Raw genomic sequence first — 144179 nt, 5'->3', positions numbered from 1 at the left:
AAAGTTAACAAAAAAAATGTTAACATTTATATTGAGATGTAAAAAGGCAAATTTTTATCAACAAATATCACTACTAATGTCCAGCAAAATGTTAACTTTTTTCTGTCTCAAAAAGATAACTTTTTGGTAACAAATTGTTAACTATTTATTGACATTTTCATAACTTAATGTTGACATTTTTCAACTTTTTGTTAACAAATCACAATGTGTTTTTGGTTACCAAAAACATAACAAATTGTTAACTTTTTATTGGTAACAAGTTGATGGAAAAAAGTTGACTTTAATTTAACAAATCAGTCTTATTTTAGTTGATTTAATGTTAACAATTTTAAGGATCATTAGAGGTTAGGGGTAGTATAAACCGCGGGAAATTTGAAAATTTACAAATAAACAAACATAAATTCTAAAAATATTCTATCATGAAATGAAATATTTATTTTTTCTTGTTTATATACATATATTAAACAAGAAAAAATAAATATTTCATTTCATGATAGAATATTTTTAGAATTGTGTTTATATTTATTTGTAAATTGTAATCACTCGCAGTTTATTGTGACAAATATACAATTTTTTATAATTGGAATGCTTAAATTTATTAACAATTTCTTTACAACATTCATAGGTTTTATATTAATAACAATAATAGTAATAATAATTGTGAGCTTAATATCAAGACTAGTTGTTGTGACTAGCGCACTGGTGACACTAACTTATAGTTTTATTTTTATCTGATAAGCTTACTTTTATGTTTTGAGATCATTAATTTAGGCTTAGAGAACAGAAAACTCTTTATACTATTAAAAAAAAGTTTTTTGAAAACAACTTGTAAATATAAAGATCGTAACTACAAATTATTTGGCAACTTTTTGCTTTTTGACAGAACCATTTGTAGGATCGGTATTCTTATTGGCTCGGTCACTACCGCGTTGAAACCAGGCTTTCATTTGATGTTCAACATCAGGTTTTGTAACGTTCAAAGTGCTTAATAAAATTTCTAAAAAAGAAAAAAAACGAAGAAAAATTAATGAACATAATAATTTAAATACAGCATTTATTTATAGCTTGTTTGGTTGTAAATTATTTTACTTTGACAGTAGAAAGATCAATCAAAGGCTTCAAAAAGCAAGTTATTGCTAGAACTTGAAGAGTAGATACCTTGCTTAAAAAATCTCATAGAATCCAATAGATTCTCATGAATTCCTAGAGAGATTTTATAAGAATAAATTTGTTCTATGAGAAGTGCTATAGTTAAGTATAGGGCCTTATACTTACAGCTATGAGAATCTATCGGATTTTTTAAGCAGGATAGTTAATCTTACAATATTATTTATCGCTCTATTACCACTAATAATTTCTACGAAGAAACATGCTGAGATTTTAATCTCACTGTGTAATCCGGACCATGTCACTTGTTTTGCCAACTCATCAGAAATGAATGATTCCAATGCAAAACGAGTGGCTTTTTGTACATTGCGACCACCAGCTTTCCGTATCATGTCTTTCTGTAATATTTTTATGATAGTTATTCAAAAATTATGAAATATCAACAGCTAATTAGTACTTACAAATTCATTTTGCATAGAAACATTGTTCTTGAGACTATGATTGAAGTTTGCGTAAAAGTTCGTCAGTCGCTTCACGTGTGATTTTATGTTTAACATGCCACTCTTTTATGAACTCAGTAAGAATCGAATCATTATCACCACTAGCAACTTGATTGTTCACATGGAAATTAAGTAACTAATACTCTGATCGGGTTACTGGTTGATCAAAAAAGTTAAGCCCATCAATCAATGGCAAAGGCTCATCATTAGCTTGATCGACAGCTCCTGAAAAACGGCTAGGATCATCTGAAACGTCTGAATCGCGGCTACTGTTATCGTCGTCATGGTCGTTGTCGTTATTGTTATTGTTGTAAATATTAATGTTAGTGTTATTATTATTATTATTATTTAAGTTAGATAACAAATATTCCAGTGCAAGTATTTGTTGCGTACGTCGTTTTAGTTGTCGTGGTCCAAGCAAATCAAGCGGTTTTCGTATCCGCTGTCGAAAATTTTCCATACTTATATATAAAATTTTACCTTTTATGAACCGTTGAGTATTGTTAATCAATAGCTATAAATTATATTATAAATTATTTCACAGTAATTAAAAGACAAAATAATATTAGGTTATGTTGTTCACATCACACTCGAGCGTTTATATATATATATATATCCGAAATGGCGGCTTGTACAGCGTTTACCGCCTTTTTTGTGGTTGAAAACATCTAAATGTCAACAAATTGATAACAAAATGAAATACTATAATATTAGCAAAATGTTAACCCAAAATTGTTAGTAAAATGTTAACAATAAAATGCTATCTTTTGAATAATACTAAAAAGTCAACATATATGTAACATTTTAGCGATGATAAATTATCAACATTAAATTGGTAACTTTTATTTATCTCTAAAAAGTCACCATTTATAACTACATTTTATGGTAACATTTTGCTAACATTTTCATATTATATTCCCGGGAAAAAATGATTTTGCCTAATTATATATAATTATATATAAGACCTTATATATAATTAGATCTAAAAATTGGCCAGGTCTAATTATATATAATTTATATATAATTATATATAGGTTATATATGATTATATATAATACGTTATATATAATTAGATCTGAAAATTGGCCAGGTCTAATTATATATAATCATATATAAGTTATATATACTCATATATAATTAGATATGATTATGTATAATACATATATATCATATTTTATATATAATTAGATCCGAAAATTAGGCGGGTTTCATCATATATATGATTATGTGTAATTTATATACAATTACGTATGTTCATGTACGATTAATATTGAAGTATTCAGAGGGAAGTTTTTTTTTTAATTATACGTTTAATTATACATAAGTTTATTACTTTTTTAACAGACTGAAAAATATAATGTAACGCTTCGTAAATATTTTAAAATTATAATTTATAGTAAAATTGTAATCATTATTTCTGTAAATATACACCTAAAACTATAATGCATTTAACGAGTACTGATTATGAAATATCAATAAAGACCATAGAGCATCTAATATATTAAATAAGAAAAACTAAATATTAAATATATTCTATAAATAAAATATTAACTTATATATATATATATATATATATATATATATATATATATATATATATATATATATATATATAAATAATTAATTTATATTTGATTATATATAGATTTAAAGATCTAAAATATAATAAAAATTACTATATATGGGTCTATATAGGTCAGGTCTAATCAGATCTAATCATATATAGACCCATGTACAACTATATATGGGTATATACTATTATATATATTCCATATACAATCATATATAATTAGGCAAAATCATTTTGTCCCGGGATATAATTAGATCTAATTATATATAAGGCTATATATACTTATATATAGGTCTATATATAACCATATATATTCTATATATAATCATATATAATTAGGCAAAATCATTTTTTTTCCGGTATAATTAGGTCTAATTATATATAAGGCTATATATACTTATATATAGGTCTATATATAACCATATATATTCTATATATAATCATATATAATTAGGCAAAATCATTTTTTTCCCGGTATAATTAGGTCTAATTATATATAAGACTATATATACTTATATATAGGTCTATATATAACCATATATATTCTATATATAATTAGGCAAAATCATTTTTTTCCCGGTATAATTAGGTCTAATTATATATAAGGCTATATATACTTATATATAGGCCTATATATAACCATATATAAGTATATATAATACCATATATAATTATATATATTCCATATATAATCATATATAATTATATATAATTAGGCAAAATCATTTTTTCCCGGGTTTTGTTAACATTTTTATGTTAACTTTAAGACAACTTTTAAAAGTTATCTTTTTCAAAAGTACTTTTTGTTACCATTTTGATAACATTTAGAAATAGCAAAAAGTTGACTTGGAATAGATAACTAAAAGCCAACAAAAAGCTGAGCTGGCCACTTGGGGGGTCATGCGGGAAATTTAAAGTTTCAATGAAATAGGTTAGCGGAAAAGTCAAATACGTAAAGGAAAGTATTATCAAATTTTTTTTATTTACTATAAAACATGACATAAATATTCACGTAGTTAAAAATAACGTTATTTTCCATTACTCATTTTCTTTTTATTATTCAAAAATTTAACAATGAACTAACACACCGCGGTAAAATTTGCGGCGTTGCCAAACTTTTTGAAAAATATTTAAAATTAAATAACTTATTATTTTATTTAAATTTAAAATAAATTATCAATTATTTCATATTAATTTTGTTATTTAATGCATGAAAGATTATTTCGGTAAGCTAAATGTCATTAAATCACTAGTAAAAGCTTATTACATTTTTGGAAGGTACAGTCTCGAGCTAAATAAATCTTTCTCAAGTCACGTTCTATGGTGTATCTATATATATGTGTTGTGAGATGAAACGTAGTGAACAGACTGCACATCCCAAACCTCCTTAAAAGCTACAAAAAGAAAAAAACGGCTTAAGGGGGCCATCGTGCCCCAGGCTCCCCTATATTAATAAGTATAAATCTAAAAATAGTCAAATAGATAAGATATTTTTAATGCATTAGAATATTTATTCATTGCTGACAATTTCTCTAAAAGAATGTTGATCAATAAAAATAGATTGTAACGGGGTAAATTTGATTTACTGCATTCAATTTAAACTAAAATTAAATCTATTATGCACACTGCCGATAATGTTGCATAACCACCCAGAGTTATCCGGGGTAGGATGCGACTAGTCGACCGGGGAGTGAAAATTGGAGGCTCGTTCGTCAGTCCCAATTAGAATTAAGTAGGAGTGGCCGAAGTCCGAAGATATCCGGTTGGACCAGACGGACCTAAGGGAAGCTAACATCAAGTCAGACGCCAACACTCAGACGCCGCAAAAATATTATCAGGTAATTATGTAATTGTGACTTGGTTTTTATATTGTGGGACCAAGCGATAAATTTTCCAAAATTATTACAAGATACCAGGCAGGTAGCCGGTACTTTTGAAAACGTTACTGATTGCGTCTGAACAGCAGGTTGAAGGAGAGTACAAGGGTTGGTAAAGTACGAGAGAAAACGAGACGGATACACGGACCGGAAAAGATACACATACCAGGACAAAACACGAGACCAAATATCCAGGACGAGACACGGATCAAGACAGAACAACGGACGATTACAACTACAGGAAAGGAACTGGAGAATTTTATTGTAAAGGTATTCATTCAATTTATTCCGGGCAGGAAGCCGGAAAAATAATTCAAGTACGTAGTTGTACGTCGGATTTCGTCGCGTTAAATTTAATTGTCAGTAGTTAAATAAATTAGTTCGTAAATTAAAATTAATAATCAACTAGAATTAAATGTGTTTGGCATTTGTTATGGCGGGAAGATAGTGGCGGAAGGAAGCCATCTTAAATTCAATGTGTGTGTAAAATAGTCCAGGGGACCGAGTGAGAGTGTGTGTATAAAATAGATCAGGATGATCAATGATTTTAAAAGATAGAGAAATAAGGTCTCGCGAAGGTTAAGTGATTTTAAATTAGTATTGTAAGATGCCAAAAGTACTTGGCTTATTAAGGTCTAAAAAGTGTGTGTGTGTGTAAAGTCACCAAAGATAGTTGGCTTAGTCAAGGTAAATTGTTAAATAAGTTAGTCAAAGGTAATTGACAATGTTTTAAATTGTGGGTTAATAAACAAATTTAGGTTTAAGGGAAATACTGCGGGTTACAAAATAAAATAAGGTATAAAGATTTTTAAAAAGTTATAAAGGTTTATAAAAAGTTAGAAGGTTTATAAAGAATTATGAGGTTTATAATAAAAAAGTCCATAAGGTTTATAAAATAATAAGGTATATAAGGTTACTAGGTGTATAAGGTTTATAAAAGGTTATGAAGGTCTATAAAAAGTTATAAGGTAAATAAAAAGGTCATAAGGTTTATAAGTAAAAGGTTTATAAGGTTTATAAGTGAGATAAAGATTATAAGGTTTAAAAAAATAAAAGATATAAAACTGTAAAGTAAAATTTATAATAATTTATTTATAAGTTATCCTTCGTCATCCTTCTCTTACAATTAACAAAAATTACACCGACCCTGATGATCTAAGATCCGGCTCTGGGAGGCCATTATTACTTCCAGTGGCGCCCTTTGTAAGGACGACCAGAGTAACAGCTTAGCACTGTTATAAGATAAGAAAAATTGTACGACAAGTAATGAATGTCAAAAGAATAAATAGGTGAAATTAGTTTTTTCACGAAAAAGTGAAAACATCGAATAACATCGTCCGACTGCTGACGCAACAGCATCCGCGTCGAACGATGATAACAAACTCCCACTTTTGGGAATCAGGCCCTCATACCTTATCCCACTTTTCTCTAAGGTGTTGGCTCGCGTAAAGATATAAAAAGCCGAAGCCTGATGCATCATTCTCTTACGCTCTTACTTACTCTCACATAATTCAGAAATTATAACAGTACGGTTTAGAACACGCAAGTTAACTCCCGGTTTAATTTAATTATATTATTATTCTGACTCGAAGATATTTGTCAAATAGTAATTGTAAAACTCAAGTGTAATTTCAACTCAATTCTCTGACTATTCTATTTTATATGAATAAATCAAATATGTTTATTCTTTAATTAACGACCAAGTTATTTCGAGTTTTCGAGAACTACCCATGTATCCGAAGATCTTTAGTCTCGTTCAATTCAAATAATTCGCGCTGGCAGATCACAAGCCGACACGACTCTAGGACGTAACACAATTAAAAGAATACTGGCTCCCTGCCTGGTATTCGGCAAAGAAATGAATAGAGTTGTCGCTTAGTTCCACAATAAAAGTCGAGTGCGACTTGAATGGTTACCTGATGTTCCGGTAGTCGACAGTCCTACGTCAAGCTAGTCACCCGGCTCTGTCACGTCTCCGCAGTTGTCTCCGTTTATATAAATTGCACTCGATTGTTTTCAGCCACGAGTGGAAAATTTCATTCCTAGTTGATTATAATTGGGACTGGCGTGCGAGTTTATTCAATTAGCGCGCCCGGCGATAAATCGGCAAACTCGTTTGAATGCTCCTTGCTGATTACGAATTGGATAAGTGACACTCCGTCAAAAATTACGATATCTATCGATAATGTAACTCATTTTACCACGTAACAGCTCAATTTACAGTAAATTATTCAATTATTTGGATTTGCAATAGAATAACGTGGAATTAAATGACAATGAAGAAGTTTACATGTAAGTGAATGTGGACCTGATGGGAGTTTTACTGTTAATTTTGATTTATTTGAATTGTTTTTATAATTTCTTTACAGCAAGTGGAATGCCTAGAAGAACGGGTTTTGTTCTACTTGTCCTAATGTTCTTTTGCTTTTTTGTATTTTTTTTTCATTATTATAATAGAATTACTGAGTACCAGCCACAGCCAATTATATCAGTGAGTAAAAAATTTATCGTCATTTTATATAGATATATAAAATAGTAAAAAAAAAGAAATTATAACCTGTCATACAAGAAACTCGTGAAATATCAAGTAAACATCGAAATCCATTTATCATGAACAATTATTGCATCTACTCTCAAATTCCCTTACGATCATTGAAAATTGATATCGCCCCTAAAAACAGATTACACGGAAAAAAATAAACTTTAAAAATTAGTGTTTGAAATTATAACCCGGAACCCGGGTATCAATATGGGAAATTTTAACATTCAAAATAATGAATTTTATAATACATGTTGTCAATATTTCAAGTACTCTCTAAACATGGATTAGTGAAAATAAGTGAATATTCACTAATTCGAAGTGCAAACCGAACCACTTATTTCAAAAAGTGGTTCGGTTGGTACTCAGAATTAGTGAATATTCACTTATTTATGTTTATTGAGTATCAGTTACGATTTTTAAAGTTCTAATAGTAATTTTTCTTGCATAGATAATAAATTTTTATACTTATCCTGTAATTATTAACGTTTTAATCATGAATGAAAAAATGACTATTTAGAATGATAGTATTTACTGATCACTTTATCATTATATTACTTGTCGTTCTCAATTTATATAATTCATTTTTTTCCATGAAACAACAAAATGTGGATAACCTCGGTAGAAATAAGTTAATTATTGATAAATAAATAGATAAAATATTAAAACATGCCATAGTTATTAATATTTATCAGTTTAAAATATGAGTGAGGTTCAACAAGCCTCTGACTCAGGGATAGAGACAAGGCCGTTTTGCGTCGCTTATGTACACGCACACACATTTGTGTTTGACGTGTACTTGGCGCGAACACTGCCGTGTCTCCGGATTAAATTCAAAATAATGTAATTAATTGTATTGCATTACATTATAAAATTGAACTTTTTTTTTTAAAGGAAGATACTCTTTCATTAAAGATTCAGAATATTGTTGATCAGCTGCGACGTGACATCAAACATGAAATGGAGAATTATGAGTTTCCCAATGGGAAATTCAGTCGCAATATAAGGTATTAACTGAAAATTATAAGTTAAGGGCGTCATGATTTTCTTTTTTATTCATTTAGCAATCTTGATGACTTATTAATGGAAAAAGGCGGTCAACCAATGAGAAGTGTTCTTATTGCCGACTGGAGAACCGGAAGTTCTTTTACTGGTGATATAGTTAACTCGCATCCTGCAAATTTTTATTTATACGAACCACTGCGGGACTTTGGTAATGTGCACATTCGGGATCTCCCATTAGTTGATGCTGCAATTAAAAATATTTATAAATTTTTTAATTGTGAATTTGATAAAATACGTAAGTTGAAATTTATCTTTTCATGTGATGTTATTTCGGCTGACGTATGATTATAATTTATAGTTTTTATTTTAATAAATGACAATTATTTAACGTTAATTTAGTGAAAATTTTGATAGCAGATTTACTGTGCTAGACGAATTAAAAAAAAAATAACATAATTATTCGATTGTGCGTGGAACATTTTATAGATTTCGTCGAACCCAAGCAATGGATTTACAAACACAATCAAGATTTAGGGACGCATTGTGTTAATCAAAGAGACTTATGCTCAGATCCAATGTTTTTAACTGCAGTTTGTCGACTGTATCCATTTCAATCAATAAAATTTGTTCGACTGTCATTAGAGTCTGCTCAATTGTTACTGGAGGACGAGCAGTAATCTTTTTAATTATTATGCAGTTCTATGTCAATATGAGTATTAATTAATTTCTGAATACTTTTGGCGCTAGCTTGGGAGTCCGCATGATTTTAATAGTGAGAGATCCACGAGGAGTCATGCAATCGCGTAGGCGACTTGATTGGTGTCACAATTCTACTGATTGCTCAGATCCACAAGTTCTGTGTAACGATATGGTATCAGATTATAAAGTTGCCGCCGAGCTTAAAAAAAAATATCCACATACTTTCAAGTACGACATTTAAAACATTATAATTTTTGCATCGTTTATTAATTCATCTGTTCGATAAATTTATTTTCTAGAGTCGTACGGTATGAAGATCTATCTCTTGATCCTCGGCATAAAGCGAAAGAAATATTTGAATTTTATGGTCTGAACTTTCATTCAAATGTGGAAAAATTTTTGGAAACACATACTAAAAATGATTTAGGTAGTAGTTACAGTTCGTTCCGTGATTCAAAAAAGGCGCCTTTTCACTGGCGGAATGATTTGAATTTTTCGGAAGTTGAAGAAATTCAACGTGTCTGTTCAACTGCAATGAAACTATGGGGGTACGTTCCAGCTGTCAACGAAACTCACCAAAAAAATTTGTATCCAATTGTTAAAGATTATCAACTGTTTTAATTCGTAGTATGACGTTAGTTGTAAATACCACATGAACAGATGTCAAAAGGGCATTTAATATGATACCATAATTGTTCTTATTTTAGCATAACACTTTACATTTTAATACATTTGTAATTTTTATTGTAAAATTGCCGAGGGCGTTAAATAAATAAATATTCATAACTTTAATTTCGAGTAAAATCGATTTTCATTCAAAGTTGAGGGCTCTGAAGTAAAACAAATTATTCAATATCGCAATAAACAAAACTGACAATAAAATTCTTGATATATGGCGGTGATGAGAAAAAATCCTCATATGTAAATATATAATTGATGTGTATATGTTTCAATCATTATAATAAGTAAAATTAAATTAAATTATTTAATAATAAACGAAAAATTAATATGGATAATTATTGTCAACAGTCTGTAGAATAAAATCACCAGAAAATTTATATAGAGAATAAAAAAATAAAAATAATGATTGTTAATACGATTGTTGGGTATATTAATTTAAAACATTTTATTATAATAATATTTAAATATTACTAAAATTTAATACATTTGTGGAATTTTTGTCTTTATTTCATTAAAAACAACGTTCATATAAATAAATAATGTTAATTTGTGTATTAATTGTAGTGTATTATTATCATCACCGTTTGTTTTTTATAAAGCATTCATTCTCTTTTCCTAGACGGTAAGAAATGCATGGCGTTCAACACCATGCTAGTATGGTCTCAAGACAGATACTAAAATAGTATGTGAAATATTCCAAAACAGTATTGCAACAAGTCCCAGAAGTATGGCGTTGTTTACTACAATGTATACTACTGGATCTATTGTATTGGCAGGGAGCGCGACGAAAACGACATCTGATGGCTACAAAAAATCATGCTCGAGAATTATAAAAGATATATAAAATCAGTGTAAAAAATAAAAATTCGTTATAAAATCAAAATATAAAAATTTATAATGATATGAATAAAAAAGTGTAATTGTATTTTTGATAGAGAAAATTAAATTGAATATATTTCGATAAAAAAATTAAGTATAAAAAATTTTAATAAATAATAAACACTATTATTTTAGAATAGAATAAGGTTAACCGATAAAATCAAAACAAATAATATATGACAACTACAATGATAATGGTTTAAAAAATAGTAGAATAGTCAATTGAGTTTTTTAACAAAATTGAAGAAAATAATTTTATTTTAATTCATGATAATTTGCTTGTAAATCGTAACTAAAAAAACATAATGTTTTTTTAACCTTCCGTTACAAGCGCTTTCTCTAGTGTCTCACTCATATTCACGCCAACTCTATTAGCTTAAGTAGTGTTGTACAGGGAATCACCGTATAGCGCGAGTAACGAAGGGTTAAAAAATAATTTTTAGGCAATGATAAAAATCATTATCCAAACCGGATTTGAATCAATAAATTATAAAATATTGTTTTAACCTCAAACGATGAGCGGAGGCAAACATTAACGACACAATAACTTTTATGAACTATTTTTAAACTTAATTTTCATGTGTTTATATTCAAAGAGAGCATGATTTAACGAAATTGTATCCACAGCGAGCGCTGCGATCGTTTCAGTTGTCCCCACCATATACTAGGCTCCCTGCCAATTGCTCACACGTATGCATAGCAGGCACGGCGAAACAACATGGCCCTGAGACCCATACTACAATGCCGAGGGCACAATGCTACTAGTTTTTCCCGCCATAATTTTTGGCGTGTCAATCAATGTGTACTGTCGTATTACCACCAAAACTATATAGATGTCGTTAGACTAGGTTTATCGGCCAGAAGCAATGTGGATACGGCAACGCAATGTGGGCCTGATGGCCATACTGACATTGCGGCGTCCGCGACATCTATTGCCAATGTTACTATTCCCGCAATGGTTGAATCATCTATGCATATAATTTTATAACCTATAAAAATCTTCGATACCATACACTATGGCATTCACGCCCATACTGGCATAGTGATATCCGCGATGTTTTTCTTACCGTGTAGATACGTTCTGCCGTTGGTAAAGCGGAAATATTTAAGATCACAATATTTAAGAGCGTTTAATATTTAAGATCACAAATTTATCGGTATATCAGCACTACGTCGGCTTACAAGTTTTATTTAAAATTTCAATTATGACTTAATGGTCCAAGGTGTTCATAGCAGTAACTAGTGCAATTCATTGTCTTTAGAATTTCGGAACAAATAAAGTAATTAAAAAGTTGTAATTTAGATAAACGTTACTCAACTTTTGGGAGCCTAATGGTTTGTTGATAAGTTAGTGCTTACTTTGAACAGAACGAACACCATTTATAGCTTTAATATTTAATTTTCAATCAATTATTTTATTATTTGGTTTAGGTTTGATTAGGTTCCTCTACAGCTCCAGTCACCCTACATGGGCACTGATCTGAGTTTACTTAATAAATAATTACCCGGTGAGCAACTTTTGGTGACAACTATGATCGCCATTCCGACTTTGACCGAGCAATCGACCCGACGCATTGATTGAAACGGGAGATCCGGGATAGACGCCGAACGGAACGGTCACGTTTTTTTGTATTTGAACAATCCGAATCGACCAAAGGACCAATTTCGATTCCGACGTATGAACAATTTGAATTACGACTGAAGATCAATCCGAGTTTGATCAACAAACAATAAATCGCGACAATTAATTTCGACCGACAATAACCGAGTTCGTGAACCAGTGAACAAGCCGAAGCCTCGACCCGAAACGGAACAAAGTGTACAACCGATTTGTTAATTAACAAGTCAAGTGCGATAATAATTAATTAATGAAATAATTAATTACGTGTAATCGGTATGATAGTGCAATTTAACGCATTACCGAAATAAAATATTATTTTATATTTTAATAATTTCAAATAAGTTTATTTTATTTCGACAACCGAATGTGTTTTCTCCGAGCAATGAACTAATTGTGTTTTCCGGTCAACTACGATTTTTTTTTGATAATTTTGTTTATATCGAGTCAAGCCGACAACGGCGAATTATTATTTTGTTGTAACCGATAATTTTATTTGTGATACCGATCAATTTATGATTCTGTGTTCAATGTACGATTAATTATTTTTGTTTAGTTCTGATCAATTATTTATCGTAATCTTAAGTGCCTGACCTTTCCCCGATCCGCCACCCTGAGCCGACATTTTCGATAATTGTTTATTTGGTGATTATAAAATCACCTGGCGCCCAATTTAAGAGTTTGTGAACAAGGTAGCCAAAAACAGTAAGTGTATTCGGACTTCACTCCGGTAGATCCCCGGTGGTGAAAAACCCGTTAAAATGTATATATATTGTAACGAATGTGAAACTGATCTTTTAAATATTTGAATAGCTAGAAAACAAATGCCTTCTTCTTTTGTTTTATAGATGCGCGATTAAAGTCAGTCAGTCTTATATTGACAGTTAAACAGCAAACATTGTATCTCAATAAACTATATATTGCCCTTGCTTTCTTTTACTGCTGTTAATTGTGGTGTTATTATTTCTAATATAAGTGGGTTATCATTGTAGTGTATAAGTGATATTAATTTAAGATACCAATCACTACAATATATATATAAATCTTTATTGTCCAGATACAGATAATAATAACAACTTAATCATTATTCGAATAATTTATTCCACAGTTATTCGACACTTTTAAATAATAAGGATATTATTGTTAATCCACAAGTGAATTCAAATAATAAAATGAATAATCGCAATTAACATTGTTTATATTATTTTTTATTTTAATGACAAAATATAATTTTATTTCTTATTTATGACAACATTTTATAATCAAAATTATCGTTTTAAGTTATATATTCAACACAAACGCTATAATAAAAAATATCGAATAACATTTATTTTTAATTGCACCAATAAAATAATAGTTGCTTTTAAATTTTGTCAGTAATTACTTGACGTTGCTGCAATTTTTGCAGAACCAGGACCCACATGGCTTACAGCGAATATTATTGCACGACCAATCAAACCAAAATAAACAGCTCTCACATTGAATACTTCTACCGCCAAGAGATTTTTTACAATCATGACAGGTCCACGGACCGTTGCTTTGTTTTTCAGTAATTATTTTTTCCAATAATTCAAATGACTTGGGTGTGAAGTATTTTTTAATTAATAAAAGATGACTTTGTGTTATTGGATCTTCTAAAGCACCAGCAGAAATTTTTTTTTAAATGAAGTAAAGTAATTTTTTGAATTGTTTTATTGTAAACTTCAAGTACGAATTTGTTGTCAGTGAAGATCCAAGACAAAATCATTGGCAACTTAACATCCAATGACAATAACTCAAACTTAGTTGGTAAAGAACTGGTCCGTTTATATTCTTTTTTAGAATTCCGATAGCTAACTTTAATGGACTTTGTAGTGGGCGTAGGATGCAAAGCTGACTCAGAGCTAAATGTAACATCAGGCATTGATGTTGAAACAACTGGACTGACTTCAGACTGTCTTGATACGGAAGAGAGTACAAATAACTTGACTTGATTATTCTCAGGCGCCAACATTAATTTAATTGGAGTGACTGCAGTAGGCTGTGCTACGAATTCAGCTTGGTCAGATGAATTTGTTTCAGACGTCAACATTAATTTGACTGGCGTAACTTCAGCAGACTGTACTACAAATTCAATTTGATCAGATGGATTTATAGCATATTTTTCAGGCATCAACATCAATTCCACTGGAGTAACTGCAGTAGGCTGTGCTACGAATTCAGTTTGTTTAGATGAATTTACATAATTTTTGTCTGGCATCTTTGTGTTTTTGTTGAATTTTTATTTAGTAGTTTTTCTGTTTTTAATAATTGGAGGCATCGTTACTGAGCTGAACCGAGAGTGTCCTGTTATTTTTATCGGTGTGGAAAGTGAAACATCTTTACAATTTTTATTTTCAGAAATAATGTTATTTCTCAATGCAGTAGTAGACGTGGTGTTTATTTCAATTTTTTTATTTTGACCCCAGAAGTCTCTCAGGTCCTTTAAGATATCTAATTTTTCAAACAAATCTTTCGCACTATATAAACTGCACGTTTTCGTCACATTTTCAGCTATTTTTAGTGTAATTTTTCTCTTTTCTGGCACGCTCATTTTTTTGAATATACCTAATTCATTGCCTAAATCAGTAGTATTAATCAAATTTTTACCTACATTTGCAGGTACCTCAAGAGTCACGACGTCGATATTATTAGACCAATACTTTTGTTGGTTTTGTAAAATTTTCAGTTTTTCATAAAAAGCAAAACCACAGTAATTACTTATCACAGTTATCAGAGGAGTAATATATGATTCAAGGACACTGCTCCGTTGTTCTACAGGATTAATAGGCAGCATCGTTAAATTACAAACTGAAACGATTGGTTTATTGTTAAGTGTACCTGGATTAAATATTCTCTGTGTTTTCCTATAATATAATTTTGTCCATCTTTGATCACAAAGTTCTTCATCAAATAACGTTATATTTAATTGTTTTCGTAATGCAAAGATATGCCGACATGGTAATAACAATGATTTCCAGGTATTACATGAGCAAGATTTTTCTGTAATACTATATTTTTGTTGGTCCTTCACGTAAAAGAAATCGTTATTGTCTTTATGTATCGTTATCGCTTCTGAATATTGAAGTTGAGTTAAAATCAATTGGAATGCTTTTATAGTTAATAAATCATTATACTTTTGTTTATAGTTGGAAAATATAATTTTTAGCAGCTTTGAAATTTATCTTTGAATTGAGTGACTCTAAAACTATAAACAATGATTGAAGAAAACTCAAGAGTGTGCTTCGTTTATGAACAACTTGTTTAATTTTTTGATTGATTGATTCTACTCTATTATTGGTAAAATTCAACAAATTACCATCATTCATATTGTACACTGTCCACTCATTTTTTATTTTGTGCCAATTGTCATTGTAATAATCTAACACTAACTGTGGGACTTCTCTAGAAAACTGTATATATTTTTCTGCGTAATCTTCTTCTGAAGAACTGTAAGCCAAATTTTGTATTAACTTGAAAATACGGTCTTGTTCATTTCTAGATAAGCCTCTTGCTTTCGTTGATAACCCTCGTTTGATCGCTTGCATGCTATGGAATAAACAAATATATACAGGTATCCCAGGGAATAGAGTTTTCAGAACATGGCGTTCAACTGCACTTTTATCAGCCATAAAGGATTTTATTTTTGCACAAGCATCCTTATTATCATTTTTGAAAGTTTCTAAGAACTAACTCATTGATGGTATGTCCTCATGTTCCAAAATAACCCAACTCCTACAATATTTGTCAGCCCATTTGAATCTTCTACAACGATTAGCATTAAAACTAAATTATTGTTTAAAAGTCCATAAGTTCCATCGATGCACACGAATTCAAGCCACGATTTCATTGAATTTTTCATATCAGGGGTCGAAAGATAAATTCCCTTGACTTCGTTGTCAACCTTAGTGTAATGTACATCAGCACCTAGATGTTTTTTTAAATCAATTAATAAATGAGATAACAGTATATTAGAAAGGTATTAATTCTTCACTATCATATTCTAATTTTATAACTTCATCGACTTTTGGTCATAAAAAAGGCATTTTTTAAAAATTCATTTATCGTTATAAAGAAAAAAAAATTTATTTATAACCAAAAATAAATGAAGATATGTACTTAAGTATTCAGAGAGTTGGAACTAGACAATATAGAAAAATAGAGTAAAAGATTGAGAATGAGCAATCAAGGGCTAAGATGAAAGCTGAATACCATACCAAATAGACAACTATTCCCGAGTCGAAATTTAAGTCGTAGATTCAACGTTTTGAACGTTGAAATCGTAGATTCAACGTTTTGAACGTTCAAATCGTAAATTCAACGTATTGGACGTTGAAATCGTAATTTGAACGTATTGAACGTAAAAAATATAGATTCAACTGTTTAAAAAAAATATAGAATTTCGTAAGATCCTATTCGAGATGATTTCTACATTATAAATAAAAGCTTCCATCAAAACTTCGAGTCCATAGAAACTATTATGTTAAAATGAGAGATTTTCATTGTTAACACCCACCCCCGCAGATTATATTGGAAGTAGGTTGTCATAAAATTCGCTCTTAGATCATTTCTACCTTACATATAACAGATTCTTACCAAATTTAGAGCATATAAGAGCTACACCTTAGAAATTAAAAATTTTCATTGTTAACACCCACCCCCGCAACTCCTGTGGCGTAAGCTATCGTAAAATTTGTTCATAAATTATTTTTACATCACTTAAAGAAGATTCCTACCGAATTTGAAGTCGATAGGAGCTATAGCTTGGAAATTTAAAATTTTCATTGTTAATACCCACCCCCGCAACCCGCTGAGGGGTGGAATATCGTGAAATTCGTTCATAAATTATTTTTCCATCACTTATAGAAAATCCCAACAGAAAATTCCACAAATAAAAAATTCGGACTAAGTATTTTCATTGAACAGATGGTAGAATTTCAACCAAAAAACTGAAATTCTCCTAACAGAATTATAAAAATAATTTTTATCGTACTTCCATTTGAAAGCATGTGGTTATCTGAATAGTTTTGATATTACTTATTTACACTCCTTATCGGTTTGATTTACGCTCACAATACGTTGAATACGTTCAACTAACGTTTTTAACGTTCAATACGTTCAAACTACGATTTCAACGTTCAATACGTTCAAATTACGATTTCAACGTCCAATACGTTGAATTTACGATTTGAACGTTCAAAACGTTGAATCTACGATTTCAACGTTCAAAACGTTGAATCTACGACTTAAATTTCGACTCGGGTTAGTATTAATATTAGTCAATTATCTTGCTTACGATTTACGATTTTTCAGTAATTATTTCACTAAGTATTAATACACACCTTTTTCTTTCAGAAATGTCAGCGCTTCTTGAAAGTCATTTTCATTTACTGATTTTTTCTTTTTATATAAAATATTTGTATTTTGAGTTTTGATATTTACCAGTTGAGGACAAATCTTTGAGCGTTAAAAATACGTCATATTCTTTTATAATATGATCTCGCAAAAGTTTGGTGTTACAACCCAACGGAAAAGATTTCAATATTTCTTCAAGTTGCTCATCAGCAAGTTTTTTTCTTCGATTTTCTGGGTAAAATTTATTTAAATTCTGGCGAAAAAAAAAAATCATTTAATTTACGTCAAGTTTATATTTATAAATATAATTATTGTATCTATTAATTAAAAATATATACTTCAGAAGGGTCATGGCTCACATGCTTCAAATCAAATTCCATTAATCGTAACCATTCTTTTTCTGCAGTTAATTGGAATTTTATAAGAGCAGTACAATCTACTTTAAATGTGCTGCAAATGAATTAAAAATCATTACTTGACATGAAAAAGAATAAACTGAACTAAAAAAATGTATCATTACAATATACATTGGCTACTTTATTTTTATTAATAATTTAAAATAAATAATTTAATATACATTAAAAAAAAAAATATCATGTAATCATATGGCGGCTAAAGCTTAGTTTGTGCAGCTTTTGGTTAATGTATTGTACCAATTATTAAATTCAAAACAATCAATTATTAATAATCTATTATACACTTATCCAAAAAATTAAAGGAACAAAAAAATTTGAAGAAAGTTTGAAGATCTTTCAGCAAAATATTTTTTCGAGCCACGGTTTTTGCGGAATCATAAGAAAAAGGTCAGGACAAAATTTTTCTAAATTTTTTGGTTTTGTTTTTAAGGTCTACGGGGCCGGGAAAAATTTTTTCAATAAAACGAATTCATGGCTCATTTAGGAAATTTATTTAGCTACAATTTGCTTTTTTTTGTTTCTCTGTACGACAATTTGCTGCTGAGATATCAGCCTTCAAATGAAAAAGGATCCTTTTGTCTTTGATTATTGATATCTCAGCAAGTAATGGTCACACAGTAATTTAAAGGGCAGTTTAATAAACTTGAATAAATTCCCTACAAGCTCCATTTTCGATTATTTCAAAAAAAAATTTTTTTTCATCCTTGATATCCATTTGAAAAACCCACAAAAATGGCCATTTTCTGGTTTTTTAGTCAACTCATCGCTACTCTGCAAATATTTATAAAAAAAATAATGTTGCCAGGTAATTTTACAGCTTAATGTACCCCCAAAAACCCTTGAAATTTTTCAGATTGATCCATTGAACCGTTTGTCCAGACTGATTGCTCAAAGTTTTACAAAACAATTAACGGAACAAGTTATGTTCCTTAATTTGTGTAATCATTACCAAAATGAAAAAATTAATTTTTTTTTTATTTTCTTCCATTTTTGCGTTAGTTATTCAGTACATGTAAGGTAAAGAGGAAAAAAAAAAAATTTTTTTCCGAAAAACGAAAAAAAAAATAACCCCCCGAATAAAACGTAAAAAAAAAAAAATGTAAAAAAATTCTTGTTTGGTCTCGTTTTTTGGAAAAGTTTTTTTTTCCTCTTTACCTTACATGTACTGAATAACTAACGCAAAAATGAAAGAAAATTAAAAAGAAATTAATTTTTTCATTTTGGTAATGATTACACAAATTAAGGAACAAAACTTGTTCCTTTAATTGTTTTGTAAAACTTTGAGCAATCAGTCTGGACAAACGGTTCAATGGATCAATCTGAAAATTTCCAGGGTTTTTGAGGCTACATTAAGCTGTAAAATTACCTGGCAACATTATTTTTTTCATCAATATTTGCAGAGTAGCGATAAGTTGACTAAAAAACCAGAAAATGGCCATTTTTTGTGGGTTTTCCAAATGGATATCAAGGATGAAAAAAAATTTTTTTTTGAAAAAATCGAAAATGGAGCTTGTAGGGAATTTATTCAAGTTTATTAAACTGCCCTTTAAATTACTGTGTGACCATTACTTGCTGAGATATCAATAATCAAAGACAAAAGGATCCTTTTTCATTTGAAGGCTGATATCTCAGCAGCAAATTGTCGTACAGAGAAACAAAAAAAAGAAAATTGTAGCTGAATAAATTTCCTAAACGAGGCATGAATTCGTTTTATTGAAAAAATTTTTCCCGGCCCCGTAGACCTAAAAAACAAAACCAAAAAATTTAGAAAAATTTTGTCTCGACCTTTTTCTTATGATTCCGCAAAAACCGTGGCTCAAAAAACTATTTTGCTGGAAGATCTTTGAACTAGAGATTTTAAGCTTCAATTTGCTTTTTTAATTGTTTCGAGACGATCATTTTTCACGAAAATACAGCCTTCCAAAAATCACTAAAAAATTTATAAAATTTTCTTGTTCCTTTAATTTTTTGGATAAGTGTATATATATGTATATTTGTTCGAGGTTAATAAATATATATTTAATCCTAATGATTATTGATTTAAAAAGTTATGATGCTAGGCAGCAGCAGTAAGAGTAGTTCAGTGCTCACCACTAGATCGCGCCCACCTTTTGTAGTGTCCCTGGTAAGATACTTATTTCAGAAGTTATAAATTCAGATCTTGAAGCATTCATAGTACGCGTTACCCGCTGAATGTTAGCAGCGAGGTGATAATCCATTTTTGATAGTAATATAGGGGTATCCTGTATTACACTATGACATGGAAGGTATATAAAAGGTCTAGTGAAAGACTCCAGACCACATTGGATAGCAGATCATCTGATGTAACGCTCGGCGAAAATTGTTCTGAGCCATTTTCAAAACTGTGTTTTGGTAACTGGAGTACAATTGTTGATAAAAAAATGGAAAAGAAAGTTTTCAATTTATGGTCTCAATGGATTGTAAAGTTTGTTGAAGATGAGGATATAGAAATATTCCTCATAATTAAACTCATAAATTATTTAACAAATGTAGGTGCTGACCCAAGCAGTATCATGGAAATACTAGCTCCAAAGTTTATGCATCATCTGAAACATAATGAAAATGAAAAATGAAGTAAAACTTATACCATCCTGAGCCAAGCGCCTCGTGGTGTTTATATTATATTGGATCGATTTGAAAATCAGGTTTACAATGTTGGGTTAGCTGCTATAAAACAGTGCCAAAAAATTGACACTCCTGGAGCATACATCAATTCATTCGTAGAATTTCACGAAAAATATTGTGATATCATTTCAAGTAATTTTCGGAATGACGTTGAGATTTGTAGGGTGTTTAACAGAGTATGCACAAGATTAATGGTAAACGTTCCAATTCCATGCTCCAAGGATAAGAAAAAACAAAGAGATGAGGTTAATAATGAATTAGAAGAGTTTGCAGCTCGATATTGCAATCGTTTTATGAAGAAGTACCGCAAAATTAGCAAAACGAAGAATCCTGGTACGAAGAAGGCACAACAAGTTGCAAATTTATCTAAATATTTTCAACATCAAATCGTTTTTATCGAGTATTACCAGGCATTTTTTGCCAAGCGGTATATTAATGAGATGTTGGCAAGTGATAGTGACGAGGCTTTGATTATCTCTAAAATAGAGAAAGCTTGTGGTCATGGATACACCAGAAAGTTACAGATAATGTTAAAGGATGTTGCAGAATCTAGAAATTTAAATGAATCATTTAAGAGCAATCTTGCTAAGTCTTGTAACATAGATATTGATTTTAGCTTTAAGATTATACAGATTCAAGCTTGGCCGTTAGAACAATTATCTAGCCTTGTAATATTACCTTGTGAGCTCGAGCGATTGGTTAACAAATTCACAAGTTTCTATCTTTCTGAATGGCCTACAAAAGCAGGACCTAGATGCCTAAGGTGGCTTTACAATCTGTCTATAGGAGAAATACAAGCAAATTGTTTTTCTAAAAGTTTTAATTTTAGAGCTTCTACATTTCAAATACTTGTATTAATGAAATTCAATACCGCAACCTCCTTTACTATTCGACAATTACACGATGCAACTCAAATAGACATAGATTTGTTAAATCAAACCATTAAAACATTATTAGAAACTGGATTATTGATTATTTCTGGTGAAAAAGAGGAGGCTAAACTTAAATTATCAACGAGAGTTGAACTTAATATTGGCTACAATAATCCACAACAGCAAGTTAATATTTACACAACCATGATAACTGAAAATAAAGAAAGAACGTTAAGCATAAGGTATTACAGCACTGGCCACTTATCGATAAAGTATTGACTGAGTTCAAATCGCGATTCGAGGTTCGAGTACCAATAATTAAAGACTGTATTGAAACTCTAATCGAAAGAGAATTTTTGGAACGCGCTGCCGGAAAAAAGAACATATACAATTATCGAGCGTAGTTTGTTTGTATTGTTCGTTTAACAAAACAGTAACTTTCATACATAGGAAAAAGGATTCTTTAGCGTAAGAAATATTTTACATTATAAATTATAGATGAAAATTTTCTTAGGATTGGAAAAAATCTATGAGCGCGAGAGTTTTTTTTTCTTACCCCAAAAAATTTTTTCTTACTCCAAGGAAATTTTTGTCTGGCGAGTAAACATTTTTTGCAACAATAAGTCCTTTTATTATGTGTAAGACATTATCATCATTATTACTAAAAAAAAAAAAAAAAAGAAACGACATAAAAAATATTTTGCTACTTGTAGATAGTTCTTTAATATTAATAACTGATAAAGTATTTATCAAAAGAGTGAAACTAATTGATAATGATAATAATTGTTAAGTAATTCGTAACTTGTTCTGTAATTTAACTTTTTTTTTTATTTACATAATTCAAACTAAAATTTCTCTTTTGGTAAAAAAAAATTTAATTTTAGTTACAATATCCATAAGTATTTTTTTTCTAGAACAAGAGTAAGATAATAATAATTATCAAAGCAGTGATACTAATTAATAATGATAATAATTGTTAAGTAGTTCGTAACTTGTTCTGTAATTTAACTTTTTTTTTTTATTTACACAATTCAAACTAAAATTTCTCTTTTGGTAAAAAAAAATTAAATTTTAGTTACAATATCCATAAGTTTTTTTTTCCTAGAACAAGAATAAGATAATAATAATTATCAAAACAGTGATACTAATTAATAATGATAATAATTGTTAAGTAATTCGTAACTTGTTCTGTAATTTAACTTTTTTTTTTATTTACATAATTCAAACTAAAATTTCTCTTTTGGTAAAAAAAAAAATTAAATTTTAGTTACAATTTCCATAAGTATTTTTTTCCTAGAACAAGAGTAAGATAATAATAATTATCAAAACAGTGATACTAATTACTCAAGTCATCAGCGCTCCGAATATCTGCGTCTTTAAACTATTGGATCTTCATAACGACTTCGAATTTAAAAAAATCACTTTACCAGCATATTCTACACATATTCAGGAATTTACACGAGGAACCCCCTTAATTGTTATTATTAATCTTCCAAGCAACTTTTTTTTAATACTAAGTAAGTAGTATTATGGTAATTTTTAAAATTAAGGCAATTTTATTTGATTTATGTGAATATTTAATTTTTTGGATTGTGAATAAAAAAAATATTTGTAAGTTAAATATAAACCCGAATAATTTTCAACCCTTTAATTTAATATTACTAAGAATTATTCATACTTTAAGCATAGTCAATTCTTATTATTTTCCTAAGCAATTTTGATTTTTCTTCTAGCGTATTTAATTATTGCAGCTAGATCTTTAGTCGTCAAAATTACGATACGTATTTTTTTACGTTATCATGGAAAAAAATGAGGCTCAAAATTTTAATAGTGCGTAGTTTATTTTTGACTTAAAATTAGAATATTTGCATACTAATATCAATCCAGGATCATTATATATTACAAAATGGCTATCATTTATATTAAAATTTGATTCACATAGAAGAGCAAAGTTTGTAATTTCGTATATTAAAATTAATATGAAAAAGACTCGATAAATTTGTATCTACAGTTATTACTATTCAAATAAACATAGAAAAATTAAAAAAATGAGGAACCGAAAAATTAGTAAGTGTACATATTAATATATAAAGATGTATACTGAAAGTTTAAATCTATTCATAAGAAAAAGTGGTATCCACGTATATTAAGAATTAAAAAACGTTTACAAGAAAAAGTGGTATCCAAGGGTTGGCACGTCTAAATACCCGAAGACAAATCACCCGCGACAAAATACCCTATGCCAAAACTCCCCCGATAAAATATCAACTACACGGTGTGATGCTTTTTGGGACCAAGACAATTCATCCCCAACAATTTATCCCGAAATTCAATTGAAAAAAAAAAGAGTATCTCAATAAGGGGGTCCATGGGCAAAGCCCCGGTAGGGTTCAGGGACCTTGTGCAATTTTTGACATTTTTTTATGTGTGGGTATATTCTTTTAATTGCACACACACAAAATTCATGAAAAAAGGGCGCTATTTTCCATACTTTTTTGTGTGTGGGTTTATTTTTGTAATATTGCACACACAAAATTCGTGAGAAAAGGGCGCTATTTTTTCCATCCTTTTATATGTGGGTACATTGATTTAATTGCACACACACAAAATTCGTGAAAAAAAGGCGCTATTTTTCACACCTTTTTATGTGTCGGTACATTTTTTTAATTACACATACACAAAATTCGTATTTAATAATAATAATTCTTATAATAAGTATTTTATTTTTTAGTAAAAAAAAATTAATTATTTGCGTTTCTCTTCATTTTGCTATTGTGAGGATACAATTATATTATTCTAAGTAATTGTCGAGGGGACCAGTTGTCACGGGGATTTATATTCTAATTTTTTAATTTATTTAATATTAATACTATACCTATCCTGCGACCATGGCTACGTTTGGTGAATAGATGTTTACCACAGCGAGCCTAAGCCTCCCGCAATAAACATAATCTGCTTGTTGTAAACAACTAGAACTTAAATTTTATTATTTAATTCTACTATAAAAATTAGTCTCGACTGTTGGGAATTTCCCGTTCCATTGGGAAACCCCATTTTATTCTTTCATCTCCGACATATATATATATATATATATTAGGGTAAGCCAAATCGAATTTTTTTCTTAAAAAGGACCTATATATCGAGAAAAAAACTCTTCCATTGGGCAAAATTTTTAGCTCAATTTTAAAAGGTGTCGGTAGCCATTTGAAATTTCCCATTTAAATTACATGCAAAAATATTTTTTTTTGTTAAAAATATTATAACTTTTGAACCGTGTGAGATAAAAATTCTGAAAGAGCGTTTACAGAACAATTTTTTGGTGTATCAATTATTAAAAAATATCAAAATTCCGCGCTAACTTAATCAAGTTAGTAACTATATAATTAGTGGTGTTTTGGGCGGAGGGTATATTGTCTACTACCTTCAGCAACATCATAAAATTTCAATGTTCACCGCTGTCGATAATAGAAATTCCATTATTAAAGAAAAGCAGAATGAAATAAAGTATATACATAAAATGGCTCATCTCAGTGTATAGTTTATAGTATATCATAAAGATCGTAAATAAAACCAATGGCAAATAATAATAACAAAAATATTATTCTATTATTTTACCATAAAAATAATATATATAAATAATAAAATAGTAAATAAAAATGGATAATTTAATAAATAATTTACCGTCAAATTCAACATCAATTAATATTAAATTAAGTGATACGTCATCAGTGTCATACAATGACATTGCTACTAAATTATTAAGTGAAAAATTATTATTAACAGCATTAGAATTACATGCTGAATTATGTGAATCTGGTAAAGAATTACCAATATTGCGTGATTATTTTTCAAATTCAAATAATTTTGATAATTCAACAAAAAATGAATCCTTTGTATCAATTGCTAGATCATCAAGTCAAGCAACATTAGATTCACTTGATATGACACGTTATTCTGAAGACGATGGTGGTGTTGATGAAAGAGTTGCTGTCCTTGAATTTGAATTGAGAAAAGCCCGTGAAAATATATCAGCACTTCGTGCTAATCTTACTGTTGTTACTGAATCAGCAACTACGTCACCAGATAAAAAAAATAATAAACAATTTAATGATAAATGTTTATCAATAAAACCACATGAGCAACGTGCACTTAATTATTTAGTTTATGAATATTTATTGTCACAATCTTATAAATTAACATCAATTACATTCAGTGATGAAAATGAAAATCAAGATTTTGAAGATTGGGATGACGTTGGTCTGAATATTCCAAAACCACCAAATTTATTGCAAATTTATCGTGAATTTCTTAGTAAAACTGGTTACGATAAACCACCATCTATTGATGCTTCAACACAAACAGATTTTGTTGATGAACAAATTGAAGTAAATGATGATAACCCAACTGATGAAATAAATGAACAAAAAGAACAATTAAATGCATCATCTGATGAATTTGAATTTATCAAACAGCAATCTTTGGATGATAAAAAAAATGATACCGTTGAATTTACAAAAGATTGTAATGATCAAAGTAACGAGTGCAATGAACAAAATAATGATAATAATAAAATAATAATAAATAGTGTTGCTTCTACATCAACAACACCCGAAAAACTAGACCCTCTTGATTCAGTACATCAAGAAACTCTTAGCTGTAGTCAAGAACCTGATGAAGATGACAGTATCAGTATATCAGCTGTAATGAGTCTCGAAGATACTGATCCAGGTGACAAAGATTGGACGAAAGTTCAACTTTCACGTCTGGATATACCTGTTGAATCTTCATCATCATCAGTATTCATAAATTTACCATCGAGATTTTTACCAGAGCGATTTAAAGAACATATTCTATCATACTCATCAGTAAATACGTCCAGTACTGGAGTGCAAATGGTTGATGATTTAATTAAAAATAATTCATCAGAATCATTAATTAATTTACTTGCTAAAAGTCTATTAATAGTTTCGCCAAATATTATATCAACAAAACGCGAAGAAGTTATTCCATTATTAATAAAAACAATTCGTGTATTACCAAAAAATAATGATCGTGATAAATTATTACAATTGTTGTTTAATTTAAAAAAAAAACCACATCAAGAGGAACGACGAGTTTTATTAAAAGCTTTAATTACTGCTATTAAAATGGATGGAGTACCACCAGAACCAGAGGAATTAATAACACTTTGTTGGGAACAAAGTCAGCATAAATATCCAGAAAGACGTCTGTTGGCTGTCGAATGCTGCTCAGTACTTGCGCCATACACTTCAAATGCTGTACGTAATTCATTGATAATATCAATGCTGCAACAAATTTTACTTGATGATAAAGAGACAGTTGTACGTGTGGCTGTTATTCGCAGCTTAGCTTTACTTGTAGCGCTGACAGATGATCCTGATAAATATTTTCAATTTGAAGAATTAACACTCACGGCATTAGATGATGAATCAACTCAAGTATTTCAAGTTGCTTCTAATTTATTACTACCAACTTTAGCTCAATGGGCGTTGTCTTTAAAACGTTTATTGTCACATTTAATGTCACGTATATTATCAAGGTTGAAAAATAATTTTGTCAAAGCTGATAAATTAAATAGTAAATATTCTCAGAGCAAAGACAGTAGGAATGATGACAAAATAATACGATTAATTGATACATTAAAAATATTATTACCTCATATAATTGTTTTTATGGCTGATAATGAGACGGTAAAAAATTTAATAACTGAGGACACACCATCAGAAGTACCGAAAAAAATTTTAAATTTATGTCCGTCAAGTATTATGGAGCCGGTTGCTTTTTCAGAAAATCCCGACAGTATTGGTAAGATATTAAATATTTTTATAACAAATGATTGGGAAGAAATGTGGCCAGAATTTGAATGGTTGACAAAAAAATTGATACCTGATATTGTTGAAATGTTAAAATTAATTGATTTAACTCAAGAAAATGTTTTGAATAATTTATTAATGTACATACAGTCAATGTGTAATGGCTTTGGTATTAATATCGTACAGCATAAAATTAAAAAATTATTTGAAGATGAAGTTATGGAGTGCGAACAAAAATTAATGGCTTTATCTGATAATTCATCAATAAGCATGGCTTTTATACCAGCATATTTATTAATTTTATCGACGTTGGATCCACAAGAATTGTCTAAAATACTTAAACATTTTATAATCATGTTCTCAATAAACGGATTGGATATTAATAGTTTGATAATAACTATTAAAATATTGTGTAAGCAACCGGATATCGTTGAAGAAGTTGTTAGTGCACTTTGGGAAGGTGTCGTTCATCAGCGTGCTGTTGTAAGATGCACGACAGGTAAATTAATCGGTAATATTATTGGTAATATTGATGATAAATTGGTTATATCAAGAGTTGCACCGGCAATAGTAACTCTGGCAAGTGATGGAGATATAACTGTTAAAGCAGCAGCAGTTACGGCACTTGGTAAACTTATTACTGATTGTACGGCAAGTCAAGTGAGAGACAAAGGCAGATTAACTTTGGAGTCTATTGTTAAAGATCCCCAAGGAGTTTCACAAGCTTTAACAATACCTTTGATAACAACATTTACTTGTATTGCACCAAATTGTTCTCAGCATTATATTGAAGATGTTATTGCACCTCATTTGGCTGGAATAACAGTATCAGCGTCTCAACAAACTCAAAAAGCTGAATTGACAACGGTATTACTTGATGCATACTCTGTTCTAGTATATAGTTCTCTTAGTGATCGTTGTATCACTGGTGTTTTATTACCAGGTTTAAAGTACTTAGAAACTTTAACTAATCAATTGTTACCACATCAAAGAGATAGCGTTAAATCACTCATTAGAGAAGCTGAATCTCGACATAATACATCGAAAAATAATGAAAAGTATGTATCATTTATTTATTTAAATACTATTATGAGCAAAAAAATGACAAAATAGGGTAGAAGTAGCATTTATAGCCACTGCTCCATTTTCGGACATTTAATACTTTATTTTAAGGGGGGAAAGGGGTTTGAGATACAAAAATGAAAGCATGTTTTTGTGATTTTTTTTTTTCACAGAACCTTTTTTATTAAAATTCTTAAAATTTGTGACATTATTAAGCATCATTTCAAGAATATTCTGCTAAATTTTCATTAAAAAATATTGAAAAATAAGCCAGTGGTAGTGGGGAGAACCGAGTCACCTAAAAAAAAATGTCTCCTTGCCGTAGGCAGGATAACTCATGACTGTTTCATCTGAAGTAAAAAAACTGAAGATATTTCTTTAGTACGTAAGTTTATCTCGGATTTTTTCGTCAATAACTACTTACTTCTTAGTTAAACAAAAAGAGCAATTTTTGTTAAAAATCAGAATTTTTTGATCGCACCTTTACCAAAAATTCAAAAATGAATAGTTTATTTATTCCTTCATTCGAATCCAAAAGAAACTTATATACTAAAGAAATCTCTTCAGTTTTTTTACTTCAAATGAAGCAGTCGTGAGTTATCCTGCCTACGGCATGGAGACTTTTTTTTAAGGTGACTCGGTTCTCCCCATTACCACTGGCTTATTTTACAATATTTTTTTATGAAAATTCAGCAGAATATTTTTGAAATGATGCTTAATAATGTCACAAATTTTTAAAATTTTAATAAAGTCGGTACTCTGAAAAAAAAAAATCACAAAAATATGCTCTTTCTTTTTGTATCTCAGACTCTTTTTCCTCCCTCAACATAATTAATTAATGTTTATTTGTTGTTATTATTATGATTATTATTTTTATTTTCAGAACGACATTTACAAGTTCACCATTATCATTACCACTTACATCCACAAACGTAGGACAAGGCGTTGAAGATATGCGACAGAGGATGACTAAAATGTTTAGCCCGAAACCTACATCACCGGGTATCACAAACATATTTCGTAAGAAATAAAATTGATAATCATGTATATAAAATTATATGACGGTGCCTTTTCGAAATGTTATTAGAAATGAACAGAAGGATTACAAATTTTAGAAAGCAGTTATTAAATTTATTTTGAATTGACTAAAAATCGCACAATTATTTTTCGACTATTTTTTAAAATTCGGCTTGGAAAAGTAATAATTTTATTTCATTTATATTTATATATACGATTTCATAAATATATGTATATATCAGATTATTTATTTATGTATATATAAATTTTTATACTTATTACAACAGATTAGAAGACGGCTATTATTGATTTTTTTAAAATATGTTTTAAATAAAATACTATTTGTTTAACGATCTCTCTCTTAAAAAAAAAAAAAAAATAGATTTAATTGACTAATTAATTTATTTTTATTAAAGTAATGTGAGGTTTTAATCAATGGTAAATAATCCGTTATATTTAGAATTTAAAAAATTCCCAGTAGAAAAAAATATAAACTATTTCATTTATCGATATTACAATTATTTAAATCTCATGATACGACATTATATTGAGTTATATATTTTAAATTCTCAAAACAATGTGATGTAATTTTTTTTTATACATATTTTATTTTTTATTATTGATAATAAAATTTTATTTAGCTTGTAATCGATAATCAAAATATCCGAATAATTTTTTTTAGTATTTGGTATTTTAAAATTATAAATAATTTCATAGGTGCCAAAATAAATTACATTTTTGACGTCTTCAATTAAATTTTACTGATTTTTTAAATTCTTTTTTTTTTATATTTTTTACTTTACTTTTATTTTTGTTCATAACGAACAGAACTTATTGCTAATGAATTAAATGTGTAATGAATTATTCATTACATATCGTCATTGTGAATACAAAAATTTTACTCGTTTTAATATACATAGAAAAAAAAAGTATTTTTTGATGCAAGAAAACTTTTGCATTATGAAATGAAAACGAAAACTTTATTAGGACTAAAAAAAGTTTCTTGACGCAAGAAATTTTTTCTCAACCCAAAAAATTCTCGCTCCAAAAAAATTTTCTATTTTTAATTCATAATGCAAAAAATTTCTTAGGGCTAGTAGAAATTTTTTTTGGGTGAGTAAAAATTTTTTGCACCAAGAAATATTTTTTTCTATGTGCAAAATTATAAATATCCATAAGCTATAATTTTTTTAACCACAACTGAATTGATGAATTTAAAAATTCTATTTCTTAAAAAAATTCAAAAATTAATTTTTGAAATTTACCAAACTTCAATACGATGTAAAAAAAAAAAAAAATTTATTAAATTCCCAGCTTACGTATTTAAATTTTGCCCAAATAATTTTTAGAAAACTCTATCTCCTAATTTCAATCCGAGAGCTGTTAGTAAAAATTATAAAATTATTCATTGTTATCATAATTTATAAATCAATTTAAAAAAATAAATGACTAATAAATAAATACTTTAAAAAATGTAAGAATAATATTTTTATTTAAATTCTATATATACAGTTACATAACTAGGTGTATATATTATTAATATATTCAAGTATACAAATAAATTTTTATACTTATATACGCGCAGGGAACATTACAGATGATACGACATGTCGCGATATAATAATTAAATTGTCTATTCAATTAATTAATTAGATTAACGATCTAATAATAACGATCTCTGAATAAAAAGTTTTATAATAAATAAATAACAACAACATTAAATGAATTATTGAGCAATAGATGAATTTTGAATAACATTTTACTTCAAATGCATCTATATAAATATTTATCTATATATCTTACTAAAATTTCAATAAAAAAAAAGAACAATAAATAATTTAACGTATTGCTATTAAATTTATCGATGTTATCAAGCGTATAGTATGTGATCACTAACCCTGAGTAATCTACTTAAATAAATCTAATATTTGCATGATAAAATAATCTATTCTAATATTTAATAAGTTAATAATGCTGAAAATTATCTGATTCGTTCTACGGATATTCAGTTGGTATTCGCTATTTACATGACTTAATAATTACGAGCGACGTAGATTTATTAATTAGGAAGAACTTATTTATTTAGAACCCTAAAATTTATTTTAATAAATTGTTTAATTCTTTTTTTTTTGTTTAATTTAATTGTTTCATTATTTATACGGAATTAGAGCATACGCCCATGAGAAGCGGCTTGTCTGAGTCCCGACTTTTTCTAATTCTTTGAGGACTTGGCGACGAGCCGAAGAGACATTCTCAAATGGTTTTCTTCCTTCTAACTTCATTGTCATCTGCAAAGATATGTGTGAATTCTGTCCTCGTGCCCAATACTGTTATTACATCCTCTGAAAAAAATAAATATTTTAATCATTTAATTATATTGAATAGATAATTTAACTTTTATCCATTATTTTATTTAATAAATTTAATTGAAATTTGAAAAAAAAATTATTCTGGATTTTATATATAATGTAGACACGATATGATTATGTTTTAAATCAATTCATAAGGTATTTAGACCTAAAAAAGAAAAAAAAAATCCAAAAGTCCACACCTCGAACATTCACTTTCAAATAAAAATGTAGTTTGATTATTATTTTATTTTAGTGTTACTTTTATACAGTCACATGATATAATATTCTTCAATTATTATCTCACTAAAAAAAAAATTTATTTTTTAAAATCGGTCGTTAAGATTTGAAATCTTCCCTGCCGAAAAAATCTAAAGAAAGTCTATAGACAATCACTCACTTTACAATAAAATCTATCAAAAATTAGGACTCGTCACCCTACAAGAAAATCTATAAAAAATCAGACAGTTGATTTTCTTTTTTATGTTTTTGTCTCCCATTTTCACCGTGTCACTGTAAAGAGTAATATTGACAAAAAAATAAGAGGATATACCAAAAATGTGTAAGAGCGAGTGAAATGTATCCGAATTTCCGTACAAAAAACAAAGACAGAAAGATACATGAGACATAAATTTATAGAAAAACCTCAGAAAATTCATTGGTTTTTGTTAATATCTTTTAAGTGATAAGGTTTTTGTAGATGAAATTCAAAACGGTCATCTTAAGAATGAATGGAAACTTATTAAAATACATTTGAGTTTATTAATTACGTCTGACAAATTCTATCATGGTAACACACAGACGCACATACCAGTGGACGTGACTGTAAGCCAAGTTTCAGTCGCATTTTTTTCCATGCGTATTATAGTTAATCAATTCACAATATATATTAATCATATTTATCAGAATTTCTAATTTTTATAAATTCTCAATTTCGATGAATTCATTACACTAAATCAATAGAATCAATTTAACATGAGTGCTTTCCCGCTCGAGGTGTGTAATTAAAATAAAATTCATAAATACTGATGAAGTAGTTAATAATTATAAAAATAAATGTAAACATAAGTAGTGTATTATGTGACAAGAAGTGAAACAAGACAATTTCAAACGAGAGTGAAGTTGACTGCATGACTTCCTGAGCCGAAGGCTAGGGCTGACATTACAGGACATGGAGTCATTCGAAACTAATTACATCGAGCAGAAAATAATAAGTTTGTTCCCGTGGAAAGAAACTAATCAGTTTCTGCCCGCTAAGTCGCATTACTCTGAAATTGTTTTGTTTCGACTGGCACAGTAGCCATCAAAACTCGCAGTTTCAATGCAGGTGATATAAAATAGTATATTACACAACTAGGGAATTAAAGTAAGAAATGTCTCAGATCACATGTGTATACTATTTTTCACTAAACTTGTACCGGAAAATTTTTAATTTTTGAATGGCGCATGCGCTAATTTTTATCATTAGTTTTCTGATAATAGAAAAGTACGACTTTCTTTCCTCTAAACAGCGCAAAAATGTAAGCTTGCGGTGCAGATATGGTTAAAAAATATTACATTATAAAAAAAATTAATTTTTTACCAAAAGATACGGCATCAGATCCGCTGACTTCTCGAGTTGCTTGTGAAAAAATTCTGTCACTTTCTTCGGGCTCCAATTGTAGAGAAAGTTTCAAGGCCTTTCGTAATTTTTTAGCGTCGAGGCACTTGGTACCATTGGCGTCACAGACATTAAATGCAATATCTACAAGATCAAGGACGGAATTTGCGTTTGCGATAGCGAGTACTGTAAATATATACTCTTCAATGTCTATTGTCCCTTTATTAGCACGATCATGAATCCTGAACAGTTGTTGAACTGAAGGATCTTTGGCATCTAATCTAAGTATTCTGGCAAATTCATTAAAGTTTATTGTTTCTTCAATATTAACCAGTCTTTTTTGTACTAATTCTTCTTCTACTTTAACTTTTTGTAGGCCGAGTTTACAGCGTAGCTTATGGGCTTCTACAATCACAGCTGCATGGGGTAAATGTAGCATATGTGCTTTGTTTATTATACGACAGTCATCGTATGTATAATCGGAGACGGGAATTTCAAGAGCTCTAAAATATTAATATAAATATTTAATATTAAATATAAATATATTTAACAGGTCCTCAAAAAAAAAGAGTGGTGTATGCTGGGTGTCAGACTATGATTAACTGGCGTATTTTTTCCCGCTGAACACGAATCTGAAGTCAGAATTGTGGGTCAAACTACAAATATTCGAGAAAAACCCAAAAAATCGATCAAAATCACGATATAGTAGTTTTTTCTGTATGACGATAATGTTCTTATAGATTTCGTCGTTTTTTGGCCTTTTTGTCTTCAAATTACCTATGCAGTGGATTTCTGCTGCACTTTTTTTCCTCTCTTTTGAGTTTCCCGTTATAGCATCCAACAGTAATCTGCGAACATATGTACTCCCCACTGTCCCTAAAATCGCCGTTCAAATTCCTTCAGATCTTGGTAAAATCTTTCTCCTTGCTCATCACTAAAGTCTCCGTTATTCTCCGGAAATCGGCCGAGATGAGAATTAAGAAAATGCATCTTCAAATTCATTAGGCAATATGAACTCTGTAAGTATTTTATCATAATTGCCACAATGTTTTTGTTCTGCATTATGTCTAATTCACTAGTGGATACCACGAAATGTTCTGACTTCAGATTCGTGTTCAGCGGAAAAAAAAAACGCCAGCAACTCATAGTCTGCCATCCAGCACACACCACTTTTTTTGTGGACCTATGTAATTAAAATACAAGTTTTATTTTATTTTTTACACTTACTCAGCCATTAAACGGCGTACATTATTTGCATATAATTTAGGATCAGTTTTTTCGGCCTCACTTGGTCTGTATACTGGTAAAAATTCAATTTCACAGCTGCTATTTAATTGCGTCAGTGTAAGCCACAGTAATTTGAGTCTAAAAAAAAAAATATATATATATATTGTTATTTTAATTATAGCAAGTGGTTGATAACAATAATCTTACAAGTTGATTTCATAAGTGTTTTTAAAATTTTTTATAGCTTATATCTATAAAACATTAAAAAGGTATAGTCTATATTGATAAGAGCGTATTTTTTAAGCAATTAAATTTTAATAGATTTAAAGAATTAAAAATTCCGTAAAATATTTAACGATTATTTCAAAGATAACAATTGTATTTATATTAAAAATTTATAAATAAAAGTATAGTTTAACGGTCGTAACTTTGAAACTATTGATTATATGGTACTTTTGTTTAATAGAAAGTTTTAACGCTATAGCTAAAATATTTTCTAATATTTATAGTTTGTATATAAAATATTTAAGTGTAAAGTATTAAAAATAAAACAATTTTATGTAAATAATTAAATGAAACTTACGCTCCTGGACCTTCCCATGTCCACGTAACAGTATCTAATTTATTTGGATAACGAATACAAACAGGCTGTACTGGTACACCAGGATAAAATGCTCCGCATTTGAAAGTTATTAGACATGAACGATTGGTACAAGTACCTTCCGGAAAAATCATTATCTAAAATATTTGTACATATTGTTAAAAATTTTTCTTTAAATTTAGAGCAAATTACATGTAGTTATCAACAAATTAGCCAGTCAAAAATATTAAATATACGGCGTAGTTAAAAAAACAATCTATCTAGAGATTGATAAACATTTATCCAAGTGGTTAGTAAGTAAGTGGAAAGTTACCTGGTTTAATTAAAACCAGAGGAACGAAAGAATACCTGGGGCATGTTCCCAAATTAACTCGGGAAGAGAAAGATGCAAGTTTTGCGGTCACAAATATTATCTGATTGAACCAGAGAAATAATTCGACATTACCGTAATGCGTTCGTAAACTTTGCGGAGAAGGTAAATGTGGTATCAGGTACTTTTTCGTTTCCTCGGTTTTAATTAAACCACGCGATTTTACACTTACTAACCACCTGGATAAATATATTCATCAATCTCCAGAGTGTTTTTCTGAACATGCCCGTGTAAAAAAAATTTGTTCCAAAAATGTTCCTGACAGTCAACTTCCAAAATTGAGACAATTCTAAACTTTGAGTTGAACATTTTTGGAATTTTAAAATAATTACAGTGTGAAAAATTTTTAACTAGTGTGGGGTTTTCTGGCGGGGTTTTTTTTTTTTTTAATTTTTTAAGCAAAAATGATTTGAATTGATAATTTTGTGAGTTCATAATAAGTTCATAATTAGTTTCAATCACATTTTTTTTAACTATTTTTGAACAAGTCAAAAAGTTAAGAAAAACTGATCTTCCCAAAAAGTTCTAATAAAAGTCGAAAAATGTCCATAAATATTTTTAAATCATTTTTATTTTTTTTTACCTCTTACTTGAATAATTCTGGTAAGAGTCGTAAATGTTTATAATTCCTAGTTAATTCCTTTTTTTTTTTTTTAATGTTCTTCAAACCCAAAAAATTGTCAAATCAAATTATTTTTGCTCAAATTATAGGAAAAGCCTACACCAGTTGAAAATTGTTCACTTTCTAATTTTTTCAAAATTCCAAAAACGTTCAATTTACAGTTCAGAATTGTCTCAATTTTGGAAGTTCAGTATCATGAACGTTCTGGGAACGAATTTTTTTTTACACGGGTGCCCCTGATACTGCATTTACTTTCTCCGCAGAGTTTATAAACGCATTATGGTAGTGTCGAATTGTTCAACGAGATAATATTTATGAACGCAGAAGTTGCATCTTTCTCTTCCGTAATGAGTTTCTGAACATGCCCATAAATTAACTTATTTATATATTTTATTTTTATATTACTCGAAATTTTCAAGCCATAAATAACATAAAAATTATAATCACAATGTATTTTATTTTATTTCACTTCAATAATTTTTTTTTTTTTTTTTTCCATAAGTCATTTGATTTTAAAGTTGAAAGTTATTTCAAGAACCATAATTTTAACAGAAAATATATTTTTGAATAGTCTCACTGTATGAAAATACGATTTCATTAAAGATCATGGTTTAATTTTTTTTTTAATTGCGTAAAAAATCGATATTCATGTAAATATTAACAAATTTCATTAAATTCCCATGGCAATTATTTTTAAAAACCGAAAAAAGTTTTTAAAAGTATAAGCCTCGTGTCCTATAGTAAATTTAAATGAAATAAAAAATTTTCTTGTCTTACTTGAGGCCAGTCTTCCTTTGAAGTCGCACGTTCAATTATTTCTTTTATCGTATTCTGCCTCGAGTTCGGATCATCTCTCCACACGTAAACTGGCTGCGTATAGTTTATCAATTCTATAAATTAATGTAGAAAAACAAAATTATAAAACAAAAAAAAAAAAAATAAATAAGAACAAATAAAATAACAAACAATAAAAATTACAGATGATAAATGGTATTGTTAATAATTGTTAGTAGGAAAAAAATGAAACATTACAATTATTACAAATAATGGGAGTTAAATTTGTTAAGTATTATACGGTGGATGGAATCGGTAAGCCAAGAAGATTAATATATAATTAAGTATATTTTTAAAAATATATATTATTTTATTATGTAGCTTTCAGTAAAATATTATCGTAGAAAGAAAACATACTTCCGGTAAATGGGTTAAGACCCGATTCTCTCCTGACGATAGTAGATGGAAATCCCAAGATGTAGACAATACCACCGTCAATGAAAGTCGAATGAGGTGCAACCACTAATATTGGAGCTTCTGATCTTGATGCTTGTCTTCCACGTACTACTATTTTCATTCCTGCTGCTGTATATGTTAAACGCCCAAGAAAACATAGCCATGGCACTATTTTTCTGTAGTAGTATTATTATTACATTTTTTATAATTTCATATATCAGTATACATTTTATACATATACATTTCATAATATTTTTATATTTTTTTTTTATGTCACCTATTTATTTATTAATTTTAATTTTCCATCGCTCATTTACGCAAGAGTAAGATTCATTAGATTTCAATTATATAAATAATATTTTTACCATATTACCATCCACCATATATTTACATTATTAACAAAATATAAATCTATATGATTTTTTACCAATATATTGTATTGAATAACTATATTATTTTAGTTGTTTTATATTTATATACACACGGAAAAAAAGAATTTCTTGACGCTAGAAATATTTTGCACTATGAATTGAAGACAAAAATTTTCTTAGAACTAGAAAAGATTTCCCGGCGCAAGAAATTTTTTTTTTTTCAATTTATAATGCAAAAAATTTATTGGGGCAAGTAAAGATTTTCTAAGTGTGATAGAAAAATTTCTTGCGTCGGAAAATATTTTTTTTGCTGTGTAAATATTTTTTTTTTCTTTTAAATATTTCGATTTGTTTAAATAAGAAAGTAAAAAGAGAATTAAAAAAATATATATTAAAACATAACTCTAATATTTATTGGACGTGAAAAAAATAGAAAGTCAAACGTTGAAACAATTAAGAAAATATTATGTACATATTTAAATAATTAGCTTTTATAATTATAAGGATTTGCAAAGTTTAAAGAACGGTACTGCTGTTATTATTGAATCGTAAAAATTTTTTTTCATATTATTAACTCATTCCGAAACATTCAACAAAGTATACTATAGTATTAAAAGATAATGATAATAAATTAAACCGTCATTCAAAATAATAAGCGACGATGATCGATAAAAAAAAGTGACGAACATTAACGTTACGAAACTGCAAAAAATAACCGTAATAAATATAACAGTTTCATATTTTTTTATCAAAATACAATAAAATGCGATAAGTCGAACGAAAATAATTTGATAATTTATAAAAATCTAAAGAATTAAAAAAAAAGTCTTAACAAGAAACAAAAAAGATGAAATAAATTTAAAAAGATAATAAACATTAATTTTTGATTGTTCTGAATGGTGATGTGATGCAGATAAAATTGCCTAACAATTGACGTCAATGGACCAGCGATAAATTGACCAACAGTCATTTTTTGAATTTAAAGGCAGTTTTCGCGCCGGCTTTATTTGGCCCAAAAAATTATTTTATAAAAAATTAACCGAAAAATTTTTTACCACCATTTCGTATCTAAATAGAAGTGAACAAAAATCATTACGAATATTTTTGTATAACAAATTCGAGAATATGTTGAGCAATTCGACTTGAAGTTTTTTTGCAATTTCAAGCAAATTAAATTGTACATTAATATCGTCCAGGAAATTATTTGATAAAAAATTGACCGAAGAATTTTTTATGTCAATTGTCAGTCAATTTCTCGTGATCTGACTGATCATAAAAATGACGGTCATTTAGCAACACTAATTCTTATGCAAAAATAAATTTTTATCAATAATAATAAAATGAAATCCGATAGATAATACTTTCAAAAATTGATAATTAAATTTGAGAGATTAATTATTACCGTCCAATAATAAAATAATTTTATTTGTATTATTAATCATTATAATTAAATATTAAAATATTATTTTAATAAATGTGTTATTTATATAATCTCAAGTTGTTAGAACGTTGAAAAGTTATGTACATTAGAAAATAAAACCAGCATGTACTACAAGATAAATTAGCTAAATGCCTTAGAAAGCGTCAAGAAAGAAATTATAAGTTAAATTAGTTTTTATTTTTAGATTCTTGTAAATATTGTTTTTCTTATGAATATACGGCAAATAACACATTAATATCTTTCATTAAAAGTCATATTGAATTATTAATAAAATTTTTAATAATAATTAATCAGTACTAGTAACATTTATAAAAAATAAATTAATTCCTATCTGATGCAACTTATTTACTTTTATTATTAAAATATATTCTTTGATATCAGCGTATAATTTTGTCGATAATTTAAGTATGAGAAATAAAAACATAAGTTCATACCTTGACATTATAAAAATGTTTTAAAGTCATTTTATGACTAAGTATGATCGGGAAAACTACATTATTAAACTAAACCATTAATCAATAATACATTTGTAATTTAAATAATGATAATATTAGGAATATTAATAACAATATTAAAAAAAAAAAGTCAAAAAATGAATGTTATATATTTTATGTTATTAATTAACACCCTATCAAAAAAATCCACGAAGAAATTCAGCTCAGATATATTTTTTGGACTCAAATTACTGTGGCTTACATTGACGCAATTAAATAGCAGCTGTGAAATTGAATTTTTACCAGTATACAGACCAAGCGAGGCCGAAAAAACTGATCCTAAATTATATGCAAATATTGTACGCCGTTTAATGGCTGAGTAAATGTAAAAAATAAATAAAGATCTTACATCTATAGATTCTCATGTGGATTTCTACATGGCGTTTTCGAATGGAATCCCATATGGTTTCCTATAAGAATCCAGCATAGATTCCTATATAAATTGTTACGTAGTTTCCCATGGGAATCAAAACCATGAAAAAATCTAAATGAAAAACTTCTTTAGATTACTATGTGAATTGTTCCAACGATTTCCCATGGAAATCTAAACCATGAAAAAATCCATATGGGATCCTCGTTCTAGTTTTTATATAGATTTCCCATATGGGAATCCAGGTATTCATAGTTCCCCACATGAATTTCCTATATAGGTATTCAGGTACCCATATTTTCTTGCATGAGTTCCTATATAAATCTGATGTATTTTCCGATGTTGACCCCCATGGATCCTTATGTAAATCCATAGTTTCCGATATGGATTTCTATGGTTTCCCTTATCTCTTATAGGAATCCAGCGTTGATTCTTATAGAGATTCTTACGTGGTTTCCCTTGGGATTCCAAATCATGAAAAAATTCAAATGGGAAACTTCTTTAGATTCCTATGTGAACTGTTATAATGATTTTCCATGGGAACCTACACCATACAATAATTCATATGGGAACCTAGTTCAGATTCTTATGTAAACTTAGCAAGCATATGTGATTTTTACGTAGAAATCCAGGTACCCACGTTCCTATATATATTTCCTACATGGGAATCCAGATATCCTTAGTTTTCCACATGGATTTCCTATACAGGCTAAGTACCAATACTTTCCTATATGGAAATCGAAGTATCCATTGTTTCCTGTATGGGAATTGAGGTACTCATGTACGAATTCTTATATAAATTTGTACTTTCCTATATTGACCCCCATGGATCCTTATGTAAATCCATAGTTTCGATATGGATTTCTATATAATTTAACATGGATTTTTTTGATAGGGTAAGGATGATTTTAAAATAGTAAAATAACGATAATGATGTTGATTGATGATTTATAATAAAAAAAAATGTAATTTTGGTCTACGTAAGTAGATATAAGAAAGAAGACCTACTTCCGAAAAAAGGAATTCTTCCAGTTTCAGCTTTAGCGACGATACTTGGTCCACCGAGGTAAACTACCGGCAACGCATCAAAGAAACTTGAATGCGGAGCCAGCGCCAGTACAGGTGCATCTTTTGTCGTTGCTTTTTGGCCCTTCACCTTCAAATGATGGAATCCCCCACAGACGAACATCGCTCTCATCACCCAGCACACCAACACCCTCATGTCACTATTTTGTCATTTCATGTAACGCTTTTATTATTATTCAACTGTCATATTTACATATTTTTAATATTATATGTATACGATAAAATAATAATTAAAAATAAATTTTAAATACCCAAAAAAAAGAGAAAGAAGAGAGAAGGAAAATTTATAAAAGAGTTAGATAAACATAAGTTTAAAATTAATTAGTTAAAATTGTGTACTGTATATGGTCAAGGACTTAAAATTACTTCTAGGTAATAACATACTAAACTTAATTACAAATACGTGTATGTAAAAAATAAGCAACATATAAATTAAAAAAGATAAAGAAATGACAGGTAACAATATTTAGCGTATAGATAATTAAAATTATGTGTGCGAATGATAACAGTTTTAAATGCAATAACTTTTTTTTTAACTACACTAGCGATGGAAAATAAAATTTAATGCGCATTAGTTACAAATTCATAATTTAAAATTAAATTATTTTCTACATTAAAATTAAAAAATAAATTTAATAGGATAATAAATAATGAATGATAACACAAATATTAAAAAAAACTGTGAATCATTAGAGGTTTTCTTACCGTCTCCAACCAGTGAGAGGGGCACGACGTAGATCATCTTCTGACAATCCATGAAGTCCTAAACAAGCCAGCAGCCATCCGATAATCACTAATGCAGTGATTGCTGCCAGTCGTAAAGGTAGTAGAGCTACCGTTAGAAAAGCTGTCTGAAAACATACATTGATATTTAAATATATTTTTATGTTATTAATTTATATAAAATGAAATAATAGACATTTTTTATGTTCACGCTAACCGCGAAAATTACTTATTATGTTCACATTAAATTCATACCATAAAATCCTTTATGTTTTTGTAATAACTAGTAAATATTTTATTTTCAATAACATGTTTCTTTTAGTTTACAAAATTATTTAAATTCAAACTTTGTTTTCGCGCCTTTAACATAAATGTTATCGCGATTTATTTATATTAAACCTTGATATGCTTGTCGACTAATAATGCATGACATCAACCGCAAACGTCTTTTATATTAAAAGAAACCATGTTATAAATGTTCCATTAATTTGCCTTAAGGGGGACCACTAGTGTAAAATTTTGAAAAATCAATTCATTTTTTTTTTGCATATTTCGATAGTCTATACCGTCAACAATAACATACTACAATTTCTAGTGCATATCTCGAAAAGTTATTTTCAGTTACAGCCATCTGAAGAACAGCCGCTTATCGGTTCTCGAAAATAAATTTTTCAAAATTGCTGCATCTACAACTCGAAGACAAATGATTCGATCGATTTGATTTGAATTGGAGTTTCTTTATATATGTTTCTACGTACAATCGACGACAAAAATTCGTCCCGGGTTGTATTGCCCCCGGCTTGAAGAACTTTTCTATTTCAGCATATCTCTTTGGAAACAACACTAATAAAAATATTTGAATAGAAGATACCTCTAATATAAAAGTAATTTTTTTTCTGATAAATCCATTCTAAATTTAATATCTAGAGGATAATTTATTTAGTAAAACAAGACACAATTCAAATTTCTGTTGAATAAACGATCTGTGAAATTGAACAAATGTATGACGATAATGTGGAAAAATAAAATCTCAATTTCTATTTTGCATTAATGAATAAAATCGAAATATAAAAAAATTGAGATTTTATTTTTCCATATATTCACATATATATCCACAAATATATTCTTAAAACATTAAAATATTCCATGCAGTAGTTTTCTTTAAAAAAATTCCCAAAAATCATCGTTTTTTCAGACGATCTCACTAGTGGTCCCCCTTAATAAATGCACTGTTGAAATTTTTTTTTCGATTTTCGAGGAGAATTGTCATAGAAATTGAATAAAAAATAATTAAATGAATATCGCTTTGTTCAGATAATTTAAAAAATTAAAGTATGACCTTTAATGAAAATACAATGTGACTATTTAAAAATATGATTTTTACTATTATATATTTACTATTTTATGTGATTAATCAAGATATTCAGTTAGCTTTTAATTAGAGAATTTTCTTTTGAGATATAGTAATGACTTTTTTTTTAAATCTTAGTTAGTTTTTGATAATTGCGAGCTTACTGAAGTCTTGCTATAAAATTTTTGCGGATTTAAAAACTAGTTATACATGCAAAAAAATCGACTTATGGGCAATAAAAAAACAAATATTGAAGTGAAATAAAATAAAATAAATTGTGATTTAAATTTTTATGACATTTACGATTTGGAAATCAAAAGTAATGTAAAAATAAAGTATGCAAATAAGCTGATTCATATAATTAAATTTTTAACTAATTATAACTTAGTAGTAACTTCAAGTAATTTGTTTTAAATTTCAAGTCGAATTTTCCACAATGTGAGGAGCCATTTTTACGAGTTTTTTTTTTTTTTTTTTTACAAATTTAGGAGAGTCGGAGGTCGAATTTTTCAGAAAACTAGTTTTCAGACACAAACTTTCGATTTTAGGTATTCCCTGGCAAACTAAGGGCCTAAGAAAAACATATTTCACCAGTTCCTTTTTATAATCATTTTCCCACGAAATTGAAAGCTAACTGTATGAAAAAAAAATATTAAATCATTTATTGAGAAGTGAGTAAATTTTTTTAGGATTCGTTTGATTTATTTAAAATAAATTTCAGATATAAATCATTCACTTCATCATAATTGTAGCAACCTCACAGCAATTAAGTTACTGTATGTTTCAGTTATCAGACCTAAACTTGAATGCGCTGCTGCGATTTGGTCTCCCAGTTATTGCAAATATGTAAATAAAATTGAAAGGGTACAAGAAAGATTCACAAGGTTTTTTAATTGAAATAAGACGGGTAGATATCCAAATAAAAACTTAAATTACACTGAACTCTGTGATTAGGCGAATCTATTGTCTCTGGAGGATAGGAGAATATGTACTGATGCCTTATTTATTGCTAGTATAATCAAAGGCATGCCTACTGCCCAGATATTCTAACACAAATCTCTATATTAGTGCCATCACAAAAAAATAGATTGAAAAATGTTTTTTATCTGTCTTTTCCTGGATCAAACTTTGCGCAATCTTCTCCACTGTATATTAGGTTGTTAACTATTTGCAATAATATTAATAAGCATGTTACGCATTCTATTGACTTCTTATGTACTCTAGTTCTCCGATAACAGCCAATATTATAGCTCGTATTATATATTTAATGCCACTGAGGCAACTTAGTTAAAGTATATCATAGATATTATTTTTTTGTATATCTTATGGTCCTATCATTGGCTTAAGCTGTTGGTCCTTGTTAAATAAATAAATAAAGAAATATTTAGCAGTGAAAAATTTCATTGTCGTCTAACGGAACCAGCGTGGGTTTTATTGCTATATGTATTTACAAATAATATAAAATACTGAAATATATACCGGCAACATCGATTTTGTGATAAGCGCAAGCGCTTTCTGGAATTACTTAAATTCCTCACGTGTCTGACACGTCAATAAAACACGTGGTTTGTCATGAATTCTTGTACAGACTTTCTTTTTTCGTTTATGTAGTATAATAATAACTTATAATTTAATAAATGGTGTCATTTTTTATTTAACCTTCGCTACAAGTTGTAATTTACTGTTGAGTTGTTAATTTTTTTTGCAACAATGCAGTTATTTATATATTATTTTAAAAGTTGGAAGCTAATTTTACTAAACATTTTATTTACTTCACGGTCCCGACTGTCCCACTCTTGATTTATCGAATACATTCTATTCGAATGTTGACCTACATCTTCTACAGGTGAACACGACCGCTACTTTCATCTCAATTATGATCAACGGGTTAACATACAATTTTTAAGTTTTTTTTTTTCTTTAAATTATTTAATAATATTGTTTGTAGAAATAGTCATACTTTTAATTATATATTTTTTTTTAATTACATAAGAAATAAAAAGTTTTTAAATACAAAAGATTAAATAATCGGAATAAATTTAAACTTCTCACGATTTTTATTGCGCATAAATAAATAATAATTATAATGATTTTATTTTTTAACTATAATAATAAAAAATTTAAGTGTAACATTGCACGATAAATAATTTATATTTTATTGAAGAGTAAAATTTTTTCACGAAACTTTCTTAAAAAAATTTTTACCGTTTTTTAACTGTAAGTAAGAAAGATTAAGAATGTAATTTTATTAACTGATCGTTACTTCTGCTTGAGGGAACTTGCAAAAAAAAAAAAAATTGTTAAATTGGTTTGTTTTAAATATTATTTTGATAAAAGTACTATTCGAAAAAAAATTACACGGAGAGAAAAGAATAGTAATGATTACCTTTCTACACGGAGAGAAATGTCAAGTAAATATGCCCGTGCAGCATAGTAGTAATTATATTACTTTATAGTTTGTGTCACGCCGCTCTTATACGACTGCTTATACAAACTATAGAGTAATGTAATTATTTCTATGCTGCATAGGAATATGTACTTGACATTTATGTCTGTGTACGTAGTAACCAGACTTATTTTTTGTAAAATGGTAAATAATGCCATGTAGAATAGGATTCATTAGCGATTTTCTGGTAATGATTACTATGTTACATTGAAACAAGTAAAATGGTGAAAATCGCTATCTAACATGGGAATCAGGGCTATGTAGAATGCTACTCAGTCCCATGCTTGAATAGCTGTCATTACAGTTTAATAAATATATATAAGACAACGAAGTAAACAAAAGAAGTGAATCAATTGTTTATTACTAAATATTCTAGTTTTTAAAATTATTTTTTGTCTTTTATCAAAACATAATATTATATAATGTTATGAGCAATAATTGAATTATTTTAATAGATTAATCCAATTTCTACATATATTTAACGTAACTTGAATTATTTATTTTGTCATAACTTTATTTACTAAACATAAAATAAATAAAACATCGTAAATGTTGCTCGGTAACATTGTAGTCATGTCCATTTACATAGTTTTTTCATTAATGTAGAATGGTCATCATTCCTATGCTAGCATAGCCAACGTTACCATGTAGAATAGAGGGGATTACTCTGTCCCGTGACTCTCGACGCTAAAAAATCCTTGTTACTATGTAACATAGTAATGGTTACCATTCTACATAGGAATTAGAACTATTCTTTTCTCTCCGTGTAAGATTCTGAAGTTAGAAGACAATTAAAAATTTTTGGGATTTTTTTTTTCAACAAATCAATTGCAAAAAAAAACTAAAAATATGCATATGTAGAAAATTTAAAAAACTACAGGTGGAATTTTTTTTAATATTTTTTTTTATAATTTATCGTTTCTAAAAAAATATCCAAAAATTATTAGACGTCGGCTAACTTAAGTATAATAAAAATTTGAATTTACAATGTATAGATTCTTTGTATAAATTATTTATATACACAAGTACTAAAAACTAAAGTATATATCATTTCTCCTCATAGCCTACATTTTTGTCCCACATTTTACGCCGGTTATGTTCTTTCGGTTATTCATAATAGTATGCAAAAAATTGACGTTTCTAATTACAATTTGTTGGTACAAAGTAATACATTTTATTAGAATAATAAACTAAATTATATAAATAAAAGTATTCAGTTTTCTAATATAAATTTTTATATTATATGTAATAAATTTGAAATTTAAAAATGAGCAGTAGAAATTTCGGTGTTGTGTCAGACTAAAATAAAAAAAAAGAAACCGGCATTTCTCGGGTTAACTCGGTATAACTCGGTGCAGACTTTTAAAACCCGTTATCCGATTATCGTGTACGTCCGTCCGTGAGAATTTACCAGGCCAATGTCTTTAATAAAAAATGTTAAAAATTTATCATCAATCCACTTTCTTTTTCTATTTTAAACCAGCTAAATAAGTATTTCTAAACAAATATTTATAATAAAGATTTAAAAACATATATATTAAACATCCGCAACACGCGTGTGTCATTGACTCCAACTCTTGCATCGCGCATTGCGTAATCACAAGTTTATTTTCTTTTTTAAATCCTGTTATTTGTTTTTATATTTAATGCAATAAGTTTATTAAATCTAATTTATTTTTAAAATTTTAAAAAATACATTATGTAAAAAACTTACCTTCAATTTTTCATAAGTTGTATCGAGTTCAAGACGATGAACAAATGGATTAAGGATATCGGTGTCAATAGAAGGTGATTTTAATTCACTTGTATTATCTCTCATGACGCTGTTTATTTTTTCCATATGCCTCAATTAATAATAATCTGTATTATAAAAATAATATGTGTTATATTTTATGTAAAATACAACTGTCATATAATTCAAATTGTCACCAATAAAATAAATATAATTTTTTATTTTTTTTTTTTCACGTATACACAAACTTTGTCCAAATCAATAGTCAAGAGTAAACTGATGCCGACGACGTTTGTCACTTGGCCTCGGGAAAATCCGTGGAAAATCCGAGGACGAGGTAAGTGTTTAGCGGCGGCGCATCACGAGGGTGTATTACACCACTTATATTCAATATACTCGTTTGTATAAATAATAAATAAGTAAATAAAAAATTTATAAATGTAATATCACTCCATATTTAAAGCACTCAGTCCTAATTTCTAAAAAAAAAAATAATTTTTTAAATGTACTTGCAGTGAAAAAATAAAAAAACTGATAAAAAAAATGAAACACTTTTTGAAAATGAATACCGTTCGACAACACTGTAAAGTAATTGTGTATTGTTGTTTGTTAAGTTTATTTATTTAATAATTTATGAATATTAATTAGTAGAAATTACAAGTAAACACGCGAGTTAAATTAAAATGATCCGATGCGCAACTCTGCGCAACGCTGTCTGACGCAAAATACTTTTAGCTTTCAGTATGTACTTAAATTGCAGCACTAGTAGTAAGTACTAAGTAGATGGTATCAACTGTATGTATGTATAATGTATGTACTGGTATTATTATATCTGGGATGTACTGACAGAAAATAACTGAAGAAAAGGAAACAGAACTTACTGATATAAACTCAAACCAACGACTTGTTACCTTTCATTTCATTATTTTGTTCGTAACTCGTAACTCCTATCCCGTTGTTTCGATGCGCCACCAACATCATGAAGAATTTATATACTTCCACCTCTTCTTCACGCTAATATGAATCTTCATTACTTCCGTAATACCATTTATTTATAACTATATAATATTTTATTTTTAATTTATTATTTTAACCAAAGACATTATTTATTATTTATTATTTACAGTCATTTAATACAAAATGAAATGTATGTTCAATGATAACAAATATAACTAGTTCAAGTATATTTTATATTTATATACCACGAGTGAGAATGTAACAGACATCAGACAAATTTAAAATTATAAATAAATAGAGTAAATAATTTTAAAAATGCACTTATTAATTTTTAAAGTTTTTAAATGCGCGTTTATTTTTTAACTTAATTTTATTAATTATTTGCTATATTTATTAATAATTTTAAATTTGTGATGTCTGCTACATTCACACTCATTTACATACCTCATATTTATTTTTAAATTTGAATTTATATTTTTAAACTTTTTATTTATTGGCATTAATATATTATTGATTAATTATTGTTATATAATTTATATTTATTGATGTGTCAGTTATATATTTAAATAACACATATATTTAATATTTTATCTGTTTTATCTTATGAGCCACGTGGTCTTGCATGCGCGTGTTTTGAGACAGAGAGAGAGTGAAAGATTATTGTGATGATGTCAAAGTAAAACAGAAGCAAATTTAAATTAAATTACAACTGACACGTGACTTGTTTTATCTATGATATAATTGAATAATTATAGTTAATAAAAATGGATAAAAACCTTCACAAGGCTATTGTTAATTATTATTTAACATTCGAAAAATTATATTATTATTTTAACAATGAAATTCGTAAGGTTATAACTGAGCCATTGACTTCACTTAAAAATCAAATGGAACAACTTCACCACGTGTCCAGGTGAATAATCAATTTTTTTTTTTAATTTTGTAACTTAAAAAAATTGTTGAAATGTATAAATATATATAGAACTTTTTATTTATAGTTTCCATGTGTTAGTGATGTTGATAATAAATTTTATTTATTGTCACTATCAACTAGTGTCATCTACGTCATTTTATTTTCAGCTCTAGTGTCGATAATGCTGAGATCTGTGAGTTGGAAAGAGTCCGGGAAAAATTAATTTTCAAAATAAACTTAGGAATTGAAGATGAAATTGAACTTATTGCTGATGTTATCAATACTTTAAATAATTATTACCAGGTATTTATTTATATTTTATTGTCTTACATATTTTATATTTATCATTCGTAGTGAAGTGGACAGTAAATTAAAATTTATAATTTAACTTTGACCATAAATTTTATAATGACTTATTTTAGTTGCTGAAGGTCCAATAAATGGACGAATTGTCCAATTTGTTAAAAATTAAATTATAAATTTTAAATTACTGTCTACCTTTCTATGAATTTATAATTTTATTAAATTCTGGACATGATTTTAAATTAAATTTATTATTATAATTTTTCAGGAATTGAAAGATAAATTTATTCGCTTGGAACAAGTTTACAGTAAAATAAATATCAATGATCCAGCGATGATTAATCTTGTTAATGGTAGCAGTGAAAGACCTCCACTTAATTTATTAATGGAATGGTCATTTGAAAGTTTTGAATACTATACAAATTTATACAATGAAATAAAAAATAATTATAAATTACTGAATAGAACTGATGAAAAAAGTATTGAACAATTAATAAATTCCTTTAACAAAACGAGCAATGAAAAAATTAGAAAAATTTCAGCATTCACGCAGTATTTAAATAACAAAGTGCGTTAAAATTTTTTTAAATTTAAATGGATTGAAATATTTTATGTACAATTTGTAAAATAATTTTTGTAATAAAAGTAATATGACACTGGAAATTTGAAATAATTTTTATTAATCAACTGGTGAAATTAATTTTTAATTTATGTAGATCTTTCTTATCATATTGGAATCTAAATGAACAAATGTAGAAGCGCCGGCGCTTACTATTGATTCAGTCGTCATCATCCACAAAATCAAGGATTCCCCAACGTTAAAGGTATTATAATTTTCCTAAAGGGTGCGACACTAACGAATAAGTTTAGATTCTCACCCTTAAAGTGCCCCAAAACATCCCAAAAGGAGTCGCTCGCTCATATCTTCACCTTGCCCCTATCAGGTCAGTTGTATTCTGTTTATTTTACTAGTTTTTTAATATTTTATCATAAATATCAAATGCATTTAGTTTACAAATAATAATATTTTGTTTATTTTCAATTAAATTTACTTAATAATTATCATTATCAAAGATAATTTATCATATCCTGTTGCTCAAAAATTTGCAAGTCGACGAATTTCGATTTATCACTTTTTTTATACGATAATTATTTTTTTTTCTCATTAGTTATTTTATAAATTTTACTTTATTCATTGAAAATTTTTTTCAAAACTCATTTACATTACAGTTTTAATTGCCCTAGATGTAATGTTGGAATAAATAGTCCTACCAACTTCTTTTCATTTTAGTTTTCCTCATATTCACTACAATAGTAGACCTACTTTATCTGTACAATATATTTTGAATAATAAAAATAAATACAAAATATGTAAATAATAAATTAGTCTTTAGTATATTTTAATATACTTTTTATAGCAAAAACTGTTTCTTAATATGATGACGTCACTGGAAACACTACATGCTAAACGTACACATTGTAAAGGTTTTTGTATTTTAATTTCGCGCTTCGTAAATACTTTGTATATAGTAATTGACATTTCAAATAAATCTTTATTCTAACACTTTCATAATTTTAAAAAATAATCATTTTTACGCTTTAGAAATTTTTTCGATAAATATTTTTACAAACATTGGCGGTATTGACTTATATTAAAAAAACTCTTTGAAAATTGAAATGTCATACTATTAAAAAATGTATATATATATTTAAATATATAATTTTTTTACAATTCAAGTAATAATGGAAATATATATAATAAATCTAAAAATATAAAAATTACGTAATGATCGTTTATGTATAGATCTGTTGGTATATATATATATTGAAACTTGTCTTATATTTACACGAGTGTCAAGTAGTAGGCATTGGAATCAGTCAGGCGCTCAATAAAAAAAAATCAATTTTTAACTTTTAAATTAAATTAAAAATAGATATTATATAAGAATTAAATAATGATAATGAATAAAAATATTAATTAACTTTCAGGATGAATATAAAAAATTATTTATAAAGTATTTGTCAACAACGATATGCTTAGTAGTATTTTAATAATCAGAACTAAAAAAACTAATTCAAGATAATAAACGAAGAAATAAAAAAAAAAAATATTAATAATAATCATAATGGCAAACACCGCTCATTTAGTACGCAGACAAAGTTCACGGGATTTAAAACCACAAAAAAGTGTTGATCGACTTGAAATGAAAGAAATGCGTGGCAGACTGGTGGTCGATAGTCGTAAAAATCCAACAACTAATTATGGAACCGCAAACCCAGGATTCGATGACTCAAGTCCTAATACCAAGGTCGTATGATAATTAAAACAATTCAGATAATTTTATGGATGAATGAGTTGAAGATTGCTTATAGTAAATGGAACGATAATAATAATTGTTATTATTATTATTATTACTATTATTATTGTAATAATAAATCGTAATTATTATAATTACAGGCTAAAAAACCCAATGTAAGTGGTAACGTTAATTTGAATGTAAGTAGCAGTATAGTTGAAAGTGGAGCAGCTAAAATGCCAACTGGTAGTAGTGAAGGTAAAGGAATATTTCGTCCTGAAGCGGGCGAGGATGAGCGAGAAAATTGGGATAGTAAATTAACATTCTTATTGGCAACTGTTGGGTATGCTGTTGGATTGGGAAATGTTTGGAGATTTCCATATCTTGCACAAAAAAACGGTGGTGGGGCATTTTTAATACCTTATTTTGTTATGCTGGCAATCGAGGGTATACCGATTTTTTATTTGGAACTTGCCATTGGACAGCGATTAAGAAAAGGAGCTATCGGGGTTTGGAATCAGGTAGACAAATAATTTATTACTTAAATTAATGAGCTTTTAACTTTTTTTTTAGTTGAAAATTGAAAATTTTATTTTTTCGATAGGTATCGCCGTATCTTGGAGGTATAGGAATAAGTAGTGCTGTTGTATCTTTTAATGTCGCACTATATTATAACACAATAATTGCCTGGTGCCTTTTCTATTTTGTTCAAGTAAATATTTTTTAAATTAAATTCAAAATTTTTATCAATTAAATATTAATTTAAAAAAAAAATTCTAAATGTAAAATTATATTTTACAGAGTTTCCAGTCGGAATTACCGTGGTCAGAATGCCCGAATAAATATTTTCAAAATGGATCATACGCTCCGGAACCTGAATGTCAGGTATTTAGTTTGGGTAGAAGTACAATTTCTGGCCACTGTTCCATTTTTGGATATTCAATACTTTATTTTAATTAATGAAAAGTATAAAATACAATTTTCATTGTAATAGTGCGATGAAAATACTTTGAACAAAGTTAGAAAACTAATTATGTCATGCGTTTTTTGCAAATTATATTATTCAAATTTTTGAAATGTCCAAAACTGGACCTAAAGTGGCAAAAAACGGTACCTCTATCTTATACACTCCCAAATAGCACACTTGGTTTTGTGACATCTATCAGATAGAAGTTTCGAGGCAGTTTTTTGACCTATCGATAAGGCATCAAAATGTAGACAAAGCGATCAGAAATTTATATCACCGAAAAAATATCAGCTTATAAGACTTGACACAAGTGACGACAAAAAGTAACTGACAAATAATGGACAAATAAGTCATCTGAATGATTTATTAATTGAAATGACTTTTTTAGGACTGAAAAAAGAACACAAACTTTCTATGACTCCTAGGACCAACAACTGTATGCCTTATTTATATAAAAAAACTTGGTTTTAAGATAAAAGAAAATTTATCGTCCCTTTAAAAGGCATCTTTATGACATCTAAAGTTGTCTCTATGCTACTTGCCCTAATTAAAAAAAAATGATTCGATCCATGCTAAGTGTATATCTATACACTAGTCGATTCAAATTGTTTCGAATCATTTCAAATAATTTTTCTTAATCAGGGTGGGCTGTTAAAAGTTTTACTTTAAATTTTAAATAATTACTTGGAGTTATTAGTAAATGAAATCAGTAAAAAATATAAAACATAAATGAACTTTTACATATTTTATTTTTACATTTCCGAGTCATCAAGGTTATAAAAAATAAAATCACAATCTATTTTATTTTATTTCATTTCAATATATGTTTTTTGAATCGTCTATAAGTTTATTGACGTTAAAGCTGATAGTTATTCGAAACAGCCAAAATGTAATTGAATTTTTTTTTTTTCTTCATGTAAAATTAGTTTCTAAATACAAAAAATTTTATAGCAAGTCTTTAATAAATTCACAATTATCAAAAACTAATTAAAATTAAAAAAAAAACTTAGTACTGTATTTAAAAAATTTTTTTAATCTAATTTCAACTCAATATCTTTATTTATCACATAGAAAATATATTATTGCATAGTCTCATTGTATTGTAAATACGTAAAAAATCGATATTCATGTAAAATTAATAAATTTTATCAAATTTTCACGACAATTATCCTCGAAATTCGGACAAAACTTTTAACAGTATAAGATAAAAGCTAAGGGGACATTGTACCCGATCAATCCATGTGTTTGTATATCTATATTTAGTAAAATTTAGTAAATATAGATATACAACTACATTAGTAATCGTGTACTAGTTCCCTGATCGAGTACTGGGTCTTTTTTTATAATTCTACTGTTATAGGGCTAGCCGGAGTATTATAAAAATTGACTCTACACTGAAAAAAATAATCGCTAGCTGCTAGCGATTATTTTCTTTAACAGCTAGCGATTAAAAATCGTTAGCTGCAAGCGATTATTTTGTTAGCAGTTAGCGATTTTTTCGCTAGCCGCTAGCATTTTTTTTCGTTAGCAGGCAGCGATTAAAAATCGCTAGCCGGAAGCGATTTTTTCGTTAGTAGCTAGCACGGTGTATTTTTCAGTCGGTGTGAGTGTTATCTTCCACACCGTTCGGTGTTATTAGCTTAAAGCTCATACATCGTCCGATCATAAGATCTGATGTTTATTGTTGTATATTAGTTGAAAATTACTCCATTACTGTTTTTATTATTAAAATGAATATATATATTAAACACTCACACCAACTCAAAAGTACACCGTGCTAGCTACTAGCGAAAAAATCGCTTCCGGCTAGCTATTTTTAATCGCTGCCTGCTAGCGAAGAAATCGCTTCCAGCGAGCGATTTTTAATCGCTACCTGTTAGCGCAATAATCGCTTGCAGCTAGCGATTATTTTTTTTTCAGTGTATCCTGTGGTTTCACCACTTACAACTTTTTTTTGCATAGAAAAGTGCGAGAGAATAAGTTTATTTGTAATGTTTGTAAAATATAAAAAATGTACGGTAAATGCTAGGATATCGATATCAATAATTAAAACAAAATAAAGAGTCATCTAACATTACGAAATGCCCAGAAAAGCGGGCGGGTAACAGCTAGTACATAATTAATTCCTAAAATTAATAAGAAAATTTTATACTGTAAAATAAAATTTTAGTAATCTTTAAAAGAAAGCTTAAAAATATATCACTTGAAAAATTAAAAAATAAATAATTATAAAATAATTCCTATGATAAATAATAATACTTTTTTTGTGTTAATTAATTTCTACAATACATTATTAAATAGTTTTTTTTTTACATGGGAAAGATGCACAAAATTTATATTACTAAAGATGATGCTTTGATTTATTCACATTGTGTGAAAAAATCGATATTCATATTAAATTTTATTAAATTTACATGATAATTATCCTTGAAAATCATATAAAATATTTAACACTGCTTTCTGTAGTTAATTAAATAAATAAATGTTTTTTTTTTCTAATAATTGTATAGGAAAGCAGTCCTACGCAATATTTTTGGTATCGTACAACACTAATGATTTCAAAGGACATCAATACTCCGGAAGTGTTCAATTGGAAAATAGCTTTGGCACTTGTTATTGCTTGGATTTTAGTTTACATGTGTATGATAAAAGGAATAGCATCATCGGGAAAAGTATTATTTTTATATTTATGTATTTAATAATTATTAAAAAATTATATTATCTTTTCATCACTAATTGAAATGAAATTTCCTTAGGTTGTTTACGTAACAGCAACTTTTCCATATCTTGTATTAATAATATTTTTCTTCCGCGGTGTAACATTACCAGGAATGTCGGATGGTCTCCGTCACTTGTTTACACCAAAGTGGTATACATTAACAGATCCGGTTGTGTGGCTCGAAGCAGGAACACAAATATTTTTTTCTCTTGGTTTAGCTTTTGGTGGACTAATAGCATTCTCTTCTTACAATCCTGTTAACAATAATTGCTATCGTGATGCAATAATGGTCAGCTTGACAAATTGTTTTACTTCAATGTTTGCTGGGATCGTGGTGTTTTCAATTATCGGTAATTAGAATTATTTTAATAAAATTATGTAAATATTAATTGTTTAGTATTTTATTTATTTCAAATATAGGTTTCAAAGCAACGATGGTTTATGAAAAATGTCTAGCTGATAGAAATTTAACTTTAATAAATATATTCGGACATCCGGAAAAAATTCCCATTGAAATTCCACCAGCTGGTACATTATTAAATTTTACAAACGGTAATAATAGTGTTGATAACATTATCATGCCTGAAATTGCCGAGTGTGATTTACAAAAAGAATTAGATAACGTAAGTATCAAAATAAATCATTTTTATCTCTGTTTTAAACATTTAAAATTAATTATTAATAAATAAATTTTAATTGAAACAAACAATTAACTTTTTTTTTGTCAAGTTTACTTTTAAAATTTTATAATAATAATTAATTTTACATTACTATTTTTGAATAAAATTGTTATAATTGATTACAATTAATTAAAATTATGATTATTTAAATAGTCTGCATCAGGAACAGGTTTGGCATTTATTATTTTTACGGAGGCAATCAATCAATTTCCCGGTGCTCAATTCTGGTCAGTATTATTCTTTCTGATGCTTTTTACACTCGGTATTGATTCGCAATTCGGGACACTGGAGGGTGTTGTAACGAGTATAGTTGATATGAAACTTTTTCCGAACTTACGGAAAGAAATTTTAACTGGTGAGTAAAAAAACATTTAATGATTAAAAATTTTCATTATTATTATTTTTATTATTCATATTATTATTTTGAAATGCTATGGTGTCATAATGATGCCGGACCATGGTAGCCATCTAACCGAAATTGAAATAAACACATGCAAAAATTACTATCAACATCTCGCGTAAACAAAATTGGTTCCAAAAGGTTCCAAAAAAGTTCGAGATGTGGAACTTCTAAACTTGAGGCAGATTACAACTTCAAATGAAACTTTTTTCAAACTTTTGCAATTTTGATAGCAAAAAAACAAGTTTATCTAGGACTTTATATGAGCGAATTTTGAGTCAAAAGAGAACATTTTTAAAACATATTTTCACTAAATGTTACCCTCGTTTTGATAAGTTCTCATTAGAAACCAATAGCCCCATAAGAATCAAAAAACATTCATAAAAAGTTCCGAATTCGAGGTTTTTGAACTTTTTTCAAAATTCGCTCATATTAACCCGAGTCTAAATCTAAGACATACTTTGAACCTAAATGAGTATTTAAAACCTACAATATACTTTTTAGAACATAATCATTGTAAAATCTTGAAATGAACTAACTTAGTCTTACAAAGGCATTAATTAAACCTACAAAGACATGTATCATAAAACGAATGAACTCAGAATTTTTCAAATCGACCCTCTGTTAGTCCCAGTCTGCCTCTGGGATCCAATCCACCCTTGGGTATCATTAACCTACGGGAAAAATGACCGGATCACTTGCATCAATTCTCCAGTAGTTCGCGAATTTAACAATTTTACTTTTTAGTAGAGTTCCTTGCAAGTCCTTCCTTCTGTTAAGTCGATTTATGCTCGTTTTACGATTTATGTTTATGTAGGTCTCATTCATGCCTCCATAAGACTAAGTTGGTTCAATTCAAGTGTTTGTAGGTCCATTTCAATCTTTAACAATGATTATGACCTGAAAAGTCTAATGTAGGTTTTCAATGCTTCTTTAGATTCTATGGGTATGCCTTAGATTTCAACGCGGGAAGTCCTAAATACATTTTTTTTCAAATCTATCAAACTTAAAAAAGTTCCACTTAAAATTCTAATCTGCCTCAAGTTTAGAAATTCCCCATGTTGAACTTTTTTGAAATTTTTTTTTTATATGGAATAGTAAAATTTACAATGATTATAGTAATTTGTAATACATTCGTTGTAAATTTTACTATTGCCATCATTTTTTCATATGTTGATTTCGATTTCTCCAGGTGGCCAACATGGTCCAGCTTTACCATGACACCATAGCATTTCTAGCAAAAATAAATTCTCCGTGTATTATTATTATTATAATTAATACATATATTTTTATTGTTAAAGGTGTAATATGTTTAGTATGTTGTATGATTTCAATGGCATTTGCTCACGGAGCTGGAAGTTATGTATTTGTCTTATTTGACAATTTTAGTGGTAATTTTCCATTATTGATAATAGCCTTTTTTGAATGTATCGGAGTATCTTATGTCTATGGATTAAGACGATTTGCTGATGATATTGAATTGATGACGGGAAATAGACCAGGATTATATTGGTTAATTTGCTGGAAATATTTAAGTCCATTGGCAATGTTAACTATTTTAGTAGCTTCATTTGTTGAAATAATATGTGAAGGTAGTGGTTATCAAACGTGGGTTCCTAATAAAGGAGCAACTGAAAGACAAGAATGGCCTACTTGGGCATTAGTACTTATATTTATTTTAATATTAGCATCTGTACTTTGGATACCGGCTGTTGCAATATTCCGATATTTCGGAATTCATATTATTGATGACAATGAAAAAGCATGGTTCCCTGCTGAAGATCTTAAAGAATTTCATGGTATTGTACCCCATGAAGTTACTGCAGCAGAGACATTACTATTTTGTATCAGAGCTGATGGCTCTGAAGGCCTATGCTGCCCTACAGGAGGTCTTAATGATGATGACGATGATATAAATAATGGTAATCTTACCTAGAACGTTATTTAACGATATAAAAATCACACCAACATCCCATCAAATGACAATAAAAATACTTTTAAATCAAGGTAACATAATTATAATAAAACTCGCTACTCTCGTTATTCGAATCAAAAATTTCATATATCATGTTTATATTTTATTATTAATATACATTTTATCTTATTTATTTGTTTATCTATTATTTTTTTTTTTCGGTTTGATAAACGATCGTAAAGTTAACCGTGTCAATTATGCTAATATATCTATAGATATAGTACAGTTGCATATTCTCTTGTTAGCTAGAGTTAAGTTTATAATATTTAATGCTAATAGCTATTATTAAAATTAATATTTATTATATTGACGCAGATCATATCGGATGATGTATCAAATTTAAAAATTTTCATATCAAAGCTCTCGAGCAATATTAATCTTATGCATCTTTCTCATGGAAAAAAACTATTTAATAATGTATTACAGAAAGTAAACATTACAAAGAAAATATTATTACTTATTATAGGAATTTTTTTATATTTATTTATTTTTAAAATTTTCAAGATATATTTTTAAGCTTTCATTTAAAGATTACTAAAATTTTTTTATATAGTACAAAATTTTTTCATTAATTTTTGAAGCTTATTATGTATTGTTATGCCTTGGAAATTTTTCGGTATCTTCTTGAATAATAACGACACTCGATGTAATCGAAAAATAATTAAAGCATAATCTCTAATGAAAAAATACAATGAGACTATTCATAAATATGTTTTCTGTGATTTAACCATATATCGAGCTGGATTCAAATTCAAAAAATACAGTACTAACTTTTTTTTTAAAAACCTTGATTATAGTTTTTGATTATTGCGAATTTATTAAATCAATAATTTTTATTTATACATAAAAAAAAATCGATTTTCAATTAAAACTCAGGTTTTTCAAATAACTATCAGTTTTAAATTTGATAGACTCATGGACAAGAAAAAAACAAATCTTGAAGTGAAATAAAATAAATTGTGATTGAATTTTTTCAAAAACGTTAATGATAAAAAACTTTCAAAATTGAGACAATTCTGAACTTTAATTTGAACATTTTTTGAACTTTTCCTATGCGTTTCTTTTTATTCTTTGAGCAAAAATGATTTGATTTGACAATTTTTTGGGTTTAAAGAACATTAAAAAAAAAAGAAATTAATGAAGAATTATGAACATTTACGACTTGGACTAGAATTATTCAGGTATGAGTAAAAAAAAAATGAAAATTTATTTAAAAATATTCCTAACGTATCTTTACTTTTATCAGAACTTTTTGGGACATCAAGTTCAGAAAGTCTTAATTTTGGAAGTTCATTGTCATATCATTTATAGAACTAATTTTTTGACGCGGACATTTATGATTTGGAAATTAAAAGTATCGAAAAGTAAAGTATATAAATAAGTTGGTCTATAATGATATTTATATTTTATATTTTCGACTGGTTCGAACTTGTTCTATTCTTTAAGTAATTTCCATTAAATTTCGAGGAAAATTTTTAACAGTGTAATTTTAATTATAATAAAATATTTCTATCGTAATAGTGATATTTTAATTCAATTCTTTAAATTTTAATCAGTGGGTTTTTTTCATGAGAAAAGATTCATATCTGATATAACAGAAGTACCTAATGGAGAAAAAAAAATATGATAAAAATAACAAAAATAGAAAAAAAAATATTAAGTAACTGTACTGAAATTAGTATAGGAACCGTCCATTGGGCATGATATATAGTCTCAATTTATTCAAATGTTTTAATGATATAAAAAAAAAGTTTATGGTTTCAAATAAACGGTAATAACTTTTCAAATAAGTGTTGCTTATATTCACATAAACTACTAACGAACGACAATAAAACGTCCACATTTACCATATCATTGATGGAAAAATGGACAAGTATTTATATAATTGACAATAATTTTACTGAAATGTAATGTTACCGCCATAGTTATAATAATGAAAAAAAAAAAAAAAAAAATTAACGATTGTTCAATAATTAAAAATAATCAAAGTGATAATAATTGAAACCTGGAAATATTAACTATATTTATTTATTTATTAATAATGCAAGTTTAATGTATATTTTTTCATGATACCAGCATCGAAACTTGAAGTTTCAGTGTCTCTACAGCCAGTCGAAAGAAGCTAATTTCAGTCCAATGCCACGAATGAATATAAGAAAACGCGTAAATTGTGAATGCCTTCAGTCAACGGGCAGAAACAAACTTGTTTTGACCTTGGGGTAAAAACAAATAATGTTTCTGTCCACTGACTGAAAGCATTCGAAAATTTAAACTCTGATACTTGTCATTTAATAGTGATTTCAGACCATTACTTTTATTTACGTAAATGACAGTTCTGACTAATTAAGTTTTATAAAAATCAGTGTGAATAATAATTAGTATTTATAGTTTCTGTTAATTAATAACTGCAAATGACAATTTATGCTTACGCTAATAGTTGATGAATAATCACACTATTGGTCTTAGATTAACTTGTTTCTGACTAGCTGCTAACAATGAAACTTTAAGTTCCGATGAAGGTAATCATGAAAAATATTGTGTGTAACTCAGGATGCAACACAATTTCAAACTGCGGGTGATGTCAGCTCTTATCTACGACTCGAGCAGCCAACTTCACCCTGGTCTGAAATCATTTTGTTTTATCCCTTGTCACACAATATATTATTTTTTATGCTTCCATTAACTATATCCATTAAAACATATCGACGTTAGTCTTTTTTAGTAAAATAATTATTTCGCGACCTCATGCCTTCTACTTTAATGTATGTACATTCACTTCAATTGTTCTATCTACATATATATGTACACATATCCTAACGATTAAGTATCACCTATACCATATCGAAAGATTTAGATATGTGTAGAATTGTGTTATGCAAGGAAGATATACAAAAATAACGTTGCCATAAAATCTACTGGGCGATAATACTTTGAATGGAAAAATAAATAATTATTAATCGAAATACGTTAATCTTAATAATAAAATATTAAAATTATAATAGTCATAAGTTAATGAAGAAATGAAGATAAAAAATTTTTTTTTGTTCAAACGTTTTTGCTTAAATTTAAAACAAAAGTTTATGACTGATCACCCATATCGGAGAAATAAATAAAATCGATAAAAATATACAGAAGGTGTAAGAAAAAAAATATATATTAATCGCTATATAGTCATTTAATTTAGTTTTATGGTAAGTTTAGTAGAAAATATAAAAAAAGTATATATATATATATAAAGTTGTAAATAGTGATAAAATTCATGCGCACAGAAAAATGATTAATGGAATTAAATTTTAAATTTAATAAAAGAAAAAGAAAGAGTAAAACAGATTTAAATAGTAGATACATAAAAATGCTTGTTAGCGTAACGATTAATAAAAACTGAAAAAAAATACCAGTTGACAATAAGATCATTTGATCATTTGACAATAAATAATATGGTATTTTGATATTATAAATTTTAGTCGTATGCACGGAAAAAAAGTAAGCAAAAATTACTATGCGGAAAGTAACCCAAACTAATGGGATCCGATAGCTTTGACTTTTGACAAAAGTTAAAAATTACTATTCAATAAGTAAAATTTGCTATCATCAATTGAAAATTACTGACCGTTAGTATCTTTTATTTATGGAATAGTAGTTTTTCACTTATGCCAAAAGTAAAAGCTATCGGATTTATTAATGGCTTCGGATTACTTTCCAGATAGTAATTGTAGCTAAATTTTGAAATCCGTTTTTTTCCGTGTGTGAATAACCTTTTGACAATAAAATGTGCTTTACTTTGTTTATTGAAATAATATATATTTTATTTATTTATTTATTTTATTACTGTTATATTATGTATGATACAAAGATGGACATTATATGTTTTGCTTCCATTTTCGTAGTATGTTATTTATTTTTATTATAAACATTAGTCAACGGATAAAAGATAACAACAAACATTACAATTTCACGTAGTAATAAATGCGAGACTTCGAATAGAAAACCGAAATCTTAAAAAAAATTCTGTAAAAATTACAGTTTCAAATAATAATAGCATCAGGACGTTGTAAAAATTTAGTTAAAAGTACATCTAAAACTGGGAAATTTACTACTTAGAATTCAATTTAATAAAATTATGGTAAAAGCTGTGATTTTTACAAAATTTTTTCAAATATTTCCAGTTTTCGATTCGAAGAGTGGCATTATTATACAAAATTGTAATTTGTGTTGTTTTTTTTTGTTTCCGTGTAATTATTCTAAATTAATAATCATAATGTTATTATAAAATAAAAACTAAGATATAATTGTTCATATAATACAAATATATCTTAGATTTTTAGTAATTGTTACAGTAAAATATTTATTGATGATTTTCGATGAAAATATACGATACTTAAGTAAGTGAAGTAAGTAATATTCTATAATAAATATAACATAAATTAATTATATATAAAATATACATGTATACTTACAATGTATACTTCAAAGTTGTATATACATTGTTGTCAGTTGATGTTAAATAAACGACATAAAAAAATTCTCCCAAAAATTTATTTTTTATTTACTTATGTTTTTAGTTGTAGTGTTTTTTTTTTTTTTTTAAGATTTACCCATATAACAATCTTCTCCAATTCTTGAGCAAGTCTGCTCTCAAGATTGATAGGTGCTAGTGTCCCTGTGGAAAAGGTCTTATAAAATCTCATAAAAAAAATTGGCTATGAGAAAACGATCAGTATTTGTCCACGGAAAATCTCAAAAATTCTGATACAATTATTTTCTCATGGATGGTGCATGAAAAAAATTTTTTTCTTAAAATTCTCATATAAATTATCAGAATCTATAAGAAACAGAAGCTGTAATATTGTGATTATAAGTATTTATAAGTTTTCGAAAAATGTAAAGTTTACAATTGAGTGGATTTTGGGATTCAACAAGATTGTATGAGACGATTTCTGAAATCATACAAGATTTGAATCTGATTAATCAATGTGAGTACAGTAATTTTCCATATAGTAACGAAAAAATTTATGAGATTGATTAAGTTATAGTTTCTGTAGTATTGATTAAGGTTTATATGCTAAATTATTGAATTTTTTAGCATGAATTCAAAAAATTTTCATTATGTATACTCAAGAATATTTGTATGAGTATTTACGCGGAAAACTCTTCGCAATCTATTCACGAGAAATCTATGAAATTGAGTCAGTTTATTTATTCATCAAAAATTACTCAAGTAAACATTGATATTAAATATTCAAGTCATGATGTATTATGGGATATACTACAGCACAACCCACACAGGTACTTGTTGGTCTGTCAAATGACAAAGGAGTGCTCGAATAAAATTGTATTGAAATTTGGAATTTAACACTTCTGAAATAAATGTCTTACCAGGGACACTACAAATCGTAGGCGCGATCTCGTGGCGAGCACCGAACTACTCCTGCTACTGCTGCCTAGCACCGGTGACCATCCCCTTCTCCATATCGATCTTTTCTCCCGAGAAATTTTTTCTCTTGGCTTAAGCAACTTTTGTTATTTTGGTCGAAAGTATTTTTGGTAGAAAGTACAAGAAATAGTGATAATATTAGTATTTTTGGTGTAAATTCTAATAAAAAAAAAATGAAGTTAAGTAATTATTTTTGAATGAATCTGATAAAATTAATATTTTATGTGAATGGAAATTATTTATAAAATCTCATAAGTACTCCATAATATTTTACAAGTAATAGCCTTCTAACTAAAACTTACAAAAACTCATAAATCACATAGCTTTTAAATTAAAATTAAATCTTTTAAGTTTTTACAAGTTAATTCGATTATAGATTTTCTTACTAATTCTCATAAAATTTTTATGAGAAAAAGGTCTGCATTTGTCCATGTGATTCCTAATTCAGTCTCATAAAATTTCGAAGAAATACATGTTAAATATTTTCTCATAAAATATGACAAATATTTTATGATATTCAATAAGATATTATCTCCTAGGATAACTCTTACTAAAACTTATAAATTCTGGAAATTTCGTATAAAAAAAATAATCTTATTGAGATTTTGTAAGTATTATAACTTCGGAATTCGCCTGATCAATTCTTATTGAAAATAGATTAGAATAAACTGTAACAATCTTATAGAAGTGAAAGTACTTATTCAATCTCATAATCGTTGGCGGAATTCGAGTCACAAAATCTCATAAATTAAAAAATCTTACTCATTCTTATAAAAATCTAGTACGGTAATCATGATAGAAAAACATCAAAAGCTTTGACTCATAGATTCTCATAAAAATTCATATGAGAATTTTTTTAAATCTCATAGATATTTTCGAAGCTCATAGATTCTCATAAAAAATATTCAATATCTTATCAGAATTTATGAGAGCTTTTCCACAGGGGTCTTTTTCTACGTATGTGTCTTGCTGCAGATATTTGTCACCAGATTGAAATCGCAAGCCTAGTGTAAGTTTCACACAAGAAATTCGTGCCAGATTATAACTCATTTCTGGAGGAAGACTTTTGTGAAAATATTTGCGCATGGCTTGCTCAAGATCTGCTCAAGGCTCAAAATTGACCTTCCCTGGCGGTTTTGAATCACCCTGGAAGCAGCCTGGAAACACCCTGGGAGTGGAAACACGGTGGAATCATGGTGGATCTATTAATAGAAAGGATAGAGTCGGACCACCTACCGGTGATAGTAAGGTATGACATCACAAGAACCCTAGTAGAAATGATATCGAGTTTTTAGCCAGTAACTAGCCAGTTTAACTAGACTTAAACCAGTAACTGGCCAGTGTAATATCGAGTTTCTGTCAAGTAACTGGCCAGTTTTACTAGAGATCGAGCAAAACATGGCGGCTCCAGTGAAACTATCAATTTTGAATATTGAGGTTATCAAGGGTTATAAAAAATTGTCAAATAAAATAAAAATAATGTTAAATAAACGATATGACATAAACGATTAATTTATATTTATTTATATTATGAAATAAATAACATCATTAGATTAATAGAATAACAACAATAAATCTGACAATAAAGTAATTATTTGATTTTATCGCCCACAGTCGCAATTCATTTATTGTGTCAACTTTTTTTACCGCATCCATTTTGTAATATATTTTGTAAAATATTTCCACGTTAACATACACAAATTTTAATTAATTCACACTGTTTTTTAATATTTTTTTAAACAACGACGCGTACAGGTTAACAGAAAAAAATAAACAGACACACACACTAGTAAAGGTACAGTGTCGGTGTGACCAATGTTTACGACTTAGTTGTAGGTGGCGCGATTTCGAGTTTTTACTCGACATCACTGGCCAGTTACTGGTTTATATCGAGTGAAAACTCGATTATTTCTACTAGGGAAGTAACCCGAAAAATATGACAGCCAGAGACCTGAATGATATAGAGGAGGGTGACACCGAAGAAATGGGAGGCCTAAAACTAGTCTGGAAAAAATAAAACGGGTCAAGATACACAGAAGCAACGTACAACCTGCTAGTGGAAAAGATACAAGAAAAAGAAGAGATAGAGTGGAAAGACATAGTGGAACTAATTGACCAAGGTGCGGATGAAGCGGGGATGAAGATAAAAAACAGCAGAAACAAGAATCAGGAGACGACCAAAAGAGAAAAGAAACCTTGGTTTAACGAAGAGTGTAAAATAAAAAGACAAGAGGTATGGAAAAATCTCAGGGTATTTATTAAAAAACGATGTAAAGAGAATAAAATCAAGTTAAACGAAAGTAGAAAAGAATATAGAAGGGTAATCAAGGAATGTAAAGAAAAGTGGACCAACGACAAGTGTAATGATATAAACAAGGCAAAAGATATGGCAGCATGGTGGGAAGCGATTAACAAATTCAGGGAAAACGCCGACGAGCAGTAACTAACAAAATCACGGGAAGACAATGGGAAACACATTTCAGAAAACTATTAAATAAAGAAACAGGCAGTGAGGAAGATGACGACAGGGACGGAGATAAGGATTGCGAAACAGATGTGGAAAATGAGGAGTCAACAGACTCAGGGCTCGACGAAAAATTTAGCAGGAAAGAAATACTGAGAGCAATCAGGAAATTAGGTAACAAAAAAGCCTCGGGGGAAGATGGAGTAGCGGCTGAATTTATAAAAAACCTGACTCAAAGTGCAATACCATGGATCCAGGAAATCGTGAACAAAATGTGGAAAGAAGGACAGATCCCAGAAGGGTGGAAGATAGCAAGGATAGTTCCGATCTTCAAGGGAGGAGATGAAGAGAAAGTAGAGAATTATCGGGGAATCTCGTTACTGGACTCTGGGTACAAACTACTAACTACACTGATGACTGAGAGAATAAATAAATGGATAGATAGAGAAAAAGTGCTACGAGAGAGCCCGGCAGGATTTAGGCTAAAAAGAGGAACGAGGGATCACATTTTTATGTTGAATGCGCTGATAAACAATAAACTAAAGAACAAAGGGGGCAAACTATACATCGGTTTCATTGATTTTAGTGCAGCTTTCGACAAGGTAGGAAGGAAAAAACTAATGGAAAAGACATGGAAGAAAGGCATAAGAGGAAAGATGCATCGGATGGTAAGAACTATATATACAAAAACATACTGTCAAGTGATGATGGGAAATAAAAGAGTAACGAAGAAATTTCAAGCAAATATATGGTATGGATATAGATGAGCTGGAAGAGGAGATGGAAAGGAAAAAGATTGGAGGTACAACAATCGGCAACCAAAAGATATAATAGAAAAAAATCTAAATGACTCGGGTTATTTGTTTGTCAGTAAATTTCTACAGTATTAGTTCCGGTAAATGTAAATAGCCTTGGTACGATTACTTCCATTTACCCAAACCCCAATACAAGTTAAAACTTTGGTAATTCTTATGGGCTTATAATCGGCTTATTTTTAAATAATAGTTTACAAATTTTCACTTTCTTTAATGCCATAAATAAGAAATTTTATTTTAAAAAATTCAATATTAAATAATTGTTTTTTTCTTTTAACAGTAAAGACGATGAAATATCAACACCAAAGCAACAAAAAGTACGTACAGTATTTTCTTAGCTTTTTTTTTACTTTTTTCCACAAATCAATTACAAAAAAATAGAAAACAAAAATACGCACACGTAGAAAATTAAAAAAATTACAAGTGCGATTTTTTGAAATATTTTTTTTTTATAATTTATCGTTTTAAAAAAAATCCAAAAATTATTAATAATGATTATAATAATAAAATTAAAAAATTAATTTATATTACCGCAGCTATATATCGTAATGCAGAAATTTTCCTTGACAATTTAATTCTTTTGTCAATGAAAATTTGAAAATGAGAATAATTACATTGTCATGTATGATTATATATGATCGGATATGGGATATGATTATATTAATGCAACCGGGAAATATCATAAAAATGTCAGGGAATTTCCAAAAGTATCCGGGAATTAAATTGTCACAGTTCAAAATTAAAAAAAAATTTCAATTATACACTAATTATAAAAATTAAGGGATATTAAAAAAATTTCACATTTTAAAGTGATTTTCAACAGATTGTAACTCGAAGGAAAATGGTCATATGACAAAAACAAAAAAGGCAAATTGTAGCTTCAAGTGTCTAGCTTTCTGATCTAGTCTTCATATTTTTTTTATGTGCGGTTCTGGAGTAATCCTAAGAGAACTATCGAAAACGAAATTTACCAAATTTTTGCTCGTCTTAAAAACGGTCTTCAAGCTTCAACAAATTTTTTTCGATAATTATGATTGATTTTCGATTGCTCCGGAACCATGCATAATAAAAAAATTTAAAGACCCAGATCAGAAAACTGGACACTTCTCGAGTCAAAATCACGTTAAAATTTAAAATTTTTTTTAATATCCCTTAATTTTTGTAACCAGTGTATTTTGAATTTATTTAAATTATAAAATTTCTTATTTAATATTTTAAATTATTCCTTTTTAACATCGAATAATCAAAAGTAGACAATATTAATTTATTTTATTGCCATTTTTTCTGGTTTCTCGCATGATTTAATTATCAAATTTAATTATTAAAAATGAAAATATAATAAAAAAAACTTTAAATATCCAAATGATACGAATAAAATTTCTAAATCAGGGAAAAATGTGAAAAACTTTACTGGGAAACCGGGAAATATCATGGAATTTTGAAATCATTTATTTGTGGCCACCCTGAATAATAACTGATTATGTATTGTTATATACAATCACTTTATTTTTACTTTAAGTGTCATATCTAATTGTATATAATTACATACAATTCTATATAACTAGACATAATTATAATCGTGCAGAAATTTACATACAATTATATAGAATTATTTATGGTCATATCCAAGTATACATATATAGTTAGATATAATCGATTCTTCTCGGACAGAAATATGTTAATTTAAGACCAATGGTGTGATCAACTATTAGCGTAAGCATAAATTGTCATTTGCAATCTATAGCAAAATATAAGAAGCAGAAAAATAAACATTATAAATAAATGACTTAAAGGGCATTCGTAATTTACGCATATGGTAATATTTGTTCGGAACCGCTTTAAGCTAAAAGTATTACATAGTTAGTTTCATCATCAATATCCGTAATAATTTATAAAATAATAGTACTCACTAAGATCAAAATATTTCAGGTGACATATGATAATGAAGAGTCAGTTGAAGATCACGTTAACTATGATACATGGCTAAATTACGCAAAATTCGTTGAGTTATTAGGCAACCATGATCAAATTCGAGAAGTGTACGAACGGGCCATAGCTAACGTACCAAAAAAATATGAAAAAGCTTATTGGCGCCGCTATATATACCTGTAGATCAATTACGCCCTCTTCGAAGAACTTGAAACTCAAGACTTGGATCGTTGTCGACAAGTGTACACATTTTGTCTCAAATTGATACCGCACAAAATATTCACGTTTGGAAAGATCTGGCTTCTATACGTAAAATTTAAGACGAAAAAATCTAACTGTAATGCGTGAAACTATGCTTCGAAGTTTAGACATGTGTCCAAAAAACAAACTATTCACTGGGTATATCGATCTAGAGAACCGGTTATGTGAATATGGCCATTGTAGGGAACTCTATCAAAATTGGCTATCAGATGAACCAGAAAATTTTAATGTGTGGATGAAATACATAGGATTCGAGATTTCACGGAATGAAAGTGAGCGTGTGCGTGCATTGTATAACATGGGGTTACGTTATCTAAAGGCTGATAGTGTTAACTGCTTATTGAAAGCATATATTGATTTTGAAATCTCCCAAAAAGAGCCTGAGAATGCGCGGAAGTTATTCGATCGTCTGCTTCAGCAATCGAATGATGTCAAAATTTGGGTCGCTTATATCAAATTTGAGATTGATGAACACCATAATGAAGACAACGCCGAAGTAGCTAGAAGAATTTACGAGCGTGCAAATAAAAAAATTAATGAAGATCAAGAGAGCAGAGCCATTTTATTAGCAGCATTAAAAAATATATAAAAAAAATGACAAAATATAAAAATGAATTTTTTTAACTTCCCGCTAAGAAAATGTTAGTAAATGTGAGACCACTCAGAATATCCACTTCCCAAGCTCTTTGAATTTCAATTCAAAGAGTGAACGGTCATCGATGGCTGAGTTCTCGACGAAAGTTAAGACCTCAGCCTTCCTCACGCTCAGGGGATTACTCCTCGTCATCGTGGCTGTATCGACTCAACTATAGAGTAGAGAGGATGTGAAGATATACTACAGAAATGATCCTGTGAAGTATGATCTTAATTGTTCTGTGCATTTGAATCCCTTATAAAAACTCTATGACAAGTTACTGAAGCGAAACAAAAAAAAAAAAATTGGAAAATCCAAAAGTGCACTGTTAGAAGTATTTATTTGAGCCAAATAAGATTTATTAATAGTTAATAAATGATTTATTAAATGAGATTTATTTGAGCCAAATAAGCCATTTCTTAATAGTTAATAAATGGCTTATTTGAATAGAAAGAAATGACACATGAAGTTCAGGTTATAACTTTGAATGGAATGAGTGTGATTGTTAGTAAAAATTTATTATAATATTTCATTTTTTTTATATCTTTTGTATAATAATTTTTATCTTCAATTAACATTAATTGTTTGCATTATTTTCTTTAAAAAAATAAAATTAAACAGTCCTATAAATTATTTGTCATAACCTTACTTAATTAACATCACGTGTCATTTCTTTCTATTCAAATAAGCCATTTATTAACTATTAAGAAATGGCTTATTTGGCCCAAATAAATCTCATTTAATAAATCATTTATTAACTATTAACAAATATTTATTTGGCTCAAATAAATACTTCTAACAGTGTGCACGCCTCGAACGCTCATGTTATGTTTTTTTTTAAAAGTTAAATTTCGAATAAAATTGAATATCCCGCTCTTTTCCCATAGAAATTTCCATGGTAAATATACGGTAATAAAAGTAAAAAAAAAATAAATAAGGAAAACATTCCTAATGAAAAATGGCGGCAGTGTGTGTTTGTTTACATGTAAGATTGCCGGTTTTAACCGTAATGATTTATTTTAAAAAAAAACGAGAACGCCTACAGTAGTGATTTTCGAAAGGAACCTTCTTTGCTTATTTCTGAAAATTTTGAAAGAAAAATTAAGTAGTTTCGTCAAGTCGTTCTCGAGATATCCGTACCACGCCGTTTTTTTGAACCACAGACTAATGGACGTCCACGATAAATTTTTTTTAATGAACTTTTTTTTATATTAATACATATTAGACAAATTAAAAAAAGTATCAGGATTATTTATTAGTGTTTCAGCTTTATATTGATGTGTTTTTCATAATGTGTAAGAGTAATAGAAAAAAAATATATGCACTTTAATGAGTGGAATTCGTGTGACCTTGACAGGTCGATTATAAAGCACAACCTCTCCGCTTCGCTTCCGAGGCGTGCAAAAAATTATTTGGCCACCTAGCGACTGACACTGAACTACAATAATTTTAGGCTGGAACTTAGATTTAAATCTAACATTATGCTATGCTATACGTATACAGATAAAGCAAGTTGTATGAATACATAAATTATTGTCAACAACTACTTACTCCCTTATGGCCGTATTTCATAAGAATCCAATTACAGTCGAGTTGTTGGTCAGCTTGAAGGTGATACCTTCCATCGGTCCATAATACTGCTTTATTTGAAGTAATTAAAGCTTCTCCAGCGCTTCCGTAAAATCCAGTTAAAAATTCTCGTCTCATATCGTGTGGTGAAACACTTTCACTCTGAGAAATACAACACAATTAAAACTTTTTTAATGAACAAAAAAAAAGAAGGAGAAATTTTTGTTTCTAACAATTGTAATTATACACGGAGAAAAATGCGAATCAAAATTAAACAACAATAACAATCACAATGAAAAATTTGCTATCTCAAATAAAAAATTATAATAAAAAAAAAAATTACGATGATTAAGCATGATCATGCCTGAATATTTGCCAGCCATGAGCATGCGTGATCATGCATGAGAGAGCATAATCATGCCCGACCGAGCATAATCACGCATGCTCATGGCTGGCAAATATTCAGGCATGATCATGCATGATCAGGTCTGATGATTTTTTCCCGGGTATATATAATTATATATGATCTCATATATAATCATATATAGTCATTTATAATCAGATAAAATCATTTTTATCGGAAAATGATTTTAATTTTTTCATTTATTGTCTTATAGCATGACTATTTATTTATACTTTAAATATTTAAAAAAACTATGTATTTGTTATAAAAAATTCTTTTCCAGTCACACTTAAAAAATTATGATAATGAAGTTAGCCGACGTCCAATAATTTTTGGATTTTTTTTTAAACAATAAATTATTAAAAATAAAATATTTGAAAAAATTGCACCTACAGTTTATTAAATTTTCTACATGCGCATATTTTTATTTTAATTTTTTTTTTAAATTAAGTCGTTGAAACAAAAATCCGAAAATTTTTAACTGTCTGCTAACGTTAGGATCACAAAAAAAATTTTGTCTTTGCTTACAGCACTTAGAAATTTTTATGAAAATGGGACTTGAATGCTGTCTGGGTACTCAAAATTTTCAAGAAAAAAAATGATTTAGAAAAAATTCAGCCACTAGAGAGCAGTAGAGATAGCACAAAATTCTATAGCCAAGCACGTGCTATTTAAATCCATTGATTGACTTAACCTTTAAAAATAATTTTCATAACAACAATTACTTAACCTCATAAATAAATTTTTTTGTATGTTATCTAAAATACTTTTAAATTATTCAAAATACATTAAATTATCAAAAATGAGTATTTTTACCCAAAATTATGATCCCATTACTGGATGTTCTGTTTGGGAGGAAAAAAATCCTGATTATGATTATCATCAAGAAGTTGCACGTTCAGCTTTTGCTGATATGCTACACGATCATGAAAGGGTATATTTTTCATAATGATTATAAACTAATAACCTGTATATTCATTTATTTATAACATAAATTATTTTATTTATATTATTTCAGAATGAAAAATATTATCTTGCTTTGCAAAAAGCAATCGCCAAAAAACATAAGCAAGGTTTAAAAGCCAACGTTCTAGATATTGGTACCGGGACAGGTTTGTTATCAATGATGGCAGCTAGATGTGGTGCTGATACAATTGTTGCATGTGAGGTAATTGTGATAATTTATAAATAAAAGTAAAAAAAAAAAAATTAGTGTTATCAATAAATACAAAATATATATTTTTATTTTATTCAAAGGCTTTTAGACCAATGGCTGAATGTGCTGAAAAAATAATAAAAAACAACGGATTTGAGTCGCGAATAAAATTAATTAAAAAAAAATCAACTGAAATAATTGTCGGCGAAACAGGAGATATGAAACAACGAGCAAATATTCTAGTTACTGAAGTATTTGATACCGAGTTAATTGGTGAAGGTGCACTGCCAACATTTAAACACGCCCATGAACATCTTCTAGAGGTAAAAATTCATCATTTTAAATAGCTAATAATATTTATTAATTGATTTGATGTTACGAATAAGGTAAAGGGCCCAGTTACTGACACTTTAAGAGGGGAAAGGGGTCTGAGATGAAAAAAAAGAGCATATTTATTTCAGAGTACCTTCTTTATCAAAATATGTGACATTATTAAGCATCATTCCAAGAATATTCTGCTAAATTTTCATAAAAAAATATTAAAAAATAAGCTGGTAGTAGTGGGGAGAACCGAATCACCTCAAAAAAAAAGTCTCCATGCCATAGGCAGTATAATTCATCACTACTTCATCTGAAATCAAAAAACCAAAAAGATTTCTTTAGCACATAATAAGTTTATCTTGGATTTGAATCAAAGAATATACAAAATATTCATTTTTGAATTTTTGGTAAAGATGCAATCAAAAAACTCTGATTTTTGCCAAAAATTGTTCCTTGGGTTTAATTAAAAAATAAGTAGTTACTCGTTGAAAAAAAAAATCCTCCGTTCAAATCCAAGATAAACTTATGTACTAAAGAAATCTTTTCGGTTTTTTAATTACAGATGAGGCAGTTATGAATTATCCTGCCTAGGGCATGGAGTCTTTTTTTTTTTTAGGTGACTCGGTTCTCCCCACTACCACTGGCTTATTTTCCAATATTTTTTTATGAAAATTTAGCAGAATATTCTTGGAATGATGCTTAATAATGTCTCAAATTTTAAGAAGTTATTAAACGAAGGTACTCTGAAAAAAAAATTACAAAAATATCCTCTTTTTTTTGTATCTCAGACCCTTTTCCCCCTTAATATGATACATTAATATTTTAATAAACTAAATTACAGTTAATTATTAACCCACTCATGTATTTTTTATTATATTTTCATAGTTATATGGTGATAAGATAACATATTACATTCTGAAACCGTTTTCCGTAAACTGCTTACACTATAACTAAAGAAAGGCTTCCTTGATTACTACCCGCTTAAAAAAATTTTTTTATCAAGATATTTAATTTTTAATTTTTGCTATTGCTGTTAATTAAGTACAGAATGATTTTTTTAAAATTAAAAACAAATTTATTTATCTATCTAATTCAATTTTTTTTTAAATTTAAAATAAAGTTGAAAATGTCAAAAACTGGGCCTTTGACCTTAAAATTGTTATATTTTTTTTTTAGAAAGATTGCATTGTAGTGCCCGACAGTGGGACCGTTTGGGTTCAAGTAATCGACAGTTTAACGGTTCGTAAATGGAATCGCGTGAATGAAATAAAAGATCCAAAGACTGGAAAGTTATTAATGAAACCTCCTAAATCAGTAAATGAATGTGCTGGTTCTTCAGCAGTGCATGATATTCAGCTGAGTCAATTACCAAGAGAATCTTTCGTACCATTATTAGCACCTCAGCCAATTTTTAAATTTGATTGGTCAGGAAAAGTTCCTTTGATATTCAATGAAATAAATACTTTGCAATGTAATGCTATTGCATGCGGTACTGCACATGCTGTATTTATGTGGTGGGATTTAAATATGGACGAAGATAAAGAAATTTTATTGAGTTGTGCTCCAGTATGGGAACATCCAGACACTAAATTAGATATTAATAAAGGATTATCTCTAGAGGAAATGACTGATAAACTTCCATGGCGGGATCACTGGATGCAAGCTATTTATTATCTTCCAGAAGAAATTTCAATAAAAGTAAACGAACAAATAACTCTCGTTGGTTATCATGATGGATATTCATTTTGGTTTAATTTACCTAAATCAAATTATTCTAAATTAAAATTTACTAAAAGTCCTGTGTGTGATTGTTCACTACATATCGCTTACTCTCGAACTCGACTAGGACAATTAAATGACAGCGAAAGAAATAACAAGTATATAAATGCGTTGAAAAAACACATTACTTCGGAAACTACGTGTCTTTGTATTTCAGATGGTTCATTAATTGGAATCGCTGCTGCTAATCTTGGTGTTAAAAAAGTTATTTTATTTGAACCAAATTATTTATCACGGAGATCTATTGAATGCTTTATAGAAGCTAATGATTTAAATAATAAAATTGAAATAATTGACTCAATCGAACAATTTACTTGTAATGATGACGATGATAAATCGAATTATTTAATTATCGGCGAACCTTATTATGCTAATTCTATTTTCCCATGGGATAATTTAAGATTTTGGTATTTAGCGTCAACTTACGGTAATGGAATTAAGTCCGTACCCATATCAGCGTCTATTCGTGGAGTTATTGTACAATTTAAAGATCTACATCACATTCGTGCTCCACTAGGACTTTGTGAAGGATTTGATATGACAACATTTGATAAGCTGATAGTAGTAAGTGATTATCTTATTTTTTTTTTTTTTTTTCAGTCTTTTTTTGTTAAATTTGTAATTATTATATTTTTATTACAGTCATCTAGTGAAATAAGTGATCATCCAGTTGAGGTTCATCCACTATGGGAATATACTGGACGTGCACTATCAGCACCGTTTGATGTTGCATCTTTTAGCTTTGACCAAAACTTTGATAGTGAAAGTAGAAAAGAATTCTCTGGACAAGTGCCTATACTTAAGTAAGTAGATTAGGGTGGCCGTTAAAAATTTTTTCAGACGCCCCATAAAAAGCTTTTTTTTAGTGAAAAAATCCGCGGGGAATTAGATTTTTTCTTTTTAAATGAAAAGAACACGTGCCTCAAGACGATTAAAGTTCATTTTCGATACAATCGCGTCTTTTTTTTAAATCTTACAAAATATGCAGATTAAAAGAAAAAATCATAGGACCAATTTTGTAGGAAATTAAATTCTTGGCAAAAAAAATGTCATATTCATTTTTTTTTATAAAATGTGTATTTATGAAGATATTTTTAAAAAAACTTTTTTTAGATCTTATGAATTGATCGTTTTAAGAAATACAAATGTTGAAAATAACATTTTTCTAGGTATATAGAAACTATGACAAGCATTAATGATTGATATGTTACGAGTTACGAAGTTGTCTATATTTAAAAAAAAAAACATTATTTTGAACATTCGTAATCCTTTAAATGCTCAATTGATAAGAACTAAAAAAAGTTTTTTTAAAATATCTTCATAAATACACATTTTATAAAAAAAATGAATGTGATCTTTTTTGTCAAGAATTTAATGTCTTACAAAATTATTCCTATACTTTTTTCCTTTAATCTTCATGAGATATAAAAAAAAACCGCGATTGTATCGAAAAATGAACTTTAATCGTTCTGAGGCACGTGCTTTTTTTACTTAAAAAGAAAAAACCAAATTCCTCACGTATTTTTTCACTAAAAAGAAGCTTTTTATGGGGCGTCTGAAAAATTTTAATTTTTAACGACCACCCTAAAGTATACAAATATATTAAAGCTATTTTTAGACGCTGTTTAACAAAATTTTTCCTGTTCAATGAAATTATGCTATTAAAGTTTCGACTATAAAATTATATATTTTTAATTATAATTCCAAAATTTTAATTTTATTGAAATTTATTGACTAAGTTCTAGATAATAATTGTGATTTTTTTTATTATCGATATTCTATCAATTTTAATTTTTTTGTCCTTTTTTAAACTAGTTCTTTAATTTTTTTTTTTTTTTTAACATTTTAATATTATAATTAAATTAGTGATGCGAAATGAAAAAATTGTCTTAAAATTGACCGTCAAAAAATTAATGACCGGTCATACATAAATTTCTTAAAATTCTTTGGTATAAAATCGATGAAAATTTTTTTTAACTTTAATTGACTTTAATGTATTTTTCAAAATTTGACTTGAAAAAATAAAATCGGGATCATTTAGCATCATAAGTTAAAAATATTTTAAAGTCAAGTTGTAAATTAATTATTTGTGGTATTCATATTTTTATTGTATACTTTTTTAGAGAAGGATCATGCAATGGAATAGCTTTGTGGGTAGATTGGTACCTAGATTCTGAACTGATGGTATCAACAGGACCATCAAAGCCAATAATTGCTGGAGAAAGAATAACCTGGGACATGAATAACCGGCAAGGTGTTCATCTCTTACGAAAAATCCAAAGTGTCACAAAACAACACTCAGTTACTTGGTTTTTCAAGTATCATAATCAAGATTACCAATACTTTGACTTTAAATCCTGCATTAAATTGCAATGACTGTTGAACATTGACTAATTAAATAAAAAAATTGTTTTATTATATACACATTATAATAAAATATATTATACATATTAATAAAATTTTATAAAAATTAAATTAATTACATACTTTTGTAATTATCAATTTATAAGTTTTATATTTTAATAAATTATCTAAGTATTTAATTATGCAATTCATTTGAATTTATTTTTAATTGTCTAGCTAGTCGTTTACCCACTAATTTAGGATACGTTTTTTGTTTGATTAAAAACTCTTTACTCTGATGCGTCACTGCTCCATTCTCCAACTGAAATCTTAAAAGAAAAAAAATTATTTTTGAAAAAATTTGAAATTCGTCCATAGAATCAATGAAGATACAATTAAATAAGATGATTTAAAAATTTATGCTCTATGGGATCAATTTAGATATTGAGTTGGATTGGAATACAAAGATTTTTTTTTAAAAACCTTAATTAGTTTTTGATAATTGAGAGTTTATTTGAACTTTGCTATGAACTTTTTCGTATTTAAAAACTAATTATACAAAAAAAAAAGAATTTTGTATAAAACTAATTGTTTTTAAAAAAACTATCAGCTTTAAAATTAATTTACTTATAGACAGTAAAATAAACGATTGTTTGGATGAAATAAAATAAAATCTATTATCACTTTAATTTTTATGACATTTATATTTTATATTTATGACTGGTTTGACAGATGAGAAAAATTATTGCCCTATACTGTTAACAGTTTTTTAGATTTTCAAGAATAATTGTCATGGAAATTTAACAAAATTTATTTCTTTTATATAAATATTTATTTTTTACGTAATTAAAAAAAATATAAATTATAATCTTTAGTGAAAACACAAGATGACGATTTAAAAATATATTTACTGTTTAATTAATCAAGATGTTGAGTTGGAATTAAATTCAAAGAATTTTAAAAATACAGTACTAGCTTTTTTTTAACTTAATTAGTTTATGATAATTGTGAGTTTATTCAAGTCTTGCTATGAACTTTTTCGTATTTGAAAATTAATTTGAAAATTGAAAATTAAACACGAAAAAAAAATTCAATTTCCAATTAAAATTATGGTTTTCCAAATAACTTTTAGCTTTAAAATAAATATTATTTCAAATGAATTAACTAATCGACTAATAAAATATCAACTGTGATTTTAATTTTGATAACATTTACAACTTGAAGATTAAAGTAATGTGATAATAAAGTATATAAATAAGCTAAATTATAATCATATTTAAATTTTAAATTTCTGATTGATTGGATATTTAATAACTGCAAATAATTTGCTTTAATTTTCAATTATGAATGTTATTGCCCTTGATAATTCTATGACAGGAATATTGGGTACTTGGACCAATAATAATCAGATATTAAACTTTAAATTTGAAAATTTAATATCTACTTAGCTTTGGTCTGAGTACTCAATATTCCTGCCATTCTTTTAATTTTAAAAGGGATCTGAACTTTTTTCCTATTACACTCGTCGACAAACGGTACTCCCCTTGTTGCAATTGCGTAAATGGAAACTTTTTCCACGTTTTTTTCTTAAACAAATTAACATTTTTTAAAAATGAAAACGTAGACTGCTAGATTATAGAGTAAAACATCGAGCCTCAGTCTCAATTTTGCATTTAGAGAATTTGTTTGAGAGAAAAGCTAGGACAAAAATTATTATAGACCCTTCTTTAAAGTGAAATATCTAACAGTGTAAGTAAATTAAACATACTTGCAAAGATAATGCAGTGGACCAAGCATTGCATCTTTGTACCACGGTTGGTTTTCTAGAATAGCCAGTGAAAATGCACCGCTTTCAAGTGTAGATAAACATCCTTCAGTTGGTTGTGTCCTTATAACATAACTACTTGCCATACTTTGTACCAATTTACAAGCTCTTAGTTGTGATAAATATGGAGTAGAATGATAAATAGCCTAAAATATATGAAACTTTTATATAAAGTAATTTTATTATAATAACTAGTGCTGATAAAATAAAAATACTTTAGCTTGAGGCCAAGTGCCATCCAGTAGAACAAGATTATAAGGTCTTTGTCCATTGACACCGACTTTAGGAAGCTCGTTTATGTCAACAGCATCAGCTGATGGATAAAGCAGTATTGTATCTTTGTCTTTTAAAATTTCCATAAGATCTTCATGTTTTGATGAAAATTTTTTACCACGAAATACAAGACATTTATTTTGCTCTAAAGACAATGAAAGCATTGGAGCAGTGCGAAGACACCGTTTAACCTCTGCAGGATGTTGGAGAATAATTAGTCGTGATTGAGGACACAAACGAGTTTTAGGTAATCCCGGACACCAACAAACAGTAATTGGTCTTCTGTAAATTAATATTATTTTTTAAACAAATTTATTTATTTTTAATTATAATTATTTATATATTACCTGCATTGTGAACATTGATCACGCATTTCAGGTGGATCTGCTGGTATTTCGGCTAATTCTTTCCAAATATCATCACTTTCTTCAGTCATTATGTTTTTAAATGAAATATTTGTAATAGCACGTGTCAATATTTATTTTATTGTGTTAATTATTTTAAATAATTTCAAATTTACTTAATTTGCTTGCGTCACACGTGTTCGCTGCAGTTCACTGATTTAAACGTCAGTGGTTCTCATTTTGTTTGCTCAATACCCAAACCCAAACTTAAAAATTTTTTAATTTTATTAGATGTAATTTGTTATAACTAATAGCTAAGTTTATCAATATTTTTATATTGAAAAACTCCTAAAATGAATAGTGGGAGTATAAGAAATACGTGCTAAGTAATGGTGGTGGGACGACTTTTTGGTTGGAAGTTGGAACAACTATATGGGTGAGCTTTACTGGCAAATAGACACTGTTTCGCAAAATGCTCGCATAAAATCATTTCAAAAACTCAAAGGATTAGTTGACTGCGTGCTTTTTAATGATTTTTGGAAACTTTAAAGTCTGATTAATGCAATGATCGATGTTTTTATTAAATATAATTGTCTATAATTAAGGAATAATTAAGTAAAAAAGTTTTCCTGATTAAGAAAAATGATTTGATCCATATATGCTAAGTGTATGTTTATGTACCCAATTCAAAATTTTTTAAATCATTTCAAATTGTTTTGAATCATTTCAAATCTTTTTTCTTAATCAGGGTTATTATAGTGACATCCTTTAGGATGTATGTCGATGAATCGCCTGGATTTAAGCCGTCACAAACAATGAATCAACCTAATTCTTGTTGTAGAAGTAAGCTTGGGATGAACCCTATTAAATATCAACAACCAACTCTTTCCTATTTAAAAAATATCAGTAATAATCGATAAATTTTCTGAGATTTTTTAAAATTTATCGTCCACATGCCTTTCTATCTTTTTTTTCTTCACATTTACATTGGTACCCACAGAGAATTTTTGAGCAAAAATTACCCATAAAGTTTGGTATTGTAAGGACATCTAGCTACCCGCGGGTACGAAAAAAGTATATATCCGTATATATCCGGGCAAATTTGAACATATGTCGCAAATAAAATTGTATATACCGGATATATAATTTTTTCGTACGGGCAGTAACTAAATTTTTTTACTATGTTGTTAGTAGAAATTGCACTTTATTCATAGTCGTCCCTACTAAAAAGTCGTCGCCCCATTACCATAACCTAGCATGTATTTCCTATACCCCCACTATCCATTTTAGGACGACGTTTTCGATGGGACTAATTTATTGTCAACCCAACAAGAGATTGGAATTCGGGTGTCGTCGTAGTGGGGACAATTTCCGAGGTCTATTCTTTTACTGGGACCACAATACATGCTATCGAGCACTATATTGTACAATGTGCATGGGAAAAATTTAGATATTTACCTCATGTTCTCACAGTATCATACTTTTTTGGTAATTTTTACTAAAAATTTTCCTTGTTACGAATTACGATCGAATCCTATTAGGAAATCGATTATTTTTTTAGGTCTATTAGATCTACACCTACACTATTCATTAAAAGCACACCTTTTACACACATATAGTTTGCCACTGACCCTTAAGCCAATGGCAGTTTTTAAAAAAATGTCGTTATCATTCTTTAAAAACTTCATTAATCTTTTGAGGGGCGCGGAAAGAGGGGGAAGGGACTATATAAGGCCACAGATAAGCCGATTTGGGTCTTTTTGTTCGTGACCTCTGTGCGGATAGAATCTCTCTAATCACGCGGTACCCGACCGAGCGTAAAAGATAACTTTGACACAGCGATATAAAATATTTCAGACCGTGGCATAAAATTTACAACCATAACCTCAATTAACCATTGTCGAATTAAATATTCGCCATACACGTTGACCAATTTTTGGAAACGGCTAATTATTATTTTATTTTTTCATTTTTTTTTTTTTTATAATTAATTATTAGTTTTGATCATGGATTCTGTTGACCCAGAAAAAATTGATAAATGCATGAACGATGCAATGCCTAGTATAATAAATATATTATGGAATACAATGTCGAAAAATAATATTTTAAACCAGGATGATGTTAATATACTGGCATCTCAGGTGAAATATTTCAAAAAATTAAAATTCACTTTTTTTTTTTTTTTTAAATAGTACACGTATTTAGTAACAATAATTTTTATTAGGACCAAGAGGAAAATTTAGAAAAAAAACGGCAAATAATTATGAAAATAGACCAAGTTGGGAAACATGTTAGCGAAAATTTTCGTGAACGTTTTTCGAACACTGACGATGATAAAATTTATCGAATGATAGAAAAAGCCCAACTGGTTTGTAGGACCGATAATTATAATGCGTAAGTCAAAAAAAAACATCTTATAAGTATGCAAACAATTACTAATTGATGCCCGACGGAAATAAGGAAACTTTTAATGGAAAAATGCGAAATTTGAAAAGATAATTCTCTGTAATGACACAAATTAAGATTTAAAAGACGAAGCATTTACATCAGTCATGAGTTAGACGACGTATATTGAGCGGAAACAATTTGAATTTATAAACGAAAATGAATATGAGAAGAGATCCAAGAAAATTATTTTTAAATAAATTGGATTAATTTGAATTTCATTAAAGTGCATTAAATAATTTATAAATTATTAGTAATGAGTAATAAGTTGAAACGGAACACCCGTAAAAAGTATATCAAGTAAATATTGCTGAGTAGGAATTGATATGAAAAATTTATGAAGATTCATAAAATATATATATAAATATTGACAATTAAAAGGCTGATAGCCAGAGACTACTCATTACTAAAACTATAAATATTTAAAAGGCAAAGAAATACTTGAAAATAAATTTTATGAATTATTTATAATAAATATAATTATATAATTGTGTCCTACTGAATAGTAAAGCGAATTGAAATCCGACGAATTAAACAATGAATTGATAATTTTTTTTTTAATATTATAAACCGTCAAAAGGCTAAGTATTTTTTTTCTTTTTTTTTTTTTACAATAATGATTTCATCTTATTGTTATTATTAATATATGGGTTAGTTGATTTACGTACATACTTTTTTTTTTCCACAGAAATGATGAGTTAGAAATTCGTCCATGGGATGCTCAAGAACTTTTGAATGTTAAAGTCAAAAAAATAGCGAAAGGAAACATTATTCCGAAGCATATACTCAGAAGCAATCCAAGAGGCATAGTATTGTTGATAACAATGATTGACTATAATGATCCAAAGCGCAATCGAAGATCTGCTAAATATGATGAAACAAATACATTTAAATTATTTCAACAACTTGGTTTTCGAGTTATTAGAAAAACTAATATCACTGTTAATGTAAGTAATATGTGTGTATAAATGGGTATGTGTGTAAGGGTATGTACCCTATTCAAAAATTCCCATAGAATCCACTCAACTGCAACAAAAACCGCATAGAATCCTATAGACCGTATTGGTTTCTATGCGGTTTTTGTCGCAGTTGAGTGGATTCTATGGGAATTTTTGGATAGGGTAGGTGTGTGCAAGGGTATGTATGAGTGTAAGCGTGTATTCTGGTTACCCTAGTAACACGGGTTTGAGCAAGATTCTAGAGTAAGTCTCTTGAGCAAGACCCCTAGCTGCTAGTGTCTTTTTCGATGTATGTGTCTTTCGCAAGATCGTTTATTAAGAAACCTATGTCAAGATTTGTGTATGTCTTCTTCATGGTATCGTACGCAAGAATATTAATAATAAAGATATCTTGAACACGTGCAATGATACAGTGTCTGACGCATTTCTTGCACCAGTAACTTACCGTAGGTACTTACGCATAATTGAGTTATAATCTGGCACAAATTTCTTGTGTAAGGTGTGCACTAGGCTTGCAATTTAAATCTGACCACAAGTATCTGCAGCAAGACACATACGTAGAAAAAGACACTAACACCTATCGATCTTGAGAGCAGACTATGGGTAGAGATTTCGATTGAGAGTAATAGAAACTTGATTATTTTCCGATTGAAAAGAATCAGATTCAATCAGAAAATAATCGAGTTTTTATAGTTCTCAATAAGATACAATCGAAATTTTTAACCAGGGAGGTATAACTGATTGTTTAATTAATAAATCAAATAAATTTATATTACAGGAGTTAAGAAAACTTTTAACAAAATATTCAAAACATTCATTACTTGATAAAGTAGATTCATTATTTGTCGTAATATCAGGACACGGTGGATCTAGTAATGATGAAAATAATAATAGTGTGATTGAGTTGGCCGATGATCAAGTAACATGCAGTGAAGTAATTAATTATTTTTCGGCTGAAAATTGTCCTAGTATGGCTGGGAAACCGAAGTTATTTATTTTTCAAGCATGCAGGTAAATAAATAAATTATTTATGTACTATCATTTTTTTGATTGTTTGTTAATTTGGCGTAATATTTTTCAGAGGCCTAATTAATCAAAGAGCTCGAGAACACAATCAAAATATTGATAATCCTTTAATGGATTTAGATATTGACAAACTAAATAATAAATATGCGAAAGTTAAAGACAAAGTAGTACGTAATTTTTCTGATATTTTTGTTGTGCACTCAACTTTGCCGAACCATCCGTCGTATCGTAATATAAAATATGGCTCCTACTTTATCCAAATACTCTGCGATGTTTTTCAAAATTATGCTTGCCGTTATTCAGTACAGGATTTACTGTTACTAGTAAGTTTTAACATTTTAATATTTTATATGTATATATATATATATATATATATATATATATATATGGGGCATTCCATGCCAAATCGGGCAGTTTGAAAAATTTTAACTTTTAATTTCCATCATTTTTCGATATTTTGTGGTACCCACCAAAAAACTCTTCCTGATAAATTTTAAGATTTTAGCGATGAACCGTTCGAAAATCGCTCTTTTTTTTGTTTTTTGATCATAGCTTCTTTGAAAATGGTCCAAATTGAAACTTTTTTTTTTCTTTAATTGTTATTTTTTCATATACTTTTTAGAAAAAAATACGATCAAGTTTTTCAAAATGTTTTTCTATGTGATTTTCAAGTCTTAAACTTATAATATTTTTTTTCAAAGTTCATGCATATTTTGATTTGTTTGAAAAATTTTTATAACAAACTATATCTATTTCACAACTTTTAAGCCCGTTCTGATCGTGGGACTTTAATGGCTATTATTTTTTTTTCGATTTTTGAAAGTTTTAAAAACTTTTTTTTCTCTATTAATCATTATAAATGCCAATTTTTGTCACTATTTATTATTTTTCTGATTATTTTAAGTAATTTTTTACAATTTTCTACTGTAAACAGGTTTAAAAAATTAACAATTAGCCGTTAATTCCTTTATTTTTTTTTACCATTGGTTATAAACAGACGAAGGAAATCAAAAGTTCAAATTTTTAAAACTGTCCGATTTGGCATGGAACGACCCATATATATTGGGTTACTAATTCCAAAAGGGCATATGATTTTTTTTTCATTGGCAATCGTTTGGTAGACTTATTTTAGTACTATAGATAAAAAAAAATTTTGAAAGCCTAAAGGGTGCATGATTTAAATTATATGCCCTTTCAGCTTGAGGGAACGTATAACAATAAGTTCTTTTGGAATTAGTAAGGCGACATAACATATTTATGAATTTAAAATGTTTCTTTTTAGATTGATGCTCGGATGGCAAAATTACGATTCGGTAACGATATTAATTGTCAGACGATTACTGTCAAGACTATGGGAGTAAATAAACAATTATATTTAAATCCTGTGGTTAATAATAAACCAGATTGGGCTTTAGAATGATGCAATAAAAATTCTGTAACAAATAATGTTGCATCTATAAAATTGACTGTAACCAATACCACGTTGACGTGGTGGCCATGGAATGGTGCCTTATTGAAAATAAGTCTGACGCGGGCTCCAATTTTCCTGCGTTGACTGACTATAAATTATATTTATTAAATATTGATAAATAAATTAAATAATTTATTGTAATTTTTTTTTGTACGTTTGTAAGAAAAAACTAAATAAAATATTGGAAAATATTTACGAATACTTTTTTTATGCTACTTAATGATAACAAATTAGTAAAATTAAATTAAATTAATTTATTATTTATTTTTATTTGTTTATTTATTAATTTTTATGCCAAGGCACACAACAAATGGCAATTTTATACATTAGTTTAGTTTTTTACAAGAGTAATTTTATTTGCTAAAGTCACAATTTGTTAAGTAATGATAATAAACGATTTAACTCTTACTATATACAATCCAATTTCTAAGCTGAATTATGATTGCTATTTTACAAATGTTGTTACTTTTTTTCTTCTTTTATTTAAAGTCTAAACTTAATAAGTAGTAAAACATTTTATTTTTAATAACCTCAAGACTACTTGATAGTAATATCTCAACAGGTAGATCTTTCCAGAGACGAATTATTGAGACGACAAATGAAGGCTCATAAAACACTGTAGGGTAAGAGCACCAGTACCCAGGCCCTGACCAGTAGCCAGCCGGTCATATACTTTAACATTGGCTCAAAATATATATAGATATAATTTAACATGAGGTGGCTGGCTACTGGTTTGGGGCTGGGTACTAGTGCTCTTACCCTAGCAAAGTTTGAAATTTTAAACAATATATTATTATTTCTTACTGCCAATCTCTCTAATCGCCTGACATCTACCTCCTCGATAAAATTATATTACGTTGGAATCGAGAATTAAATTTTATTTTTTTTCTGCGGTTAATTTATTTATAGTTTGCAGGTATAAGTGAAGCTCCAGTTTTACTTCTATTATTAATAATTATCAATTTTATTGAGTACAACAGAATAATTCTTTTGAAATTCAAAAATAAAATTTTGTGTATTAATTTAAGTGGAGATGAATTATTTATTTTTAGAGCTTCTTTAAAATTTTAAATTATGTTCAATTAGGTTATCGCTGTCCAATTCCAAAACTTAGTAAATGTCAAATGTTTAAGAGTTAATTTTTGTTTTGTATGTATGGTAATTCGACCAATGGATGACTCACAATAATTGTATGAAAAATATTTTGATAAATTTTAATAAAAATATTTTATAAGTTCTTTTCACAAGTACTAAATTTCTCATGTTAATTTCCGAGTAGTTCTGAGAAAAAAGATTTTCAGAGTTAATAGAAATTTTTTTTTTATTTACTTCTATTTCTTATAATTTTTTTTTTTTAATTCATATCAATTTCTATGGATAATTATGTTATAAGATTGCAATATTTATCAATATTTTATTGAATTATTTCTTTAGAAAACCACGAGAAAAAAATGAATTATCTATTTATTAGTCGCCACCCTACTCTATAAAATTTTTTATCCATTATCTCATATTTGTTTTTATTAACGTCTTTTATAGAATAATCAATTTTCTATTTTAACTGAAGATGTTTTTTTCTTTTATTAGATAAAATTAAAACAAAGTAAGAATTAGCTGTTACTAGATTTTGAAATTGCACAGCCAAATTTGAATCACACGATATATTTTTTTGGTACCGGTAGTTGTTTAAATTTTTATAATTATGATGCTGGAAATAACAATCATTGAAAAAATTTCTAAAAATGCATGTGAAGAATTTGGAAAAATCTAAGTGTATATATTTTTTGAAAATTTTTCTGATAACAATTAACATGGTAATTAAAAACAATAAAATTGTCAGATGTCAGCTACTTTCTACATCATTTTATACTTACGCTGTAATTTAAATTTCTCGTTCGTTTCTTAGTATTTTTTTTAAATAAAATTTTATGGTAACATTTTTGATCCCATTCCCCTGGAGATAATTTTTGTTTTATTTTTCGATTCAAAGGTAACTGAAAATTTTTTGTTATTTATCGTTTAACAGTCTCACCAGATGTTCCTTTATCGTGGACAGAGGAAATAAAACTAAATACCCTAACAATTCTTTTTATGATAATAAACAAATATGAGGTTCTTCATGATCTTATAAAAAAATTGTCTTACCTCGAGAAAAATTACAAAATAAAATTTCTTTGACATTAAGGGGAATACCCACTGTGATGGATAAAAAATTTTTTTTTTTTTTTAATTTAAAGTTTATGCCTTCGAAAATATGTGTATAAAATTTTAAGTCAAAATTCCGAAAATTAAATAAGAGTGAATGTAGCAGACATCAGACAAATTTAAAATTATTAATGGAGTAAATTATTAACAAAATAAAATTTTGAAAAAATGTGCATTTAAAAAACTTTCAAATTAATAAGTGCGTTTTTTATAAATATTATTTTTTAAATTATTTACTCTATTCATTTATAATTTCAAATTTATCTGATGTCTGCTACATTCACACTTGTAAAATTAATTAAGTTACAAGTTACAGTTATGTTATTTTAGTGAGAGTACCGACACTATCTTACTAAGCTACTCGCGACACTAGCGCATAGAAAGGGTTAATAAAAAAATTCAAACAGTCAAATACACGATTGGAGGTAAAGACGAAGAACCATCATATGGTTTAAGACTCGATAGTTCTGTGTAAATACAAATATTTTAGAAGATATATAATTTTACAGTAAGAAAAATGGAGTAAAAACTTTAAACGCATTTTTCTCAAAACGACTTTTTTCAAAATCATTGCATCGAAAACTCGAACAATTATCAACCGATTTTCAATGATCCTGAAGGGTAATCTGAAAAAATAGACCGGAAAAAATAGACCCGGAAAAAAACGATCCAGTAAAAATTGACTTCGGAAAAAAATATTTTCAGAAGAAGATGATTTATCTTTTTTTTTTTTGATTAATCTTCCAATTTATAGAAAATGTGTGAAGTTGACCCAAAATGTTAAATTGATCCAAATGTGTCCAGTTTAAATCCGCAGAAACTGGGTTTCTTTCACAATAGTATATTGTACAACAAGTGCGATAAGTTGTCGATTGCGAAGTTAAACGCACGAGTGAAGCGAGTAATCGATAACGTTGCACATACTATTTTGTATTACAAATGTGGCGATATATGTGGGCACAAAATCGGGGTCCAGGGGCTAAGCCCCCCCAGTCCCTAAAAACAAGTGAAAAGTTAAAAAAAAAAGAAACAAATATATATCTGTTCTCCTGAAGTTATCCGAAGTCTAATAATTTTTGGATATTTTTTTAGACAGTAAATTATAAAAAAAAAAAATGTTTAAAAAAATTACACCTACAGTTTTTTAGATTTTCTATAGGTGCATATTTTATCTTATTTCATTTTTTTATGCAATGCTCTGCATTTAATATTTTTCAATAAAAGTTTATAAAAACTATATTGAATATATACTTGATGATTTAATTGCCCCGGTCAAAAAAAATCCCGAAAATCACTTATTTTTTCGGCCGTCTCAGTGACTATCGCCTTTAAGTCACTTATAACTTAACATTCTTTTGTTTACAAAAAAAAATTTAATCATTTAAAAGTGATAAGTAAATAGTCTAATAAAAACTCATAATATAAACTTGTTATTCATTCAAATAATATTTCATATTCGATTTTAAAAATACATGTGATCTAAAATAAATTTATTGAATTTGAAAAAATTCAAAAAATTCACATTGTAATTTTTTATATAAATTCTTCAAGTGATATTTTAATCATATTTTTTTGACTATTTAAAATTTTCTAAACTTTTATACTGGATCTAAAGTTATAAAAAAAATGATTGAATGATTAATTATTTATTTTTTATTTGTTATCTATAATTATAAATTTAATTTAAATATTTTAATAAACAAAATTAAAGATTATATTTTTACAAAATCAAATTATTTATTAATATGTTTTAAATTAATATACATACGTATATACACAATTTAAAAATATTATACATATTAAATTGTGTATACATAACAACTAATATAACGCAAGTTAAAATATTATACAATGAAATATACAAATTTATTATTTTTGTTATTTTTTTTTTTTTTTTTTTTTTTATATTAATGTCTATATATAAAGATTAAATATTATTATTTTTTTTTACATAAATTTATTAATTTTAAATATACAATACAAAAGAAAGGAAGTTAAATATATCGTTTATCATTCAAGTAAAAATTTATCATCGTTCGCATCATTAATTAATTACTATTTTGATTTATTGAATATGCATTTGTGAATACTATTTATTTAAATGAATTTTTTTTAAATTTATTGTTCATAATTTTTTAATTTATATTTATAATAACGCACAATATAATATTTATAAAGATTTTATTGAATGATCATTTTTTGTGTACTAATTATTCCTTTCTTAATTAACTTAATAATTTATGTATCAAGGCATTTATTCAAATAGCCATGATTATTATTTTTTTCTCTGTCTTTTAACGTATTAAATTTTATCAAAAAAGAACTACACAAATAAACTGTATAATCCCGTGTAAAAAAAATTCGTTACAAAAATGTTCCAAAAACGTTCTTGCCAGGGATCTTTCAAAGTTGAAACAATTCTGAACTTTGATTTGAACATTTTTGGAATTGTAAAATAATTACAAGTGTGAAAAATTTTCAAGTAGGATCAACTTTTCGTGCGGGTTTTTCTTTTTGAAATTTTTTAAGCAAAGTTGATTTGAGTTGACAATTTCGTGAATTCATAATAAGTTTGAAATTAGTTCCAATCAGTCATTTTTTGTACTATTTTCGACAAGATGAAAAGTTAAAAAAAAAACTTTCCCAAAAAGTTCCAATAAACGTTAACAAATGTTCATAAATACTGTCAAAGTATTTTTATTTTTTTTTTTGCTTCATACCTGAATAATTCTGGTAAGAGTCGAAAATGTTCATAATTCTTAATTAATTCCTTTTTTTTTTTTTTTCTAATATTCTTCAAACCCAAAAAATTGTCGAACCAAATCATTTTTGCGCAGGAAAAGGCTGTACCAGTTGCAAATTGTTTACTTTCTAATTTTTTCAAAATTCCAAAAATGTTCAAAAGTTCAGAATCGTCTCAATTTTGAGAGTTTACTGTCACGAACGTTTTTGGAATGAATTTTTTTTACACAGGATAAAAAAAAATCATTACTATTATTCCGACGAAGAGAAACGAGCTGCTTGGACGGTTCGACTAGTTTTTTTTTTCTGTGGAACTGACCGATAATTCGTTTCGTAGATCATTTTCCTCCATCGTTTAATATATATTTATAATACATAAATATTTTTTTCCTTTATTATATAATACCCGACGATAATATATGTCTACACGCGTAATTACAACGCAAATTAATTTATATTTTAAAATTTAACTATGAAAAAAATTAATATTTATGCATTTTTTAAATTTTAAACATTTAAATATTTAATAAGGCTTCTTCGATGTGTTATTTTTTTTCACATACGAAAAAAAAAAAATTGATAATTTTAATTATTATAAATATTTTGTTAATAATTAATTCGTTGAGTTTTATAAATAAACTTGGCCAGTACTGCGTGCAATATTTAACACGCACAATAATCTCTTATTTTTAATTAATAAAATATAAATATCAAATAATTAAATTTAAAATATATATTCTAGTGTCATGTACTTAGTTTTTTTTTAGCATAATTTATAACGAGCATTTACGTCATATATTAAAACGAATAGTACTCGGTATGTATATATATATAACCCTGAAGCAAAATAAATCAGTTATTAACTGAAATTGCTTGTAAACCTCATTATTTTATTTTTATTATATGAGCTTGACTGTTTTGCTCTACTTACATTATATTATAATGATAATAATTATTATTATTACATGAGGATGCAAGCCTAATTATTTAATATAACGAAACAATCGATATTATATTTTCATATGGCGAAACAAATACTTGATTTCTTAATTAACTAAACATATATCTGCTTTAATAAATAAACTATCACATAAACTTACGTTTACACGACGTAAAATCCCACATCATTTTTTTTAAATCTAGACAACTATTACTGTACGTTTTTTTTTCTTCCGATAAAAAATAATATTCATACACAAGCGAAGATATACAGAAGACATTTCAGACTTTTACAAAATAAATATTTATATATATTTATGTGTATATATATAATATATGTATATATACTAAGCAACACTATTTGCGAAAAAAAATAAACGCATATTATAGACAACAAACAAATTCCAAACAATTGTTATATACATCTAAGAAAGTTTGATTAGAAAAATTATTATTATTTTTTTTTATGATTGTAATCATAAATCACCTGATCTTGGATATTCGTGTGACCGTAAATTGTACTTTACTATACATTATTTAATGTTTATACTCTTGGAGTATCATAATTTTATAATTTGTTTTAACTCTTGGAGTGAAGATTTGTTTTTTGCGCTTTCTTCTTTCGCGCAGCTAACATATCATAAAATGGATTATGTGATATACTTTGTCTTACACATTTTATCCATTCGTCTTTTTCTTCATCTGTTGCAGCAGACATTCTATACACAGTATGCTTACCTAAATAATTATAAAAAATTTTAATTAACCAGCAGTAGAAACTAAATAACTATATTGGTATTTACACTGTCAAATTTTTTTAGACTTTTACGGATAATTGTCATGGAAATTTAATAAAATTTATTAATTCTATAAAAATATCAATTTGGTCATGTAATTAAAATAAATTAAAGCATAATATTTAATGAAAATACAATGTGACTATTAAATAGTATATTTCGAGATAAGGGAGAGACGAGGGCTGACCTGACCTGAAGTCTAAAATCGTGTTTTATCCCGTGCCACGCACTATATTTTTTAATTTATCTGCATTGATACTGGGAATTTTAATGTCTGGAGTCAGTCAATACAGGCTAATTTCTGACCAATAGCGCGGCAAAAAATAATGCTGTATTTTAAATATGCAAATTTATAGTATAGTGTGTGACAAGGGATGAAACAAAATGATTTCAGACCAGAGTGAAGTTGGCTGACATCACCCGCTGTCTGAAATCTTAATTGATCCTGAGTAAGACTCCATATTTTTCATGATTACCTGCATTGAAACTTATGAAAGTTGAATTGTCAGCAGCCAGTCAGAAACAAGTTAATTTAAGACTAATGGTGTGATCAACTGTTACCGTAAGCGTAAATTGTCATTTGCAATTATTAATTAACAGAAACTATAAATACTAACTATTATTCACACTGATTTTTATAAAACTTAATCACAGTCAGAACTGTCATTTACGTAAATAAAAGTAATGGTCTGAAATCACTATTAAATGACAAGTATCAGAGTTTGAATTGCGAATGCTTTCAGTTAGTGGACAGAAACATTATTTGTTTTTTCTCACCTCCGGGCGGAAAGCGTCAACTTTCGTCCCGCTGTGCAAAACGAAGTTGCCGCGTTCCGCCTCCGTCGAGGAGAAAAATAGTATACACTCCTCGGGAAGTAAATAAGAAAGCCTCAGATCACATGTTTGCTAACCTCGGCTTCGCCTCGGCCAACAATTACATGTGATCTGAGACATTTCTTATTTTACTTCCCTAGGTGTGTAATATACTATTTCCCCAGGGACGAAACAAGTTTGTTTCTGCCTGCTGACTGAAGGCATTAACAATTTACGCATTTGATAATATTCATTCGTGGCATTGGACTGAAATTAGCTTCTTTCGACTGACTGTAGAGACACTGAAACTTCAAGTTTCGATACTGGTATCATGAAAAGTAATTTAACAAAAAAAAACCAAAGGCTTCTTATTAATTTAATAATTTTTTTTATTGCAGCTCATCTTATTTTAAAAATTTTCCAACATACAACATTCAGTTTTCCTTATTAAGAAAAATGATTCAACCCATGCTAAGTGTATATCTATATATGAGTCGATTCAAATTATTTTAAATCATTTCAAATTGTTTCGAGTCATTTCAAATAATTTTATTTAATCAGGACTGGGTGATTACTAGAACTAAATAAATATTTAGGGGTTTACAATAAACAAATTCGATTCTGACAAAAAATAAATCAAGTCATAAAATAATTTAGCAGGCAGAAACCGACAGTCTGAAATCGGCTTGAAACTAGTAGTCTCAATTCAAGTAATATTAGAAAAAATTACAGCATAATCTTTCATGAAGACGCAATGTGACTATTTAAAAATACATGTGCTATGTAATTAATCAAGATATTGAGTTGAATTTTAATTCAAAAAATAAAAAAAAATACTATTAACTTTTCTTTTTAAATCTTAATTAGCTTTCGATAATTGTGAGTTTATTGAAGTCTTGTTATGAAATTTCTCGTATTTGAAAATTAATTATCCGTGAAAAAAAAAGAATTTTCAATTAAAATTCAGGTTTTTCAAGTAACTATCAACTTTAAAATTAATTGACTTATGGACAATAAAAAACCAATACTTTAAGTGAAGTAGAATAAAATCTATTGTGATTTTAATTTCTATGACATTTATGACTTGAAAGTTTCGAGTATTGTAAAAATAAAGTACAAATAAGTTAATTCATACTTTATATTTTTGACATGATTTGAACTTGTTGATAACTTCAAGTAATTTCCTTGAAATTTCTGGGAAAAGTTTAACAAAGTAAAAAAAGAAGCCAATAAATACCTTCTACAACTTTTCCTTCGCTGTCCGTTTTACACGCTTTAATAAACTCGGACCCTGCAGCATAAAGTTCAAAGCAATGAGGTTTATGTCTATCTTGAACTTCTCTAACTTGAATATTTTCCAATGGAATAATCCCACGCGGTTCTTTATCAGTAGTATACTCAAAGTAATAAAGACAATTGTCGTTGAGAATGAACCATCTTCTTTTCCAACTCTTGTAGCGTCCGCCTGCAACAATTTTATCGTATTAAATAAAAACTATAAATTAAGAACACGCTTATTGGGGCAGACTATTTACCTGCTGTCTCCATCAAGCCAGCAGAGGGACAGGGTAAAAATCGATAGTTTTATTATTTACATATTTTCTTTATATTATTTAATGCCCGATAAGTTTACGAGGGCAAATAAAAAAAAACTTATTTAAAGATTCTATAAATACTTGCCATCGTAAATTTAGAATGTTTAGACTACTGTCTCCCCTTTTTTTAAATTTTTATTTTGTTAAAATATCTAGACATTTATATTAATTTCTTTCTGTTTTTTGTCTTAGAGACATAAGTCTTTATATTTTATTTAAATTCTCAACGTTACCTTGTTTCCAAAGCCAGCCTTCTTTATCAGGATTGAAAAACGTGTGCATTAAATCATTTCCATCGTCTTCGGGTATTTTAAATGGCTCCGTTTTTATACTTTCGTACAAACTCTAAAAAAATTATAATCCATTTTATTTATATATATATTTTTTTATTTATGTCTAGCATCAAGAATTTCGCGTTAATCCTTAAGATTAGTCTCAACACATCGTTATGGTTTATTTTTATTCCCAAGTAATAAAACATAAAAATTCATAACTTTTCTTTTGTAAATTAATTTAAAATAAACAAAAAAACTTCACTTAAGGAGGACCACTAGTGTGATCGCCTGAAAAAACGATGATTTTTGGGAATTTTTTTAAAGAAAACTACTGCATGGAATGTTTTAATGTTTTAAGGATATATTTGTGGATATGTAATGAATGCGAGATAAAATTTTTGGACCAAAAAATTCAAAATTTAGCGAGTTGTTCACAATCTCCCAACGCTAAAAAAAAGTCCCCCCACTGCAGTGATAGCGACCACAGTCCATGAAATCAAAAAAATCAAAAAATTTATTAAACTAGAAGATATTTCCCGTACCATGATCCTCGGGCTAAGAAAAAAATTGAAATTTAACAAAATGGCGGAGTTTAAAAAAAAAAAATTCAAATTTTGCGCGAAAATTTGATGATTTTTGGCCTGCCAAAATTAGATTTTTGATTCGATCGAAAAACTGTTATTTTTGAAGGTATAGACTATCAAAATATGCAAAAGAAAAAAAAAATGAATTGATTTTTAAAAATTTCACACTAGTGGTCCCCCTTGACATTTGATTTAAAAATAAAATAAATATTTAAATAAATACGTACAACAAGTAATTCACGTGGTAAATCTCCCCCATTGTTTATTCCCCGATTCATCGTAATAAATTGTTCGACACTGGGTTTGTCTTTGACACTTGGATTATGCAAAGAAGTATTGAGCATAATAATAGCGAAACTCAATACATAACATGTATCAGTATTTGTAAAAATATTTGGATTAAGTTGACAGTATCTCTGAGCAAAACACTCCATCATACGATCTATTTTTTGTGCTTCACCGGGTAATCTGAATGACCACAAAAATTGTCGGAGTGCTTGGACAAGTATGAGATCCGTAAAATCGTGTAGTTCAACAAATGCACGTAATACACGTTCATTAAAATCATGTCTTTCTCCCAAATAATCTCCGATAGCTGTTTTATTTAATCCCTCGCCTTTATAAAGAAATTGGGCGACGTCTTCAGGCGTAGGTGCTAATAAATTATGCTCAATCAGGTACTCGATACCCTTCTTTGGGTCCATATTAAACTTTTTACGTCCAATTGATGTCTGTTTTGTTTTATTTGACGGCTTATTTGATTCTTCAACAGTGAATCCACCTCCTTCCATAGCTTCCATCTCGGCGACAACTTCTCCAAGTTCATCTTTCAATTGCTGTAATTATTAATATCTGTTAATATTATAATTATATAATTATATTAATAAATATTTATAATAAAATATTAATTACTAAACTAATTACGTGATATCATTATTAATAGAGAGTAATGATTTAAACAAAAATACGATAATTAACTACAAAATGTCCTTTTGTCTCATCAAACAAATAAATGTCTGACAGCAATAATCAGTAAAACGATACTAAAGCGATGAGTAAACGTTTCTCTATCAATTAGCTACGGAAGTGGTGTTATCTTTACTCATATCACGTTTTACTATCGCGTATGAGACAAATTGAGGATTTATGTTTTTTATTTTTTATTTCATTTTTCACTTAATTAATTTTTAATTACAATCTCATGCAGTTAATTTTAATAATTTTTATCAAAAGTATTTTTAAATTAAATAAAAAAAAAATAATATATTAATACCTGAATTTCAAGTAGTAGTTCAGTCTTTTTTCGACGAATGTCAATGAGAATTTTTTGTTGCTCTGGTGTTAATTCTGTGTTATGACAAAGAACAAATGAATAAAAAATTTATAAATATTAATAAAGTTATCCATGAATTACTAAAAAAAAAAAAAGAAGAATTAATAGAGATGAGTAAGAATTATGAGTATACACAAACAAGTACATTACGATTTATTATTAAGATTTGAAATATTATTGACAGGTAAACTGATGATGAACATCTGCTAACACTTGAAGTTTATATAAAACAATTTAAAATTTATTATATTATTTATAGTCGTAAATGCACTGTCGTAGTACCGTAAGATTTTTCCATTGTTATATTACAGGAAGTTATGTAATTGCCCGACAAATATGGTAAACCCGTTTATTCTTTTAACTATTTAAAAAAAACTTGTATTTAAATTTACCAGTTTAAAAAAATAAAATTACACATTCCGTCTACTGTAACAGTTCAAGAATTAAAGCGGCGAGTTTAAATGTTTTCTATATGAATTAAAAATATATAAATTACAGTATAACTAATATAAAAAACAAAGCTAATCGATAATTAAAACAACAATAAATATTTATAAAAATCGATTGCTCATCATCATCATCATAATGACAATTAACACATTATCTATTTAAATTATACTCCTAATATGAATCAACTGTATATGTAATGATTATTTGTGTTATGACACATCATACAAGCTGAAATAAATAACAAGGAAATAATTATTTTTTTAATCGCAATAAATTTTGGTGAAACGCCAACTAGCATAGAGTATATTTGTTTACGGTATGACGTGAAGAAAAAAAAATAAAAAGTAAAACTAAAAGACTACTGGGTAAATGTAAATGTAAATTAGGAATCATTATGTCAGTACTAGGCAGTTACGGAGTTGAGTGGTATGACTAAATATTGAGGATGTATTGTTGTAAAAAAAATAATTCACCTGTCGTGCTGAATTGATCAACTTGTTGAGACCCAGAATTGACTGCCGAACTGGTCAGAGTATCCAAGTCCTGCCACATCTCTGTTATTTTATATTATTTAACATTACATGCGGACAATACACCACCGAGACACCTCTTTAATCTAGCGTCGCCATTTTCGTTGTGTGTATACACCTCATCAAATATACTACAATTTTGTATTCTGTGTGGTTGTGCTGTGTATAAGACATGTAATAAACCATTTTTTAAATATTACTCTGCCATCTTTCGGCTGATGATGGATATACTTTGATTCTTGATATGTTTTTTTGTGGCTCTGCTGGTAGAACAGATTGACATCTTCAGTAAAAATAACTTCTTTACAAATTTAAAAAAAATTACTTTTTTATATAACATTTTCTGTTAACAATTGTCGGAGTTAGGTATACTTTTATTTTTAAATTTTTAGTCATAGAAATTGTTGCACGAAAATTAAGTTGCCCTGGAATAAGTAAGATAGCGAAAAATTTTTATTCAAATGTTTTTTAAAATTGTCAATTATTTCAATTACAAGATCGATAATTAATTAGCCAATCTCGATTAAAAATACATCAAAAAATTAAGGGATTTTTTTTTTAATACTGGAGGAAAGTTTTTCCTAAGCCAAGAATAATTAATTAGTTTTATGGCTGCAGCGATTTTTCGTTTTTGTAAATTCAATTTAATTCAAATTTAAATTGAAGTATATTGTTTTTTTTAAATAAATTATTTTTAAACGGGTAAATTTATGCGTACGCAAGTTGTTCCTATACGGAGAGGATTTTATTTTTTAAATAAAATATTTTAATATATAAATTATAATTTCTTCCTATAGGAAGAAAAATTAAATTAGACCCCGTGTAAAAATAATCGTTGAAAAAGCTTTGACTATTCTAAACTTTAAAATATGTCACAGCGACGAACTTTTTAACTTCCCGCTATGAAAATTTTCAAAAAGACGGGAAGTTATTGGTTTTGATCCGATTTTCGAAAATCGGGTTTTCATTAGATTTCGCACGGAAAAAAATTAATCGTGAATGCAACATGATGCAGTCTTGGTAAATAAACATGATGAAATCATGTTGCATTCACATGATTTGTCATGTTGCATTCACATGATAATCATGTTGCGGTAACATGAGATAATCATGTGACAGCAACATGATCTTTTCATGTTACCGCAACATGACAAATCATGTAAATGCAACATGATTTTCTCATGTTACCGCAACATGACTATCATGTAGCCGAAACATGACAAATCATGTGAATGCAACATGATTTCATCATGTTTATTTACCAAGACTGCATCATGTTGCATTCACGATTAATTTTTTTCCGTGCGAGGTTTTGAGATCCTAGGAAGCTATTCTGACTATTTCTAGGTGGGCGTCCGGTCGAATGTGTGTGTGTAAACTTTTTTTGTCCGACGATATCTTGGGAACGAATTATCGAGATGAACATTTGCAGCAATCAAATGAGCTTACTGAGACTTAGAATTGATTAGATTTTGGAGTCGATCGATTGAGTTAGTACTATAAATGAACAAATTTAATGATCCAGAAGTTAACAGACACTTAAAAATTTTTTGATTTTTTTTTCACTTAATGAATTACAAAAATAAAAAAAAATTAAAATATGCACATGTAGAAAATTTAAAAGACTATACGGCTGCCCAATTTCAAAACACAGTAAGTGACAAATTTTTCGAAATCGATTTTTTAGTATTTTTAGTTCCAGTGGAGTCTTGTGTACATGATTCGATGCATATTTCAAAAATTTTATTTTTGTCAGTTACTGTGTTTTGAAATTGGGCAGCCGTATAGGTGCAATTATTTCAAATATTTTTTTTTTTATGATTTACTGTTTTAAAAAAAAGTTCAAAAATTATCAGACGTCGGCTAACTTCAGTATCATACGAATTTAGACTCTTTTGTAAACTTTTTACGACTGCCCATTGAAAGTGATAAATTTTTCACTTTGTTTTTTCAGTGCAAAGTACGGCCGGAAAAAGCTGATTTTTAAATTTCTTAACTTTTTTTTAATACCATATTTTAACAGTATTAAGTCTATCATTGTTTTTTCCTTTGAATTTTCAAAAGTTTGAAAATCGTTTAAAAAAAGTTAATTGTTATGTCAAGTTTTAAAGTTCAGAATATAGTCAACACTTTTTCAGCCTTTTATTAACGACTTTGTTTTTACACGACGTTATTTCAGTATTTTAACAAGAATTATACTGATAATGGAAAATTAAATACAAAAAAAAGATCAATGTGAGATATTATTGTAAATAAGCTTAATTAATTTTTCAATAAAACTGAATTCTCACTCATCAAATAAAATCAACGTCTTTTATTCTTCGTAACCGCATTCCCAATTGCAATTGTTGGCACTTAATTTTTATGAACGCTCGTTTATTGTATCATTGATACGACTTTGGAGAAATTTACCAGTTGATATTTTAAATTCTTCTAGATTAGAAGTTTTTAAAAATAAAATGTCTCATCTTCTGTTAAATCTTGAGCTAAAAAGTAATCAGTAAATAGCAAATTTTGATGGTTGATTTGATATCGAGTTTCTAATTCTTTTAAAAATGTGATATGTATATTATTTTGTGACTGTTGCTATTCAGCGTAAATTTAAAAATAAGTAAATAAAAAAAATATGACAGACAACTAATTATATAAAATATTAATTAGATATAGGTTTCAAAAATCAAATCTTTTCATAATTTGTTGGGAATAAATGACATTTTTGAAAATAAAAATAGAAGAAAATAAATGCAATAAAATACAAAATTTTAAATTGAATATTAACAGCAGTTTAAAATTATTAACTATGTAAAATTATACAGTAAATTTTCACGAAATTTGTAAAAATGAAAATTAATTTTAACTATTGAATGATTTTTTGAATTCATAATCGTAAATAAAGTAGTTTTAAGATTAAGTGGTCAGTGAAAATATTTTACAAATAATCATTTTCAACAATAAAATTAAAAATTATTTCAATTCGAATATTAATACATTTTTTAATAAAATTATTGAGAATATGAAATACGCACGCACATAATCATTTTATTAAAATTCCTATTGTAAGATGATTTAAAGAATTATGATAAACTCAAATGGTCAAAATTTAAAATTATATTAAAAAAATAACCAATAATTATTCATCATTGTTGTCTTTTTTTTACAGATTTAACACAAGTAAAAGTAAAAATATTACGAAAATCAATATTTACACTTCCTCCTATCAAGTTATTTAAACTATAACACAATTATTAAGTTAATCTGTTAAAAAGGAAGTGGTTAAAAAAATGTTTTTTTACCGATATATAATACTACAACTAGAATATATTTATAACTCAAAAGCATGCATGTCTGTTTTTGTTATATTCAAACAGGTTTTTATTCAGTACTTGTATACATTTATATATAATATGTAATAAACATTCAGAAGGTCATATTAAAATCTTAAATTTCTTTCTGTGGTATAGTATAATTTTTTTTTTATTTCAATAATTTCAATAATTAATAAGATCTTGCAAACCGGATTATTGTAGATGTATTTTCAATATAAATCTAATTGGTTTATCTCTAGTAATTTTATAGTGAGTTTATTTTAATCGCAAAGAAGTTATTTTTTAATTTTTTTTACAGCTAATTTATTACTAACACAGAAAGTGAACATGAATTAATTAATTTATGAGTATGCGAAAAGAAAATTTTAATTAAAATGAGATTATATTTTTCGCTTTGTTTTTTTACACAACCATCATTTATATCGAAAATCGTCACCCATTGTAATTTACTAACAAACTGATTATAATCACGGAAGAGGTGTCATAATGATAACCGGATATGATATAAATATCAGATGTGAATTATTATTTTTGTACTCCGAACATTAATGTAACTAAAATTATATAAAATAAATGACTTATTTACGATTAAAAAAATGTAAACTTGAGATATTTAAAACAAACTTTATTTTATCTATATCGAATTATGTTTCAATTATGTTAACTATCTGACTAATTCAGTCAATAAAATAGATTATTACGAATTAACCTTCAACCTCTTGGGTACGTATTGTTATAAAGTCGACCTCCTGCTAAAAAAAAAAAATAGATTCTCATAGTTGCATGTATAAAGCCTAGGCAAGACCATATAGCATTTCCTCATTGAATTCATTCATTCTTAAAAAAACTTCTATGAGAATTTATAAGATTTCATTGGATTCTGTGAGATTTTTGAAACAGAGCCGTTATAATTTTTTTATTAATATATAATTATCATGATATATTCAATGATCAGTATTATAACTTCCTAGTTTAAACTATTCTTTTATACATTTCTATTTGAAGATATACAAAATACACTAGAAAATTGGGAGTGATTATGGATTTTATGTAAATCCGAATTTACTCCGTCACTCGTAGTTCCGGAGTTGGTGAAAAGAACACTCCGCATTTGGAGTAAATAGGGAGTTTATTTTTTCAGCGGAGTGATTTCGAAGTGATCTGGATTTGATTGAAATCCGCATTCACTCCGATTCGGACTTTTAATAATAAAATAAACTCTTTTTTGGAGTGAATTTTACTCCAAGGAGATCAAATAAATAAATAGTCATCCGCTCCAGATTAAATCCGGGTTCACTCCGCAATTTTTTTACAATGTAATAGAAAAAATATCTTTTTTTTTTTTTACTTCGAAATTTTAAATTTGACCCTCCGTTACTCAGATATTTTCTAATGTCTTAATATTACTCACACTCTATCTGTCTTGATTAAGTCGTATCTCCCATTGTATTATATTTAAAAAAATATATAATGTATCGAAATATCTAATCTGTTTAAAAAATAGCTGGTTTGTAGATTTTTTTATGACTACTGCATACGCCCATAAAATTCAAAAATTATATTTTATTATTACAGTTCTTAAATTGTTGTATTTATATACAATATTTATTAGAAAAAATATACCTTGTACTTAAAAGTTATAAATTATTTTTTTTTTCATATATACGTATGGATATTAAAAAAAATAAATAGTAGTATATATGGGCTTGCAAAGTACTCTAAGTTTATTATCACACACTCGTCAAAATCTCGCTCACTGCCAAAGTGTCATAATTATAATCAGTACATAAAATTATAGTTAGAATGATATACATTTATCAAGAACAAAACAGAACCACTGATATTAAAAAAAATATATGTGATTATTTGGATGTATAAAATAATTATTTCAAGTTCACAAATTTATTTATTTTTATGTATTATCAAAATCCTTATATTGAAATGTATGTACTTACATTTAAATATATAATAGAAAACCTAATTGAAACTATTAAAAGTATCCCTTATTAAAAGAAACGATTTAAAATGATTAGAAAAAAAAAATTTTTTATATTTTTTGATGCGTTTTAATACTTTTTAATTTCCTTTCTTATAGACATTTGACATTGCAAATCGTTTCTTTTAATCAGGAAATGTTAGAAGTTATCGTTTATTGTAGCAGTGATCACGAACAATTGGATGGTAATAATTAGTAATTATTAATAATAATTGATAAATAAAATTTTTTAATAAATATAGAGTATATATGATCACTCAAGTAAGGTACCAATTATTGACATGAAATATAATTTCAATGGAATTCGCAGTTTTCATAGACGTCACGAAATTTGTTCGTCCGAATTTTTTTTTATTATACACTAGGAATGAATTGTCTAGGATTATAAGTATTATTATTCTTAAAATGTTCATATAAACCATTGAAGATATTTAGTTCTAGTGACAAAAGTGAAAAATATTTGTCGCAAATAAATAAATTTATTTGTGGCTTTTTTAAAAATATTTCTTAATGACAAATAAATGAACTTGGTACATGTAAATATGACAGTTGATTCAAATAATTTTATAATTTGATTGAAATATATCATTTATTTGTGACAAGTAAATGATATGTTCGTGGTAAAAATATTAAATTTGTAACGAATAACAGAAAATTTGGTGATACTATATATATTTGAAGCACGTGACCCAACTATCATTCATTTGCAGCAATCGGATCATTTCTTTACTCCAAATCAATTTTTTTTTCAGTGCACTGAAAGGTTTAAAAATTTTATATCCTAAGCCATTTTGAAAATTGTAAAGACTCGACATAAAAATATTTATCACTTGATAAGGTCGGGAAACCGACGAAATGTTGTATAAACTTTAAAAATAAACAACAACAACTGTATTATCCGGAGTACTGTGAATCACTTATTGGTCTAATTATCAAGGATGTGAGACAGCGCAATTTTAATACTTATAACTTTTAAATTTTAATGAAATTTTGAAGATTAGTATTCAGGTAAATAATATAAAGTTTCAATAATTTACACATTGGTACCTTATCAATAATTAAGTCTGCTCTTATTAAAATTTATTAAATAAATAAAACATTATTTTTTACATTGATTCATAATAAATAAATTACAATAAACTGTAATTGTTTACTATAAATATATTTTAAATTTACACCTAAACCATTTGACAATAGAATTCACCACGTGTTGCCTTGTGTCATATAGTGATGGTTTTGTTTATTGATTTTTCACGAATATCCTACTCCACCCAAGAAACACAACGATGTCGAGGTCTGGTAGTTAGTTGAATAAATGCGAGGCCGCTGAATAGACATATAACGCAAGAAGAGAATGTACTTATGTACTTGTTATTACGTAGTATATAAAATAAACTATTTATTTAAATTATTTACTCTCATGACTTAAGTCATCTTTTATTTTTAATTAATCGATAACAAAAAAAATTTTGGAGTCACTAAAACAAGTATTTACTACTTACGACTTTAAAAGTATGTGTTGATTTTCATAAAATTTATAATTGATCAACACATGCGTACTATTGACAGTAGGGTTTGGTATTAAATGTTTATACAAAAGCTGTCATGTAAAAGGATGAATACGACCGCACACTTTAGTGTTATATTTAGATAAAAAAGTCAACATGTAGAAGTGACTATTAGAAATTAGATTTATTTCAACATTTTAAAAGGTAATTAGTTATATCTTATCAATAAAATGAGTGAAGCTAAAAATATTAGTGGTGACGATGGTGAGGATACTGTGAGAAAATAAATTTTTGAAGGTATTATCGATATGATAATCGGAATATATATTAATATTTTTATAAATTCAATAAAAAAGGTAGTTAAAATGAGGAAAAAAATAATAATTAGTAGTGGATGTGGTATTTTATTATTTATATTTGTACTAAGCTGCAATAATGAATTAATTGCGAAATTTAATTCTTCATCAATTGAAGATATTTCGTGTTATAGTGAACCATCAAATTTTAATTCGATTGAAACTTTTGACATGAAAGGTATTTATTTTTATCTTAACTTTTTTAAAAAATTTATTTCAACATATGTTTGCCCTTATGAAAAAAAATATATGGTATAATATATTTTTACAACATAAAAATGTATGAAAAATATGTAATACCTTATGTTTTCTTATATAGATATTTTGGCCGTTTTAAATATAATCATATATTTTAACACTTACATGAACTCATGCTTTTTTTATATATATTAATTCGTATTTTATAAATTATATATGAACTATGTATTTTTTAATGTATGATTCACAATACCTTACATTAATATATATTTTTTTTTTACATGAAAAAAATATTTTGTAAAATATAATCATTTTTATATGATATATATATGCCCCAATTCGTTATATTAATTTTTTTTTACATTTTTAGATCCAGTAAGGTATTTCTGATAATTTTTAAAGTCATTTTTTTTGCAAGTATATGTGGTCGCGTAAGAGGATATTTTATAGGGCTTTCATATATATTTGATGATATATGGCAGAAAATATATTTCATATACATTAGAAAAATATATGGGCACATATAATGATTTATATATTTTCGATATAATAAGTACAGATAATATAAAATTCATGAAAAATTATATATTCGCTATATATGTAGAATACTATATCAGGATCATACATATTTTAACATGTATAATATTAAATTTAACATTCATGTGTAGTAACACATATTTACCCATATATCTTTAGATGTAAGAAAAACATCAAGTTCAATATGTGGAAAATCATATACAGACAAGAGAGATTTTTTGGCGCCAAAAACTTCTACTCGTCCCAAGAAAATTTTCACTTGCCCCAAGAAATTTTTCGCATAAATTGAAAACAAAAATTTTTTTTGGGGCATTAAAAAGTTTTCTTAGAACAAGAAAAAATTTATTTGGGCGAAACAAAGTTTCTTGCGTCGAGAAATTTTTTTCAGTTCTAAGAAAATTTTTGTCTTTAATTCATAATGCAAAATATTTCTTGCGCCAAGAAATGTTTTTTTTTCTGTGTATCTTTAGAAATATACTTAGGGGGAGGTGGGGCAGAGCGGCCCCCCTGAAATTTTGATAAAAAAAAAATTTTTTTTTTTTCTTTAATTACTATAAATCCGATGTTTGCGCATTTTTAGCCCTACGCATGAAACCTGGGGCAAAATGGACAAGCCGAAACTTCTGAAAAAATAATTTTTTTTGAGTAATATAAAACCAAAAATAGTTGTCAAGAGAAAGAAAAACATTCTTAATCATGACAACAATTTAAAAAAAAAAAGAAAAAAAAATTTTTATCATTTTGGTTTTTTCGGATGAATAATCATTATATATAGTTATTTATTCATTTTTATTAATAATTATTAATGAGTATATTTATTTATGTTAATTAGCGGATGGAGACAGGCTGATTGGTGGTAAAAATATATTTTTTCACGAGACATCATGCTTTGATGACGGAATAGTTTTAAATGCACGTCAATCTTGCGCTGTTGAATCAGCCGCAAAAATGAACCCTGGAACAAATATTTATTTACTCGTTTTAAGTAACATGAATTTTTCTAACGCTACCAAGAATATTATCAAACATTTAATGAGCTATAAAAATATTCACATCAGAAGGATATTCATGGAAAAATATGTTAAAAATACTCCTATTGAAGAGTGGTGGGCAAGTAATGTCCTTAAATCTAGTCGATGGCCACGAAGTCACATGTCTGATATACTCAGGTACCTTACGCTTTGGAAATTTCCGGGGATTTATCTTGACCTCGATGTTGTTGTTAAATCGTGAGTAATTTATTTATTTAAATTATATTCATTTTTATAATTAAATTTATTTTTATATGACGTGAGCCCGTGATATTTTATAGAGAAGCTAGAATAATAACTGCATCAATTTCTCTTAATTAAGACTACAGCTGTCTGATAAACTGTTAATGAACCGAGTTAACTTGAGTCATAGAAAATAAAGAAGTGATTGATCATACATTTCAACCATTTTTCTTTCCGCAATTACTGAGATGACAAATATCTATGGCAATAATAATATTCATGAGTCATAATAATAACTAAAACGCTAAAATAAATTTATATAAATACTTATGTCGAATATATATTATTCCACTGAGTTTCAAACAATTTTTTTGTTCTTTAGGTTTAATAAGAATATTTCTGAGATTGTGTTATGATCAGAGTAGAGAACACAAAATTATATAATATATATATATAAAAGATAACAGAGAATACAAAATATATAATAAATATAGTAGGGAATACGACATATCCCTATTAAAAATGTATATTTATAAAAATGTATGTACAATAGAGTGATTCATTTCTGCAAATGTTTTTTTTTTTTAAGTGCTCAAGCAAAATCTCAATCTACATCGAAAAAAAAAAATTCTCACCAAATATGAGCTCTTAATTCCAATGCTAAGTACTTACTATTTCAATTTGATTTTTTCCCATTTAAAATGCATGTAAAAAAATTTTTTTTTTTATTTTCAAATTTCTAATGCTGAGCTGCTTTTCATGATATTGAGAAACGAATTATAAAATCTTGTAGGAGATTCCATGCTTTTTAAAATTGCTTTTGGACTTTTTAATGTAGCTCGCGCTGGTTCACCAGTAAGAGCTATCGAACTAAATTTTTTGACGAAAGTCGTGATTTTTGCATTTTTTAGGACGAACCGCTAAGTATAGGGGAACAAAGGAAACATAAATTTGAAAGAAATTTCATCCTCTTTAATGAAGGTACTCAAAGCTAAGTTGCTCCGACTGATAGTTTATGAGTTTATGAGTTACAGCAATTTTTATAATTGAAAATTAAAAAAGGGAAAATAATGATATTTAAATTCATTTACATTTTCAGCTGAATTAGTATACGTTGTTATACTAATACTTAAAAATCTTTATAATGGCCTTAAGTGTCAAAAATTCTCCGACAAACAGTTCCACATTCATAAGCATAACATTATTTTTCATAATTTATTTCTGTTGTTCTTTCTCTTTATATATATATATATCTATGATTGTCCAAGCTAGCTCTCTAAAACCTTTTCTAATAGTCATCGCGTTTAATAAAGACCACCTCTCTTATCCCAAATGGTACCCCGCATGTGGCAACTTAGAGGTCAAGTCAAGGATATAATACGTGCCACTGTACTACCGATAATGTAACTATTCATATGAATAAATCAGGACTCTTATTTCTAGCACCTTTAGACTTCTTATATTAACAAATATAATGGCTAACGGACCTGAAGTGCCATGTGTCAGCATAGTCTAAACTTTAGTCACAATTTAAAATCTCCCTTCGTCTTATATCTGTCGCCCGAGTAAAGGGCTTAAATGTATTGACTCAAAATAAGAGTCTGTGGATGAGGTTTATCTTTCTTTTGCATATGTTAGACGTAACAATTGCTTGTATTCCGAACAATTCTTGAGTCAAAATAGTTTCAGATATTAAATTCAAAATGACCAGTGTTTAACTTAAAAAAAGATAACAATTAAATTATTGTTACTATATGTTATTTTTCGTCATTTGTCCATTAAAACTAAGAACTGAAAGTACGAATAAGAAATACAAAAATTTATCAATCAATATTTAATAAATTTAAATATACAAAATAATACTGGCATCAGATCGGTTAAAATTCTTATAAGTTCTTTTAATTAAATTTTATTGTTATTTTTGTCCAAACTTTTCTCTCAAACAAAAACTTTAAACACTATAAATTAAAAACGGGGCTCGATGCATTACTTACTCTATGAGTGTATTGCAAAATGCGTTGCGAGCAGCTGTAGGCTACAAGTTTCTCACAGGGAATTTCGGAACGCACCCTATAATCTAGGAACCTACGTTTGAATTTAAAAAAAATTTTCGTTAGTCATGGAAAACTTAGACAAAGTTTCCATTAACTGCACTGATAAAAACCTTCTATCAGTGTGTAATGAGGATAGTACAGGTCTTCCACTTGAGAGTGATAGAAAAAAAAGACCCGTCCTTTCCCTTCCGGCCCGTGCGTATTTTTATATTATTTAGTTACTCATAAGTTTTTGAATTATTTGATTCGAACTTGGGATAAATTATAAAATTTTTTTTTTTAATAATTTACGAATGATTAAAGTTTTTTGAATAGTCTACTTTTTAATTTATTATTCGAATTCAAAAACTGATTATCAATAATTCGAAAATTTCTACTTACTATATTACACATAAAAATTCTAAAAAGAGGACATTGTATGATTTCGGGAATTTAATTAATTTATAAATTAATACGGCACTGTAAGAAATTACGAGTGAATTCAGAGTGATTACGGATTTTATTTAAATCCGAATTTACTCGGAGTTCCGGCGTTTAAAAAAATTACTCCTCATACAAAGTAAATAAGGAGTTTGTTTTTTCAGAGGAGTGATTTCGGAGTGATCTGGATTTTATTTAAATCTGCATGCACTTTGATTCGGAGTTTTAATATTAAAATAAACTCCATTTCGGAGAGAATTTTACTCCAAGGGTATTAAATAAATAAACGCAGTCATCCGCTCTGCATTCACTCCGGATTAAATCCGCGTTCACTCCGCAAGTTTTTTACAGTGTGCTGGTTATTTCAATATTTATAGTTTCGGAATCTTACTGTTTTCATTATTTTATGATTAAATATTTTATCTTTTGGTGACTAATAAATTTCTGGACACTTTTGTCATAGATATTCCGTTATGTAATCGTAATTGCAATTGAACACATATTTACGTAAAATTATTATTGAAACAAAATTAATAATATTACGAAAAAAAAGTACTTCGATTTGTCGAGTCTATTTAGTTGTTTAGAGAAATTGATATTTCAACGTGTGCTCGAGTATAAATCGTTTAGTTTTTACTTAATACATCTGTTTTACGGTCGGAAGCGTTTTGTTGTATTGATTATTAACTTAGTTGTCATTTAAAATCATATATATGTACTGCGTTAAAATCAATTTACTATTAATAGAACCAACCAACACTTGATGAACTAATCGACGAGTAGAAATCTTTTTTTTTTTATTATTAAGTATTATTTATAATAAATTTTATTTTTTATTGACATCGCTGTTTTAAAATCAAAGTTAATTATATACTTCAAAGCAATTTTATATATGGATTCAAACTTCGCAGATGTATTCTATTTTTACACTGTAGATAATTGTGTTTGAACATAAATGTAAAAAAATTATAAATAGTTATATATAGTAAGACTTCTTACAGCTTATTTAAAAATAATTTTATTTAGAAATAAGTTTTAAAGTTTTATTCATTATGATTATTATTATTATCATTAAAATAAAAAATATTTTTCTACAGCTCATTAGAAAAACTTACGGATTTTACGGGTGCAGAAAGTTGGGATGACGTTGCTGCAGGTGTAATAGGATTTGGGCCATCACATCTTGGTCGACAAATAGCTGATGCCTGTTTACGTGATTTAAAAAAAAATTTCCGTGGTGATATTTGGGGTAATAATGGGCCTGGTGTTATTACCAGGACGCTTCAAAAAATATGCGCTACAAAATATGTAAGTGTAAAATAAAATTTTTATAAATATATAAACTGTTAAAAATTTTCCCTAAAAGTTAAAGCAAATTACTTGAAGTTATTATACTCAGAATTATAAAATATAAATTAACATGTTTTTATAAACAGGAAAAAAGGATTTTTACTCGCTTCAAGAAAACTTTTACTTTCTTCAAAAGTTTTTTGTACAACGAATTGAAAACAAAAATTTTTATGGACTAGAAAAAATTTCATGCGCCAAGAAATTTTTTCAAGTCTTAAGAAAATTTTTTGTTTTCAATTTATCATGCAAACTATTGCTTGCGTCAAAAAAAATTTTTTTTTGTGTATTCTTTATTTTTATATTACTTTAAATTTCCAAATCATAAATATTATAAAAATTAAAATCACACTGTATTTAAATTTTATTTCATTTTAATGATTGTTTTTTTATTACCCATAAGTCAATTAATTTTAAAGTTTTAAATAATGTTCATTTTAAACCTAATAGTATTTTTTTAAATCTATAATTTCCGTTTAAAATTATTTTTTTCATGATACCTGATCGAAACTTAAAGTTTTAGTGTCTCTACAGCCCGTCGAAACAAGCGAATTTCAAGCCGATGCTGCAAACAACTGCTAGCGAATTCGTAATTCAAAAATACCTTCCCTTGGGAAGAAACACAATTGTTTCTGCACGGTGTTAGTTATATTTAATGTTCATTTCCAGCCTTATTACTCGCATTTGTTTGCTTGTCACTTCAGTTTACTCATTTCATTTTTTAAGTGACAGTTTTAATTAACCAAATAAAATTACTGAGAAATGAGTGAAATTAATATTTTTGTCTTATTTACTATTAAATAAGTGACTGTAAATCACAGATTTCTCATTCTCTAACAGTTCTCCGCATCATCGGCTTGAAATTAACTTGTTTCTTACTGGCTGCTGACACAGAATCTTGGAGTTCCGATGCAGGTAATCATGAAAAATATATAGTGTGTGACTCAGGATAAAACACGATTTCAGACTGCGGGTGATGTCAGCCCTCGCCTGCGGCTTGAGCAGCCAACCTCACCCTAGTTCGAAATCGTCTTATTTCATCCCTTGTCACACAATATACTATTTCATAGGAGATTATTTTAATTTCCATGAAAATTATTCTTGAAAATTTTTAAAATTTTTAACAGTGTATATAAATGATTCTTAAGGGCCATTTTTTTAAAAATATGCAATGACTCTCAATTGTCATAATTGTATTAATTAATTAAAAAATAATTAAAGCATTAATTTTAAAAAAGACGACGTAGTTGCAATGTCGCCGAGACATAGAATTTTAAAAAATTACTTACAATTGTTATCATTTAGCAGTCAAACGAAATTCGGTAAATAAATTTTAGCCCACAAAATTTGAAAATTCGAATTATAAAATTGGCATGAAGATTTTACTAAAATTTATTTTCCAAATTTCGTTTAACTCCCACGCTTATGACATTCGAAATTTTTAAAAAGTGGTGAATACTGTCTGCGAATGGCTTTAACTGTAAATAAGTTTTTTATTTTTTATCATAACAAATTTATTTATTTATTTATTTATAAATGGTGAATTATTTATCAGGCACGTGATATGACAAGTAAACGTTGTCACGGATTCACGGTTTATCCACCTTCAGCATTTTATCCAATTCACTATAAGATGTGGAAGCAATACTTTGACTCTAAAAATAAAACCAAAGTACTAAAGGTAATTGAAAATGCATATGCAATTCATGTCTGGAATAAACTAAGTCATTCTGAAATAATTAAAGTTGGAAGTGATGTACCTTATGCTACTATAGCTAACCAATATTGTCCTCAAGTTTATAATAATTGTGGTGAAGTATTTTGATATTATTTTTTAAAGTGAACCAATTAAATTAATAAATTAAAATAAAAAAAAAAATCCTTCTGTGATTATTGAAGAGCCGTTTTTTAAATTGGTAGCGTAATAAAAATTCAATAGCGTTATCTTGTTAAACATATTCATTTTGTTTTTTTTTTTTTTTTTGTTTTACTAGACACTTTATTGTATAACGGCATGACTTGATTATTAATTGTGGTATAAATACTCACACATTTTTTTTTATTTTCTACATATTTTTTTTTTTTGTATCACTGTATATAATTATATGGCTTTTATAAATGTAATAAATAACAATCGTAACATATATTGTTAAATATTTATAATATAATGTTTATACAAGTTAATAATGTAATACTTAATATATCAAACAGCAATAAAATCTTTGGATAGTTGATCAACAGTCAAAAAATAAATCAAGAAAAAAATGAATAAATAAAAAATAATTATTTAAAAAATTATAAATTATATTAAAGTAATAAGTATCGATATAATTATTATCCATACAGTTCCATTTCAATGGGACCACTTCCCCATATTTTACGGTTTTTCGTATACGGAATAATACCCATGAGAAAACCAGATGCTATTATCCAACCACCAGCCAATAAAAATGAAAGATCCCAAGAATTTGTAATATCAAATATTAATCCGGCTAGTGGAGGTCCTAGAAGATTGCCGATTCCTTGACACAGTAAACTAAGCCCGTAAGCAGTAGTAAATCTTTCCAATGGAATTAATTCAACAAGAATGACTGGTGTGAAACTGAAGTTGCTGGCAAAAAATAATCCAAAGAGTGCTGCACTCACCATAAGGAGAGTGTAATAATGAGTAAATATACTCATAAATATTGTTGCAATACCACATGCAACTAAACATCCTGCATATGTTTTGCTTACATTCATCCAAGGTTGATCACCAGCCCAGCCAAGACCAATCTATTAATTAATTTTATATTATTAAATGTTTTATTGATATTTATAATTTAATTAAGCGTGTAAATTATTACCATTCCTATTGTGTTTGTAATTCCAATAACGCTGAGAAGATTCGCGCCATCAGCTTCGGAATACCCGTTTCTTGTTAAATGTTCCGCGAGATAAAAGTAAGGCACGATGAACCAGGTGAACAGCAATATCGTTGATAAAGACAGTAATAAAAAGTGCAATTCCAGAAACATCGAAAAGTCCATCATACCCTTTAATAGATCTACTAATTCACTATACCACTTCTGAAATAATATTTTAGTTATTTTATTTATTTAATTGCCACTCAAGTGTAAATTCATTTTACTTTATAAAAAATATAATAGTGTCATATGATAAAAGTATGAAAATTCAAGTACAAATGTAATTTTAGTTGCTGATAATTTTATGTATATTAAGTATTTGATATCTTTATTATTAATTTATATAAGGAGTGTGCGAATAGCAAATTACTCATAAATTTTCGTTTTATTCAATTGAAATTTTAATATCCAGTGAAAACTTCAACTATAATCATTAATTCAATGACAATTTTATGTTTGAAGTTCTCACCAAATATTCCAATTCCAATCGAATGATACGAAAATTTATAAATAATTTTAAAACTAACGAATTATTCGATTTTTTATACAATCATTAGTTCGATAACAATTTTAAGTATAAAAAATTTATGATTGTAATTTACGAATAATTAAGATATTTTTTAAAATTCGAAAATTGACAAATAATTAAAATTCTTTGCATACCCTTAATTTATATATATTTTTTTGGAATGTATGTTGATCATTTCAATGACAAAGTAAATCTCAGTACAAATTTAGCAAGTATTAAAAATAAATAATTGTATTTATACTTATTTTTAAATTATGAAATATGTTAAATTATTTTTGTACTTATGATAGAAATAAAATTATAGGTTTTTTCAAAATTTGTAGTTTTTCTTGTTAGATCATAACCGTATAATATAATATAATTAAAGTATAACATAAATAACACAAACCTCTTCATTTTCTTTAGCAAGAGTTGTCATACTATTTCTATAAATATTAGGACAACTACTTGCTCTTAATCTGTATTTGTGTAAATTAAGTACTGCACCACGATACATCACAGAATTTCTATGTACTCTAATATCCTTGAAGTAATGAGTATTTGTATTGAATTGTCGTCTAAGCCATGGTAATGAGTCAGTTCTGACAATATCACAACTTACACCAGGAACATGATGTTTTGAAAAACATTTTGATTTTTCATGCTCTATTGTCTGATTTTAAAATAAATTCATTAATAAATTAATTTTTTAGTTTCAACCCAGGTATCATAAAAAAATAGTACATTACACACCAAGAGAGGGAAGTAGGTTATGTCAATCCGCGTGTATGATTGTCTACCCAAGCCGAAGGCGAGGATGGCAAACACGCGAATTGGGACATCCTACCTTCTTCCGTGGTGTGTATACGATTTTTCACCAGATCTGTACCTGGAAGCTTACATTTTTGCTTCTGTTTGTGGGAAAAATGGCACATGCACTAATTTTTATCATCTGTCTCTCATAAAATCCGTGTAAAAACAATTGTTGAAGAAAGGTTAAAAAAGCGTTGACTATTCTAAACTTCAAAATGTGATACGACGAACTTTTTTTGAACATTTTTCAAACTTTTGAAAATTAAAAAAAAAAACAATGAATGTCCTATAAGATGTTTTCCCTAGCGGATCCGAATTACGGTGAATTACCGTAAAACACCGTAGTTTACTGAAAATTTGCCGAATTCTACGGCAATTACCGCAAAATGCGGAATTTTACGGTAAAATACCGCAATGGTATCGCAATTGTGCGGGAAAATACTGTACTTTTACTGGAAAATACAGCAGTGAAATGCGGCATTTTACCGCAAATTACCGTAATTTGCCGTACTCTGCGGTAAACTGCCTATTTTACGGTAATTTACGACAATTCGCCTGAATACCGTACATTACGGTATTTGGCGGTAAATTACTGTAATTTACCTAATTCGGATCCGCTAGGGATAACATTATTAAGATATACTAAGAAACAAAACATTCAGAAATAGTTCAAAATCAACTTTTTCTGAACGTATTTTGTACTGAAAAAAATTATGAAACCTAGCGCTTCTAATGGAACCAAAAAAAGTTTACAAAAAAGTCAAAAAATTTTCATTTACAGTATTAAGTAAATTGTTATGTTCTTTGTATCTTCAGAAGTTTAAAAATCGTTTGAAAAAAGTTTGTCATTGTCTTAAGTTAAGAAGTTTAGAATAATCAACACTTTTTCCACCTTTTTTTAACGACTTTTTTTTACACGGGAAGAAAAGAAAGATTTTTTTTCCTTTAAACAGGGCAAAAATTTAAACTGGATGCATGTGTGGTGAAAAATTCTTTTTAGAAGCAATATTATTACAAATATTGTAATTAAAAAAAATAAAATAATAATAAATGACTTACCTCTTCTAAATCCTTCTTCATTTTCGATGTGTTCGTTTTAGTCGGGTCAATAGTGCACTCAAATCCTGGACAAGAATCTTTTACAACACCACAAATTACCCCAGCATTTTTTTCCTTTGCCTGTTTAATCCTATAATAATTTTAATTTAATAAATAAATATTATAAAAATATAATAATTAATAAAAATAAAAACATACAAAAAATCAGAGCAATTTGATTACCTCATAGACATTGTAACTCCAGCTTTATTAGAACTATCACCAGTTGGAGATTGATCAACATTTTTATCTGAAATACTTCGACAAAGTACAAGACTTGGATAATTTTCTAAAATAACATTATAAAGCCGAGAATTCGTCGATAACGATTCAAGTACTTCTAACGGTACCTGTAAAAATTATTAAATATTTTAATTAAATAAAAGTATTTCGTTAAACGAAGTATTTTTGTAAAAATATCTCGTGTGAAAAAACCATAGTTGTTTAAAATATATGTAAAATTATATTTAGAATATCATACAATATATGTGGCCAATTTAAATATGTTTTTAAATATATATCTACAACCATATATTGAATTTTATTTTTTTCCATTATATGTCTGAAGATACGAGGGTACGTATATACTAATATATATGCATATTAAATATCAAATTATACATGTTAAAATATGTATGATCCTAATGTAGTGTTACATATATAGCGAATATATAATTTTTCATTAATTTTATATTATATGTATTTATTATAACGAAAAAAGTTATGAATCATTATATTTATACCACATAAAAATTATTATATTTTATAAAATATGTTTTTCATGTAAAAAAAAAAATATATTAATTTAATGTGAATTATACATTTAAAAATACATCATTTATATATAATTTATAATATATAAATTAATATATCTATAAAATGTAAGAGTTCATATAAATATGAAAATATATGATTATATTTTTAAAGTGGCCAAAATACCTGAATGGAAAAATATAAGGAACTATATATTTTTATGTTGAAAAAATATATGATACTATATATTATTTTTTTAATACGTGCTTGTATGAAAATAAAACAAAAACTCAACTTTTTCACTCTGTCGTACAAAAGTTGGAAGATTGACAACACTTCTGAATCCGGGATATCCATTTGAATCAGGTGTATCATTACAAGGAGTTCTAGTACTTGTACTTAGGCTTTGTAAATGGCATTCAGGTGTATTTCCACTTTTCAATAATTTTCTCAATTCCTCGATTCCCGGAAAATCTTCAACACTCATAGCAGAGCATGATCTTCCACCTTCTGATCTAACAATAGATTTTCTAGGAGATCCAATTGATTGCTGTTTGTTCTGTTCAATAATCCACCATTCTGGATCCCTCATTATAGTACCACAAACGATAAGATTAAAAAATGTACCCGCTAAGAGAAGACAAGTACCTCTCCAGCCATACTCAGAGATAAAATACGTAGTCATCGGGGCATAAAGAAATGTACCTATACCGGTGCCACAAGCACCTAAACCCACAGCAAGGGTACGCTTCTTATCAAACCAATATGCAATACTAACGACTGCCGTAACGTAGCACAGACCTAAACCCATACCCGCGAGTACTCCGAATGTCAAATACATTACCTCAATGGTAGTGCTAAAAGAGCTTAAAATAAAACCAAGGCCTGATATCATGCCACCAAGTATAGTCATATTTCTGCAGCCATATCTGTCAACAAGAGCAGACATTACAGGACCACAGAGTAACGGGACGGCCATAAACAGTGAACCAATCCAAGCGGTTTTTGATTTTGAAGCTCCAAATTCAACAAGAAACTCGATGTACAGCAAACCAAAACTAAATGATACCCCGTCAGCTATAAGTGAAATTACCAGTGATGCCATTACGACCATCCAACCCCATCCACCATCCGGTATTTTAGGACCACTTTCATCATCACACGATTCGACATCCAAATTACTATTACCATTTTTTCTAATATTTTTTTTAAAATCATAAGCTAAATCAACAACTGATGATTCAGCAGATGAATTAACTTCTGCTTTTTCATTATTTAATTTTTCATCTTGTTTATTTTTAGATTTATCACCACTGGGTGTCAACCAGCTTTCACTCTCGCATTCGCTATCATTTTTATTTGACGATAATGTATCAACACTTGAACGGTCCATGGTAAGAGCTAAACTTGAATCTCTTCCGATTCCAGAACTTTTTCTTGAACCGGAGTCATTGTTATCATTTGCATCATCCTGAGTATATGAATTTGGTGAAGTGGTACTAAAAGTTGGACTATCATTATGCCAACTGACTAAAGGTGCTGGTCCCTTCTTTGGACTATCTTTTTTTAAATACAATCCTCTACTTTTCGATTTTATTTTAGTATAACTATCGCCATCATTTTTTGTGTTGTTATTAATATTATTATGATTATTATTATTATTATTATTATTATATTTAGTATTACTGACTACGCAAGTTTTCATTTCCCTTTCCAAGAGATTATTCGTTATTTTATCCTCAGTTGTAATATAATTATCGTTTAATCTGTCGTCTGACATAATTTACAATCTTCTTCTAAATGTAATTATTGCTACTAGAGTGAGTCCAACGACGGGGCCAACCCTTCAGTCCTTGAATATTGCACGGAATAATGTAACGACGATAAATCGGTTTACTGAGCATAAGGACTTCTCGTATGCTCGTTAATCGTCTGACGCTAGTCCACCAACGCCTCAGCATACACGCTTTTTTTTCTCGTTTCGCCTCCTGTTAATCATTTCATTGTTTGTTAATACATTTATTACTTCAATATTACCTTTTGTTATAAATTAAGTTATTATACTAATATTATATATCTATATACATTTGAAAAGGTTTGAACTGAAAGGGCACAGGTGACATTTTTTAAAAACTGAACTATGGAATTTTAAAATTAATATCTCATTAAAAGTTCTCGTCATCGACTAAATACTGTAATTATTCAAATTGTTTGGTGATAATTTCACTTTTATACTGTTAAATAAATTGCAATTCGTGAAACTGTACATAGAAAAAAAAAGAATTTCTAAGCACAAGTAAAATTTTACATTTTGAAATGAAAACAAAAATTTTCTTACGATTAGAAAAAGTTTCTTCGCGCAAGAAACTTTTTCTCGCCCCAAGATGATTTTCGTTTTCAATTCATAATCCCAAAATTTTATTGGGGTGAATAAATTTTTTTTTTCGTCGAGAAGTTCTTTTTTTCTGTATAAGAAAAATGGAATTCTTCTGTACTTTTACCATTTTAACGGGAAGTTTTTTTTTTCTTGTACTACTTATTCTGAAAAATTCAGAAGAAAATACAGCATTGAATCGAAAGAAAAAATTAATCTTCGTAATCTGATACACTGAGAATTCAAAATAAATTTTTTTGAGAGGAGACACAATTTTGTGGTGAAAAATTATTTTATTGAAAATTTGAAATCAATTAATCGCTTGATAAAAGAACCAAGAAATACTTTTTTGAATGAAAAAAAATTATCTTAGCAATTAGAACACTAACTCGACCCAAGTAATTTTGATTTGAATAAATAAATTTATTGAAAATTTGAATTAAGCATTTTCTTCACATATGAATTTATTTTTTAGAGTTAAGTAACGAATCATTTATTGATCCAAGGAAATGATTTTTTCTCAGTGTATGGTGTTATGGCTTCTTTCAGATTCTTTTTCCGTCTTTAAAAAATTAAAAATTTTTTTTTCGTCTCCTGTAGTGTCATTTTCTTTCTTCTATTGAAAAAAGAAAACTTGAAAAATTACATTTTCGTTAGTGAAAATAGACTCTTCGGACAAAAAATTGTAAAGCCTGTATTTTAACACTATGTAGTTTTTAAAAAATATTGTATAAATTACAGTATAAGCTGCAACCTTAACACTTTTTCGTTAAAAAATCCTGTTAGTTATAGAAACTATAATTTTTTAAGTGTTCTTTTTTTCAATAATTAAACTAATTTCAATTTTCTTTCCTTTTTCCCTGTTTATTTTCATATATTGATTATACATGATTAAATATCAACATAATTGTGAATCAATAGTACAGTGAAAAAAAATTTTTGCACTTATACCATTTTCGCACCATGTGATTTGAGATATTTAAAAATATTATCATATATTTGTAGAAAACGGAAAAACTTTTAGAAATATTGTATTTTTTTCTTACAAGAAATTATGCACTTGGAAATGTTCAATCTTTTAGTACGAAAATTTCAAGATATCATTGAAAATAATTTTCTTAATCATAGAAATCTGAATTCAGCAAGAGATATGCTGATTTTTTTTTATGGAACAGTGCACAGAAAAAAACAATTTCGTGGTGCAAAAAATGCTTATTTGCCCTAAGAATTTTTTTGCATTATGAATTGAAAACGAAATTTTCTTGGGACAAGAAAAAAATTTCTTAAGCAAAAAAATAACTTCTTGTCGCAATAAATTTTTTCGAGTCCTAAAAAAAAATTTGTCTTCATTTCATAATGAAAAATTTTTTTTGTACCAAGAAATCCTTTTTTTCTGTGTAAATAAATTGCGATTCCCTTCTATTAAGAAAATCATTTTTCAACTCAGATATGAAATTAATAATGTAATGATTTTTATTTATTTACTACTTAGAAAAATTTTTTCTTTTTTTAGTTAGTAAGCATAAAAAAATTTTTTTTCGAAAAGATCATTACGTTGAATAATCGGAACCAGCATCAGCACAATTTTTTTTTTTTTTTTTTTTTTTTTTCACTTATACCCTTTCAGTTTTAACTTTTTCAATCATTTAATTTATTAATACTAATATTTATAGCAAAAATCAATAAATAACTCAATAATTCACTTACCATTGAGATAAAGTATATACTTTTAAATTCTAGTGCGAGTACATTGCGTGATTGGGTTTTTTTGTTTAGGAATGTGCGTGCGACTACTAGCAATCGAGAGTACAAATAATACATAATAAAAAAAATAATAATAAATTAATCTTAATGTTCACAACTCATAACTGTAAATAATACGATGATTAAAAAAAACAACTTATTATTATTCAATTAAAAATAATTATACATCTTAAATCAGAATCGTAAAGTTAAATATTTGATAAATAATATGTAATATTAGTAAACATAACAGAGTTTATTTATAAAATGATACAAAAGTAATTATTGACGTTCAATTTTTCAACGTTTCATTGTTAGATTTATTATCAGGAAATAATATAATAAAACAATCGTGATATATGTAAAGAAAGTTTAACGATATCCTTGAAAATGGGGAGTGCTAGCCGCCAAGTGCGTCACCATGGCTACCAACTAATCGATTTTCAGAACTTGGAAAGCTTCTGATTTTAATATCATAATCATAATTTGTAAATATTAATTTAAAATTAACAACAATTTTTGTAAATTATTCGTTCCTTTTTTTTTTTTTTTCATTTTCTTTCATTAAAATTTTAGGAATTAAAAAATTATTCAAGTTTTCTTTTCTTTTTTTTTTTTTTTTTTTTGCTGATAGTAAGCAATGGGGATGAAAAAGCCCTTATATATATTATTTGAAATCTAAGTGTATCAAATCTTTACGCTACCCTACACGAGAATAATCCATTAAGGTCAATCGGCGTATGCGTCAGAGAAAACGGAATCGATATTTATTAGGGTACTATTATATTTAACTTAAAAATATATATCTATATTTGGAATATATAATATTTAATTATACTTGAGATAAGTATGCTGATATGATAACCTTGTAAAAAAAAAAAAAAATGTTAAAACTTTTGTTTTAATTTTAAAATTTAAGATTTAAAATTTCAATATCTTGATGTTTGCTCTTATCTTTTTTGATGGCTGAGTCAAATGATAATGTACATAAATCATTGCTTTTTATATTTGCCTTTGGTTTCGATACAATATTTAAAAATTAATACGATTCTGATTTAATAAAACATAAGACATAAATATGTACATAATAAAGTAAATGTAAATAAAATAAAAATAATAAAGGGCTTAAATAATAATCACCTGTTCATGCTGCAAATAGAAGAGTTTTAGTGTGTGTATTTCTAGTTTTTTGTCTATAATTTATCACTGTAAAACTGAAAGACAAAAATATATTTCTAGGATCGTGCCAGGATTATTTTTCAGTTTATGTACATAAAAATACTGATAGCTAATACTAATAATAAGAAAATAATTAAATTTTATAGTAAATAAATTATGAAACTTACTGCGAAAACGATCAGTTGATATTTAAGTACTTAAATTTTTTTTAAATATCACAGATATTTTTTTTGTAATTAAATAAAAAATTGCTAAGGTGGTTTTAAAAATTTATATGATAATTATTTTATGATTAAAACTTAATGTTGGAATAATTATTTTTATTGTATAATATTTGGATGAAATTTTACTTGGCTGTCAATAATAAATAACAAATGTGGGATTTAAATTTGAAAATAAAGTAAAATATTGGGTACTTTTAAATAACAACACAAGTTATCAAGAAGCTTGGAGAAGAATAAATTTTAGTTGACTATCTATTGTAAAATACCTTGAAGACCCGTAGCGCAAGCCTCGTAATATTTGCGCTCTTGCGCACTGTACCATCATAAAGCCGTAAATATTTTCTTTTAAAAACTGACTGATTTATTGTTTATTGAATGATGACATCTTTAATGTAATCTACTTTTATTTCGTAATCAAAGTCAATTTATGTCCACTGTTAAAAATTTAAAGCAAATTATTCAAAAATTATTGACAATTATGAATCTGTCAAAAATTTTCAATATAAATTAACTTATTTATATACTTTATTTTTACATTACTTTAATTTTTGAGTCATAAATGTCATGAAAATTAAAATCACAATGAGTTTCATTTTATTTTACTTCAATAATTGTTTTTTTATTGTCCATAAGTCAGATAACTTGAAATAATATCAATTTTAAAGTTGATAATTATTCGAAAAAGCTGAATTTGAATTGAAATTTTTTTTTATGTATAATTAGTTTTTAAATACGAACGATTTTGTAGCAAAAATTTTCCTGTAAAAAAAAAAATTCGTTCCAAAATGATTTCAAAAAAGATTGGCATGCATGCATGTAGAACGTTTACATAGAAAAAAAGGATGTCGTTTCCTGGCGCAAGAAAAATCTTGCATTGTGAAATGAAAACTAAAATTTTCTAAGGACTAGAAAAAATTTTTTGACGCAAGAATCTTTTGCTGACCCCAAAAGATTTTTTCTTGGCTCAAAAAAATTTTCGATTTCAATTCATAACGCAAAAAATTTCTTAGGACAAGTAAAAATTTTTTGCGTAAATTTGAGACAGACGAGAACTTCAAGGTGAACCTTTTTTAACTTTTGAGATTCTCAGGCCAAAAAAATAACTTAAATTTTGTTTTTTGTCTCAAATGGGTACTAAGTAGGTCAAGTTAACCAAAAGCAAGTCAAAAATTAACGAAAAACACATTTGATTTTGACTTGCTTTTAGTCAACTTGACCTACTTAGTATCCATTTAAGTCAAAAAAAGTCAAATTTGACTTTGTTTTGGCTTAATTAACATAAAATTAAGTCAAAAGAGGAAATTTACGTTATTTTTGTGATCTGGATTTTAATAGTGAAAAAAATTGTAGATTTAGAACTTTACGTCAAAAAATTTTGAGTAAAATGAGACGTTTTTGAAACACTGTTCTCAAGACGAATTTTTGCTACACTTTTATCAAAAACTAATTGCGGTTTTTAAAAAAAAAGTTAGCACTGTATTTAAAAAACTTTTTGAAGTCCAATCCCACTCAGTATTTGAATTACTTACATAGAACATAAATTTGTAATTAGTTAAATTTTATGTTCATTAAAAATTCTACTTTAATTTTTTAAAGTGTACACTGTAAAAAGAGCGGTGTTAAAAATGGACTCGTTTTAACTCCGCCCGGTGTAAAAATGAAATTACACCGGTGTAAGAGGAGTAGTACACCGGTGTTAAAAATACCCGTGTAAAAGCGGGGTAAATTGCGTCCGATTGGAGTATTAACTTTAAAGATTATAAAACACAAAAAACGTCAGTTCTTTATGAAAATTAATAAAAAATATCATTTATTAACAAGTATAGTGATCGAGTAAGTAAAAATATTCACAAAGTAAAATATTTTAACACCGGTCTAGAATATTTACATCGGTGGCGGCGTTATTTTCGCCCCGCTTTCAGGGGTAAATTTAACACCGATAATTTTAACACCTACACCGCTTGGACTTACCCCGGTGATTTTTTACAGTGTATGATCAAATAGATATTCATTTAAAATTAGTAAATTTTAATGACTTTCCATGACAATTATCCTTGAATTTCGAACAAAATTCTTAACAGTAGAAAAATTAAAATTAAAATAATGACTATTTAAGAAAATAAAACAAGCAATTTTTTAATGATTCGTTCTTACAGATGAAACACTTAATTATTTAAAAAGAAAAGTACGTCATTCGACATGTAAGATAATTTATTAAATGGAACTTTATTTGTATGAAAATTTAAAATTAATTCTGAGACTATAGCTCATTTGAAATAAACAGTCACTCATGTAAGCTCAATAAGAATGAGTGCGAGGTACACAAGGATGGAAAATCCTATTAAGATAATTATTGAAGATAAATAAACAACCAGTGGTTCAATAAATCAACTATTGTAATAGCAGTAATTGTTCTTAAACTTTCCGCTTGGAAATTTAAAAAATCATTAAAAAAAAAAAAGAGTTATTAATTTCAAGGTAATTTTCAAAAATAATTATTTCGATGTGAAATCAATTTGAATTATTATTAACATGATCAAAATATTGATCAAGGCTTTAATCTTATTAAATTTTATAATTTGCGCTAATAATTTAAATATTCAGAAAGTGAAATTTTAAATAAAAAAATAAATATGTAAATTTCTACGATTACTAATTTTTCAAAATAATTAAAAAACTAATAAGTCGATTTCTAATTTTATTTATACTAAAACGTGTAAAAAAAATTCGGTCCAACATTTTTTCCAAAAACGTTACTGACAGTGAACTTCCAGAATTAAGAGAATTCTGAATTTCGAGTTGAACTTTTTTACTCAAAAACTAAAAAAAAACCAAAGGCGCAGGAAAAGTCCTCACTAATTGAAAATTTTTATTTATCGTGAAGTTCAAAAAATTATTCACTTAACGTTCAGAACTGTCTCAATTTTGGAAGTTCGCTGCCATGAACGATTTGGAACATTTTTGGAACGAATTTTTTTTACACGGGTAAACTACTGTCTATAGTAAAATTGCTATAAATAGAATTTTTAAAAAAATATTTTTAAGTTTTAAAAATATATCAGCTCTCTATGGAATTTATATTCCCCGTGAATGAGTTACAAAACTCTAGTTAAAAAAATTTGAATAAAATAAATGAATAAAACTAAAATTTTCGTCTCTTATTTAAATAAATAAATGCAAATATTTAAAAAATTTGGACTAGGATGTGAATAATTAATTTAGATGTAAAAAATACAAATAACACACGAATATAAATTAAAAAAAGAGAAAAATTTAATAATCAATTGAGTAAAATTTTAAATTGTTACAGCTTTATTCTATTGTCATAATAACTTTCAGTATTACGATAGTATATCGAGCAGATTTAATACCTAAATTTTCTATTTATACAATGGAATAATAGGTAAATAAAATATATAGTCTTGACAATATATGTGAAAGGCCACGGAATTTCTTTGGGTGTTTTTTTACTACAATATTTAAGTAATAATTATTTGAATTTTTATCATTGTTACTTTAGTTCCTTTTTTTTTTACTATTTAATATATGTAATAGAAAAAAAAAAAGTTTAATCCAATTTATCCAATGACTTAAACATCCCGTGAAAAAAAAATTGTTGACAATTCTATACTTCAAAACGTGACACAACGATGAACTTTTTTTTAACATTTTTTAAGCTTTTGAAAATTCAAAGAAAAAATCAATGATTGATTTCCCTATCAAAAAAATCCATATGGGAATTCAACATAGATTTCTATGTGAATTCCCATATGATGTTTTCGGATGGATCATAGAAATCCAGATACTCAAGATTCTATAGAAATTATTTATATAGAAACCCAGATTATTATATGAATTTCTCATAAAGAAATCCATGTATCCAAGTTCTTATGTTAAGTTCCTGTATGGGAATCCGGATACTCAGTTTTCTATGTGATGTCCCTACATTGGAATCAAGGTGCCCATAATTTCCTATTAAGATTTCCCATATAGGAATCCAGATACCTATGGTTTCCTACATGAATTCTTACATAAATCCATACTTTTCTACATGGATTCCTATGGGCTCCCATGCAATCTCACATGGATTTTTTGATAGGGTTTATACTATTAAAATACGACCAAAAAAAAGTTCAAAATCATTTTTTTCTAAGCGTATTTTGTACTGAAAAGAAATGATAAAATTTATCATTTTTAATACGGAGTCGAAAAAAAATTTCCAAAAGAGTCTAAAAATATTCATTTGTAGATTAAATTAATTTTTTTGTATTTTCACACAGAAAATAAGGATTTATTGGGGAAAAAAATTTTTACTTGCCTCAAGAAAATGTATACTTGTCTCAAGAAATTTTTTGTATTATGAATTGAAAACAGAAATGTTTGTGGGACAAAGAAAAAATTTTTCGGAAGAGAAAACATTACTTGGCGTAAGAAATTATTTCTAATTCTAAGAAAATTTTTGTTTCCAATTCGTAATGCAAAATATTTCTATTGCCAAAAAATCATTTTTTTCTGTGCAGTTTAAAAATCGTTTGAAAAAAATTCGTCTCCGTAACATGTTTTGAAGTCTAGAATAGTCACCGTTTTTTCAAACTTTTTTCAGCAAATTTTTTCCACAGGATATAGAATAATTTTAATTTATACTTTAAATTATTATATCCATTGCATTATTATATTTGCATTAAAAAAAAATCTCATTTCCAGCATGAGATAAAATTATTGTAATCATGCATTAGTCATATAATTTACTTAAATTTAAAGTTAATAAACGATTATATTATTTATTAATAATATATTTCTTATTAATCGAAATATTATATATTCCATGATGACAAATTTATATTTATTAAAAGTTAAATATTAATGCCATGCCTTTCATACTAAATGAATTGTTGTTACATCGTTTTTTATTAATATTTTATTTATTTATCTGTACTCCATTCTATTATTTGAATAATATTAAAATATTGCTTCTATTTATAATTGTAATATAATATATAAGAGTAAAGATGCCGATAAGGCCGCAATCTGATGTATTTATTAAATGACAATCACGTTAAATGTACTATAAAAAAACTATTATATTACATACATATAATAAACTCGCGATTATTTTTAATTTTATTATGACTAATGACACAATACTTCTGTTTAATCACAGAAACACTGTCGGATACACAGTTATTACATACACTATTGTTTTTTTATGATTTTATCACATTTGTGATATATAAGAAAAAATCAACTATTATTATTGTAATTATTATTATTAATATTGTTATTATTATTTCGAGCTATAATGTTTGTTTTTGTTAATTAAATAGAGTATATTTGTTTTAATAATGGTTCTTTATCATTATATATTATTTGTATGACAATATAATAAAATATCTAAAGAAATTAAATTTATTAAACTTATAGAAAAGTTTTAATTATTATTATTTTATTAAAACAATTCAAGTATTTTATTTTAATTTATGGGATAAATGATCCCATTGATTATTATTTTTATTATTAATTAATTAATTAATTATTACGTTTATTTCAGCTACACTTGAGTTGAAATTTTCGTAATTTTCTTTATTCTTAAAATATATAATCGACCGAAATTTATATAATTATCACCCGTGTAGAAAAAAAAAATTCATAAAATTTTACGAATAAAAAACTTTTGAATTTTAGAAAATCGAACTTTTGTTAAAAATTTGAAAAAATTTTTTACTTTAAGTTACAAGTTGTCTAAAATTTTTATGTTTTTTAAGTGCATTTTTGAAATTTTTTTTTTTACACGAGAACGTTATAATTATAATAATATTTATACTTATATTAATAAAAATAGTTATAATTTTTTATAGATTTACATTTTTTTAAATAATCATTATATATTTGTCGTAGACAATATAATTGCATACTTTTTTAATACTCACAATACATTAAATCAATTGTGTAATCATGCAATTAATTAACTATAATTCTTATTCCAAGAGTCAGAGGAAAAAAAATTATATTTTGAGAAATTTAAATAAGTGTTCGTCGAAAGGAAACTTTTCTAAATTCAAAGTAAATGTAAATTATAAATTTTTTATGCATTTTCATATTAAAACTCGTCTTTTCAAAAAATATAAACTTGATAATTTTTTAATTCTGCAGACTAATAACAATAAAATGATAAAAAAAATTTTCCAAATACTTAATAAATTCTTTTAAGCAAACTCATGGCGTGTTTGGTTGCTTGTGCTCGGCTGTCATTAATTGGTCAGTTAAACAGAATGTTTTCTGCCAGAAATTATAAAATATAAAACACAAAATTGAGACGATTCTGAACTTTAAGTTAAACATTTTTGAAACTTTGGAAAAATTAGAAAGTTAACAATTTTCAAATGGTGTCGGCTTTTCCTGCGCTCCTTTATTTTCTTTTTTTTTTTTTTTACTAAAAATAATTTAATTTGACAGTTTTTTTGATGTATTGAACATTAAAAAAAAAAAGAAATTAATTAGAAATTATGAAAATTTATAACTCTTATCAGAATTATGAGGCAAAAAAAAATAAAACCGATTTGAAAATATTTATGAAGATTTTTTTTACTTTTATTAGAACTTTTTGGGAGGGCAGGTTTTTTCTTCACGTTTCGTAATCGTTTAAAAATAGTCTAAAAAATGAGTGATTAGAACTAATTATAAACTCATAAAATCGTCAATTCAAATCACTTTTGCTGAAAAAATTTAAAAAAAAAAAAATTAGAAAACCGCAAGAAAAGTCTACACTTGTTGAAAATTTTTCACACTTCGAATCATTTTTAAATTCCAAAAATGTCAATTTTAGAAGTTCATTGTCAGGAACGTTTTTGGAGCAAATTTTTTTACACGGGTAATGACTACAATCATTGAGACAAATATTATCTTCGATCATTAAATATCAATAAAAAAAAAAAATCTCATTCGTCAATGAATTTTCGAAATAAAATCATTTTTAATTTTTAAATTGACCATCAGATTCTTTCGGTATAAATCGGTACTGCTTCTAGCAGCGGAGAGCAAGCAACCGAACACGCCAGTAATATTGTACATATATTAAAAATATTAAAACAGTATGCACGTTATTATTTAATAATAAAACAATAAACTAATACAGTTATTATTGTTCTTATTATCAACTGAATGAATTAAAAATTTTAAACTATTAATAATATTTTTAAACATATAATTAACTATTAAATGATAAATGATTTTTTGCAATAATAAATATTACTCGACTAAAAAAAATCGTTAATTGATTTTTTACGGTTTAATATATAAGATTGTAAAATATTTGTTATTTTATCCGATAAAATATTAATTTTATACACTATTTATTTCAGCAAATTCATCTCTTGGTACGTCAGCATTATTTCTCTTAAAAAATTTTTTATAATATCCCATTAGTGGTACTACCATAAGAAGAACACCGCTCAAACCGATAAAAAATCCGGCAAGATAAAAAGATAAATCATATGTTCCAGTGATGTCATAGAGCCAGCCTATTCAAAAATTATTACAACAAAGTAAATAAAATATAAATATTTAAAAAAATAATGATAAATAATTATAAAAACTTACCGGCTAAAGGTGGGCCCATAAGATTAGCTATCCCTTGAACAAGAAGAAGTAGACCATATGCATTTGTAAATCGTTCGAGTGTAATAACTTCAACAAGTATGATACTTGTAAGACTATAATTTGCGGCAATAAATATACCAAAGGCTGCTGATACTGAGCACAATGCATAATAATTACCAGTAACCAATGGTATTAAACTTGTAGCAATACCACAGCAAATCATGCAAAGCGCGTAGACAATCGATGCATTTACCCACGCTCTGTCACCAGCCCATCCAAGAAAAATCTGAAAACATTCAATAATTATATAATCTAAATTTTTTATTAGTTTAATTATTATTCACGATCCCAAAATTTTGGACAATTAAGGGAAGAAGCTGGTCTGAGATACAAAAAGAAGAGCATATTGTTGTGATTTTCTTTTTCAGAGTACATTCTTCATTAAAATTCTTAAAACTTGTGACATTATTAAGCATCATTCAAAGAATATTCTGCTATATTTTCATAAAAAAATATTGAAAAAATAAGCCAGTGGTAGTGGGGTGAACCGGGTCACCTAAAAAAAAAAGTCTCCACGCCGTAGGCAGGATAATTTATGCCTACCTCATATGAAATCAAAAGACCAAAAAGATTTCTTTAGTATATAAGTTTATCTTAGATTTGAACAAAGAATTTTTTTTTTCAATAACTACTTATTTTTTGATTAAATAAAAGGAACAATTTTTGGTAAAAGTCAGAAATTTTTTATTGCACTTTTACCAAAAATTCAAAATGAATATTTTGTTTATTCCTTTGTTCAAATCTAAGATCAACTTATGTACTAAAGAAATCTTTTTGGTTTTTTGATTTCAGATGAGACAGGCATAAATTATCCTGCCTACAGCATGGAGACTTATTTTTTGAGGTGACTTGGTTCTCTCCACTACCACTGGCTTATTTTTCAATATTTTTTTATGAAAATTTAGCAGAATATTCTTTAAATGATGCTTAATAATGTCACAAATTTTAAGAATTTTAATAAGGAAGGTACTCTGAAAAAAAATCGTAAAAATATGCTCTTTTTTTTGTATCTCAGACCATCTTCCCCCTTAACAGTTTACGGTTTTTTTTTCAAGAAATAAATTATAAAAAGAAAAAAACTAAAAATATGCAGATGTTGAAAATTACAAAATCTATCGGTGCAATTTTATGAAATATTTTTTCTGTAATTTATTGTTTTGAGAAAAATCCAAAAATTATTAGACATCGGCTAACTTCAGTATCATTGATTATTCATGCATTATTATATTTCTATTCAAAATTTTTCTATCTAAGTATAGAACTATCGAACATTACTATCAGTAAATTTCCTATTTGAAATATTTCTATTCGCGAAAATTCTATTTCTAAATTTTTCTATTCAAATCATTTCTATTTGACTATAATAATTATATACAGAACTTTTCTATCAGCCAAAAAAACTATTTAAAATAAATCTATTAGTGATTTTTCCACCCCAAAATATTCTATTCAGAATCTTTCCTGTTCATAACATTGCTATCCGTAATTTTTTCAAGTTTGACCTATAACTTTTTTAGGTTTAATCTCAAAAAACTTAAGGGCATTCTCAGAAAGGGCCCCCCTCCCCTCCACTTTTTAAAAATATTCAATGACTTTCAACAGTCATAATCATATTAAAGTTTTATTAATTGATTAAAAAATAAATTAAAGCATTACTTGAAAAAAGGACAACGTAGTTGCAATTTCACCGAGACATAGATTTTCAAAAAGTTACTTGCAGTTGTTATCAGTTAGGAGTCAAACGAAATTTGTTAAATAAATTTCAGTAAGATTTTGATGTCAATATAATTCAAATTTTCAAATTTTGTGGGCTAAAATTTATTCAACAAATTTCGTTTGACTCCTTATTGATAACAACCGTAAGTAATTTTAGTGAAGTTTACAGGCAATTAACAATTTTCCGATTTTTTTTTTCAATAAATCAATTACAAAAAAAAAAAAATTAAATTAAGCATATATGGAAAATGAAAAAAAAAAAAAAAAAAAAACTATAGGTGCAATTTTTTTAAAACATTTTTTTTATAATTTATCGTTTTGAAAAAAAGTCAAAAAATTATTAGACGTCGGCCTACTTCAATATCATAATTTTTTTTAACTCTATGTCTCTGCAAAATTGCAACTACGTCGTCCTTTTTTCAATTAATGCTTTACTTAATTAATTAAATTTTACTGCGGTTATATCAGTCGAAAGTCATTGAATATTTTAAAAAAAAGTGGGGAGGGGGGGCACTGTCTGAGAATGTCTTTAAGTAAAAATTGGTATGGATAAAAAAGATTCTAAATAGACAATTTTAGTATCAAAATGTTTTCAAATAGAAAATTTACTGATGGAAATCTTCAATAGTTTTGTACTCGAGTAGAAAAATTTAGAGTAGGAACATAATAAATTTCATTATTTAATTATAATAGTTAATCTATTGATAGAGCAATCCTACATTAAATTAAATAAAATGTGTAACAAAATAAAAACATACCTCGCCAAACATATTAGCGATGCCAATAACGGAAATGAGGATCGACGCGTCGGTTTCACTGAATCCCATCTCAATAGCATTGTCAGTAAGATAAACATAAGGCACATCGTACCAAGTGTGTAAAAGGAAATTACTTATAGAAAATAAGAGAAATTTCGAAACACCAAAATGTGAAAAATCTAGCATGTCAACAAGTAAATCCCAAAATTCCCAAAGACCTGAGTACCAAACAAATTTTGTTTTAGCAATTGTTGTCATTGAATTTCTATAAATATCTGGACAACTGGATGCCCTTAAACGATATCTATTGATATTGAGCATGGCACCACGGTATGTAAGACTATGCCTGTGAACTCTGACATTTCTTAAATATGCCGGTGCTACTCTACGATGTGCCTCAAGTGTTGCAGATCTTTTTAAAGAACAATCAGCTTTATTTTTATTGAGCCACCATAGGTATGCAATATTAAAGGCAATATCGTCGTTGTCTTGTTGTTGTTCAGAATTGAAAATTTTATCTGAATTCAATTTCACTGAATTATTAAATTTGTCTGTTGTATGTTGTTGCTGTTGTTGTAGTTGTTGTTGTAGTTGTTGTTGTTGTTGTTTTGGCTGTTGATTTTTTTTATATTGATTTATTTGCTGTGTATTTAAACTATGAGGACTTCCTGTTTTGACAGTTGGACAATTAATCATAGGATCATTGAGAGTTGCTGAATCACTTATACTTCTTGAAGACGTCAAAAGTCTTGGATAATTGTGCATTAAAACATTATATACGTCTTTGCGTGTTGATAAAAGATCAAGTACTTCAAGAGGTACTTGATCACCATTTTTTAAAAATGTCGGCAATGTAAGAAGACTAGAAAATAATTTACCATTATTGTCTTCTTTGTTAATTCGCCTAAGGCAATCTGTGTCTACTGGATTTGCTGATACTGAATTACCAATAGTATGAGGTGTTTGGGTCGTTGTGTTAATCGACAAACTTGCTGAAAACGAATCAACACTTGAACTTTGTAATCTACTAGTTCTTTTACGTTCTCTATTACGTTTACGTTCTTCACATTTAGCTTTAGCACGTACTGTTGTCCATTCAAGATCACGCATGAGACAACCACAAACCGCTAAATTTAAAAACAATCCGGCTAATATTAATGTTGTACCACGCCAACCATATTCGGCTAATAAATATTGTGTCACTGGAGCAAATATAAAAGTTCCAATTCCACTACCGCAAACTGATAATCCCGTAGCAAATGATCGTTTTTTATCAAAATAATAAGCGACAATTACAACGGCTGCGACAAAGCACAGTGACAATCCAAAACCCGCAACAACTCCAAATGTGAAAATCAGTACGCCCATTGAGCTGGTGAATGAGCTTATAACAAAACCAAGGGTTGCAAGTATACTTCCAGCTATTGAAACACGTCGACAGCCATAACGATCAGTTAAAAAACTTGCAATTGGTCCCGACAACAATGGCATTGCCATAAACAGTGATCCAATCCAAGCGGTTTTAGATTTTCCTTCACCAAAGTAATTTAAAAATTCAACATAAATAACTCCAAATGAAAATGTTATTCCATCGGCAATTAAATTAACCATAAATGCTGCTGCAACTACAACCCAACCCCATCCACCATCAGGTGGACGAGCTTCCGCAAATTGTTCAAAACTCGAATTATCTTCATCAGAACTAACTCCAGTTGATGGTGAACAACTTGATGTTGAAATAGATGACGGACTTGGCTGTTCTTTATTTATTTCTTTTTTTGATCTTGACGATGATGATTTTTTTCGTTTCTTCGAGCTAAATTTAACTCTTAAACATTTATTATTATTACCATTCGCTATTATTTCATCATTTTTTATTTTACTATCAAACAAACTTTCTGGTCGTTTTAAATTATCTGGCGCGGTAATTTTATTTTTACCATCTATTTCATTATCATAATTAGGTTTTACTTGTTCAAAAATAATATCATTCACAAAACCTATTACTTCTTCATCATTTTCATCTTCTTGTTGATCTTTATCAATCATATTGACACTATTATCGTCACGATTTATTTGCTGGACACTTTTAACATAACTAGTTTCAAACTCCGAGTTTAATGCTTCGGAATTTATGTCTGCTTTAGTCCAATTGAATTTAATATTTACACCCTCATTGTCGGCTTTATAATTATTCATTGATTCATTATCAGTTGAGTGTGGCCAAACATTCGGATCCATTCTCAAAATATTTATTATAAAGCACTTAATTAAAACTGTTGTCTGTTGTTGTTATTATTGTTATTGTTTTTTTTTACACACACAAGCATAAATAATTTATTGCTTTGGTTTTCAATTTGAAAATTGATAAAATTGACCACTCATTGATGATCTTATGAGTAAATAATAATAATGAAGTTATTAACACGTAGAAATGGAAGACAAACTTTGTATTAATAATTGTGTTGATAATTAAAATAATATCTGTAGTTTTATTTATTTTTTTAGTAATTCCCGTCGTCTTCGTCGCCGTCGTCGTCCACTTTTTATTCGTCGTAGACGTATCAGCATTGCACTCAAAGTCAATCCGTTGACGAATTCTAATTCGTGGTCTATTACGTTCATCTATTGTTGTACCAGGTGAAACAATTATTTTTTTTTTATTGTTATTGTTATTATTGTTACTATCGTTAATTGACCACGAGTTGAATTCGTTTTGAATCACCTTCACCACCTTAACAGAACTATTTTCAGTCCAGGCACCCATCCGGTGAACGATATTAGTTCGACCCTTTTTATAAATTCTGCAACATAAATTATTTAAATATTTATTAATCAAAATTTTAATTATATTTTTATACTGTCGAAAATTTTGTTTAATTTTCAAGGATAATTGTCATGAAAATTTAATAAAATTTATTAATTTTACAAGAATATCGATTTGTTCATATAATTCAAAAAATAAAAACAATTTTTAATGAAGAAACAATTAAATGTGATTACTTAAAAATTTGTGCTCTATGGGATCAATTTAGAGATTGAGTTGGATTGGAATAAAAATACAGTACTAACTTTTTTTTAAAAACCGTAATTAGTTTTTGATAATTGTGAGTTCATTTAAGCCTTGCTGTGAACTTTCTCATATTTAAAAACTAATTATAAATGAAAAAAAAATTTTGAATTAAAATTACATAGAAAAAAATAAATTTTTAAAATTAGTGTTTGAAATTATAACACGGAACCTCAGTGTCATAAATTTTTAATGTTTAAGTTACAATTTTTAAAGTTCAAATATTAATTTTTCTGCATAGACAATAAATTTTAATATTTATCTTCTATTTACGTTTTAATTATAAATGAAAGAATTACTATTTAGAATGATAGTATTTACTGATCACTTTGTCTTTATATTACTTGTCGTTTCTCAATTTATATAGTTAATTTTTTTCCGTGTATGGTTTTCCAAATAACTATTGGCTTTAAAATAAATATTATTTAAAATTAATTGACTAATAAAATAAAATCCATTGTGATTTTAATTTTTGTAACATGAAAAGAATTAAAGTAATGTAAAAATAAAGTATATAAATAAGTTAATTTAAATTTTACAATTCTGAGTGATTTGAATTTTATGATAACTTCAAGAAGTCATTTGCTTTAAATTTCAAGTTAAGTTTTTGACAGAGTAAACTTAATTACACTTTTGATATTCAAACTCAAAAATATACTTAGATGTTTTTTAAATTTCCGATAAATTTATCGATTTTTAAGTACAATAACTACACTGATAAATGTAAATATGATAAGTTAATGTCGGTTGATGTTTTATCTATTAAATTAATATTACAGATGCTCGTTTCATCTAGATAGTAAGAACATTGCTATTAACCACACCATAGAGAACTCGAGTTAGTTATCGTATACCATTGTAAATAACATTCATTGTGTATGAGTTGCTGTCCATTTAAGAACTTAACTGGTGTACCTACACAACTAATATCTATCCACGTCATTGCTTCTCTTATTCTTTACTTAAACATTCTCTATCTAATTCATTCGTTATTTTTTATATAGATAAAATAATAATAATACCAATATATGTTTACACATAAAATATATAATGTAAAATTTATTTTTTATTAATAGTTATATTTAATTCATATTTTGATATTAATTTATTAGCAGATTTTATTATTTTTTATTTATACTGAGCAAGAAGAAAAGTATTAGACAGTAAATATTTTTTCAAATTAATTGGATTTCGTTAAAAAAAATATATACATTTTTTTATTAAAAAAAAAATGATATTTATATTAATGAATTAAAATAAGTAAAATATCTGTGATTTTGGAGTTAAAAAAATTTTTTTGAATATCGATAAATATTTGTTTCATTTATTATTAATAAAAAAAATAGTAATATTATATATGTATGTATATATAAATTTTAAATTACTAAAAAAAAAAAATACAAAAAGAAGAAACGATACGTTATTATAATAAGTGATTATTGATAATGACCGTAATTATTTATTTAAAAATAATAGTAAAAATAAAAACAATAAAATTTACCTGGTACACAATGGAGACATTGATATGTCATTGCTTTATTTTCTTAAAGGTATAAAAAATAATAAACTATAACTGTGCGTGGGTAGACGTTATTATAAATAACATAATGCTCATTTTAAAACGTTATCATTCGACACTTGAACTCTAAGTAAACGTACTTTTGTCTACACAAGTATAGAATAAGAACTTCCTTCATTAGGTCATACTGCGATACGCGTATATTCTTCTGGCGACCGATGACATTAGAAAAATAAATCTTTTAAAACCGTAATTTTAATCATCGTACACAAGTCATAAAGTACAAAAAATGTATATATATATTTATACACATATTTATTTAATAAAACTCATAACTTGTAAATTACGCAAATAATTATTTAATTTTTTAATTTTTTGTTTGGACTTCATTTTACTGATGATGATCGTGATAATGACCATGAACTGTTAGTGATATGATATTAGATATTGAAAAATAAACAAAAATTAATAAAATAAAATTAATTCGTGATGTATTTTATATACGAGTAACTGGATTACACTAATTTAATTTTACGTGGCTAATCAAATGTCTTAGTGATAAGTATAAATGCCCAATTAAATTTAAAAAATTAAATCTAGGTAATTTTAGATAAAATAAACCTAAATGACACTAAAAAAATATTGCCCTTGTAATTTATTAGTATTGAGATTGAGATTAAATTTTTTTTCTTTTTTTCTTTTTTATAAACTTTATATTATTTTCGGAGCAATTTTTTAATTTATGACCTCGTAGAATCTCTTTGTAAAAGACAACTCGACATCCTCACAACAAGATTAACCGACTAGTACTGATGTGATAACGTGTTGCCTTCTTTATGGTACGTGTCTCGACTCATCATAACCGACAACTACATATACTTCTTTACATCTCTCTTTTTAACTTACAATTATTACTATCCTGCTATCTAATCCTCCTTCATTAAAGTAAATCACTGATACTGAGTTTTATTTATTATTTCATTTTAATTTATTGATTTTTTATGTTCGTATGATTTTTAATAACTGCAATATTTATTTTAAAATATCGCGGATGATTACTGAAAAATAAATAATTTAAAAACTTTTTCCTTACAATTATTTTAAAAATTAAGTGGTTGAGAAATATATATACATGTATATCATTCTTAGAATTATTATCGTTAACACTTGTACATTAAATTACTATTTGATGAAAAAAATTAATATTTATTTGTAATTTAAGATAAGATTTCTAATTATATTGCAATATACGATTTTTTTATTATTTTTAAAATAAAAATCACTTATATATAACTACATAACTGCAGTTAATATATTTTTTATAAATTATTAGTTCATAAATCATTAATAGTCAAATAATTACTCAATAAATCAAAATATATTCCTGCCAAATAATTTGAATATTTTATTATTTATCTGGTTATATATTTCTCTTTACCGCCTTTAATAATTCTAACTATCCGGAATTTAAATCGTTACGTAAATTACAAGAAAAAATAAAAAAAAAAATAATATGTTAAATTAATTGATTATCATAATTGATGTAATTCATTAAATAACGCGGAAATTTGATTTCCATAAAATAAAGTGTTAACTCTGTAATTAATTTGAAATATAGTAACTCTTGAAGATTATTATTTAGATAGTTAAAGAAAAATTCAAAGATTGCGTGATGATAAGAAGAGAAGACTTAAATAAGCTTTTAAAAATAAAAATAAAAAAGAGAGATCGTTAAAAAAGCCATCAGCTGATGATGCTGATGTTGAAATAACATCACAACAATGGCTGGACATATCGATCAGTACCAAAATTAAATGCTCTCAAATAAAATATATCAAGTATCATAAATATAAATTTAAAAAAAAAGTCAATTTTTTTTTATAAATTGATAAATTTGTTCATAGAATTAATGTATATTAAATATACTCTATAATTTAAAATAAAAAATATATTTTCTTAATATTAATTTTGTTTTTATTATGGAACTGAAAGTGACAGACTTTAAGAAATTATTAAATTTTTTTTTTTAAATGAACAAGCAAAATACTCATAGAAAAAAAATTTTTAATGCATGTCAAGAACTTAAAAATTTTTTTGTTCTTATTTTAAAAATATTTTTTCTAATCATAAGCAACTTGTTTACAGAAAACATTAAATTATTTGAATATTTGTAACTTTCAATATCATTTTTAATGTAAAATTTATCAAATAAATGATTAATTAAAATTAAAAAATTTATAAATAATAAAATAAACTTACCCACTACTACTTTGAACCATTAGCAAATACTAAAAAACTTTGGCACACTGCATGACTCTTATTTCCGTGATTCAATGGATTTTCACTAATGAAAATTATGCAGAGTTAAGTTATATAGTGCGAAATAGCTGCAGCGTCTAGTCCAAGAATTGAAATTGTTTTACTACATCAAATACGTTTGCTAAAATAAAAAATAATAAAATTAATACCACAAGATTATTTAAACTAATTTATCACATTAAAATTGGTCAGTATATTTTTAATAACATAAGGAAGATATATAAGAGGATTTTATTTAATTATTATAAATAACCCAGCTAAGACGACACGTAAAATTATTTTAAAGTGAGCACAATGAATGGAATAGCTGTTTTGATAAAATGGTAAAATGAGTGAATCGAGGGTGAATTTTAGTTACACGCATGCGTTTATCTTTATGATATAATAACAATAACAAAGGATGATAATGATAACAATGAAAATAATAATAATTGTTGACAATAGTACAGGTCGATTATACTAATAATAATATTCACGAAAATATTTATTTGGGTGTTTTTGAATGAATGAATACTATATTTAAGGGTGCATTGATAATAATTGATAATGAAATTAAAATTTTAAAACATACATGGCTACTTTTAATAAGTACTTATTGTAAATTCATTTATAGTTATGATAGTGAAGACAGCTGTCTTCAAAAGCGTTGACTAATTGAAACTTCAAAACGAGACACAAAAACCAACTTTTTTTAAACGATTTTTAAACTTCTGAAAATTCAAAGAAGAAAACAATTGACATAATCATATAAATGAATATTTTTAGACTCTTTTGTAAACTTGTTTGGCTTCCCATTAAAAGTGATAAATTTTATAATTTTTTTTCAGTGCAAAATACGGTCAGACAAAAATGATTTTAACTATTTCTGAACTTTTTTTTTGAGCATATTTTAATAGTATCAAGTCAATCATTGATTGTTCCTTTGACTTTTCAAAAGTTTAAAAAACGATCAAAAAAAGTTCATCGTTGTGTCATGTTTTGAAGTTTAAAAAAGTCAACACTTCCCTGATTAAACAACTGAATTCGATCGAATTAAACAGAATTAAATTTTTAATTCTATTTAATTCAGATAAATTCTGTTAATTCGGTACCTAACTTAAAAATGAATTCTGTCTAATTCGGCAGGAAAACCAGAATTTGTCCAAATTAAAACGAATTTAAATAATTCTATTCGGTTTAATTCTGATTAATTAAAAAATAATTCTCCAATTTCTGGTTCTGAATCTGAATTAAACTGAATTAAAACGAATTTGAAATTTTTAAATCGGTTTTATTCTGTTTAATTAAAATCCAAATTTTCAATGCAGTGGAATTCTGTTTTGCAGAATTCAACAGAATATAACAGAATTAAAAATTTTAATTCGGTCAAATTCAGTTGTTTCATCAGGGTTTTTCAACCTTTCTTTAATAATTTTTTTTTATTCACGGGAGCTATCGACAATTACCCGTGTAAAAAGAATTTGTTCCAAAAATGTTCCTGATAGTGAACTTCCAACATTAAGACAATTCTGAACTTTGAGTTGAAGATTTTTGGAACTTTAAAATAGTTAGAAGTGTGAAAAATTTTCAACTAATGTGGACTTTTCTTGCGAGTTTCTATATTTTTTCATTTTTTAAGCAAAATTAATTTGAATTGACAATTGTTTGAGTTTACAATAAGTTCAGAATTAGTTCCAATCACACATTTTTTGAACAAATTAAAAAGTGAAAAAAACTGACCTTCCCAAAAAGTTCTAACAAAAGTAAAAAAATGTTGATAAATATTTTGAAATTATTTTTATTTTTTTTTTGCTTCATGTCTGAATAATTCTGGTAAGAGTCGTAAATGTTCATAGTTCCTAATTAATTTCGTTTTTTTTAATGTTCTTCATCCCCAAAAAATTATCAAATCAAATTATTTTTGCTTTTTCAAAGTTCCAAAAATGTTCAACTTAAAGTTCAGAATTGTCTCAATTTTGGAAGTTTACTGTCATGAACATTTTTAGAAAATTTTTGGAACGAATATTTTTTCACGGAAATTTTAATTTTTAAATAAAAAATTTCATATTAATAAAAAAAAAAAATCCCTAATAAGCAATACCGAGTTTTCTAAATCTTCATGGACATGTTTTTTAATTTAAAGATTTTGGACTGAAGATGACATAATTAATGTCGAAATGTTGCTAATTTTAATACGTTTTATTATCTTATCAATAAATATATGAACTGGGTATGCAGTCTATATTTAATTCAAACAATGATAATAATTTCACCCCTTTATTAATTAATATTAACTATAAATCACATGTGAGCTAATTAATTGTTGACGTATATTTGTGTTTAATATTTTTTTTTCTTTAAAAAAATGAATTGATACTATTAATAAATTATTGTTAATAAAAATTACAGTTAGAAAAAAATCTTTGATATTAAATACTTATTAATTGAGTAATTATAATTAATGATTAAATGTATTCATATTTATAATTTATTATTTATAATTTACCATTATTCTAAAATAAATATTTAATTTTAAATATATCTTTAGAATATAAATCTAATACCGCTAAAAATGAATTCTACTTTAACAACAATTAGTTATTTAGTTTAAACTATTTCATTGTTTATTAAATTCAGCCAGCAAGGGATGATTGTTAATAAAGAAAAAAATAATTATTAATAAGAAATAAATTAAACAAAAAAAATAATAAGAAAATAATAAAATAAAAATTTCACAATATTTTAGTAATTAATTAATTAAAAAAAAAATAATATTTAAAAAAAAATACTTTTAATAACTGACCTTTCCGAGCCAGCTTTAGAACCTTTTGATCCTTAAATTTTGTCACGTTGGATGTTTTTTCATTTTATAGGTACAGCAAAGTAGTAAAAATTGTATCCAATATGTTGCATCCAAATTTTTCAAATTTAAATACTATATTCAAATATATTATTTTTGAATTATTATTTTTAAAAAATATAGTGTATTTATATATCTATATATGTATATAAATATTTGAATGCTCAATGCAATTGATAATAATTGCTTAATTATATAAACCATTTGCTGGAGGCGTACCAGCGCGCTCTTGTGTTAAAAAATTAAATTATGAATCAGCTGATTTAAACTTGTCTAAACATAATAAAAATAATTTGATAATTAAATATCTTTATTTAGTTTATTAAAATAGAATAAAAAAATAATAAATTTATTGTAATGTCAGATGAATCAGATTATTATACAGAACCTGTTGAGTGCAATATTTATAAACGTAAATATCAAATTCTACTTGAAAGATGTGAAGTTTTACAACAGGTATTGTTTACAACCTATTGAAAATTGTTTTTTTTTTTATCAAGTTATAAAATTTATTTATAATTTTAATATTAAAGTTTGAGATTAATTTATAATTTTGTTATTTTTAGGACAATGAGAGACTTGTTTATCGATTTCAAAAAATTCGAAAACTTTTAAAACGAACGAGAAAAGAAAAAAAGTATGTACATGTATATTATGGTGGTCCTCAAAAATTAAATTTCCTCAGACCCCCCATAAAAAGCTTCTTTTTAGTGAAAAATACGTGGGAAATTTGGTTTTTTCGTTTTAAGTAAAAAGAACATGTGCCTCAGGACGATCAAAATTCATTTGTTGATACAATCACGGTTTTTTAAAATATCTCATGAAATATGCAGATTAAAGAAAAAAATCATGGGAATAATTTTGTAGGAAATTAAATTCTTGACAAAAAAGGTCATGACAAAAACACATTTTTTTTTATAAAATGTGTTTTTATGAAAATATTTAAAAAAAAAAATCTTTTTTTAGATCTCATGAATTGGCGTTTTAAGGATTACAATATTGAAAATAACATTTTTCTAAATATATAGAAACTATAACAAGCATTAATGATTGTTATATTGATATGTAATTTTGATTGTTACGAGTTACGAAGTTGTCTATATTTAAAAAAAAATG

General features: G+C 27.3%; 16 protein-coding genes, 1 long non-coding RNA gene and 1 other non-coding gene across 38 annotated transcripts in view; 10 read left to right on the top strand and 8 right to left on the bottom strand.

Moving 5' to 3' along the window:
* The window catches only part of LOC130671643 (alpha-mannosidase 2x-like), a 5943-nt gene extending 5522 nt beyond the window's left edge, over positions 1–421 (top strand). The window contains exon 4 of the mRNA XM_057475677.1: positions 1–421. This exon is cut by the window's left edge and continues 2168 nt beyond it. The gene's annotated coding sequence lies outside the window, so the exon portion shown is untranslated.
* A 149-nt stretch (positions 422–570) lies between these two features.
* LOC130671644 (uncharacterized) lies at positions 571–2326 on the bottom strand. 4 transcript variants are annotated; one of them, XM_057475681.1, is made up of 4 exons: positions 2088–2326; positions 1569–1862; positions 1346–1505; positions 571–997 (listed from the first exon to the last, which is right to left on the bottom strand). In XM_057475681.1, the coding sequence occupies exons 2-4, from the start codon at positions 1662–1664 to the stop codon at positions 855–857; spliced, it is 399 nt and encodes a 132-aa protein (XP_057331664.1). In that variant the 5' UTR covers positions 1665–1862; positions 2088–2326; the 3' UTR covers positions 571–854. The 4 variants fall into 4 exon arrangements, with proteins under 4 accessions (XP_057331664.1, XP_057331665.1, XP_057331663.1 ...); XM_057475682.1 differs by having other exon boundaries at positions 1569–1843; XM_057475680.1 differs by having other exon boundaries at positions 1569–1832.
* A 4639-nt stretch (positions 2327–6965) lies between these two features.
* Positions 6966–10341, top strand: LOC130671113 (carbohydrate sulfotransferase 4-like). 2 transcript variants are annotated; one of them, XM_057474816.1, is made up of 7 exons: positions 6966–7346; positions 7424–7545; positions 8488–8600; positions 8658–8893; positions 9085–9271; positions 9346–9525; positions 9597–10341. In XM_057474816.1, exons 1-7 carry the CDS (start codon positions 7325–7327, stop codon positions 9916–9918), a joined length of 1182 nt encoding a protein of 393 aa, XP_057330799.1. In that variant the 5' UTR covers positions 6966–7324; the 3' UTR covers positions 9919–10341. The 2 variants fall into 2 exon arrangements, with proteins under 2 accessions (XP_057330799.1, XP_057330800.1); XM_057474817.1 differs by lacking the exons at positions 6966–7346; positions 7424–7545 and adding an exon at positions 8381–8436 and having other exon boundaries at positions 8509–8600.
* A 10760-nt stretch (positions 10342–21101) lies between these two features.
* LOC130671953 (cullin-1-like) lies at positions 21102–22061 on the top strand. Its single transcript, XM_057476103.1, has one exon. It carries the CDS (start codon positions 21102–21104, stop codon positions 22059–22061), a length of 960 nt encoding a protein of 319 aa, XP_057332086.1.
* Positions 22062–25315: 3254 nt separating this feature from the next.
* Positions 25316–32038, top strand: LOC130672068 (RAB11-binding protein RELCH homolog). The gene is made up of 2 exons (XM_057476322.1): positions 25316–28674; positions 29562–32038. Exons 1-2 carry the CDS (start codon positions 25439–25441, stop codon positions 29707–29709), a joined length of 3384 nt encoding a protein of 1127 aa, XP_057332305.1. The 5' UTR covers positions 25316–25438; the 3' UTR covers positions 29710–32038.
* On the bottom strand, positions 31166–48756 carry LOC130672071 (lysophosphatidylcholine acyltransferase). Of its 5 annotated transcripts, none has more exons than XM_057476327.1 (9): positions 48619–48756; positions 47690–47835; positions 42161–42306; positions 41378–41595; positions 37241–37353; positions 35454–35608; positions 34871–35008; positions 33626–34146; positions 31166–32037 (listed from the first exon to the last, which is right to left on the bottom strand). In XM_057476327.1, the coding sequence occupies exons 2-9, from the start codon at positions 47813–47815 to the stop codon at positions 31949–31951; spliced, it is 1506 nt and encodes a 501-aa protein (XP_057332310.1). In that variant the 5' UTR covers positions 47816–47835; positions 48619–48756; the 3' UTR covers positions 31166–31948. The 5 variants fall into 5 exon arrangements, with proteins under 5 accessions (XP_057332310.1, XP_057332311.1, XP_057332309.1 ...); XM_057476328.1 differs by having other exon boundaries at positions 48589–48709; XM_057476326.1 differs by lacking the exon at positions 48619–48756 and adding an exon at positions 47956–48104.
* LOC130672074 (uncharacterized) lies at positions 48245–50559 on the top strand. Of its 2 annotated transcripts, none has more exons than XM_057476334.1 (4): positions 48245–48475; positions 49420–49577; positions 49745–49880; positions 50149–50559. In XM_057476334.1, exons 2-4 carry the CDS (start codon positions 49429–49431, stop codon positions 50455–50457), a joined length of 594 nt encoding a protein of 197 aa, XP_057332317.1. In that variant the 5' UTR covers positions 48245–48475; positions 49420–49428; the 3' UTR covers positions 50458–50559. The 2 variants fall into 2 exon arrangements, with proteins under 2 accessions (XP_057332317.1, XP_057332316.1); XM_057476333.1 differs by lacking the exon at positions 48245–48475 and adding an exon at positions 48626–48745.
* A 107-nt stretch (positions 50560–50666) lies between these two features.
* LOC130672069 (sodium-dependent neutral amino acid transporter B(0)AT3) lies at positions 50667–63440 on the top strand. Its single transcript, XM_057476323.1, has 10 exons — positions 50667–50824; positions 51870–52189; positions 52339–52698; positions 52782–52889; positions 52979–53062; positions 55655–55816; positions 55901–56213; positions 56284–56486; positions 56697–56898; positions 58245–63440. Exons 2-10 carry the CDS (start codon positions 52007–52009, stop codon positions 58877–58879), a joined length of 2250 nt encoding a protein of 749 aa, XP_057332306.1. The 5' UTR covers positions 50667–50824; positions 51870–52006; the 3' UTR covers positions 58880–63440.
* On the bottom strand, positions 56754–73094 carry LOC130672075 (uncharacterized). The gene is made up of 3 exons (XR_008990620.1): positions 72956–73094; positions 72007–72186; positions 56754–56895 (listed from the first exon to the last, which is right to left on the bottom strand). It is a non-coding gene; the product is annotated as an uncharacterized LOC130672075 (long non-coding RNA).
* On the bottom strand, positions 70478–70687 carry LOC130672549 (small nucleolar RNA U3). Its single transcript, XR_008990730.1, has one exon. It is a non-coding gene; the product is annotated as a small nucleolar RNA U3 (small nucleolar RNA).
* LOC130672070 (protein arginine N-methyltransferase 7) lies at positions 73038–78226 on the top strand. The gene is made up of 6 exons (XM_057476324.1): positions 73038–73361; positions 73446–73595; positions 73685–73906; positions 75081–76247; positions 76326–76486; positions 77807–78226. The coding sequence occupies exons 1-6, from the start codon at positions 73179–73181 to the stop codon at positions 78057–78059; spliced, it is 2136 nt and encodes a 711-aa protein (XP_057332307.1). The 5' UTR covers positions 73038–73178; the 3' UTR covers positions 78060–78226.
* Positions 78075–82122, bottom strand: LOC130672072 (tRNA-uridine aminocarboxypropyltransferase 2). The gene is made up of 5 exons (XM_057476331.1): positions 81927–82122; positions 80472–80734; positions 80067–80406; positions 79795–79997; positions 78075–78355 (listed from the first exon to the last, which is right to left on the bottom strand). The coding sequence occupies exons 2-5, from the start codon at positions 80558–80560 to the stop codon at positions 78223–78225; spliced, it is 765 nt and encodes a 254-aa protein (XP_057332314.1). The 5' UTR covers positions 80561–80734; positions 81927–82122; the 3' UTR covers positions 78075–78222.
* On the top strand, positions 80717–86537 carry LOC130672073 (caspase b-like). Its single transcript, XM_057476332.1, has 6 exons — positions 80717–80904; positions 82467–82609; positions 82693–83860; positions 84651–84883; positions 84954–85221; positions 86181–86537. The coding sequence occupies exons 3-6, from the start codon at positions 83738–83740 to the stop codon at positions 86316–86318; spliced, it is 762 nt and encodes a 253-aa protein (XP_057332315.1). The 5' UTR covers positions 80717–80904; positions 82467–82609; positions 82693–83737; the 3' UTR covers positions 86319–86537.
* Positions 86538–91504: 4967 nt separating this feature from the next.
* Positions 91505–98855, bottom strand: LOC130671221 (cytohesin-1). 7 transcript variants are annotated; one of them, XM_057474981.1, is made up of 6 exons: positions 98576–98855; positions 97593–97666; positions 96547–97155; positions 95694–95805; positions 95103–95330; positions 91505–92993 (listed from the first exon to the last, which is right to left on the bottom strand). In XM_057474981.1, the coding sequence occupies exons 1-6, from the start codon at positions 98652–98654 to the stop codon at positions 92836–92838; spliced, it is 1260 nt and encodes a 419-aa protein (XP_057330964.1). In that variant the 5' UTR covers positions 98655–98855; the 3' UTR covers positions 91505–92835. The 7 variants fall into 7 exon arrangements, with proteins under 7 accessions (XP_057330964.1, XP_057330966.1, XP_057330965.1 ...); XM_057474983.1 differs by lacking the exon at positions 98576–98855 and adding an exon at positions 98045–98307; XM_057474982.1 differs by lacking the exon at positions 98576–98855 and adding an exon at positions 97803–97843 and having other exon boundaries at positions 97593–97732.
* A 6393-nt stretch (positions 98856–105248) lies between these two features.
* LOC130672238 (lactosylceramide 4-alpha-galactosyltransferase-like) lies at positions 105249–113601 on the top strand. Its single transcript, XM_057476671.1, has 4 exons — positions 105249–105996; positions 107386–107782; positions 111339–111549; positions 113144–113601. Exons 1-4 carry the CDS (start codon positions 105771–105773, stop codon positions 113411–113413), a joined length of 1104 nt encoding a protein of 367 aa, XP_057332654.1. The 5' UTR covers positions 105249–105770; the 3' UTR covers positions 113414–113601.
* An 88-nt stretch (positions 113602–113689) lies between these two features.
* On the bottom strand, positions 113690–123442 carry LOC130672237 (uncharacterized). 3 transcript variants are annotated; one of them, XM_057476668.1, is made up of 8 exons: positions 123130–123442; positions 122924–122997; positions 117962–119654; positions 117097–117263; positions 116875–117004; positions 115412–115675; positions 114435–114656; positions 113690–114363 (listed from the first exon to the last, which is right to left on the bottom strand). In XM_057476668.1, the coding sequence occupies exons 3-8, from the start codon at positions 119444–119446 to the stop codon at positions 113923–113925; spliced, it is 2709 nt and encodes a 902-aa protein (XP_057332651.1). In that variant the 5' UTR covers positions 119447–119654; positions 122924–122997; positions 123130–123442; the 3' UTR covers positions 113690–113922. The 3 variants fall into 3 exon arrangements, with proteins under 3 accessions (XP_057332651.1, XP_057332650.1, XP_057332652.1); XM_057476667.1 differs by lacking the exon at positions 122924–122997; XM_057476669.1 differs by lacking the exons at positions 122924–122997; positions 123130–123442 and adding an exon at positions 121748–121894.
* A 5602-nt stretch (positions 123443–129044) lies between these two features.
* On the bottom strand, positions 129045–143266 carry LOC130672225 (uncharacterized). Of its 4 annotated transcripts, none has more exons than XM_057476647.1 (5): positions 143007–143266; positions 140165–140345; positions 133317–136120; positions 130783–131068; positions 129045–130703 (listed from the first exon to the last, which is right to left on the bottom strand). In XM_057476647.1, the coding sequence occupies exons 3-5, from the start codon at positions 135555–135557 to the stop codon at positions 130525–130527; spliced, it is 2706 nt and encodes a 901-aa protein (XP_057332630.1). In that variant the 5' UTR covers positions 135558–136120; positions 140165–140345; positions 143007–143266; the 3' UTR covers positions 129045–130524. The 4 variants fall into 4 exon arrangements, with proteins under 4 accessions (XP_057332630.1, XP_057332634.1, XP_057332633.1 ...); XM_057476651.1 differs by lacking the exon at positions 143007–143266 and adding an exon at positions 140478–140537; XM_057476650.1 differs by lacking the exon at positions 143007–143266 and having other exon boundaries at positions 140165–140457.
* A 30-nt stretch (positions 143267–143296) lies between these two features.
* LOC130672233 (uncharacterized) overlaps positions 143297–144179 on the top strand; it is a 2133-nt gene continuing 1250 nt past the window's right edge. Inside the window, exons 1-2 of the mRNA XM_057476665.1 lie at positions 143297–143519; positions 143630–143700. Of these exons, the coding sequence (XP_057332648.1) occupies positions 143421–143519; positions 143630–143700 (170 nt within the window). The 5' untranslated portion in view covers positions 143297–143420. The remainder of the gene's footprint in view (positions 143520–143629; positions 143701–144179) is intronic.

This window comes from Microplitis mediator, chromosome 7 (assembly GCF_029852145.1).
Source record: "Microplitis mediator isolate UGA2020A chromosome 7, iyMicMedi2.1, whole genome shotgun sequence".
NCBI lineage: Eukaryota > Metazoa > Arthropoda > Insecta > Hymenoptera > Braconidae > Microplitis > Microplitis mediator.
Note: the sequence above shows the minus strand (reverse complement) of the source record. Positions and strands in the feature narration are given on the sequence as shown.

Excerpts from the sequence above, each read along its gene's own strand:
- LOC130672069 (XM_057476323.1), top strand. The coding sequence starts at position 52,007 with ATGGCAAACACCGCTCATTTAGTACGCAGACAAAGTTCACGGGATTTA. Across the intron at positions 52,890-52,978 it reads GCCTTTTCTATTTTGTTCAA|AGTTTCCAGTCGGAATTACC; the intron begins GTAAATATTTTT and ends TATATTTTACAG. Across the intron at positions 55,817-55,900 it reads GAATAGCATCATCGGGAAAA|GTTGTTTACGTAACAGCAAC; the intron begins GTATTATTTTTA and ends AAATTTCCTTAG.
- LOC130671113 (XM_057474816.1), top strand. The coding sequence starts at position 7,325 with ATGACAATGAAGAAGTTTACAT. Across the intron at positions 9,272-9,345 it reads TTGTTACTGGAGGACGAGCA|CTTGGGAGTCCGCATGATTT; the intron begins GTAATCTTTTTA and ends TTTTGGCGCTAG. Across the intron at positions 9,526-9,596 it reads AAATATCCACATACTTTCAA|AGTCGTACGGTATGAAGATC; the intron begins GTACGACATTTA and ends TTTATTTTCTAG.
- LOC130672068 (XM_057476322.1), top strand. The coding sequence starts at position 25,439 with ATGGATAATTTAATAAATAATTTACCGTCAAATTCAACATCAATTAAT. Across the intron at positions 28,675-29,561 it reads ACATCGAAAAATAATGAAAA|AACGACATTTACAAGTTCAC; the intron begins GTATGTATCATT and ends TTTTATTTTCAG.
- LOC130671644 (XM_057475679.1), bottom strand. The coding sequence starts at position 1,664 with ATGTTAAACATAAAATCACACGTGAAGCGACTGACGAACTTTTACGCA. Across the intron at positions 1,506-1,568 it reads TTTCTATGCAAAATGAATTT|AAAGACATGATACGGAAAGC; the intron begins GTAAGTACTAAT and ends AAAATATTACAG. Across the intron at positions 998-1,345 it reads CTTCGTAGAAATTATTAGTG|AAATTTTATTAAGCACTTTG; the intron begins GTAATAGAGCGA and ends TTTCTTTTTTAG.
- LOC130671221 (XM_057474981.1), bottom strand. The coding sequence starts at position 98,654 with ATGTGGCAGGACTTGGATACTCTGACCAGTTCGGCAGTCAATTCTGGG. Across the intron at positions 95,806-96,546 it reads TACCACGTGAATTACTTGTT|AGTTTGTACGAAAGTATAAA; the intron begins GTACGTATTTAT and ends TAATTTTTTTAG. Across the intron at positions 95,331-95,693 it reads AGGCTGGCTTTGGAAACAAG|GCGGACGCTACAAGAGTTGG; the intron begins GTAACGTTGAGA and ends AAATTGTTGCAG.
- LOC130672071 (XM_057476327.1), bottom strand. The coding sequence starts at position 47,815 with ATGGAAAAAATAAACAGCGTCATGAGAGATAATACAAGTGAATTAAAA. Across the intron at positions 42,307-47,689 it reads CAACTTATGAAAAATTGAAG|ACAGCTTTTCTAACGGTAGC; the intron begins GTAAGTTTTTTA and ends GTATGTTTTCAG. Across the intron at positions 32,038-33,625 it reads ATCTGATGCCGTATCTTTTG|AGGATGTAATAACAGTATTG; the intron begins GTAAAAAATTAA and ends TATTTTTTTCAG.
- LOC130672225 (XM_057476647.1), bottom strand. The coding sequence starts at position 135,557 with ATGGATCCGAATGTTTGGCCACACTCAACTGATAATGAATCAATGAAT. Across the intron at positions 131,069-133,316 it reads TCGCTAATATGTTTGGCGAG|ATTTTTCTTGGATGGGCTGG; the intron begins GTATGTTTTTAT and ends GAATGTTTTCAG. Across the intron at positions 130,704-130,782 it reads TATGGGCCCACCTTTAGCCG|GCTGGCTCTATGACATCACT; the intron begins GTAAGTTTTTAT and ends ATTTTTGAATAG.
- LOC130672073 (XM_057476332.1), top strand. The coding sequence starts at position 83,738 with ATGATTGACTATAATGATCCAAAGCGCAATCGAAGATCTGCTAAATAT. Across the intron at positions 83,861-84,650 it reads AAACTAATATCACTGTTAAT|GAGTTAAGAAAACTTTTAAC; the intron begins GTAAGTAATATG and ends TTTATATTACAG. Across the intron at positions 85,222-86,180 it reads TACAGGATTTACTGTTACTA|ATTGATGCTCGGATGGCAAA; the intron begins GTAAGTTTTAAC and ends GTTTCTTTTTAG.
- LOC130672070 (XM_057476324.1), top strand. The coding sequence starts at position 73,179 with ATGTTATCTAAAATACTTTTAAATTATTCAAAATACATTAAATTATCA. Across the intron at positions 76,248-76,325 it reads CATTTGATAAGCTGATAGTA|TCATCTAGTGAAATAAGTGA; the intron begins GTAAGTGATTAT and ends TTTTTATTACAG. Across the intron at positions 76,487-77,806 it reads GGACAAGTGCCTATACTTAA|AGAAGGATCATGCAATGGAA; the intron begins GTAAGTAGATTA and ends ATACTTTTTTAG.
- LOC130672074 (XM_057476334.1), top strand. The coding sequence starts at position 49,429 with ATGGATAAAAACCTTCACAAGGCTATTGTTAATTATTATTTAACATTC. Across the intron at positions 49,578-49,744 it reads CAACTTCACCACGTGTCCAG|CTCTAGTGTCGATAATGCTG; the intron begins GTGAATAATCAA and ends TTTTATTTTCAG. Across the intron at positions 49,881-50,148 it reads CTTTAAATAATTATTACCAG|GAATTGAAAGATAAATTTAT; the intron begins GTATTTATTTAT and ends ATAATTTTTCAG.
- LOC130671953 (XM_057476103.1), top strand. The coding sequence starts at position 21,102 with ATGGTAAACGTTCCAATTCCATGCTCCAAGGATAAGAAAAAACAAAGA.
- LOC130672238 (XM_057476671.1), top strand. The coding sequence starts at position 105,771 with ATGATAATCGGAATATATATTAATATTTTTATAAATTCAATAAAAAAG. Across the intron at positions 105,997-107,385 it reads TGAAACTTTTGACATGAAAG|CGGATGGAGACAGGCTGATT; the intron begins GTATTTATTTTT and ends TATGTTAATTAG. Across the intron at positions 107,783-111,338 it reads CTCGATGTTGTTGTTAAATC|CTCATTAGAAAAACTTACGG; the intron begins GTGAGTAATTTA and ends ATTTTTCTACAG.
- LOC130672072 (XM_057476331.1), bottom strand. The coding sequence starts at position 80,560 with ATGACTGAAGAAAGTGATGATATTTGGAAAGAATTAGCCGAAATACCA. Across the intron at positions 79,998-80,066 it reads GCACTTGGCCTCAAGCTAAA|GCTATTTATCATTCTACTCC; the intron begins GTATTTTTATTT and ends CATATATTTTAG. Across the intron at positions 78,356-79,794 it reads CCACTGCATTATCTTTGCAA|ATTTCAGTTGGAGAATGGAG; the intron begins GTATGTTTAATT and ends TTTTCTTTTAAG.
- LOC130672237 (XM_057476668.1), bottom strand. The coding sequence starts at position 119,446 with ATGTCAGACGACAGATTAAACGATAATTATATTACAACTGAGGATAAA. Across the intron at positions 117,264-117,961 it reads TTGTACGACAGAGTGAAAAA|GTACCGTTAGAAGTACTTGA; the intron begins GTTGAGTTTTTG and ends TAATTTTTACAG. Across the intron at positions 114,657-115,411 it reads TTGCTAAAGAAAATGAAGAG|AAGTGGTATAGTGAATTAGT; the intron begins GTTTGTGTTATT and ends ATATTATTTCAG.